At 48.4% G+C, this 141,661-nt stretch overlaps 3 protein-coding genes and 2 long non-coding RNA genes across 6 annotated transcripts; 3 read left to right on the top strand and 2 right to left on the bottom strand.

Moving 5' to 3' along the window:
- Window positions 1-10,985: 10,985 nt before the first annotated feature.
- On the top strand, window positions 10,986-17,127 carry LOC130707759 (uncharacterized). The gene is made up of 2 exons (XR_009007782.1): window positions 10,986-11,162; window positions 14,680-17,127. It is a non-coding gene; the product is annotated as an uncharacterized LOC130707759 (long non-coding RNA).
- A 7,657-nt stretch (window positions 17,128-24,784) lies between these two features.
- On the bottom strand, window positions 24,785-56,059 carry LRRC74A (leucine rich repeat containing 74A). Its single transcript, XM_007184564.2, has 14 exons — window positions 56,023-56,059; window positions 54,361-54,489; window positions 51,449-51,621; window positions 49,072-49,179; window positions 47,934-48,030; window positions 43,330-43,379; window positions 42,898-42,979; window positions 37,598-37,683; window positions 37,035-37,229; window positions 33,364-33,459; window positions 30,708-30,854; window positions 26,453-26,560; window positions 25,459-25,541; window positions 24,785-24,842 (listed from the first exon to the last, which is right to left on the bottom strand). The coding sequence occupies exons 1-14, from the start codon at window positions 56,057-56,059 to the stop codon at window positions 24,785-24,787; spliced, it is 1,449 nt and encodes a 482-aa protein (XP_007184626.2).
- An 11,910-nt stretch (window positions 56,060-67,969) lies between these two features.
- Window positions 67,970-91,186, top strand: ANGEL1 (angel homolog 1). 2 transcript variants are annotated; one of them, XM_057543729.1, is made up of 10 exons: window positions 67,970-68,112; window positions 70,937-71,512; window positions 72,429-72,655; window positions 73,117-73,186; window positions 73,792-74,225; window positions 76,525-76,651; window positions 76,960-77,070; window positions 87,624-87,693; window positions 88,219-88,385; window positions 89,130-91,186. In XM_057543729.1, the coding sequence occupies exons 1-10, from the start codon at window positions 68,049-68,051 to the stop codon at window positions 89,288-89,290; spliced, it is 2,007 nt and encodes a 668-aa protein (XP_057399712.1). In that variant the 5' UTR covers window positions 67,970-68,048; the 3' UTR covers window positions 89,291-91,186. The 2 variants fall into 2 exon arrangements, with proteins under 2 accessions (XP_057399712.1, XP_057399713.1); XM_057543730.1 differs by lacking the exon at window positions 76,960-77,070.
- Window positions 91,187-93,671: 2,485 nt separating this feature from the next.
- Window positions 93,672-115,641, bottom strand: VASH1 (vasohibin 1). The gene is made up of 7 exons (XM_007184515.2): window positions 114,112-115,641; window positions 107,573-107,661; window positions 106,276-106,332; window positions 104,639-104,713; window positions 101,600-101,981; window positions 99,690-99,802; window positions 93,672-98,760 (listed from the first exon to the last, which is right to left on the bottom strand). The coding sequence occupies exons 1-7, from the start codon at window positions 114,412-114,414 to the stop codon at window positions 98,688-98,690; spliced, it is 1,092 nt and encodes a 363-aa protein (XP_007184577.2). The 5' UTR covers window positions 114,415-115,641; the 3' UTR covers window positions 93,672-98,687.
- Window positions 115,642-115,829: 188 nt separating this feature from the next.
- Window positions 115,830-137,392, top strand: LOC130707690 (uncharacterized). Its single transcript, XR_009007706.1, has 3 exons — window positions 115,830-116,180; window positions 117,341-117,628; window positions 137,273-137,392. It is a non-coding gene; the product is annotated as an uncharacterized LOC130707690 (long non-coding RNA).
- Window positions 137,393-141,661: the final 4,269 nt, after the last annotated feature.

Here is a 141,661-nt window from a genome sequence, read left to right as displayed (position 1 = left end):
CCTCCCTATCCCACCCCTCTAGGTGGTCACAAAGCACCGAGCTGACCTCCCTGCGCTATGCGGCTGCTTCCCACTAGCTATCTATTTTACGTTTTGTAGTGTATATATGTCCATGCCACTCTCCCACTTTGTCCCAGCTTACCCTTCCCCCTCCCCATATCCTCAAGTCCATTCCCTAGTAGGTCTGCATCTTTATTCCCATCTTGCCCCTAGGTTCTTCTGACCATTTTCTTTTTTTTTTTTTTCTTTTTTTTTTAGATTCCACATATATGTGTTAGCATATGGTATTTGTTTTTCTCTTTCTGACTTACTTCACTCTGTATGACAGTCTCTAGGTCCATCCACCTCACTACATATAACTCAGTTTCGTTCCTTTTTATGGCTGAGTAATATTCCATTGTATATATGTGCCACATCTTCTTTATCCATTCATCTGCTGATGGACACTTAGGTTGCTTCCATGTCCTGGCTATTGTAAATAGAGCTGCAATAAACATTTTGGTACATGACTCTTTTTGAATTATGGTTTTCTCAGGGTATATGCCCAGTAGTGGGATTGCTGGGTCTTATGGTAGTTCTATTTTTAGTTTTTTAAGGAACCTCCATACTGTTCTCCACAGTGGCTGTATCAATTTACATTCCCACCAACAGTGCAAGAGGGTTCCATTTTCTCCACACCCTTTCCAGCATTTATTGTTTGTAGATTTTTTGATGATGGTCATTCTGACCGGTGTGAGATGATATCTCAGTGTAGTTTTGATTTGCATTTCTCTAATGATTAATGATGTTGAGCATCCTTTCATGTGTTTGTTGGCAATCTGTATATCTTCTTTGGAGAAATGTCTATTTAGTTCTTCTGCCCATTTTTGGATTGGCTTGTTTGTTTTTTTGATATTGAGCTGCATGAGTTGCTTGTATGTTTTGGAGATTAATCCTTTGTCAGTTGCTTCATTTGCAAATATTTTCTCCCATTCTGAGGGTTGTCTTTTTGTCTTGTTTATGGTTTCCTTTGCTGTGCAAAAGCTTTGAAGTTTCATTAGGTCCCATTTGTTTATTTTTGTTTTTATTTCCATTTCTCTAGGAGGTGGATCAAAAAGGATCTTGCTGTGATTTATGTCATAGAGTGTTCTGCCTATGTTTTCCTCTAAGAGTTTGATGGTGTCTGGCCATACATTTAGGTCTTTAATCCATTTTGAGTTTATTTTTGTGTATGGTGTTAGGGAGTGTTCTGATTTCATTCTTTTACATGTAGCTGTCCAGTTTTCCCAGCGCCATTTATTGAAGAGGCTGTCTTTCCTCCACTGTATATTCTTGCCTCCTTTATCAAAGATAAGGTGACCATATGTGTGTGGGTTTATCTCTGGGCTTTCTATCCTGTTCTATTGCTCTATATTTCTGTTTTTGTGCCAGCACCATACTGTCTTGATTACTGTAGCTTTGTAGTGTAGTCTGAAGTCAGGGAGCCTGATTCCTCCAGCTCCGTTTTTCTTTCTCAAGATTGCTTTGGCTATTCGGGGTCTTTTGTGTTTCCATACAAATTGTGAAATTTTTTGTTCTAGTTCTGTGAAAAATGCCAGTGGTAGTCTTTCTTTCTTTCTTTCTTTCTTTCTTTCTTTCTTTCTTCTTTCTCTCTTTCTCTCTTTCTCTTTTTCTCTCTTTCTCTCTTTCTTTCTTCTTTCCTTTCCTTTCTTGCCTCTCTCCTGGAGCCCTGTCCTGCTTCTTCTTCAGACTGAACTTGTGTCTCCAGTGTCATCTTGGAGTCTTCCTTCCCTCCACTGTCCTGGGAATTCTTTCTTTCTTTCTCTCTCTCTTTTAGGTGGCACAAACCTTCCATATCTTCCTGAGAAAATGTGCATTAGAAATAAAGATTTTTGAAGTCTTGCTTGTCTGAAACATTTGCATTCTCTCCGCATACTGATTGATAGTTTGGCTGGATATAGAATTCAGGTTGGACATAATTTTCTTTCAGAACTTTGAAAGCATTGCTTCTTTGTCTTCTAGCTTCCAGAAGACACTGTGTCACTGTTGAGAAGTCTGATGCCATTTAAATTCCTCGTTTTTCTCTGCAGGGCCTAGCAGAATGCCTGGGACATGGTGACATTCAGCAAACTTTGTTGAATGAACACATGCTTGTCACATCCAGGATGGTTCGTAAAGTTGTAGTACTTGACATACTGACTCAGAGTGTGTTGCTCTGCCATTATCATTGTCCACCTATGGTTTCTATCTTCTATGAGGGGTGGGGGTGCTCTCATCCTAATCTTATTCTGGAGGGACAGATTCAAAAGACTCTCACCACTGGGCTCCAGGAAGCTATCAGCCTGGTTAGTGCTGATTCCATCCCTGAAGCTGCTACAGAAAACTACTACCATCCAAACACTCTTAGATGTTGTTAGTTCCCACCACTCTTCCTATTTGCAGGTGGGGGCCATTCAAGATGTCCCTGTGTGCCAGGGTTCTGGTGTTCAAGGGGGTGTGCTCCACAGGCTGCTGCTGCCAGCTGGCTCCTGACCCATCACGGTTTCCCGCACTACCTAAGCTATCCCTGTAAGTTGCCCCCTCCTCTCCATCCCCACTGCTCCTTCCTCAGTTCAGACCTTGACGTTTCTCTCCTGGAATACTCCTGTAGTCTCCTAACTCGTCTCTCTCCCTATAGGCTAACCAACCACGTATGGCAGTTTTAAAACATGTCCACAAATCTTTGACATTCCTCCTTCCAAAAGGTGGAGGCTAATTGCCCCACCCCTTGAGTGTAGGCTGGTCTTACTGACTCACTTCTACCAAATAGAATATGGCGGAAGTGACTTATGTGATTAAGTCCCTTTGGCTTCCTTTTCATCTTCTCTTGGGTGTCTGGCTCTGATGTTGGCTGCCACGTTGTGAGTAGCCCCAAGGAGAGGCTCACGTGGGGAGAAACTGAGGCCTTCCGCCAAAAGCATGTGAGTGAGCCATCTTGAAGCAAATCTTCCAGCCCCAGTCAAGCCTTCAGACAGCTTGACTGTAACCTCAGGAGAGACCCTGATCCAAGAATCACCACTTAGGCTGCTCCCAGATTCCTGACCCTCAGAAACCATGTCAAATAATAAATGTTCTTTGTTTTAAGCTGCTAAGTTTTACAGTAACATATTATGTGGCAGTAAATAACTAATACACCACTTCCCAAATTACCCTCTAAACCACTGTCAAAGTAATCTTTCAAAAATGAAAATCTGATCAAATAATTTTCCTTTTAAAATCCTTCTGTGGCTACCCACAAGTTTCAAGGTGAAGCCCTAACCCCTGTGCTTAGCATTCAAGGCCCTCCACATCACTGTGGTCTCTCTGCCCAGCTCCCGGGCTTCATTGCCAACAATCCTCCTCACCCTCCTGCATATAGCACTCCTCCTCATATAGCACTCCCTTAACCAGGCCACGCTCTCTTTAGCCCTAGTCCATGCTGTTCTCTCTGCCTGGGTTGCCCCCAATTTTTCTCTGTCTTTATCTAGCTAACTAACTAACCAACCAACCAATTAACTAGCAAGAATGGCTGAGGCACTTGTGGATCCTGAGTCCTGCCAGCCCTTGGGGTCTGTGGCAGATGGACTCTAGTTGGCCTTGTTGACCTTCACCTCCCGGTATTTTAGCCAAGAGAATATGGTCAAGTCGGGGGTGGGGGGTAGTGAGGGTACCTAGAAATGAATTCCTGCTCAGAAACCGTTTATGACTTGTTCCCCAGATAACCAAGAGCTTCTGGCTGGTTTTGGCATGCTGACACATCCCTCTGCAATTGCTCTCAAGTCAGCTCATGACTGTGCATCTTATTTCCATAATACAAGCTCCATGGAGACACCTATTTATTTTATCTCTTCCTCCTCCGCATGCCCACTCCACCCCCTCTTCCCTGAGGGTGCCTGGTGCCCACGGTGTGCTCACCCAATGAATGCCAGGGAGGGCTGAGTGAGCGGGAGGGCTGGGTGGTTTGCTGGCTCAGGCAGGAGAGCCCTTGTGTCTATTCCCCCACCTGTTACACACGGCCTTGCTCCCCCACTATTTTAGGTCAGACTGCCTAGAAGCAGAGCCTGAGGCAGGGATTCCTGTGCAAGTGAGGTTTCAAAGGAGGGCTGTCAGATGAAATTGTAAGGGAATGAGAGAAGCAGAAGGGGGCAGGGAGGATGCTTGGCAAACAGACGGGTTCAGCAGAGGTCTCGCTTCAGCTGGTCCCATGAGGAGCTCTGGAATATGAATGGTACTGCAAAGTTTGTCCCTCCCTGAAACACGGAGATTGGCTTATTGTATCCCAGTATCATTCGATTGTTGTTTCTGTCTGGAAACAACCAGCATTTCCAGCCAGGCATCTCCAGTAGGCTGGGGCAATTCTCAGAAGAAGGAGTCAGCTGAGAGCAACTCACACTAACAGCAGCTGGGGGTGGGTACCTGGCACAGGGAAGCTGGGGCACTATGCCCAGCAACTTGGATGTGCAGCTCCTGGCCTGAAGCTGCCCCTCAGGGTCCACTGGCCCCAAGGTTTAAGGCTGCCTGAAACCTCTGAGGCTGGGGGTTGGGAGCCCAAAGCAGACCTCCAGTCTGCCTATGGAGCTGTTTATGAAGGAAGGTTTGTAGTGGGTTGAATAACCACCTGCCCCACTCACGCCCATCTGGAACCTGAGAATGTGACCTTATTTGGAAATAGGGTCTTTGCTGATGCAGTAAGTTGAGGATCTCAAGGTATAATTATCCTAAATTTAGGGTGGGCCCTAAATGCAATGACTAGTGTCCTTATAAGAAGAGGAGAGGACACAGAGACACACAGGGCAGAAGGCCATGTGATGACAGCGGCAGAGATAGGAGGGATGTGTCTACAAGGCAAGGAACACTAGGAGACTCCAGCAGCTGGAAGAGGCAAGAAAAGATCCTCCCCTGGAGACTTCGGAAGGAGTGGGGCCCTGTGGGCGCCTTGATTACAGACTTCCGGCTTCCTGCACTTGGGGAGAATACATTTCTGTTGTCCTAAGCCACCCAGTTTGTGGTAATTAGTTAGGGTAGTCCTTGGAAACTAACTAAAGTCTGGTGCAGTGGGAAATGCACCACCCTGCCAACCCCAGGCTAGGAGTTTCCCTGACACTCACTTCTTGTGTGACCTTGGCAATTGTTTTCCCTCCCTGAGCCTCAGTTTCCTCACTTGTAACTAGAGAGGAGTAAACAACCTGCCAGGGCACAAGGCTCACCTGAGATTACCAAGCTGAATTTATTCAATTTATTTAAAGAAATACAGATTCCCAGGTGCCCTCCCACTGAGCCCTGCCAAGGTGTGGTCACGTGTCAGGTAACTCTGACCCAGCAGGCAGGCACCTGCACCTGAGTCCTGCTTTGGGCATCCCTGGAAGAGCAGGTTTCTGAGGAAACTTCCAGCTCTGGCTCTATGAGAAAGAAGAGTCTGAGAGGAGTCCATGGGGGCGGATGGGTGCCTGCAGATCTGCTGTTGAAACAGAAGAGGCTAAGCGCCAAAGGGGTTTGTGGTGCGTTCTCACAGACGTGAAAACAATGGCAGAGGCAGACACAAAATACCCGCAGATGCACAGACATCTTCGAAGGGAGGGGAGGAGTGGTTGTCTCCAAAGTGGGGGGGTCCTAGGGGTCTGGTGGGCGGCACACACCCTATCTGATGTCTATTGTCTGTAGGTTTCACATTTTTTTTACCTTGTGAACGTATGACTTAAAAAAGAATCAGTATGTTTTAAAACAAAAAGAAAAAATACCCTGGTGCTTGGAAATAAATGTTGAAGAAAGAGAAAGGCGTTCCTTTGCTCCTCCCTTCCCCCACTCACTGCCAGCTCCCCGGCAGCAGTTCTGCCACTGGGTCTATTTGTGTATTTGTCTATTTGTGTATTTGTCTGTTTGTTTGTCTGCCGCCTTCGGTGCCCTGTGCCCAGAGGGGGTGGGGGGGGGTGTCCCAGGAGGGTAGGCTTGCTGCCCGGGATCCTCAAAGCTAGGAGTGGAGGATTCCACACACAGCAGTCAAGTGTCTGCAGCAGAGGCTGAAAAGTAGCCCCAAGAGACAACACAATGGAGGTGCACGTTTGACGTGACAGCACAAAGCCTTGCACTCAATTAGTATTATTATTTTTATTAGCTAAAGTGCCAAATGAGTGGTAGAGACAGAAAGTCCTATGGATTCCAGGAGAGGAGAGAGAGCTGTGAACTGGATGGCAGGGAGGGCTTGATGGAGGAAGGAGGTTCCAAGCTGGACAGCTAAGGTCGGGGAGCTGACCAGGGAAGGGGGCGTTTGGCGCCTCCTGTGCACCGTCTTTCTAAGCGGCACATTTTAATGTAATATGTTGATGTGACGGTTGCTAAGACCAAGATGAAAAGACATCTGGAGCAGAGCTTCTCCAGCTCTTTGTGGTCAAGAGCCAATTGTTTTCTTTGTAATTTCTAATCAACGACGGGCCCCTGTCAGAATGGCCATCATTTAAAAGTCTACATATAATAAATGCTGCAGAGGGTGTGGAGAAAAGGAAACCCTCCTACACTGCTGGTGGGAATGTAAATTGGTGCAGCCACTCTGGAAAACAGTATGGAGGTTCCTCAAAAAACTAAAAATAGAGTTCCCATATGATCCAGCAATTGTACTCCCGTGCATATACCCAGACAAAACTATAATTCAAAAAGATACAGGCACCCCTATGTCCATAGCAGCACTATTTATAATAGCCAAGACATGGAAACAACCTAAATGTCCGTCGACAGATGAATGCATAAAGATGTGGTATATATACACAATGGAATACTACTTAGCCATAAAAAAGAATGAAATAATGCCATTTGCAGAAACATGGATGGACCTGGAGATTATGATGCTAAGTGAAGTAAGAAAGAGAAAGACAAATATCATGTGATATCACTTATATGTGGAATCTAAAATATGACACAAATGAACATATCTACAAAACAAACACAGACTTACCGATATAGAGAACAGACTAGTGGTTGCCAAGGGGGAGGGGGTGGGGGAGGGGAGGACTGGGAGTGTGGGATTAACAGATGCAAACTAGTATATACAGGATGGATAAACAACAAGGTCCTACTGTATAGCTCAGGGAACTATGTTCAGTATCCTGTGATAAACCATAATGGAAAAGAATATGAAAAAGAATATATATGTGTATAACTGTGTCACTTTGCTGTACAGCAGAAATTAACACAACATTGTAAATCAACTATACTTCAATAAAATTTTTTAAAAATGACGGCTGTCTTCTTTTGTAAAATATAACACGAAAGAATTGCTGAAAAAAATGAAATGAACAAGAAATACAATTTTTTTAAATTGGATTCAACTGACATAAATTGACAGTCGAATTGCTAGGAAAGTATCTAAATGCTTGCAGACACTTTCTGTACTTGTCCCTGGATCTGAGCAAGTGGTTTGCGGAAGGGCCCCCGATGGCACTTTGAGCAGCCCTGCTCCAGAGAGGGTCTCACAGGGCAAGAGGGGGAAACCTACAGAGAAGATGGTCACAGGGTGGGACCTTGAAGACGTGGCTTCCCAGCCCCCATCCTGCCCCTCCCACTTCCAGGCTTCTCCCCCAACATTTTATCTGACTACACTTCTGCTGGGAGCAGCCCCTGGGGAGACAGGAGGCCCAGGCAGGGCTGTGTGGCATCCCGGCCTGTTAATAATTCAGAGTGCCTTCACACTGTGTTATTTAAATATTTTTTGACATTAGTCTGAAGGAGAGGCAGAGCCCTGAGTGGGGGGTGCAGGGTAGAGGAGGGGAAGCTGGCGGCAGCCTGTTTCTCCTTTACTCTCCGGGGAAATTTAGCCCTGCCCCGAGTTGCTGACCCCTCGCCACCAACAAACATTCTGCCAGTCACCAGCCCGTCCTCTTTGGAAGGTGCTTTAGTAAACAGCTCTTGTATTGAGCATATTCCTTGGCGAGGGTCTCTATCCAGCCCCCAAGCAGCTTGTCAAAGTGGGTCCTCTTACTGGGAAGTGCTGGAGAGCACAGCTATCCAGTCCAGTTATAGGACCAGTGATGTTATAACACCCAGCATTTGAGCCTTCTCCTGGACAGCTGCCCAGCAGGCCTCCTTTAACTGGCTCTGTTAGGGGACAGTTTATTAACTTGTTTCCCTGCTATAATGGGGACAATGATAGTAAGAATAAAAATAACTACCCTCTCTTGACTCTGAACCAGGCACTGAGCTCAGCACTCGACACGCATCCTCTTATCTAATTCTCATAACCCTTGGAAGAAAGTGTATTATTCCCATTGTACAGGCAAGCAAGCTGAGGCCCAAAGTTTTAAGTGGCGTCCTGAAGTCACACAGGTGGTCCGCGGTAGAGGCAGGTAAAGCCAGTTCTACCCGACTCTAAGCTCCCCTTCTGGACCAGGGCGTGGAGGCCTGGAGTGAGCAGGGAGGAGGAAGAGCCAGAGCAGAGGCTGCAGGTGAGTTTCTCTGAAAGGGGCTGGGCCAGGGACAGTGAAGAAAGCCAGGCTGCTGGGCAGCTGGGCAGCTCTTTCTGGTCTATGGGGAGAAGTTGGGGCTGAGAGCAACCATCATCTTCTCTGTTTCCTTGGAAGAGGAAGGAGGCGGCTCTCAGGCTCTCTCGTCCTCAGCTCTGGGCCCCAGCTTGCAGCAGAGGACACTGAAGGTTATGACCTCAGCACTGGCTCCTGGGGGAGGGTTTTACACTCCACCCTCTCCCTGGGGCCGTGAGACAACAGTCAAGCACTAGCTGACCAATGAGCCCTAGGACACTCCTCAGCATTCGAGCTGCAAGATGATGAATATCAATGCAGGCTTGAAGCTTTTACATTGTTTTAAAGGTTAAAGATGGGACATATGATCAGGCGAGACTAATTACCACCTTCCTTTGCCCCCTTTTCCCATCACCCCCAGGACAGAGAAGGTCACTGGGTCAGGGAGGAAGAAGGCTGAGCACGAGGTGGGGAGCTTGGTGTGGATCTTCTCACCTCCCCACTGGCTGGGCTGAATCATTGGGGGCCAGACACTAGAAGCCCCAGTTATGTTTGAACAACTAAGAGTAGAGGGACTAGCACCTTGCTTTCTGGCTGTAGCTCTGGGAAGGCAGGCCCCACTGGGAGTCCCCAGACCCCTCCATGGGATGCACCCCTAGGTCTTTCTGCAGGAGCAAGGATGATGCAGAGGTGAGGCTAAGGGCTGGCGGGGCCTGACATGGGAGGCAGGCCAAAGGACAGAGTGTGGACCGCACGGAGTAGATCAAAATTGAGCCATGGACCCCAACACACCCATCCTGGGAAAGTGCCTGGACCCCCAGCGTTAGAACCAGCCCTGGAGAGGATGAGGATAAGGAGGGATATCCTGATTTAATGGAGTTTAAGCATGAAACAATTTAGAAACCACTGCAGTGACTGGAAGTTTATCTGGAAGTTATCGAATTAAATTCTATGTTATCTGAGATGATAGAGGGGTGAATGTGACTTATGATAAAAATTAAGCTTAGGAATAGGAAAAAGAAAACTTACATGTTTGTGTGTCAGAGTATAAGGAATGTGGAATAATGTTCCTGGAAAACTGAGTCCAGCCTTCCCCTAGAATTTCTGCGCTAAGGATCCCGGGAGGCTCAGCCTTCCTGTCCATCCCGGGATGACCACCCTGGGATCTTCACGGATCTCCTGAAGCAAAGAGAACTTACGGGGTGACAACCTAAGATTCACCTTCATGGTTCTTCCCTGCTAAGTACAGGGTGTTCTTTCTGGCTCCTTCTGGGGGATGGAGAGAGAGACAAGCCCATGGGGGATGTATGTCCTCACGGCACCCAGAGCAGGGAAACCTAACACATATAGAACATCTGCTATGTTTCCGAACCTTGTTAGACACGCACACATCAGCTCAATTCTGCATGAAGAATAGATAGCACGTGCACATAAAAGTGATGAAGCGTAATTGACAACTGACCATGCTTGAACCCACTGTTGCTCAAGGACTACACACAGCCCTCACTCCTTACCGCAGCCTGTGAGGTGTGATTGTTCCCAGTTTACAGAGGAAGAAACGAATACCAGTGAGGTCAAGGTCACGGACCAGCTGAGTTAAGATTTACCCCCGTTGGTCTGACACCAAACACCCTGCCCTCTCTTTCCTCAGCTCTCATTCAGGGTCAGAGTTCCCCACCCAGTCAGTCCCGCTGTGCTCTCATCCTTAGGGCCGTAGCCTCACCCCACACCGAGGTGCCTGCACTCAGCTAATCACAGAGCCAGGAGGGACCTCGGAGCTCTCGGAGGCTGAGCTGGTCCTCCCCTTCCCCCAGCCTCCGGGAGACCCTGCAGAGCCAGGGAAGCGAGGAGCCAGTGCGGTGTCACTCTGTACCCTCCAGCAGCCAAATGTGAATGCTGTGACCCCCAAGGGGATGACGACACCCATTTTTAAAATATTCTTTATTTATTTTCTTTATTTTTTTGTCTGCATCGGGTCTTAGTTGCGGTACGCGGGGTCTTCATTGAAGCGTGTGGGCTTCTCTCTAGTTGCGGCGTGTGGGTTCCAGAGCATGTGGGCTCTGTAGTTGCGGCACACGGGCTCTCTAGTTGAGGTGCGAACTCAGTAGTTGTGGCACGCGGGCTTAGTTGCCCTGCGGCATGTGGGATCTTAGTTCCCCAACCAGGGATCGAACCCGGGTCCCCCGCATTGGGAGGTGGATTCTTTACCACCGGACGACTAGGGCAGTCCCGGCAACACCCATTTTTATCAGCTGTTTCTAAGGTTAACACACAAGGAGACTAGCACTGGCTGGTGTCAGGGAGACCAGGTGACAGGTGGGAGTGATCAGCGGTCAAAGGTGTAGAGCTCATGGCTGAAGGTCTGGGGCCAAGAGTCAGGCCTCAGGCAGGAACAGAGGTCAAGATAGGAGGGGAGAATAGTTGCGGGGAAGCTGTGCTCAGGGAAAAGTGAGTCAGAGGTTTCTGAGAAGCAGGCAGTGGCGGGGGGGGGGGGGGCAGTGGAGGGCGGAGTGTCGTCTGGTCAGGCCGGAGTGGCTGGCAGAGTCGCCCTCCAGTGAAGGCAGAGAGGACTGTGCTTGGCTTTCAGACTTTAAAGACCCTGTGGATGTAGAGGCCCTTCTGGGGGACCCTCTTATTCTTCAAGGAGATGAGGCGTGAAGATTGGTGTTCTGCAGTTTTGTAGACTTGGTAAACCTGGAGGTGAGTCAGGGTATTCCTGGATTCTTTTGACAACGTTTGGCACCTGGAATCGGGGTCCTTCGGCGAAGGTTCACCTGGCCTCTGGGAATGTGGTGCCGACATGGTACCGAGAAAGGCGAGGGAAGAAGGCTGGCTCCACCGTGCTGGGGGCCCGGGGCGCTCTTCCCAGGACATGCCACATCCAGCTTGCTAACACCCCGAGTCTGAGAACCAGGCCTGGAATCGCTGCTGGGCCGTGGGAACGTGGGGGAATGCAGCTCGGGCCAGGGGTGGGCAGAGTTACCGCCGTGGAAAAGGGCAGAGTCAGCATCGGGAGCGCATCCTCTCAGCCAGGCGTGGCGCCAAGCCCCTCAGAGTCCCTGGTGACGTCTGCGTCCACAGCGACCCTGGGAGGGGGCGATCAGCTCCCCATTTACATGTCACGTTCCGACCAGGGTCCTGCGGCCAGTAAGTGGCAAAGCTGGGCTCTGGCTCCGGAGCTCTGACCCGCTTTGTGCCGTGGGCGCCCTGTCCGGGATGGGCCTCGCAAAGCTGGAGGCCCTGGTAGCAAAGCCCGCCCGGGATATGGTTTTGAAACTGTCCTGTGAGCAGAGTTCATCTACCCTTTTTGCCCCCTTCCTTCCTCCCCTGCAGAAGCAAGTCTTGCTGCCAGCAGTTTGACCGAATTCCCTCCCTCGCCCTTTTCTCTGGGTTTTACTTGAGGTCAGCTGGCCACAGCTTCCCACAGATGTGAAAAATGAAAGGCTGCCATGAGTCCCAGCCTCTCCCGGCCTCTGAGAAAATTTGCATCTTAATGGAGAGGGGATTAGCGGCCTGGGATCCTGGGAGATGCCGGGGAAGGAGTCTCTGGTGGCCCAGTTCTCAACCTCGGGGACAGAAGATGGGGGTGCTGGGGCAGGCCCTGCCCGGGGCTCCTGGCTCTCGCCTGGCCGACTCTGCCAGCGAGGGCAGACTCCGCTGGGCCGGCTTCTGAGAACTGGGCCAGGCTCCAGGCTGGGCCTCAGCAGGTCCCGAAGGCTCAAGCCTCGCCGCTTCCCCCATGACACACACAGGGCTGGGCCTCCTCTCCACCCTCTTCTGTGGAGCCTGGCCCTGGCTGGGGACCCACGGCCAGCTCCGCTCCTGCTAGCTCATTTCCCAGCACCATCTGCCCCTGGACCAGCTGTGAGCGAGGGGGTTGTGTGTGTGTGTGTGTGGGCGCGGGAGCAGCTGGCCAGCCTCTAGGAGGTGGAAACCAGGCGTCGGCGGCCCCTGCAGGCTGGCTCAGGCTGGGACAGCGAGGCAAGCAGGCGGGGCAGCATTCTGGAGGAATTTCTGAATTACCTACTGGCTGGAGCCCAGAGGCCAGAGCGGGCCTGGGCTGGCCCAGCTGGCCGAGGCCCCTGAAGAGTCTTCTTCCTGGCTGTGAGGCCTTGCCGCCTCCCGCCGGCGTCTCTGCCCGCCTGCCTCTGAACCGCGGCGTGAGAACTCCAACCCAAAGGGGGTGGTCACTGCCCCCCCTCTCCTCTCCTAGGGAGACAACCAGGGCCTAAGGGGGAGGGACATGTCCTTCCCTGACCCCTGCCCTCACCTGCAAGCTTCTGAGGTCAGGGCTGTTCTTCATCTCTCCTTTCCTCCAGAATCACAGATTCCATCTGGCCGAAGCCAAGAGGAGGCCTCTAGTCTCACCTCCACTGGAGTTGTTGCGGGGAGGTGATGGGTTGGCCGCTGCAGCTCCCCCAGTTCTGTCCCCCAGACAGGAAGGCCCTTTGCGTGTAAATGTCCTTTCCCTCCGACAGGACGGGCCACATAGTCTGTGGGGGTTTTGTTAAAAAATTGTTAAGAATTTTAAGAGAGTGACAGCAGAGCATGAAACCAAGCCCCAGGCCCTTCTAAGTCCGGCCCTGTGTGACTGCGTAGGCTGCACCCATAACACCAGCCCTGCTCCCAGAAAATCCTTGGCCCTCCTCAGCCCCACCCCATCGCTCTCCTGGACCACGTCTTTGCGAACTTGGCTGGAAGGCAGGTCTGAGCAGACATCCCCCAGTTCTGCTTCTTCACGTCTGACACTGTCCTCAGTGGCAATGTCTGATGCCCCACCTTGACCTTCCTCCCAGGGAAACTGAGGCAGCAGGAAGGCCTGGGGACTCACCATCCTGTGTCGTACCGCCCATCCCAGACGACTGGGGAGGGACGGTGGTGGCAGCTGCGTCCGGGGCTCCCCTCAGCCGCCCGTGGTGTGCCAACCCCAGGGCTCTGGGTGGGGCTCGGGTGGCGGAGAAGTTCCCACGCTGGTCTTCTGTTCCCATCAGTGCCATCCTCCCCGAGGGGCGGGCGGGAGCGGGGACATTCAGGGCTGCTTTGCCGGCTCCAGACCAGGCGTCCACACAGCCAAGCCCGGTTGCTTTGTCCTTTGTCTCCACTGCACAGCATCTGGCTCAGCCATCACCTGGCGGGGTGACTGCCCTGGGGGACAGTGGGGCCTGGGCCCAGGAGTGTCCTGCTTGGGAACTGCACTGGGCTCTGCTAGCAGCAGCCAGGCTGAGGTCAGGGAGAAGAGGCAGGAAACCGCCCCTCCAGTCGCGGGGAAAGGCCAGGTCCAGAGGGAGCACGGCTCTGCCCTGGCAGCCCCTCAGCCCACAGCCTGGGCGAGACACTCCTGCCTGCGGCCTCATCCCCGGGCTCCCACCAGTCTCAGGGACGAGGAAGCCCACCACCCTCCAGATAGGGTGCACTTAGGGCTTGGCGAGGGGCCCAGGCAGTCTGTGTGCAGGGTCCCACGTAGTCTCACAAAAGCCATGGGAGGTAGGTCCTATTATTATAAGTGAGAGTCAGATTAGCTGAGAAGCGGGTTCCAGGCCACAGGGCTGCCACGTTTTCCCCCGCGCTGCCCTTCCTTTGCGGACATCATCGTGGTGGCAATGTTTGTGTGGCTGTCTGTTCAACGTGCGCCCCCCTGATCGGGCTTAAGCTCCACGTCGCTGAGTAGCGCTGCCCTTTGAATTCACACGTGGCCCCTGGCACACACAGGGCCTGGCACATAGTAAGACCCCCATAAAGAACAAGGGAAGGAAGAAAGGAGGGGGTTGAGTCAGGATTGCAACACAGGTTGGCCTGACGTCCAGCCCACACCCCTACCACCTGGCTGCACTGCCTCTGTCTAACCCGCTCTCCCTTGACACACTTCTGCTGGGCCAGAGTAGGGCCGGATGGGGCCCTGCATCCGCCCAGGCTGGGAAGGGGGCAGGACTGAGTTTGGCTCCGTGAAAGGAGTCAGTCACCCTGTCCACCCCCCCCCATCAGGGGTCCTTACCACTGAGGCTCTGGGGAGGCTCTCCTTCATGGGAGACCCCACTGGGCCGGCTGGTTCCTGACAGATTTATTGCCTCCCCAGCCCTGTGAGGCTGGGTGGCAGGGAGTGTGTCACTAGGGAGGCCTCCTCTGGAAGCAACACCTGTGTTGATCTCCCAATGAGCAATCCAGTCCTCAGCTTTCCCGGTGCCCTTGGAACACCATAGGGTTCTTTCTGACTCCATAGTTTGGCTAGAGCCGCAGCCTCGGGGCCAGTACTCCTGCCGTCTGGAGCATCTATGGGTGTTCACCCTAGACGTGTTTGCAGTGGGCACTGCCAGGCTGCCGGGCGGTGTGTCTGCTGGAGCCGTTCTCGGGAAACCCCACAGCTGGGCTGCTGAGAGCAAGGATCTGTCCAGTCTTTCTCCTATCCTTTGACTGTATCCACTCAATATCTCTGAGGTCCTCCCCCTCTGCCCCAGGCACGGTGCTAAGCATGGAGATGCATGCGTGGACAGCTCAGCCCAGACTCCAGGGGCTGACAGTCCGGTTGGGGAGGGCCATGTGTCACCAGCGGACCTGCGGAGTGATGGCGAGCTCAGGGAACCCGGGGAGGGTGGCCGGTAACTCCTAGGAGCCTTTGGGCTGCAAGTACCTCAGAGGGTGGAGCCCTGCTGAGAGGTTGGATATTTAGTGGCCACGCCCCCATCCCTTTGCCCTGAGGGTCACCTTTGCCCTCAGCCCACCTGTGCTCCCCTCGTCCCGCCCACCTCCACACACTATTCCTGGGAAAGGCTTGGGGGTGAGTCGTTTTGGCTTGGGCACTTTCCTCAACTGCCTTCCAGAAACCCCCATTCTGGGGCCCCCTCTTCCTCACCAGTCTGTCCCCCTCAGTCCCCTCTGCTGGTTCTTCTCACAGACCTCGCTAAGGATTCTGGAGCCCCCTCAGGACTCAGGCCTTTGTCCCTTCACTTCCCTCTGCACTCAGACCCTCAGGGACCTCATCTGGTCTTGTGACGTTCAATATTATCTATATAATATCCAGGACTTGCAAACACACCCCCGTCCAGACCCCTCCTCCAAGCCCAGGCTTGGACTCCAACACCTGCTCCACTCCCCTCTGCAATGTCTAATAGACATCCCTAAACTAATTCCCAGTTTTCTCTCTCTCCGCCCCCGACACCCAAATCTGCTCCAGCAGAGTTCCCCTCAGCCAGCTCAGTGATGAGACTTCATTCCTCCAGCTGCTGGGGGCCTGAGCCTGGGGGCCACGTGATGCCTCTCTTTCTCGCACAGCCAGTGCCCCACCTGATGGGGAGCATGGTTGGTGCCACCTTTAGACACATCCAGGGTCCGCCCACACCCATCACCCCACCACTTCCTCCTTCAGCTCTTGCCTCCATCATTGCAATAGCCTCTCAGTGGATTTTCCTGATCCCGCTTTTAAATCCCTAAAGCCTATTCTTAACACAGAAGCCAGAACACCCTTTTCAAAGATGTCGGAGTCTGGCCCTCCTCTGCCCCAAACACTGCAAGGGCCCATCTCACTCACACCCACGTTGCCCACAGGCCTCAAGGCCCCACTTGATCGGGCCCTGCTCCCTCCAACCTCACCTCCCGCCATGCTCTCCTTCCCTCTCTGCTCCAGCCTTGGGCTGCCTTACTGACCCTCAGAGGCCCCAGGCTGGCTCCTGTCCTGGGGCCTGTGCTCAGCCTGAAGAGCTCTTCCCCCAGATCCACATGCCTCTCCCTCTCTGCCTTCAAGCTGTTGCTCAAATACCGCCCTTCACCCGTTTAAAATCATAACTTCCCCCACCCCTAGCAATGAACCACCATACGCCGCTCTATTTTTTCGCCCATAGTACTTATTATCTTCTAACATTGTATATGATTCACTTATTTATTATATTTATTACTTGTGGTCAGTCTCTTCCTGCTGGAATGTAAACGCTATGTAAAGGATGGGTTTTATTGTTTTTATTCATTGATGTATCCCAAACATACCCACAACAGCACCAGACACATAGTAAGCCCTTAATAAATGTTTATTGAATTGAATTGAAGTCACCTACACTTTAGTGTAAATAAATGTACATGTTTTCCCTCCCCCTTACATTGTAAGTTTTTCTCCACTAATTCAAGAAGGGTTTTCCCCCTGCATCACAGTGCTCTTGGGAAAAGTATTTGGCGGGGGTGAGGGGTGGGGCTGTGAGTTTTATAGTCTTGAAATAACACTGAGTGGATGGAAGACCCATGGTGGAACCAGGACTCATGGAAGGAGAAGCCGGGAGAGCTGCCTGCTGCCTCCCCAAAGGCAGGGTGTGGCGGTGGCAGCCTCTTGGGTGTGACAGAGAGAAAAGCGACAGCGCCTCACACGTGTTCATAGTGTGACTACAAGTGATTGCTCCAAGGACAGCGGTGAGGAGGGAGGTGCGGAGGACCAGACAAGGGCAAATCCTCGGGGTTGAGTCCTCCAGCCCGTTTTCATGGCAAGATGGACCCAGGAAGCAAACTGGACTCTGCATCAGCAAGGTGTCTGTTCTCTGCGGGACGACCTGCAGAAGCTACTCAGCGGGGCCCCCTTGCAAGACCACCGGGTGGATTTGATGTTTATGCCATTGTCAGCTTTTTAAAATGTGTCATTTATTGTGATTTTTTTCTTCATTCTAAATATACATCCACTTTCTATACCTAACATTATATTTGTAAATTTTTTTTTTTTTAAAGAGGGTCCCAGATTGTATAAGCTCAGGCTCCAAGAACCTGCATCTTCCCCTGAGGGGGCAGATTGAGGGTTCTGGCCCGGGATCCCCTGGTGTCGCTGAAGCCAGCTGCATTGCTGCCTTTTTCAGGTACCTAATAAGAATTTGATTTCCCTGAGCCAGTTTGGAGTCCTATTTTCTTAGAGCTGAAGCCGCTGTGCGTAGTCAGAGGACTTGTGGGATTGGAGCGCCCTCTGCTGGAAAAATCGAGGTACAGCCGGGAGAGCGGTACACGCCAGGAGTGGCTGCATTGAAACCCCACTGTTAGGATTCTGGCAAGAAAGCAGGCGGGTCTGGGGGTTAGTACGCAGGCAAGCCCCTGCTGTTGGGCATGGACACATTCAAGTACACACACCGTGTCCTGTAATTCAAATGTGAGCATGCTTTTGTGTACACGTGTTCCATTTCCACTGCACCTGGGGTAACACCACCTGGGGTCGGCTGCAGTGCCCATTCTGACACTAACCTCCCAGAGTCAGCATCAGACTCCACAGGTTAAGGGCTCGGTCCCCCACAGACTACTCCCACTTTGCTGCCAGCTACAAGTGGGGTTCCCCCAGGACACCTGCACTTCTGACTAGCCAGCTACAAAGCAGGGGGTTCCCATCAAACTCCTCAGGTTTGGTAATTCACTGCAATGACTCACAGAACTCACTGAAAGTGCTATACTGATGCTGGCAGTTTTATTATAAAGGTTATGACTCAGGAGCAGTCACATGAAGAGACATGCAGGGCAAGATCTGGGAGGGAGGCAGAGCTTCTGTGCCCTCTCCCTGTGGAGTCGAGGCAAGTCACCTCTCAGGAAGCTCCCCTGGGCCCTGGTGTCCAGCGTTATCACTGGGGTTTCATTACTTTTCATTACACAGGCATGACTGATTGAACACTGGCTAGTGAGTGAACTCAGTCTCTAGCTCCCTGTCCTTCTATTGGCTGAAAGTCCCAACATCTGCTCATATGGTTGGTGTTTCCAGGAAGCTATCTAGGTAGGGGCCCACCCTGGGTCACCTCGTTAGCATCACGAAGACACTCCTGTCACTCAGGAAATCCCGAGGGTTTTGAGGCACATGCCAGGAACTGGGAAAAAGACCTGTCATGCTCTTGATTATACGGTAGCACGTGGACGCACGCACAAGGTCTAGTCTCGTTCATCCTGGGCACACAGAAACAAGTCAGCCCCACCCCAGCTCATCCACAGACCCCCTAAGAGGTGGCAAAACAACACAGCAGCCCCTCCAGGGGTCACACCACTGTCCCTTCTTAAAAGGCCCCGCTGAGCCCCAGAGAAGCCCCCTCCATCCCACACCACCCTCGGTTTCCCTTCCCCTCCAGGATGTCTGCTTCCTGGAGGAGAGCTGTTCCTTTCCTCTAGTTCAAGGCCACTGGTTGGCAGCCAGTGTTTAGGACACAGGCTTGCCTTGCCAATCATTGTTTTCTTTTGTTTAGAACCAAACCAAGCGAAACCAATCCCAAGCCCCCTGCTTGGCAAGGCAGCCTGGTCCCCTGAGGACACTGCAGCTGCCACGGCAGCCACATACCAGAGGCTGCAGCGTGCACTGATGACCCGCAGGCCTGGCACCCAGAACCACGCCCACCAGCATCACCGCCGCCACTGCTCAGGGACTCCATCCAGCTGCAAAGCCACAGCTGCTGGAGGAAGTTCTCCGTGGTCCTTGCTTCTTTGGAGGCTGGCTCCTGAACCGAGCCCAGAGACTGCATGTCTGGTGTAGGCAATGAGCCTACGTCCCAGCTGCAAGTCCCAGCTGCCCCTCTCAGGACCTGTAAGCTGGGGCACTCCCAGCCCAGGAAGGGGATTCAGACCTCAGGAGCCAAGAAAAAGGCCAGATGTCCACTGCATCCCCTGCATTGCCTACACAGTGCTGCTGGTCCCTGGCCCTCCCACCTCCCTCTGAGTTTTAAGATTCTGGGCAAATTCTTTCAATTTCATGCAAGTTTTAAGCCAAAGCCCAAGGTTGGAATGCCTCCCACGGTGTTTCAAAGACCCAGTAGTTGGGTATTTCAAAGATGGCTGCTCAGTTTGGCCCCTAACACCCTCTTGGACCTCAATCTCCCCACACTTTTCCCTCACAGGAGAGGAACTCCGCTGTCATGAGGTCATGCTTACATTAAGCACTTACTGTGTGCCAGGCCTGGGGCTCAGTGTTTCACATGCAACTCTGCGGGGGCAGGGGTACCATTATCATCAATATATACAGATAAGGAAACTGAGATTCAGGGAGGTTGAGTGACTAGCTCAACGTCACAGAGCTGATCATTGGTGAAGCCAGAAAGAATTCAAACCGACAACTGTCGCATGACAGGATTTGCATGCTTAACCACTTTATGGTTCTGGCACACAGAGATATTCCACACTCTTCCTTCTCATCTCCCATCTTGCCTCCCCTGGCTCAATTTCTGAGCAACATAGGGGGCAGGGAGGGCGCACCAACCTGACCTTGAGAATTCAGTCACATAGAGCATCACCATCTCTGCCTTCGCTTCCCTCCCCACTGGCCAGTCCAGCCTGGCCTGGAGCTCATGCTTGCTATCAATTGAGTTATTTTTCTGTTTGTTACAGAAAGGATGTAAACAGAGAAAGTGCATTTAAACTTCTCCCTGTAGATACAAAGCTGCGCAGAAGCCACAGAGGGGCAGGGGAGCACAGTGGTTAAGACCTCAGGGAGCCAGGGTCATATTGCCTGGGTCTGCATCTCAGCCTTGCTGCTTACTAGCAGAAGACTTTGGGCGAGATGCTTTACTTCTCCATGCCTACATTTCCCCAGCTGTAAAATGGGGATGATTACAGACCTCACTGCATAGGGTCCCTGTGAGGATGCATAGAATTAGTGCACATATATCAGGAGAAAACCATAATTCGAAAAGATACATGCACCCCAATGTTCATTGCAGCACTATTTACAATAGCCAAGACATGGAAGCAACCTAAATATCCACTGACAGAGGAGTGGATAAAGAAGATGTGGTATATATATACACAATGGAATATTACTCAGCCATAAAAAAGAATAAAATATTGCCATTTGCAGCAACATGGATGGATCTAGAGATTGTCATACTAAGTGAAGTAAGTCAGACAAAGAAAAACAAATAATATATGATATCACTTGTATGTGGAATCTTAAAAAAATGGTACAAATGAACTTATTTACAAAACAGAAGTAGACTCACAGATGTAGAAAACCAGGGGAGAAAGGGAGGGGAGAGGGATAAATTGGGAGATTGGGATTGACATATACACACTACTATGTATAAAACAGGTAACTCATAAGGACGTACTGTATAGCACAGGGAACTCTACTCAGTACTCTGTAATGACCTGTATGGGAAAAAAATCTAAAAAAGAGTGGATATATGTATATGTGGATATGTATATGTATATATGTAACAGATTCACTTTGCTGTACACCTGAAACTAACACAATACTGTAAATCAACTAAACTCCAATAAAAATTAAAACAAAACAAAGAGTTAGTGCACAAAGCCAAACTGAGCTGGGCATGGAAGGAGGGCATGCCCAGGGTACCATTCCCCTGCACTGCAGCTGACCCCCTTTGGTGCTGGGCTTTTGGGCCAGCACCTCTGGGCCATCTTTGACCTGACAGCCTCTCCTACTCCTGCAAGGCCCCTCTCCCTCCGCCTTGGTCTTCAGCTCCTGCTGGGGTCCTCCTGCCTGCAGCCTCCAGACATGGCAAGCTGATAAAGCACGACTCAGCCCATTGTCAGTGGGCGTGTTCCTTGTGCAGTACCCTCACCCGATGGAGCAGGCCTCCTCTTTAGTCTTGCCCAGCCCCAGGGTGGGCTGGCTGAGGGAGGGGACTGAATGTTTATGGAGCTTGTGCTAAGCACCGGATTTTCTTCCTCACAACAAGAGTGCGAGGTAGCTGTGAATAATTTTGATTCCTAATGAGGACACCAAGCCTTGGACAGGTCTTCCCAGGTGTCAGGCTGCTAGACCCTTTGGGGCTCTGATTTCATGTCAGGCTCCGTGGGGGCAGAAGTTTGGGAGATCAGGGAAATTGCATAGGAAGGACTGCAAAGCAGTCTGATGGGAGCACAACCTTCAGGCGGATTTTGGAGCTGACGTGACACCTAGTGGCCATAAGTAGTAACTACTCCACAGTTGGGCAAGTTCCAGGGCAACCCGCAGATAGGCAGGGTTTTGGCTGGGCCTACGTGATGGGGGGTGGCAAGTGTCAAGGGGAGGCCTGGAGGGTCGGGGATGGTGGCTTCCCCATATCTCCATCATTCCCCCAAAGCTACCCAAACAAAAAATAACATTTGATGAGAAAATGTGCTGCTTTTTCTCTTTTCTATTAAAGATGAATAAAAGCAACTTGAGAAAACTTGCTGTTTTTATTGATCCCTAATCTATAGTCCATAACAAATTTTGATACTTCATAGCCTGATAATCTTCAGGGTTCCACCCAGACACCAGTAATTATTGAATGCTCAGTTACGAGCATGGACCTGATGGAGAATTTTATAGATTATAATAAACTTAAAAGACAGGCTCCCTGACTTCAAGGGGATTTGATTTATTTGGGGAGTCAGAGCAAAGACATCTACATACCCTGATGAGTAGGGTGGACGTGAGTTTCAGCTCACAAACTCTTTATTGCATTTCTTTATTTTCTTTTCATCATCCTAATTTTGACTGAGTCCATACAACCGTCCAATGAAAATTCAACTTCAAGCTAAGACTTTGAATAAGGGAAGGGAGGGGAAATATGCTGTGGGGAGGGGGACACAGATTATTTCAAATAATGATTCTGCCAGGAGTGAGAAGTCTTAGCATCACCTCCACCCTCGATGAAGAAACAAAGTGCAACCTGAGGGCTGGTGCCTTGATTCCCAGATGCCATTCCAGCACTTCACTGGTGTTCCAAAGTGTGAGTTCTTGGGCACCCCCCAAACTCTCTCAGCTTTCCACCACTTGCCCAAAACAATTGCCAAGTGAATGAGGTTTTTCATTGCACAGGTATTTTTTATTGAGCACTTACTATGAGCAGGCACTGTGCAGGTGCAAAGGAGGCGTACGAGACAGTTCCTGCCCTTGTCCATCCCAAGGATGACTGGCGAGGTTAATCAAAATCCTTGAAGGTACCCATTCCCCCCACCTGCTCAGTATATGCTGTTCTTGGCTAAACCTTCTCATCTTTTGCTAAGCTCCTCATGCCTCCCCACTTTTCCAAGGAATTTTACAAAGAAATGCAGAATGGCAGATCCCTAGAACAGATGGGGATCCCTTTTTTCAGCTGTCCCACTTTTCAGGTGGAACCATGAGGCTCCAAGTTCAGGTGGCCAGCTCATGCCGGGCCACGGCTAGATGCCAGTTCTCTCCGTCTCTTGCCCTGGGCTCTCTCCACGTGACCCCCTGGCATTTGCTTCTAAAGGCCCCTGTCCTCATTTCCTGAGCATCTGTTCCCTCTGCCACTGCCTCCCAAATCTCAGCAATCTCCCCTTGACACAGTTTACGAGCACCGTGATGACTGCTTTTGTGCACTGACCTTCTCCCCACTGCTCTCTTCCGCCACTCAGCAACCCCACGCTCTCCCAATTTGTTCTTTTGGCTACTAACGAGGCCACCAAGGACATGCCCCCTAAAACAGGAGGATGCTTCCTGGGGGAAGGGCATGTCACCAGCAGCCCGGAGACCCAAGCTAGACTTTATTGCCTCGCTCACAGCCTTGGTGTCTTTCCGCCGAGGTTTCAGCCAGCTCTCTGCCTCGTCCCAGCCAGCAGCCAACGTGCCAGGAGTTCTCTGTCACTGAGACTTCTTTCCAGACCAGATGTGTTGCTATGGCTTCGTCATTTTCAAGAAACTGGTTTGAAAGGTAAGGGGATAATGCTGAGCACCAACGTAGCCTCGTGGCTGATCGACAAGAGTGTTTGGACAGGCTCGAGTCCAAGCGAGACCATCTGTAAACCCATCTCTCATTTCGGCAGAGTGTTGAACGTGGCGAGGTTCGGCGTGGCACAGGGATGGGGATGGGTTTACGCTGTCGGCAGGGCTTTGGTAGCAGATTTAAGTTTAGAATGTGCACACGCTCATTCTGGGTCTGAGCCACCCAGTCCATGTTAGAGAAACACATGTGTGCAAACACGACATACAAAAGAGTGTTGGTGACTGATTATTATTTGTAGTAGCAAAACATTGGCAATAACTTAAATGTCCATAAAATGAGAGTCTCTTTCTGCACTATGAGACTTCTTTCTGCACTATGAAATACCATGTAGCAGTTAAAAAGGCTGAGATAGATCTAAACGTACCAACATGGACAGTTCACCAAGACACATTGTAAGGCAAAGCAAGTTCAGAGGAACGTGACAGTATGATTCTATTTATGATAAATAAGAAGCTGTGTGTGTGTGTGTGTGTGTGTGTGTGCGTGCATGCGTGTGTATGAGGGTAAAATGATATAATAGTAAAACACATGTGTACTCTGAGCCTACCACCTGCCAGGTAGTGTTCTAAGTGCTTTATAGGCATTAACTCATTTAATCCTTAAAAGCTCCCAGCACCATAGGTACTATTATTAGCCCCATATACAGATGGGTAAACTGAGGCACAGGGAGGTTGGGTAAATTGCCCAAGGTTCCACAGGAGTGGAGCTGGGATTGGAACTCAGGTGGCCTGGTCCCAGAGTCCCTGTTTTTAACACTTAGAGAACACGCACTCACACACACACACACACACACACACTTAATTGCAAGTACGTGGGAAAAGCTATGGAAACGTGCACCTGAGATTGTTCACGAGCGCCCTCTGGGAGGCAGCAGGGACTGTGGGGGCAGGTAAAAGAGGCCCTTCACTTTCTCCCTAGTATACTTCTGTGGATTTAGAATTTTTACAAGTAGATATTATTTGTACCAAAAAATGACAATGAAAAAATCATGCAACAGTAAAAATGACGACTCTGCTCTTCAATTGGAACCAACAGAGCTGCAGTGTGTGACCTGAGGGGAACTTGAGGTGCCCACAAGAGCTCCCCACTTGGGTCCTGAGACCCCAGTTCTGCCTCTCCATGACCATGTGACCTCATCTGCAAAGCTGGAGAGTTGCTGGACCTGGACCCGGTCTCCTGACCTCTGCCTTGTGCTCTTTCCCACCAGCATGCCAAGGAACAGGAGGCCGTACTTCAGGGAGGGCAGGCGGGGAGGTCCAGGACACAGGCACAGAGTAGGGGGGCCTGGGGTGGTGTGCAAGCCTGAGCCACCCTGCGGGTGTTGGGGGTGCTTGCTGGATGATGGTGTCGCTCCTGAATGACAGCATCATGTGCCAGCCCCTTATGTGCATTGTCTCCACCTGATTCTTATGAAACTCTCTCAGGTGCTCTGGTTATCACCCCATTCTCAACACTTGGAGACTGAGAGCTCTGCGCACGGCCGCACCCTTACTAGCTAGAGCAGGGTTGCAGCTGGGTCAGTCTGTGCGGTGGCTTCTCCACACATGAGAGACACTGATGGGGGCAAGGACGGAGGTATTGGGAGAAGGCTGTGGGGCAGGACCAGATGGGGGCCTCCTCTGACAGACTGCTTAGGGATTCCATGAGACACCAAGCCGCAGGGCCTTATGGACCAACCTGCAGACCAGCAGGGTCCTGCAGCCTCGGCGAGGAGGAGTGGGTCCTGGGACCATGCAGACCGGGGTGCTAAGGCCACAGCTGCCCCTTTCTGGCCACAAGCACTTGGTTCTGTGCTTTCCTTCTCTAAAGCTCCATTTCATTATTCACAGCATGGGCGTGATACTAGTGCCCGCTGGGCACTGTGAGAATTCAGGCACCTGTCTGGTGACTGGCGGGGTACTTGGCATGTGGTAAGGGCTCATGGATGTTGGCTGCTGTTAGGACCATTATCACGGTCCTTTCCGATCTCTTCAAGGAGTTCAGCCTAAGTCACAACCTGCCTGGTTGCCTAAACTCCGGCAGTGTTGAAAGACCTGCAGTTCCTCAGTGCACCGTGCTGGCCCACACTTCAGGCTTGGTACTTGCCGTCCTCTGTCCTCTTGTCTGTCTGTGTGACGCCCCCTTTCCCCCAGTGATACCTCCTCTTTGGGCCACTGTGATACCTGTACACGCCCCCAACTGCCCCTCTCACCACACCAGGGCCTATCCGTTTACTCCTTGTGTCACCTCCTATCTGCTCCAGGGCGGCCCCAGGAGCCAGGGTGCCTTAGAGGGAACCGGGGGCCTGTCCAGGGCAGAAGGGCAACCCAGATAGGGCCGGACGGCGGGGTCGGGCTGACCTGAAGTCCACCATATCTGTCTTCTCACCCAGCTTCTTTATCAGCTCCCTGACTTGGTACCGGTTTACGGGGACCTTGTTCTGCTAAGGAAGCAGATAGAACATGCAAGGTCAATGGAGCTCTCTGCTCCCCCCAGACCTCTCCCGTCTCACACACACACACACACACACACACACACACACACCCCACAATGCCTCACTGCCCTTGGGACCACAGCTGGCAACAGTTTCCTCGGTTCAGAAGAAACTGAACCCACACCACGCAGGGCAGGAAGAAGCGTCCCCGCCCTTGTCCGTGGGTCACTGCCCAGACTCCAGAGCCTCTCTTTTCTCTGGGGAGCAATAGGGGTGAAGGAGATGGGGATCCAGCTGGAGTAGGCGGCGACTTTGCAGCATGGGAAATTCATCCTTACCTCCCTGCTACCGAGTCTGGCTGGCCCTCTTCACCACGGGCCTGGCACCGAGGGTCTTATCCCCCCACCTGGGCCCCCATGAAGTCCTATTCTTGCAGGGCCTGTCCTTCCTAGGGCTGTCCTGGTGACAGACCTCTTCATGCTTGCATTTCAGGGGGCCCTCAGCACCTCCATCATATCCCACATGTGAAGGTATGGGATTTCAGGTAAGATGATAGGGCCAAAGGCGAAATACTGGGGTTTCGGGATGTGGTCTCTTCTCCCACTCCCTTTTAAAATCTGCCCAGTAGCCACATGCAATGGGAGAAAGGCCTAGAAGATGAAGAATGTGTGTCTTCAGGCAGCATCTTGGGTTACCAGTGGCACCCAGACGTGCAGTACAGAGAATGACTTCAGCAGGCAGTGGAAGGAGGCCTTAGGTGTCCCTCTGGGTCTAGATAAAGCAGTGGATAAGTTGGCTTCTCACAGCCAATCCCAAGGAGCTCTTTGAGGTGCTCATGCCGTGTCCTGTCTGTCTCTCTCTCACACACACACCCCTGCGCGTGCACACATAGTGCCTGCGTCCACTAGGAATCCACACACCTGTATCATAGCTTTCCGGAACTCGCCCACAGGCATCGTCGTCTCTCCACTAGGGTTCAAGCTCCTGAAGAAGTCCAGGACTGAGATTTTATGTTGGTCTGCATAGCTCTGAGAGAAGGAGGAGACACCAGGAGCCTTGCAATATCTATACCAACTCCCCCCAACCCCCGTCCCCCACCCCTGCTTCCCACCCCTGCCCGCCCAGACTGAGGTCTGAGGTCCGGCAGAACCACACGCCACGATGCTTCTGTGTGTCTGCCCCACCGACACTGAGCAGGCTCTCCTGCCATTCCACGTTCCACAGGTGGAAGGATTGGAGCCGACACTGCTGAGCTCCCACAGTTTGGAGGGAATAGGGCGGTGATCATGTTTACATGTATTATTTAGTTTTGAAGCTGTCCTGCTAAGACTAGCAAAGATGGTGCTCTATGTACATGGGTGGCCTGTTGTTAACTCAGAGACCAAAAGACCAAACCTCAGCCAGGTAGTGGGACAGGCAGGACAGGCTCCTGGTGTTCACAGAATTCTCATCGTTTTCTACAAATACTTATATGGAGACGTACTGTGTTAGAGTATTTAAAAATAATATTTCACTGTTTTCAATTCAAAGATATTACCTACTCACATTTTAAGGAAAGTTTAGATTAATAGAAAGAAGAAAATTAAAAATAACGCATAAATCCAATCCCACCATCCAGAGGTAACACTTGGATGTATATTTTTTCATCTACCTGTCTATCTATCTACCTATCTATCTATCTACTAAACATATTGTTTTATAAAATGCACTGTATTAATATATTGTGAACTTTCCAATACCATTAAAATATTCTTTTGGGTCCTTTTTTAGTATCTTTTTGTTTCTTTTCCCCTCCGACTCTCAAAAGGCCATAGGCAAGGCCCAGCTTTCTCGATAGATATTTCTGCAGACACTCTGCTCACAGAGGAATTCCTTGGGGATCAGTCCCTGGTCCCTGCTCTCCTCTCCCCACACTTCCCTCTCTGGTGTGCGCTGCCTACACCAGCTCACCCCAGGGTGAATCCCACCTATGTTTCCAGTTCTGCATCCCCAGCAGCTGCTCACAAGTCCACGCTGAACCCCACCGACACCTCAATCCAACACGTCTAAAGCAAACCTCAGTCAGCTGAATTCTGCAATCTGTTACTGAGTGCTGCGGCAGATACCATGGGTGGGCTCTCAACACCCACTCCGCTTCCTTCACAGCCCGCCTCTCTATAACACAGAGGCTGGAAAACTAAAAACCAGCATTCCCCAAGCCCCCTTGAAGCTACCGGTCAGGATGGGATGGGTTTTGCCAAGCCCTTGGGTGATGCGTTTGTGTGACCCATGTGATCTGGAGAGAGCAGGCTGCCGGCAGCCATGGGGGTGGCTTCCCGATTCAGCGGGCGATTCCTGATTGGGCGGCTTCCTGACCTAGGCAGAAGCAGCAGCCATCCTGGCTAGCCAGTTGGGGTGTCTGGGGAGCCATTTCCGGAATCTAAACGTAGAGTCTTTCTTCAGCCTTCCTAATGTGTCTGGGGTCTATCGCTCGTAATAGATCCCTCTTTGCTTAACCTAGTGGAGTGGATTCTGTGGTCAGCAACCAAGAGCCTTGATGGGCATAACGGCCCGTTACTTTGGTAGGTGCTTTTGATAAGACCCAACGTAGCTACTGCCCTGGAGGAGTTCAGAGTCTTGCGGTGAAAGGGTGAAGCAGAGGGCTGCAGGAGTGTGTGGCAAGGGCATATACTCTTGACCAGGAAACCTGAGAAGGGTTGCCCGAGGACGTGACACTCCGGTGCAGACCTAGAGAGTGAGGAGGAGTGAGTGAGACACAAAGGAAGGGTGTTTAGGCAGAGGGACTCAGAGTTAATGTTAAGAGAGAACTGATGCAAAAAGGAATGGGGAGGGACTTCCCTGGTGGTGCAGTGGTTAAGAATCCGCCTGCCGATGCAGGAGACACGGGTTCGAGCCCTGGTCTGGGAAGATCCCACATGCCATGGAGCAACTAAGCCCGTGCGCCACAACAACTGAGCCTACACTCCAGAGCCCACGAGCCACAACTACTGAGCCCATGTGCCACAACTACTAAAGCCTGCGCGCCTAGAGCCCGTGCTCTGCAAAAAGAGAAGCCACCGAGAAGCCCACGCACCGCAATGGAGAGTCGCCCCCGCTCGCCGCAACTAGAGAAAGCCCGTGCACAGCAACAATACCCAACGCAGCCAAAAACAGAAAATTAAAAAAAAAAAAAAAGGAATGGGGAGAAATCCAGTGGGGCTGAAATATAGAGGAGGCGGGGAGGATGGGAGGGATGAGGCCAGAGCGGGATGGGGCGCCAGGGGGCGGTCCCTTTTCCCCACAGGACTTCCCTACTGCTGGCAATGTTACCATCGTTCTTTTAGTCCACTGGGCTTAAAAATTGGGGGTTATCTTTGGCTCTCTCCTCTCCCCACAGACCTCCCTTCTCCCAACACACACACACACACACACACACTCACACACACACACACACACACACAACCACTCACCAAGTCCTGGAGATGCTCCATAAAGATATCTCCTACATCTGTACCTCCACTCTCACTGTCATTTTCAGCCAAGTTACCGTTCTATATCTGGAATACTACAATAGTGTCCTCATTGGTTTTCCCAGTCTCATATTTACCCCCTCAGTTCATTTCCCTCCCCGTTGCCAGAAAAATTACCCCTCAGTCCTGCTGGATTTACATTACAGCCTCTGCTCAACAACTCGCACCGGCTCCCTGCTCCCTGTGGACTCAAACCTCCCTCTGAGCCTAAAATCTAAGGACTGCTGCATCCAGCTCTAGCCTCTCCTTGCAACCTTGACTCCCAGGCTTCCCTGTGAGGCCAGAGCCACGCGGTCCAGTTCCCACCCCCGAGACACACTGCGAGCGACTCCCACTCTGCTCCTTTGCTGGTTGGCATCCTCTTCCCTCCCTCTCTCTGTTGCTCACCTGCATCTTTTCCGCTTGTCAAGGCCCTTGCCCAGCCCCACCTCTGCCAGGAAGCATCCTTTTCTGTTCGCCTGCGGTGACCTCTAGTTTGGATTGTATTTGCTACCTTTGTCACTTGTTTATTATTTATCATATGACACTTTCTATCAGAAATGACTGTATCTGTCCCATCTTCCCAACCCGATTGTCGGGCCCCCGAGGGGAAGGACTGTGGTTTACATTGTATGCATGGTTGAGGCTCACCTCTGGGATCCCTTTTCTACACTGTTTTAAAACAAGGAGCAAGCCCCCACCTTGTATCGGATAACTCCATTCCCGCTCTTCTTGCAAAACAGGTTTCCCCTCAGTTCCACCTGACATCATCTTACTTGAAAAGATATAAAGATATTTGATACCGCTTTGCCTTCTAGAACTTTTCATACAATGATAATTTTCATGCAAGAGCTCTCCTCTTTGGTTCTGGAAACTAAGGCACAGAGCAGACCATCCAGGGGCAGGAAGCAGCCCCAGTGGCACACACCATGAAGAACCACGTTTACAGGGCACCTTCCCAGCTCCTGCTGCCTCAGGTGGTAATGGCCCTGCACCCAGCAGCAGGTGAGAGCTGGCGGTAGAAACACCAGGCCTGGGAAGTCACTGCTCTGTGAGGCTGTCTGACCAGAGGAGCTATAACATCCCTTCCAGCTCTAACATTCTCTGAGTTTTTATTTCCACTGTTACATCTGCCTCCTGTGACTGCCAGACACAATCTAAGACTTGAGCCAGGGGCAAGGTGACCATTAGGTATAAAACACTTGAGGGTTCCTTGTTAGCTGAAGCCACCAAATAGCCATCATGAGCAGAGGGTCAGGATGTCTTGGCATCCTTACCAGCTATTGGAAAGAGCCTGCATGAATTGTGTGCTTATTACCTGCCAAGCATTGTTCTAAGTCATGTGTAGTATAGAATTTAATCTTCACAGCAGCCCTGCTGGGGTGGGTACTATTATCATGCCCATTTTACAGATGAAGAGACTGAAGTACAGAGCACTTCAGTCACTTGTCTTTGGTTGCAATGGAGGAGCCTGGCTGGTAGAAACCATCCTATTCCAAGGCCCTCCCACTTCAGCCAGTTCTCAGTCCTTCCTCTGGGAGCCAAAAGGAATATTCCACAGCTCAGATGTTCCTTGTCAGCGAGGACTGTGCAGACGCTCTGGGGGAGGAGAAGCTCTAGGAAGCTGAGCCAAAGGTCAGCTCTTTCCAGGGGTCCCTGGGGGCTCTTAGAGGAAAGCAGGGCTCACCTGGATCAGTTTCACAGGGCTCGTCCATGTGAAGAGGTTTTTCTTGTTAGAGAGGCCTTGCACTGCTTTGTACATCACGTCCAGCTGGGGGTGGACAGCACACACGCCATCCAATATTTTCACAAACTGCTCTGACACCAGCACATTCTGAAGCGGGGAGAGAGGGGACCCGTCAGGGGGAGGGCACTGCCATTGTGCCATCTCCCAGACCAGCGGACTCTCCCAAGCAAGGTCAGTGTGTTGTCTTTTCTAGTTGGTTCTGCGGTACTGCTCCGAGACTGGGACGGTTCACCTTTTTTAGAGCTTGTGGTTTGACTTGTAAGTTTCCCACGTGATTTTGATCAGATGTCCTAGTTGGGTGCTGGTGGCCTGTCACATATTGTCAACTCACTCTGCTCTCAGAAGGTGAGCATTAGTGTCTGTGTGTGACAGATGAGACACAGCTGTGGGGTTACGAGACTGGTCCCCAAACAAAGGCACTGAAAAGCCCATTTCTACACCAGTGTTGGTCTTCAGAGCAGGTGCCGTGGCAGAGAGCACCCCTCATTCCAACCATCCCGTCACGGCTCAAAACGCACTGGGAACGCCCCCTGTGGAAGTGGCCTCTGAGCCGGGTTGGAGGCTGCAGGAGAACATGTGGTCTGTGAAATGGTGTTTGATCAAACCTGGCCTCCCTCAGTGTGATTGACCTGCTTCATTCCTCAGATGTGGTTCTCAGTATCTTTTGGCATTTCAAAGAATTAAATCCATGCTTAAGGGCTGAAGACTTACGCCCTCCCTTTTAGAGATATTCTAGAGAAAGCTCTGGAAGCATCTACAATGAAGGGATTCCAACACCACTTAGAGTTATGGCGGCATCGTTGACAAAAGGGAAGGAAAAGGCCAATTCAGACCTATTTGTTCTGGAAGGCTTGTGGAGTGGCAGTGAGATCCCAGCTCATGGGTTTATATGCCGTCTTGGGGCCTAAACAGCACCATTTCTAACATTTCCTCAGACAGGCAGTGCTGGGGTTCATACCTTCCAACCTGCACTGCGGGGGGTGGGGGGAGGAGCCAAATGCTAACAAACTGGGGACGTGTGGTTGAGATTCAGAGGCAGCATCATGGGGTGCAGGTCAGAGCTGTAGGATGAAGGTGGAGAGGGCCTCTGAAGAGGAAGACCCATGAGCACAGGGAGGAGCCTGGGGCAGGGAGGAAGGGGCGAGGGAACAAAGTGAAAAGAAAAGCAGGTATGTTTTTGTAATGTTTTATAATCGGTGGCAAATTTTACTTATTATTCAGTTCCAAAAAGCTTGGGTTTCAAATGCAAAATATCATCACTGATAGAATTGTAAGGTATTAAAATCTTAACAAAACATCACATTAGTGTGGCATTAAACAAATGTAAAAGGACTTTAACACTGCACCTTTACAGAACTCTAGAATAGGAGGCAGAAGCCCTGTGTTTTACTCCTTGTTGTGTTTCTCACTTGCTGTGTGGTCCTGGGCAAGTAATCTAACCTCTCTGTTTCAGTTTCCTTACATGTAAAATGGGAAAATGAGGAAAAGTACTTGTTATGGGTTGAATTGTATCCCTCACAAAAAAAAAATGTTGAAATCCTAACCTCCAGTACCTGTGAATGTGACCTTATTGGGAAATAGGGTCTTGGCAGGTGATCAAGTTAAAATGAGGTCATTAGGGTGGGCCCTAATCTGATATGACTGGTGTCCTTATAAAAAAGGGAACACTGGGATATGGAGACAGACATGCCCACAGGGAGAAGCCACTGAGGCTGAAGACAGAGATTAGGGGGTTATTTTTACAAGCCAAGGGACAGCAAAAATTGCCAGCAAACTACCAGAAGCTAGGAGAGAAGCAGGAACAGATTCTCCCTCACAGCCCTCTGGAGGAACCGACCCTACCAACACCTTGATCTTGGACTCCTAGCCTCCAGAACTGTGAGACAATAAATTTCTGTCACTTAAGCCACTTGGTTTGTGTACTTCGCCATGGCAGCCCTAGGTCATGGATACACTCTACCTACCTCCCAAGGTAGGATTAAATGAACTGGTGTCTATAAAATGACTTTGGGGCTAAAAAAAGAGTATAGAGTAGTAGATAAGTATAGGATATTGTTGGCACCAGCTCCCACCTCTAGGATGATTCTGGTGAGAGAAGCTGGCAGAGTGGAGTCACCTCCTCAGGCTTCCCTCCTCCATCAAGGTTTATTTACACTCAAATACTACTCTGAGTAGGCTGAGTCATGAAATGAAAACACAGGTCTGTACACGTTTTAATACTCAGAGTCTAAAAATCCTGTGATTCTGGAAGCATTCTAAGGCCCAAAGCCATCCATCAACAAAGCTGACGGTAGACAAGTCTGTTCTGGGGGGTCCCCCTGCCTTTGCTTCTGGTGTTCCTCCTCTCTGCCCTTAGGCCCACTGTTGGGGGTGCAGGTCCTGGGTTCCCAGGATCTGGTAAATAATTTCACACCATGATGTTTTTGACCGAATGGCTATTCCTATGGAAAGGACCTCTGGAAGGGGCAGAGTTGTACTCTAAAAGGAGTAGCCTTTTCATGGAGCAGTTCTGTGAGGGCCCTGAGGGCTAGAGCTGGCACAGTGGCCATGGTAACTGGCTTGCTCCCAAGTGCAAGCAAACAATTTGATCACTTACGGAAATGTCAATATCCTCCATCTTGGATTTGGGGTTCCTCTTGATGGACAGGATAAGTAACACAGCCCCATCCATACTTAGAGGGTTCAGGTAAAGCTGTGGGAGGAAGGACGAGGCAGAAGGAGGCAGAGATGAGGATAGGAGAGGCTGGCTCAGAGCATGGTTTCCATTTCCACCCATCAAATCACAATCTCTGTCTTCCTCCCAGACTTCTCTGTAAGCACCCATCTCCCTGTCTATTTGTCATCCATTCACTTGTCCATCTCACTGCTCATCCATCCATCCATCCATCCATCCATCCATCCACCTGTCCACCTCACTGCTCATCCATCCATCCATCCATCCATCCATCCATCCATGCATCCAAATATCCATCCAACAAACATCCACGTGCCAGTCACTGGGTTAAGCGCTGAGGGATGCACAGGCAAACATGACAAGATCTCTGCCCTCAGGTAGCTTACACTCTAGAGGGGGACACAGGCAAACAAGCAAATGAAATCTGAAGTGCTATGATGGCAATGACAGAGGTACCCATTGGTACCGTAGAAAACGAGGAAAGGGGGACTTCCCTGGTGGCGTAGTGGTTAAGAATCTGCCTGCCAATGCAGGGGACACAGGTTCGAGCCCTGGTCCGGGAAGATTTCACATGCCACGGAGCAACTAAGCCCGTGCACCACAACTACTGAGCCTGCGCTCTAGAGCCTGCGAGCCACAGCTACTGAAGCCCACGCGCCACAGTTACTGAAGCCCGCCTGCCTAGAGCCCGTGCTCCGCAAAAAGAGAAGCCACTGCAATGAGAAGCCCGTGCACCGCAACGAAGAGTAGCCCCCGCTTGCCGCGACTAGAGAAAGCCCGTGCGCAGCAACGAAGACCCAACACAGCCAAAAATAAATAAATAAAATAAATAAATTTATAAAAAAAAAAAAAAGAAAAGAAAACGAGGAAAGGGGCATCCAGTATGGTGGAGGGGACACTTGAGCTAAGCCTTGCAGGACTAATGGGGATTAGCTAGGGATGAAGAAGGCAGACAGGACCAGAGGAGGGAATAAGGTGCACCAAAGAAGACAAGGGAAGGCAAGTGCAAAGGTGCAGCGGTGTGTGGGCAAAAGTAAACGTTTCATGAGCAGGAGGAGAGAGCATGAGGCTACAGAGCTGCGATGGGTGAGATTGCACAGGACCTTGGGGGCTTAGCTAAGTACTCAGGGCTTTATCTCCACGGTACTGGGAGCCACTGAGGCGTGGTGTGGAGGTTAACAGCAGGGAGCACGGAGCCCATTGGCTCTGCTGACTAGTTTTCTGGTCTTGTGTTCGTTCTCTCACTATCGTGTACCTATCGCCTAGGGCTGCGCAGAGGAGTCAGTACATAACTTCAGGTAAAGCATTCAAAAGAGTGCATGGTACATAGTAAGCAGCCAATGAATGTTATTTACTATTATTGAAGGCTTTCAGCTGATGGTTTCCTGATGAGGCTGACCAAAACTCTATGTCAGGGGGTTCCCAGGCTCTTTCAGTACTCCAGTGAGAAAAGACAGCCTGGAGCCCTGCCCTCCTAGCGCTTAGCATCTAGAATCTTTGGTTTGACTCACGTGCGGGGGGCATTCCTTATTTTTCCAAGATTAAGAAAAGGAGGGCTGGGGCTGGCTGTGGAGAGCAACAGATAATTCCTGTGGCAAAACTGATGTGGCCTCCATATACGACCAAACTAAAAGGTATATTTAAAGCTTTTTTTTCTTTCACTTTTAAAACAATTTTAAAAATTAAAATAAAATATTTGGTCATCGTAGAAAAATTTTAAAAAGCAGTAGAAAAAAATGTTAAAATCGCCTATATCCCACTAACCAGAGAAAATCCCTGTTGCCATTTTGCTGAGGCAGCATTTTAGTCTTAAAATTCAGATTCTCTGAACTTTCCTCGGCTTCAGTGGCCACCGACCGAGGCTCAGTCCTTTGCAGGCTGGGTCAGTCTCTCTTCTCTGAGTCACACTTGGTGCCCCTCCAGCCAGGCCGGCCTCTGAGCTCCCCCAGTCACCAGATGGCCACCTGGTCTGGTCTGCAGTCACCACGCTCCCTCCACTGGTTGGAATCTGACTCCCTGTCGTCACCTCAGCAGCTCTAAGGTGGCCGTCCTCTCGGATGGCGGCTCACCTTCACTGATTCCTAACTCCTGTTCTTCTTCCACCAGCACCTCCAGGTCTTTGGTCCCCCCAAGTCACCTCCACATCTTGCGGGAGTTGCAGCTGCAGTGGAAAGCCAGGTAGAGCTGACATCCCTCTGCCTCTTGCTAGCTGCACGGCCTGACAAGTCACACAGCCTCAGTCTTCTCATCTGACAAGTGGGGCTACTGGAGCCCGCTTGGTAGGGCTGGGCCATGAAGAAGGAGGCAAATCACTTGATATGGAACCTGGCTTGTGGTAGGAGTCCCAGAAAGGGGACCTGTTAATAGAAGTCCTCATCTTACATCAGTTCCCAACTTCCCATGAGCTTCTATGTTATAAATTAGCATCTATGAGCAAATTGATTTAAAATGAAATATGTATTCATTCATTCACTTAATAAATATTCAGTGGGCATCTACTCTATGCCCAGGACTCTGCTAGGTACGGGGGATATAGTAATGGGCAAAGCCAAACAAGTCTTTGTCCTCAGGAAACTTTCGAACTAGTGGTGACAGACAGTCAAATAGTCACTCAAATGAGAGTATAAGGAAAAACTCTGGTGAGTTCTGCGTGAAGGGGTAAACAGGACCTGAGGGTTCCTGCAGGGTCCCTGGGGAATTGCTGCTCCAGCTGTGCTCTGAGGCAGACCAGCTATTGAGGCCAATGGAGGGAGCACTGCAGGCCCTGTGGGAAGGGAGATGAAAAAAGACCCTGAGGCCATGGCTGGAGTGCGGGGGAGAGTGGGGGGTAAACTGAGGCTGGAGAAGCACACAGGGTGAGAGAACTGGATTTGAGCAAAGGAGGCCATGGTCGGGGGGGCCTAAGTGGGAGGAGAGTAGGTGTGGGTGGGGATGGAAGTCAGGTTTACGCTCAGAATGCACACTCTGGCCGCAGTGTGGAGAAAACCTGGAGGAGGGAATTTCCTGGTGGCCTAGTGGTTAGGACTCAGCGCTTTCACTGCCAGGGCTGGGGTTCAATCCCTGGTCTGGGAACTAAGATCCCGCAGCCCTCTCAGCAAAGAAAAAAAAAAGAAACTGGAGGAGACCCAGATGGGAGCAAGGAAGACCCTACTGTGTGCCAGGTGAGAGCAGAGGGTGACACTGGATTTACAGCAGAGAGACAGCCAGGAACGTACGCACTTATGAAGCACAAGGTAGATTTTCTCTCCAGCAACATCCAGCTCCATCGTCCTGCTGCCCTCACGCCAATACACACAGACACACACGTGCATGCACACACACACATGGATGCACGGACACATACACACATGGATGCATGGACCCATACACAGATGCACACACATGGAAGCATGGACATACACATGAATGCACGGGCACATACATATACTGATGCACACATACATGGGTGCAGAGGCACACAGATGCACTGGTATATGCACATGGATGCACACACGTGGAAGCATGGACACAAACATGAATGCACGGGTACACACACACACACACACACAAATGCATGCACAAGATGCCCCGTTCCCAGCTCGGGTGAAGACTACCTTCAGAACTTTGAGGCTTTCATTCAACTCCAATCCTTTGCTGATTTTGGAGAGCCCTTCATTGCTGATGTTGTTGCTGCTGAGGTCTAGGTAGGCCAGGGAGTTGTTGAGTCTGAGGACCTCCCCTAAGGCTGCAGCCCCCTCGTTCCCAAAGCTGTTCATGGAGAGATCCAGTTTCTTCAGGGACGCATTAGCCTGCAGGGAGAAGGGAGAACAGCACCAGCATGAAGACTGCATGCAACTCATCCAGCCAACGGGCCCCAATTTTTGTCCCCTGCTGTCATCCAGACAGGGTGCTCAGTGGTCCCCAGGAGGGAGATCAGCCAGATCTTTCCAGATCCCTCCCAGCTGGGCTCAGAGTCTCAAGTACTCTTGAGGCTCATTCCCTTTGGGCTGAGGTCATTCCCTACCCCCTGGTTAAACTGCCGCCTTGAAGTACCCCCAAAGATGCCAACTAGGTTTCAGCAGGGTGAATTTACCCATGGGGAAGGGGTTCAAGATGGCTGACTCCAGGGCTTGGCCGTCCTCACCGGGGCTCAACACACCACTCCCGGAGTGCTTACCCGGAGACCGCTGCACAAGGCCCCCGCTCCCTGGATGTAGAGGTGGTTCCAGCTCAGGTCCAGCGACTGGAGCCCCACGTTGAGGGCTGTGGGAGGGAAGCAGTCATCTCAGCGTCCGCCACACCCCAGAGAACCCAGTCTCAGGGTTGGCAGAGGTCCCTCGCATTGGGGATAAGGATCGCTCAATCCTCACGCAAAGCAAAACACGGAGGTAATCATTTGTCAGTTATTCATTTAAACACAGACTTCTAAGATGATTCCCAAGGCTGGCAACAACGTAGTAAAATACTCATACATTGCAGGTGGCAAGCAAATGGTATACTCTATTTGGCAAATACTATCTGGTCACAGACATTTTCCTGTTAAAATCTGTTTACTGTATCTCACAGCAATATCACCCCTGAGACTCTTCCTAAGGAGACAGTACAGGATTTAAGAACAGCGACATGCTTGTAGATGTTTTCCCTGGCATCACGTATAAAAGTAAGGTTTGTGACTCACAGGGGAAGGGTAAAGCATAACATAAATATCCATCTGGTGGCAAATTACACAACCATTAAAACAGATGGAGAGAGCATGGCAAACCTTGTATTTACATAGGGACACTATGATAGTCATGGCGTGTGGTATCGCGTGATGTCTTTTTCATGGAGACCTACGGGAGCAGTGGAGGCCCCAGAATTTCTATCCAGGAGAGCTTTAGGGATACAGCCAGGTGGAAGTGCGGAGGCATCAAGCTTGTCTAGAAGTTGGGTTTGCACAGGAATTGCACATTTTTTTAACTTAAAGATGCTTTTGCTCACGTGCTACATAGGGTTGGGAAAGCGTCCTATTTAAACACTTCATCACTGTTATTTTTATCTGGGGAGGGCGGATGTGCCGAGGACACCGTTGGAAGGAGAGACTAAAGTGCTCTTGAAGGATTGCTGAGTGGGAGGAATCGCCGTCAGGCCCAGGAAAAATGTGTTATTCTGTTTTATTTATTTATTTATTTATTTATTTAACTTTTTCTGTTTTTAAATTTTTGGCTGCGTTGGGTTTTCGTTGCTGAAAGCGGGCTTTTCTCTAGTTGCGGCGAGCGGGGGCTACTCTTCCTTGCGGTGCACGGGCTTCTCATTGCAGTGACTTCTCTTGTTGCAGAGCATGGGCTCTAGGCACGCGGGCTTCAGTAGTTGTGGCTCGCGGGCTCTAGAGCACAGGCTCAGTAGCTGTGGCGCATGGGCTTAGTTACTCCGCGGCATGTGGGATCTTCCCGGACCAGGGCTCGAACCCGTGTCCCCTGCATTGGCAGGCGGATTCTTAACCACTGCACCACCAGGGAAGCCCTTGTTTTATTTTTTATGGACAGAGCACTCTGTACTGATCGTGTCTTTCTCTTGTGTCAACCACCAGGACAGACTTTCAGGAAAGTGCACAATACCTTCTATTATATTGAGAACAAACTTTTGTCCTGCCTTCATTCTCTCTCCCTGCCTGTTTCCCTCATCCTATTCTTATTTTTCTCTCCTCTTCTGTGCCAAGTCCCTCACTGAAGTTAAACCTTTTTTTTTTTTTAAAGATTTTTTTGATGTGGACCATTTTTAAAGACTTTATTGAATTTGTTACAATATTGCTTCTGTTTTATATTTTGCTTTTTTGGCCACGAGGCATGTGGGATCCTAGCTCCCCGACCATGGATCGAACCTGCCCCCCTTGCATTGGAAGGCGAAGTCCCAACCACAGGACCACCAGGGAAGTCCCTTAAGTTAAACCTTGCAAGCCTGCCTCTCTTAAATGGCCACAAAATTAAAATTTTAATTCTGTTCTCAACACTTACTAGCTTTGTGACCTTAAACAGCTTACTTATCCTTCCTGTACTTCTGTTTTCTTATCTGTAAAATAGAGATGGTAACCTGTACAAGGTTTTTTTTGTGAGGATTGATGTAAAAAGCCTAGTATTGATGTCTGTCACATAGTAATCATCTTATATTTGGTAGCTTTAATAATAATAAAGATTTGTTTAAAAGCTGCATATATATTATGATGGTAACCATATTAAAACAGAATGTAGTCTGTCTCATTTTAAATTTGTTTTAAAATTTGATTTTTTTTTAAAATTATTATTTATTTATTTATTTATTTATTTTTGGCTGTGTTGGGTCTTCGTTTCTGTGCGAGGGCTTTCTCCAGTTGCGGCAAGCGGGGGCCACTCTTCATCGCGGTGCGCGGGCCTCTCACTATCGCGGCCTCTTTTGTTGCGGAGCACAGGCTCCAGATGCGCAGGCTCAGCAATTGTGGCTCACGGGCCTAGTCGCTCCGCGGCATGTGGGATCTTCCCAGACCAGGGCTCGAACCCGTGTCCTCTGCATCGGCAGGCAGATTCTCAACCACTGTGCCAGCAGGGAATCCCTAAAATTTGATGTTAAAATGTTTGACAATTAATTTTCAAATGGAGACTCAAACTGCCCAACAGTTCTTTTACACTTTACTCTTCCCCTCCTCCCACCCTCAGCTGAAGATCTTGCCTCGTACTTCACTGCAAAAACGGCAGCAATGGGATGAGAGAGCTTCGTCCTCCGACGTGCAGTCTACCAGCTCCCCTGCCCCCGCACCCACTCCTGCCGCCTCCTTCTTTCATTGAATGATTAGTCCCTACTGCTCTCAGAGGCGACCCCTCGTTTTTATTCTGGATGCCATTGCTTCCAGCCTTTTCAAAGACTTTGCTCCTCTAATCATCTCCTCCTTCTTCTGCATCTTCAGTTTCTTCTTCTCTCCTTCCGATCAGCGTTTTCCATTCTTAAAAACCTTCCTGGACTCTATGCCACCCGTCCTTCTGTTCGAACCTTGTCTCAGTGGAACGTCTGGAGTTGCTTATGTGGTCATTTCCACTTCTTTGCATCCCATTTTCAACTCAACCCACTCCAGCTGGGTTTCCATACTCGCCCACTTCACGAACATGGCACCTGTCAAGGTCACCAATTATCTCCATGTTGCTAAGCCCTGTGGTCACTTTTCTGTCCTTACCTTATTTGACCTCTAAGCATTACTTGACCCAGCTGACCACTCACCCCTTCTTGAAAATACGCCCTCATACGGCTCCTCGGTTCCTCACTTTTCCTATTTGACTCACCACTCCGTCTCCAGCTCCTCCTCCTCCTCTGCAACCCCTAAAAATGTTGGAGTGACCCAGGGGCCAGTGGGATGGCCACCTACTCAACTCTATCTGCACTCCTTGTCTAGATGACCTCATCTTGACACATGGCTTTAAATACCTCCCTATGCCTATGACTCCCAAATATATGTTTCTAGTCCTGACCTCTTCACCAAGCTCTAAACTCACACAGCAAACTCACACAGCCTGATATCTCTGTGTAGGCGTCGAATGGGCATCAAAAGCCCTCCACGGCCAAAACAGAAAACTTGACTCCTAACTCCTGCCCATCCCCCATACTGTTACTCCCTGAGTTTTCCCCTCTAAGTAAATGACACCTGCCTCTAACCAGTAACTGAAACAGAAGAATCGTGAGTCTATCTCTCCTTTCCTTCCTTCTTCACATCAGCAAGTCCTTTCGGCTTTACTTGCAAAGTATATTCTGAATCCATCCACCGCTCAGGCATCGCCTCCTCCCTGAGCTCACGCTGTTGTCCTCTTTTGCCTGGACCACCTCACCAGCCCCCTGACCGGCCTCCCTCTTCCATTCCTGTCCTCCTCAGCTGCAGGCTTCACACAGCACATCTACACCTGCACGCCGTACCGTGTAGTCCCCACGCTCACAGCCTTCACAACTCCTCGTCGTGCACCGAATGGATCCCAGGCTCCTTGCATTCCACAGCTCCCGCGTCATGGCTCCCACAGCCCAAAGTGAGGGGCTGCAGGCCACCCCAACAACCTCTTCTCCTTCCATCCTCCTCCCCGTCCCCTCTGCTCCAGCCACAGTCCCCCCAGTTCCTCAAACAGGACACACTCCATTCTTTCTGCCTGGAGCACTGTGTGTCCAGACCCTAGCACGGCTCTTTCTTCTTTGATATTCAGGTTTCAACAAAGAGCCACCTTCCCTGAGGGGCTTCCCTCACCACTCCATCTAGATTAGCATCCCATCCCCACTGCTCAGAGTCTTTCCTTTTCTACTCATTCCCCCAGGAATGAGCGTTTAGGTTTTTTTTTCTTTTATAACACTTTTGCAGTGAAACCTTCTCAGACATCTCTCTCTCTGTATGTGTGAGAGCGACGTATAGAGGGGAACTGCATCATAGAAAATAGATACATTTTCGACGTTAGTAAACACTGTCAAGTTGTTCTCCAAAGTGCCTTTACCTAGTAGACTTGTGAGTGTTCCTATTTCTTGCTTGTATTCGTCCTTGATATTCTCTGATGGGAAATTTTTACAGCTCTGCTAGATGACAAGGGAGATCTTTTTGTTGTTTTATTTTGCATGTTTCTAACTACTAAAGAGTGTGGGCACTTGGCTTTCTTTTGTCATGTGCTCTGACCAGTGTTTTTTTTTTTTTAGGGAAGGATTATTTATTTATTTATTTATTTATTTATTTATTTATTTTTTTTGGCTGTGTTGGGTCTTCGTTTCATGCGAGGGCTTTCTCTAGTTGTGGCAAGCGGGGGCCACTCTTCATCGCGGTGCGCGGGCCTCTCACTATCGCGGCCTCTCTTTTGCGGAGCACAGGCTCCAGACGCGCAGGCTCAGTAGTTGTGGCTCACGGGCCTAGTTGCTCCGCGGCATGTGGGATCTTCCCAGACCAGGGCTCGAACCCGTGTCCCCTGCATTGGCAGGCAGACTCTCAACCACTGCGCCACCAGGGAAGCCCCTTGACCATTGTTTTATTGGGAGTATTTATCACTGCCTAATGGAGCTATAGGATCTTTTATCAATATTCTGAAAAGTAATCTTTTATATTATACAAATGCTGCACATTTCTACTCCTTAGCTGTCGCTTGTTTTCTATCATTGCCCCACAATGTCTTTTATCACATGCAAGTTTTAAACTTACTGTTGTCAAATATATGAATCGTTTTTGTTACAGTTTCTGCCACTATTTTGTTACAGTTTCTGCCCATTTCTGTTTAATAATCCGTAGTTTCCCTGAAGTCAGCAAGCTACTTCTCTCTACGTTCTTCTAATCATTTTAAAGTTTACTTCCCACATTCAGGTGTCTGCTCCATTCAAAGTGTACTTCGGGTGTGGTTTACATCACTTTTTATAATCAGAACGTTCAGTAACAATAAGAAACCCGAGATGCAGCTCTGACAAGCTGTCATACCCCATGTCCCTCTCCTTTGCTGGCTCCTTTCTCCGCGGAAGACTCACCCAGCATCTGCCCCAGGTACTCTCCTGCCTTATCAGAGAATTGGTTGTGACTGAGATCCAGCGACTTAATTCTGTAATTGGTCTAGAGAAAGAAACAGTGCAGAGAGAGGTAATTTTTGTCTTCTTTGTGACTGCAAGTACCTCTCTTAGAACAGTGTGGGCCCCCATATGCCAAAAATTAAGTAGACTAGTGTTCTTAGACTGAAGACAATTTCTTGTTCATTTCCTGCTGAACTGTTGATGACTGCTGCGAGAATTTAGCACCATCCAAACATTCCTACCACTTGCTGAGGTTTTTGATAGGATTGGCGGAGTCTAAACACTCGCCAGCTCCCTAAATCAGGCAAGTAGCCTCACTTCCCTATGCTCAGAGCCACCCATCTCCCGGGCCATCTCTCACATGGCTGGCTGCACCCACCCCTTGCTTCTTACCGACAGGGCTTGGCAAAACAGCTCTGCGGATTCTTCCTTGAAGTTGTTTCCTGTAGTGAAGGGGGGCATTAGCAACGTTCTCCAGACTAAGGCTCCCTTACTCTCCATATCCTAGCCCTGCCAGTCTCTTGCCTTTGGAGCAATCAGACGTAGAAAAGGTGGCAAGTACTTAAAGCAAATGTTTGGGCATAGGCGAACACAGGGGAAAAAAGGCAACCAGTTACCATCTCTTTAACAGTCCTTCCCTTCTCTCTCTGCCATGACTGTCCAGGGAGTTCCAGGGGTTGGTACACCATACCCTGTGCATCCATTGACAGCATCAACCCCTAGCCTAGCACCTAAAATGTGTAACATTATAAAAATGCTAATCCAAGTCTGAGCAGCAGTGTTGGACCTAGAGGGATGAATGAGGCACTTGAAAATCTCAGTAATCACGATGGGCAATATCTTAATATTTTAAAATCCAAATCAATGCAAAAGCATCTATGATGAACCAAATTTTAAATAAAAGCAGGAACTGACCCTGTACTTGCATGGCCAGACCTTACTCACCTCACCCCAATCTGTCCCTGGTGGATCCTGTTTTTTATTTAAAGTGTTGATTTTTTTTTTCATCATGGATTTGTCTTTGCATTAATTTCCCCTTTTAAAAATGTTGCATTATGATATTACTTACTTGCTTACTGAGTTTTTTTTGTTGCCCCTTAAGTTTTGTGGCTGAGGTGAGTGCCTCCCTTATCTTACCCTAGCCCTAGATTGCTAAGCAATCTAAAACATTGGTGATTTCCGGAGAATAAATGACACAAACCCTTATTCCCAAATTTCTCCTTTGAAACCTTAGTAAGCTCTATGTGTCTAGCACCTAAAAAGTGCTTGGCACATAACAGGTGCTCAGTAAATCCTTACTAAATGAATGAACAAATGAATGAACCCACTGAAACACAAGTACTTCTTTGGCTGTTTCTGGTACCAGTGCAATAAAATGAGATAATAATCTAGTCAATGTATAAAATTAGGCAATCTATTATTCAAATTGTTGTGTTTATACCATTGGTTACCAACAGTGCATGAGCTGTAAGAAATCATTTGGGAAGCTTGATAAAATACAGATTCTTAGACCCCTCTCCCTAAAGATTCTGATTCAGCAGCCTGGGATAGGGCTGGGAAATTTGTATTTTTGCAAAGAGCTTTCTGTATTAATGTTATATTAGAGGTCTTAGCCAATACAACCAGAAACCTCTCTAGGAGCTATAAGTATTGGAAAGAAGAGACAAAAACTTTCATTGTTTGCAGACATGATCACCTACCTAAATAATCCAAGAAAATTAACAAAATGTTAGAACAAGTAAGATAATTCAATCAAGTGATTGGTAATAGGCTCAGTGTACAAAACTTAATAGCTCTCAAACATACCAATAATAATTAGAAAATGTGATAGAAAAACATTCTATTCTCATAAGAATAAAATGATAAAAGACCTAGACATAAAGCTAATATGAATTATGCATGACTTATAATGAAGTAAATCTATAAAATTTATTGAAGAACATAAAAAAGACCTGAAGAAACCATGTTCTTAAATGAAGATATTCAATACTTTAAATATGTCAATTCTTTCCTGAATTTACCTAGAATATTAAATATAACCCCAACCAAAATCCCAGTAAGTTTTCTTTTTAATGGAACTTGACAAAATGGTTCTAAAATTCAACTGGAGGAGAAACCACACAAGAATAGCCAAGATTACTTTGAAAAAGGTCAGACTTTGTCCACTCAAATATAAAATATGCTATAGCATATCATATAATTATAAAACTAATATATTGAATATTACATACTTGATATATCATTTTAATTACAACTAATTATTATATTATATAGCATATTATAATTTTAACATTCTAAGCATACTAAAACAGTACAGTGTTGGCATAGAAATAGATTGATGAAGTGAGATAGAGACTCTAGAAAGGAACTTATATTTATACGGGAATTTAATAGACGATGACATTCAAATTAGTTAAGGGTAGATTATTCAACTAATGATGCTGGGGCACCTGGCTATGAGTTCTGGAAAGAGAATGTTTGACTCCTACCTAATGCCATGAACAAAAATAAGTTCTAGGTATATTGAAGATCTATGTGGAAAAAACCAAAATACAAAAATATTTGAAGAAAGTAAAGAAAAATGTTTTTAAATCTGAAGTAGGAAACCGTTTTTTAAGCAAGATTACAAAAATTAAATCCATAAAAGAAAAGACTGATGAACTTGACAACAGTAAATATACAAACTTTCATGTAAGAAAACACCATGAAGAAAGCCATATGTAACATTCAAGTATGAGTATCTGTAGTATATAAAGAGTGCCTAATACTTAATAATACAAACAACCCCATATAACAATTGGCCATTTCTTAGAAGAAGAAATTAAAATGAAAATAAGCATCTGAAAAGATGTTCTGTTTCAATAGTAATGTGGGAATGTAATAAAGATAATAATAGTGGTGAACATTTATTGAATACTTGCGTCCTATGTACTGTTCTAGGTGATTCAGATTTTAATTAACGTAATCCTCACAATCACTGCCTGAGATAGGTAATATAATTGTCTCTAGTTTATAAATGAGAAAAGTGAGTCACAGAAGGGTTAAATAAATTGCCTAGTGTCAAAGCTGGGATCTGAACCCAAGTACTGTGACTTCAACACACTTAACCATCTGGTTCACAAACAGCTTGGTAATAACCCTTCTGGTGGAGATATAGGGGAAACAGACATTCCACTGGTGGAATTATAACCTCGTATAGTCTTCTTAAGGGAAATTTGGAAATTACTTTTTAACTTCACCAAAACGGGTATACCTTATATTGAATAATTCTGCTCCTGGGTGTCTGTAGAAATACTAGAACATGTGCTCAAAAGATGCATGGATAAGAAAATACTTTAAAAATTATCTGGAAGATTGAAAAACTAGAAATGACCTAAATGCACTCCCCTTCAAAAAGGGGGATATTAGATAAATTATGCTATATCCATACCATGAAAAACTACCCAGGAGTTCAAAACAATGAGATAAATCTATCGGTTCTGCCATAGAAAGAAATCCAAGATATATTTAGAGGGGAAAAAAGGAAAATTGGAGAATAATATCTAATATGTAGTAACATTTATATTAAAAAATACATAACTTCTGTTTCTGTATTTTCTCTCTGGATACTTTTAAGATCTTTTTATCTTAGGTGCTTTTACTATGATATACTCAGGTGTGGATTTCTTTTTACTGTACTGTACTTAGGACTCACTAGGATTCCTGTATCTGAGAATACATCAGTTCAGAAAACATGTCAGCTATTATTTGCTCATATATTGTTGTTCACCCATTCGCTTCTTCTGGACTGCCTATTAACTATATTGAGTCTATTCATTCCTTTATAGTTTTATCTTTTATATTCTCTGTATCTTTATCTTTCTATACTGCAAAGATAGGTAAAATATCCTTTTATCTATTTTCCAGGTCACTAATTTTATTCACTGTATCTAATTTGCTGTTGAATTTATCCATTGAGTCTTTAATTTCAATAATTATATATTTTTCATTTGTAGAAGTTCTATTTTGGGGGGGAGCTATTAAAAAATAGTGATTTGTTCTTGTATGTTTTATGTTCTTAATCATATAAAACTTGATTTAGAGTTGGGTGCAAGATATCTATTTACTAGAAGTTTCAGTTAATTGATAGTGCTCCTGTGCAGTTTGTTGGATAAATTTTATGGTCACTCAATTTATAGTCTACATAGGATAATGTTATTTCCTGAAGTTCTTGAGGGTCCCATGCTATTACTTGTTGAGTCTGACAGCTCTCATGGTGTTTCCTTGTTTTGCAATTTTGGACTGTGAGCCCATCTTTAGCGGAGCTTTATCTGTGGGAACCCCCAACAGCCTGGAGCCTGTCAGAGGTTTATGTTTGTTTCTGTTTGGTGCCCCAAGGTATTATCAACATAGGACCACTTTGCATGTTCATTTCCTGCCACAGGGATTCCAGGGCCCTGCAGATAGTATAAATGCAAACCATAAACCTGAGTGAGGGCAGGTCTGTGGGTAATAGAGTTCTCAAGTGAGTTTTTTTTTTTTCTGTGAGTGAGACTGATAATAAACTAATTAAAAATTAGTTATACTACAGGGGGTCAGGTAGTAATAAGTGCTGTTAAGAAAAACCAGGAAGAGAAACAGGTTAGAGAGTGATGGTGACGGAGAGGTGCTGCTTTGATAGGTCAGAGAAGTCCCCTTAAGGAGATGACTTGTGAGCAGAGGCAGGAATGAAGGGGGAGCGGGAGCTGTGCAGGTATCTGGGGTAGAGACTTTCCAGCAGAGGTGGGAATATTGCAAAGTGAATCAGAAGTCACTTGTCCAGGACAGCCGTGAAGCCAGTGTGGTTGTGGAGAGGGGACGAGAATGGCTGGAAGATTCTAGCAGGGTGTAGACGCAGTGTTCTGGTGTCTGAAATCAGCAGGACCTGGTCTGGCTCAGTTAGACCCTGGATCTCTCTGCTCTGACCCTTCTCTCCATTACATTCCCAATGTCCTCCCCCTCCTCCTTCATAGGCTCACCTGAAAGCTGAAGACTAAAGAGCGAAGAGGTGTTATTCTGGAGGAACTCAGAGAGGATTCTGGCCCCCTCCAAACCAAGATCATTGTCGGAAATATTCTAAAAGGCAAGAGAACACTTAAGTATGTGACAATCCCACCAAAGGGCCCTCATGAACAAATGATGGGGGTGGGGGCTTACTTGAGGCCTACACTGAGGGAGTAGGGGTGGGGTGGGGAGATCAGGGCTGGGGTGAAAGGATGGGAAGGGTTAGGGTGGTGCAAAGGGGAGGAGGAGGAGGAGAGGAACCCTGGCTTTTCTAATGCTTCACCGTGAAGCCCTCAGGCCGATCTCAGTTCTCTGAAGTTGACCTCAGTGACTCCCCACCTCCCCAATTTAGCCCTGGTATTTTAGATAAGCACATTGTATTTTTTTTTTTTTGAAACCTAAGACAACTTTATTTGGAGGGTTTGGCATGAAACAATTGAAAAATGAATTTAGAGTAAGCAATCATTGTAATTCCCTTCACTGGTTCACAAGCATGAATCACTGTGCTCAGAAGTAGTAGGGGTATAAACGGACATAGTCCTTTCTGGTGAGTGGGAGGGACTTTATATAAGCCAGCCATTATCATCCTAATTGTCTTTCCCCTTCTTTTTTTAATTTTTAAAATTGTGGTAAAATAGACATAACACAGCATTTACCATCCTAACCGTTTTTAAGTGTACAATTCAATGGGCTGAAGTACGTTCACATTGTTGTACAACCATCACCAACATCTGTCTCCAGGCACACTGTATTTTATGAAATTATTTCATGGCTTTATTTTCTTTAAGGAAGTTTACATTAAGAAAGTTTAATTAAGTTGCTTTACATAAAGCAACTCTAAAGAAGCAAGTTTGTCCATTTAGGGGCTTATGAGATCCAGACGGAAACGGTTTCTCAGGGTTTCCTACGGCCACAGGGAACACAGTGCCCCTGGCCAGGCTCTCACGTGCGGAACCTCCTCTGAGAAGTCGCCTCCAGGGGAGGGGAGGCCCCAGACTGACTGCAGAAAGCCTGGAGGCTGGCCTGGGCTCAGGCAGGGGACTCTGGCTTGTCTGAAGTGTGTTCTGAGACTCTAAGCATGGTTGTAGGAACTGGTAGAACAGGGCACAGTACCATCTCCTGCAGGTAGTAGTTCTCCTGTAGCATCTCCACCAGGCTCAAGATGCCCTCCTCCGTGATACAATTGTCTGCCAGCTCCAGCGTGACAACAGTCGTGTTGGACTTCAGCCACCACAGGGGAGGGGGAGAGAGACAGAGGTAGTTGGTGCCCTTGCCCAGAGCCCATCACCCCTCTCGAAGATCCCAGCCACGTCAGAGTGTACAGAGATGCAGGCTAGCAATTCTGGAGGAGTGGCTAGGAACAGGAGAATAGCGCAGGGGACAAGCCATCCCAGTGAGTTTTGCTAGGATGACATGCTTATTCTGGGCACCTCCCTCCACAAAAGGGGTACCAAGGGGGATTTAGAAAAGGGACATTAAAATAAAGTCCTGAAAAAGATGAAGCACAAGGGTGAGCTGAACAGATTTTAACTATTTAGCTTTAAGGAGAGAGGCCTGTGACCTACTCCAAGTTTAAGGAGAACGTGCTATTTAAGAAGGGTATTTAAGCATAACACCTTTACTCTGCCTGCTTCCTTCAGAGGCCTTTCTTCTAGTTTAGGCTTAAGGGTTGTCTGGTACTCCCTGATAGTCAGGATGTTGTCTCAAGGCTGTTTAGAAGGAGCTGGAACTTAAATCTTAAATAAATATCTACATCCAAGTTAGTCTGCATTCCCACAGGGAGCAAGACAAGTGGAAATGACTGACGTTGCAGCATGAGGGACTGGGGTTAGCTCTAACCAGAACTTTTCTCCTTCCTTTCCCCACCTCGTTCCCTGTGCAGAAAGGCACCGAGAACAGGCATGTCTTTGAATTTGAGCGGTTTTCAAAGCACACAAAGCAGTGAGAGAAGTAGCTCCCATTTCAGGCAAAGGGAAAGTGTGATAGTGTGAATTACTGCGAGGCAGAATGGTCCCCCAGGGCCTTCATGAAGTGTCTTCTGGCCTCCACTCTCTTGCGGGGGTGGGAAAATTCAGTCGTGCTCAAAGGCAAGCGAGATGGCTCAGGGGACCTCCCAGTCTAGGTGTCATTTAGCAGAAATGGGGGCTGAAGGACCACTTTCAGAGTCATCCTGGGGACCAGCACAGTATGTGGTGTAGCAGGTGGCCTGATCACCAAGTTCATTCACATTCATTTCACACGGGTATCTATTTGTCACCCTCTGTGCTAACTGCCGAGGAAACAGGGATGAACAGAGACCCTTCCTCCTCTCGAGGGGCTCATAGCCCACCAAGTCCAAGGGCATGGAGATAGGTGGAGGAGGGACAGACCCAAAGAAGTATGAAAATGATCCCTCCTATCGGAATACTCTTCCTCTAAGCCAGGGAAACAGAACATGTGGGAAGTTAAACAGTACCAAAGATAAATAAAAGTTCAGTCCATCGGAATGTCACAATGATTGTCAAATGGATGATAAAAAGAATCAGAGAAGAAAAACTCCCCCTAAACAGAAACTGCTGTTACTGAGAGACAAGTGGCCCAAGTCCTGAGTGGATTTTATTATTATCCATTTTTTTCCATGAAGCTCATGAGGTAATGGTGAATTCCTAACACTTCATTAATCAGTCTTTCAATGCTCCATAAATTTCAAGATGCCTTTGTTCTTTCTCTGCCCTTCCCTCCCTTCCCTCCCCCTCCCCAGAGAGCAGCACAATCTCTCTCACGTCATGTGACTTCTTAATGGGCATGTGCTAAGTGCAAATGCAGTTATGGTTCCAAAAATGGGTACTTTTTTTTAAAAATCGAAATTTTTCTTTACTGTCCTAAGTGAGCAAACAGTGTTGTGCTGACATACACCTGTTACATTTTCTGTTTTCCTGGGATGGAGTCAGTTTTGTATATAATCAATTATAATTATAGAAAGCTATGATGAGTTCAAGGACAAGTCCTTATCGTCCAAGCCAAGCCGGGAGAGAACATTCTTCCTGTGGGAAAACATGATCCACTCTACAGTGTGGTCTTGAAGATTTACATATAATATTGCAAAAGGCAGACATCAAATGGAATGGCTCAGTAGTGAACTCATTTATGGCAAAGGTGAGCTTTGGAATTGAGATCTGGCTGACATTTTGCATTGTGTTCTCACATTAGCGTTTGGGCCCAAGCCCAGACCAATTGCTTTTCCAGGGCCCACAGGCTGGTGCCTTTGCTTTCTGAATAGGAAACAGCATAGACTTCCAAGGCCCAGGTCTCTAGCAGCCTCCTTCCCAGGAGCTAATGGACATCCATGCCTGTTGGGGAAAGCAACTGGTAGTCATGCAGAATTTAGGGCAAGGTGGGCATAGAGGTTGCAATGCAGGGTCCCAAGGTGGGGCTCTCTGACTCTTGAGCCTACCACCCTGTCAAGTCCCCACTTCCGCCAGGCTTCATGTGCCCGCACTGGTATGCTCACCACCAGGGCTATAGCAATAGCCTTGGTACCCCTGGGGCCCAGCCCACGGTGGTTGAGGTTCACATAGGACTCCTCCATGTTCCGGATGAAGTAGGAGACGGGCACTACGCCCACAAGTTTGCAGGCCTCCAGGTACAGCTCCCTTTGTCCGGTGGTGAAAAATTTCTCGGTATCTGCAGAAAAAGATGCAAGTGGATGAAGTAGAGTCTCTCTTCTACCTTTGCCTTATCTCCCTGTTAACCCAGACCACATTCGATTCTGACTGGTGTCCCCTCTTATCTGAGGCTCTGTCCCTATGGGTGTATGTTCCAGCTCCAACTGGAAAGTCAGCCAGTGGTGGGAGACCCTAAATCCAGAAAGCCCCACGTGGACATCTCCCTTTGGGTAAGAGAGAAGGCCCCTGGTTTTAGGCTTCACGCTACCTAGGAGAAACAATGTGCTCCGCCCCGACCTTCCCAGGTTGACTGCACCTAGTGACTGAGCACAAGGACTTGTGAGCGCATCCTTGCCCACCTCAGGACAGCTTTGAAAGGCCAACCAGACAAAAAGCTGGTGATTTGTGATGGTTGAGGGAGTCTCCATTGCACTTTTAGTTTCACTATCACTGTAAAAATGTGAGCCACAAACAAAGTTTTCCTAAAGATTTAGAGAAGTACCAACTAGAAAAAGCCCAAGTAGGACACAGTGGGCTTCTGAAGGTGGCAGATCAGTGCAAAATGGAGAGACCCCCAAATCCGTCGGAAACAAACTTGCATTTGAGTGGGTTTGCTTCTTTCAAAGACTTGCACGTCATTTTTCCTCACAAAAAGGACTGTCATCCCTACTTTACCAATGACAGATCTAGCCCCAAATCACACACAGCTGATTATTGCTTAAACCAGCGAACAGAATGGGGGCTGCTCCTCTCCATTCTAACCTCTTGGGGGCTTTTGTTCCTTGGGCTTTAGACCATCCTGACTCGTGGTCGGTGGGCAGAGGGCCTCCCTGGGTTCTGGATGCCCCCACAGCACTGTCCTCATTAAGCAAGCTCTGTTGACACAGGGCTTTCTGTGGCCAGCGGGGGTCTAAGCCAGCATCTGTTTTTTTCCTTCAGATCTCAGAGTCTTTGGCCAACCCACCCCAGACATTTCTAAGACGGACAATGAAAGCTTTGTTGGTGAAAGGACAAGGTCTTTGCAAGGAAGTTGATTTTGCAGGCACAGCTGCAAATTGGCCTTCTTTTCCCAGTGGCTGCAGACCAGGATTTTTCAGCCTCGGCACTAAAGACATTTTGAGTTGGATAATTCTCTGCTGTGAGGGGCTGTTCCATGCAGTGTAAGATATCTGGCAGGATTCTTGGCCTCTGCCCATGAGATTCTAGCTAGTGGCATCCCCCCACCCGTCACCCCACCCTCAGTTTGCCAAGTGTCCCCTGGGGTGCAAAATCGCCTGTTGTATAGGAAGAGCAGCACGTGGTGGGCGAGCAACTTCCCCTCTTCCGTAGCCTCACCACCAGCTTGCTATTCCCTCCTGGCTCATGTCTCAGTTCATCCCAGGAAGCCCTTCCTGCCCCGTTCCTAGCATCTCAGCACCAGCTGTAGGGGCACCAGAAGCTGGAGGAGCTGAGCCCTGAGTGTCCTTCCGGCACAGAATAGTCGGTGCCAGATTCAGTCGTTAGGGGCTCCTACTGTTTGCCAAAGCAGAGTAGGTGACCCCCAGCTTTGTCCTTGGCACTCGCCGTTGATTCTGCGGACGCCTTCTAGCTGTATTCCCTAGGTTACATTTTAGAGGCAGCTTGCAACAATGTTATCACTTGCGGGGAGTGGTGGTGGGGAGGGGCAATGAGCTAGAAGCTGGAGTCTGGGACAAAACATCCAGTGTTTCCATCTGCCACCCCGCCAACCAAGTAAAATTCAGTGTCGCAGGCAATATCAGCAGCAGCCTTGAAGCAGAAAAGAAGTTAGGAAGGCAAGGGAGGAGGTCTGTGTTGAGGGTGAAGTATGTGGACCCTGGGGGGGCGGTAACCATGGAGACAGCGACACAGCGGAATTTGGCAGAGCAGCCTCCCCTGCACTCTGCGGCCACTGATCACAACCTACCACCTAGCGCCGGGACACGGGAGGGACAGGGCCACTGGGCTGGCCAGCCTCAGCCTGGGAAGTTTGGGGCCAGCCCATCAGGTGGAGCCAGCACTGTTCTGGCCCTGCTTCCCAAGTGTCCTTTTTGGCACTTCCTTCCTTGGGGAAACTGGAAAGGAGAAGAGGGTGGACGTGTTGTTTGCAATAACAGAGTCTTTGCTCCAACTCAGCCTGCACCCCTCCCCATACCCAGACACGCTTGGATTTGTTGAGGGAAAACACGGGGCTCTCAAGCTGGGGAAACAAGAACTCTAATGTGAGTAGACGAACGTCGCCAGGATGCAAGATGGGCCATAAATCCTCCAGGGGCCCCTGGAATATGGAATAGGGAAGGTAGATCGACAAGGGGGGGAACATGGGATCGGCAGACACTGGCAAACTCTCGGTGGCCTTGGGCAACGCACGCAATCCTTCTAAACCTCAGTTTCCCCCTCTGTAAAGGGCAAGTAATAATGCCTACCTCCCGGGACTATTGCAAAGGTGACATAAGATGCCACATGTGGAAACGTTCAGAAAACCAGAAGCCCCTGTTCACTTATTGCTCCAGCTTTCCACAAGCTGATGGGACCCCTCTGCTCATGAGTCCAACCACAAGCATGGGGCAGCAGAGACTGCTGCCCCCGGGCCAGCCTCAGGGAGGTCGTGGCATAAAACTGAGCACAGGTGTTTCTGCCCCGTTCCCTCTGCAGCACGTCCCACCGGGCAGAGCCTTGGCCAACTGGGAAACTGATTTCTCCAGCTTCTGAGGAAGGAGGCAAGCCACCCCTCACCCGCCAAAGGCCCACGCTCGCTCACCTTCAATCTCAAGGTCTGTTTCTGAGCTCTCCCGGGCTGGTTTCTCTTTTTCGACAGCCATGGGGGCTTCAGCCTCACAGTAGAGTGTTTCGTCACTGCTCTGCCGTGCCGACACGGTGTCACTCTCATCTGGAAGAAAAACTCATCTCCTTGATTCTGGAAATGAAACCTGCTGGCCTTTCAGGTGGAGCCCACCACTGGCCGCCCTGCGCCTCTGTTTCTCTCATCTGCAACCCGAGTCCTGGCTGCAACCTTTGTCCCTCAGCCTCGCGTGGCTCAAGGTGCCAAGGGACTACAGCCTGCCTTCAGCCCTGCCAGGGGGGCTCCCCTCTACGAGCCCTCTTTCCCTGACACAGAGCTGCCTCCTGGCTGAATCGTCTGTGCTAAACGTCCTTCGTGTTCTCTGGAGGCCTCGCTCCTGTCCCATCCCCTGTGTTGGGCCAGCCTTGGACGTTGGCTGCTTGCTCCTTCTTTTCCTTCTTATTAGCTCGGGTGGGGTTCAGGGTCTGCTTTACTCTTTCAGGGGAAGGACGTGTGCTGATGCCTAGACTTCCTCATTGGCAGGCACAGATGATGCTGGGAGGGCAAGGGGCAGGGCAGGTGACTTGGGTCAAATGTAAAATAAAGCGGAACAGAAGCAGTTCCAGAGAGTGAGAGGGATAACTTGATTCCTAAGGATCTGACCTAGCTTCTCTTCCTTCCGGTCCAAATTTATGACCACACAGAAGGAAGGGCTTGCAGATCTCCCTGGGATTGAAACTAATTGCTATGATTAAATACGTGTCCTGGGCTTCCCTCACACTAGTCCCCTGCACTTGCTAGATGTGATTTTTCTGCCGTTGGGCCACTGATCTGGAACCAGCCCTGGGCTTCTGAAAGCCACACAAAGTCCAGGGCTCGTCCTCCCACGTCAGCAGGATGCAATGGTTTCAGGAAGCCAGGCTGCACCACTGGATGGCCTGTCGGAACTCAACCAACCTTCTCTCTTCGGGTGGGCTGAGCATTCATGGCACGGGTCGCAAGTTTTGACCACCCGGTTTCTAAGATAGTGGAGTTCCTAATGATTCCATGCAGGTTTGTGTCCTTCTCAGCCCTTGTCCATGGACCCAAGCTCCAACATTTATTTCCCAGCCTATAAGACAAGGTCTGTGTGACAAGGGGTGGAAGTAGCAGTGATCAGACATTTAGAAGACATACAGCAGCTTAGCCATCAGACGTAGCCCTCAAAAAGTGATGATTTCTTAATTTTCTCACTAGAGAAACAATTTTAGAATTCCATCCAACCAGTGGAATGTTGGTAACTGTTTAACTGGCTCTCCAGAAAAAAAAAAAAAATCCTGCTTTGTAACGTTAGCCAATTCAGGTGGTGTAAATATTCCTAACATGGTTGATTTCCAACTACCAACATGACATCGGCCAGCTCACAGAATGAAAATTAAAGTCAGCCAGAGCTGGTATGAGCCAGTTCCAGTACAGCGTTGCATCCAACTTTCTCACTCCCTGTTTGGCAAGCCCCGAAGTCAGGTCAATGTCACACATCACCCCAATTCTGGAGGGTCCCAGGAGAGGAGGGAAGGGGGCTTCCGGGTCTACGTGGTCACTAGGCATTACACTGAGGCAGCCAGAAGGGCCTGAGTGGTGAGAAATGGGATGCATTTTCACCTTTTGTCTCAGGCTCAAGAGGGTCGTCATTGTCCATGGTGCCGGGGCCCTCTCAGGGGCTGCTGCCAGCTTCTTGCCACCTTTCTGCTGCTTCCCTAAGAAGCTACCTGTCGGTTCACCTCTGTCTCAAACTTTGCATACCCTTCCCTCACCTAGACAGATCCTGGGGGCTGGGGGCTGTAGTTACCCTTCCATCCCAGCAAGCCCTGGGGAGAGTGGGTTTTGGTGAGACATGTCTGGATTTGACCCCAACTCTGTCTGGGAAAGGTAGCTACTTCCCGGGATCATCAAGGAGAGAGGTACAGCTCTATTCCTGGGAGCCCTGTTGAAAGGATGCCCCCCCACCTGCAACTTTATGACTTAGGACCCACTTTCATTTCATCTTCAACATTCCATGACCTCATGCGGTCATTGTGATCCATGTGGGTGGACCTGGCAACAGCAAGCCTCCCACCCTCCTGGTGGCTCTGGTAGTCATCTTTTCTCTTATATCCGCTGGGACCAAGCCCAGGCTTGGCTGTGAGTGTGCAGGTGCTGTGCAGGGGCCTCTAGGTGGAGTTGTATTTTCCTCTGAGTCAGGACCAAACCCAAGCCCCTTAATCAGGTGACTGCTTTAAGCCGCCACCATGTTCTTCTCTCAAGGTGCTTCAGGTATGAAATATTTCAGTGATGGGTGAGGTCAGTTTTCTTCTTTGCAGTTCTTCTTGTTTTTTTCTTTCCCCCTGGGGAGAGTATCCTCAACCTTGGAGCAGAAGATCAAAAGCAAAGCACGACAAACATATGTTCTATCACTACAATTTGTTGCAGCCAAAACATTGTTCAAACTACCGGGCTGCCTAACTTGAAACCACTCAACCATCATTCCCACCCTTGGCTGTTTTCACATGTCTTGGAGTTGAAGTTCACTTGCAGTTTACTGTCAAGAGAACCTGGAGGCGTGTTTGTTCCTTCTTGATAAACTATCAGCACATCAACGGGCAGGTCAGTGACTGGAGGGCTTGGGGACATGAAAATCCCTCTTTGCCACTCAGAAGAATGATGAAGATCTGGGAATTTGTGTAGGAAAAACATAGTTAGAAACTTGGATCAAAAGAAATATGTAAATCTGAGATATTACTCATTCCTCCAGGCATTCATTCTGAAAAATATTTATGGAGCATCTATTACATACAAGGCACTAAGATAGGCATCATCGTGGGGGGGGGGAATGCAGATATGATTAAGACTTGGACCTTTCAACACATGTATAAAACAAGATAGAAATTGACAGGGCCACTCCTAGGTTGTGAGGGTCCTGGGCAAATAAATACTTTTGACAGAGCTCCTGTTCAAATAAACAATTTGAGTCATCCTAAATCAGCATGACAACATCATTCTAGTGGTCCAATCTCATGTGATTCTGTGAAAGAAATACTGAACAAGCCAGAGGGAGTGATCCACTCCTACGATGGACCATCTAATCAAAATGTACTTTAAACCACTAGTTTGTGAGATGATAGGCCCCCCGTGGTGCTGGGAGGTGGGCCTAAGGCATTTAGAGGTGGGAGGTGGACTGACTACAGGTTATCCACAGAGCAGGGCAAAAGAGACAGTCTCAGGGGAGGAGGGAGCTGTGATTTTGACTGGAAATGAGTCCAAGAGAATGTCACCCAGAGCAAGGTATGGCCAAATACTAAGAGAATGACCATGTTCTTCTTTATTGCCAATATTCTTGTTACAATCTATCTTTTAGTGGGGATCATGGCAGAGGGACCCTTTACTATCCTATAACCATTTATATAGCACTTATAAGTGCAGGCATTGTTCGATGGTCATTACATGTATTAACACATTTAAATTGTCTAACAACTATTATAAGATGCTATTTTTATTCCCATTTTATAGAGGAGAAAATTGAGCACAGAGAGGTTAAGTTACTGGCCCAAGGTCAAACAGTGAGAAAGTGGTAGATCTGCAATATAAGTGAAGTCGGTCTGGCTGCTGCTTCTCTACATTGACCCCCTTGCTATTCCTTGAACATGACAAGGTTGTTCCCCACTCAGGGCAACTGTTGTTCATGGTTCAAAAGGACCAAGTCGGGTCCGTTGCTTGTTTCTGTAATAAAGTTTTGTTGAAACACAGCCAGGATCACTCACTTAGGTATTTCTGTGGCTGCTTTCATGCTACAATGGCAAAGTCAAGCAGTTGCTCCAGAGACCCATGGCCTGCAAAGCCAAAAACATTTTCTATCTGGTCCTTTGGGAGAAAGATTGCTGTTGTATTTGATGGCCATTAGCATGGGATAATTACGGAAGGCCCTAGTACTCCAAGGGAAGGAATGGAGAGAAAAGAATCAAAGAAAGAAGGCTGGCAGGAGCCATGTGAGGAGGCAGGGTGAGGGAGCACAGCCACAGAAGGAAACAGATGTCTCATGATTAGGTGTAAGAATATCCAATTTTATGCAAGGGCTGTTTTTCTTTAAATGATAACTGTAAATCAAGTCAGATTTCAAATATGCGGGGGACTTTGAAAGAAAAGCACTTTCAGAATTATTTTGTAAAGCAAAAAAATCTTTGGAAAATACAGAGAAGTTCCCATTGTGTGTCTGTCCACCTTTGCAAGTCTGGATTTTACTATGCTTGGTTTCCTTACGAAACCAAAGCTCTTCAGAAAGAAGGATTTTTCATTAATTAATTACTAATGAATGAATGAATGAATGTGTTGAATGCCCTGGCACTGGGCTGGGTGATGGGGTTGGAATGGTGAACCTCATGAAGTATACAACTTACTGAGATACTGATGAGTAAACAGACAGTGACAGTGTTGAGCCCAAAGTAAGCGAGGATGTTTCAGAAGCAAATAGGAGGAGGCTTCTGGCCCAGACCGGGGCTGTGGGCAGTGGTGTGTCTGTGGGTGGGTGGGTGTAGGAGATCTGGGAAAGCTTCCTCGAGGAAGGAATGTCTAGGCTGAGACTTGAAAGTCTGTTAGGCAGTAATTGGGTGAAGGCAGAGGGATGGGGTAGACCTGGTGGGGAAGGAGAGGTATTTGAGGCTGAGAAAAAAAGCATATAAAAGTCCCAACAGCATGTTAGAGTCTCAGGCAGTTTAGCAGTGTGATTCTTGCCTCCAGGGAGAGTTGTGATAGGAAGGAAGAGCTAAGAGATGAGATGGGAGGTGAGCAGAGGGCAATAATGAAGGGCCTTCAATGCTATGCTATGGAGTTTGACTGAATTTTGAAGAGAGTGAGGGTTTGCAAAGAGGTTTTTAACCAGCAGTATGACCCGATGTGATTTGCATGGTAGAAAGATTGTTCCGGCCGCAGTGTGGAAAGTGGATGGAGGGTAGGAGGAGGATCAACACCAGTTAGGAGTGGCTGCAGGGAGGAAGTGGACTGACTAAATAAATATAGAGAAGGCCAAACCACCTGGGCTTGGGGACAGATCAGATATGAAAGTAAAAGATGGGGAAAAAGCAGGAAGCCAGGATAACTTGATAGATGATTGTGCCACTCACAAAGAAGAGGACTGAGAAGCTGGGGTAGTGGATTTTTAGTGGATGGTAGGGGAAGGAAATGAGTGCAACTTTGTGTGTTGGGTCTTTAAGGTGCTTCTGAGACATCTGCTGGAGAAATCTATAGGCAGAAGGATTTATGAGTCTATGGCCCAAGAAAAGGGTTAAAAATGTAGATGTGTGAGTTATCTGTATATGGATGCTATTTGAAGCCATTGGAGTGGTGAAAGTTTCACAAAGAGGCACTTTAAAGAAGAGGAGAGAGGCCAAGGATGAAATCCTAGAAATACCATCATTGAAAGGATGGAACAGAAATAAAAGGTACTAGGACAAAATGTCCACAGAGTTGGAAGGAAAATGAGAATGTCACAGAACTTGAGGGAAGAGAATCTTCTAAGAAGGGGGAGTTATGCAAATTTACAGAATATTCAAGAAATAATAAAGCTTGGAGAGTGTCTATTGAATTTATCCACAAGGAAGGCATTGGGAACTTTGGTGGGGAGTCAGTGGAGTGATGAGGGTGGAAGCTGGACCTCAGTGGAATGAAGATGAATGAGGGGTGAGGAAGGAGACAGAGGAGCAGACAAGTCTTTCAAGAAGCTTGGCTTTGAAGGAGATGTGGGGAGATGGAGGAATGGCTGGAGGGGGCCATCGCCTGACTCTCATAATATAGGAGTGATTTGAGCATGATTAAGTGTTGATGGGAAAGAGTCAGGGAAGAAAAGGAGAGGGATAAGCAGAAGGAGCACAGTCTCTGAGGAGGCAAGAGTGGGGGATCCCAAGCGTGGTGGAGCGGTCAGCCACTGTGTTGGGAGGGAAAGAGGAAAAGGTGGTTGCTGATGCTGGCCAGCGTGTTGGTGTGGCAACGGGGAGCAGAGAGTTTTCACTGGGTGGTTCTATTTTTTCTCTAAAGTTGATCTTCAGAGCAGGAAGGGAGGCAACAGAACAGCAAGTTTGAAAAGAATGGTCATTGTGGAAATAGGAGAGAGAGCTAATGAAGAAAACAGAATGGCTGGGGAAAGTTGAGGGCTAAAGTGAGGTTGCAGACCAGCACACTAATAGCTCCAGTCTTTGCGGCTGGTAATTGTTTCACTGGTGCTCAGCAGCCCAGATGTAAGAGCCAAGAAGGAGAATGGCTTTTACTAACCTAGGCAGGTGTCATCAAAGAACAGTGGGCAAGAGAGTCAATATTAGGAAGAGAGTGATTTAAAAAATGGCTCATGGGTTCAATGGAGTTAAAGAACAGATGATGCAGGAGTGAAAGTGAGAGAGGCAGAAAGCCATGAGGTGATCCATTAGAGTGGGGGTGTGAGTTTATGATTCTAGAGGTGGAGCGGTACCCTGTAATGACACATCAAGGGTGTCTGAAGTACAGTGGGAATTAGGTCATGAGGAGGTGGTGACAATGAGCTTCTAGGATTTGGGATGGCTTATCCACAATAATGATGCAAGGACTTGAGGTAGGGAAGACTGGGAGTCCAGGGCTAGAGTCTTCAATGAAAGGGGAGGAGTTGACCTGAGGTCAAGATAAGACCAAGGTGAAGCTGGGGTAAATACTGATGAGTGCTTGATAAATCTCTAAAGAATATATGAATGCATGAATCGGAAAGAGTGAAAGAATGAATGCATCAACTCAGACCAATCCGTCACATTCTTCCCAGAAGAATGTTACTAGGAGTGTATGGTTACTAGGAGTTCCTAGTAACCAATTACTAAGAGTGTATGGGTCTCAGATTATCATAAAAGTTGAGCATAGGCAATTCTTTTCAGCCTATCCTATCTGACAGGCTGTTTGAGGCCTTTACACCTGCATGGATTCAGTACAGTAGCCACTACCATCTTATAGCTACTGAGCCCTTGAAATGTGGCTAGTATGAATTGAGATGGGCTGTCCACATGAAACACACACTGGATTTCAAAGACTTAGTAGAAAAAAAAGGAAAAAACCCACAAAATATCTCATTTTAAAATATTGATGACATGAAAATGCTAAATTTTTAAGTGTGATTAAATAAAACATTATTAAAATTAATTTCACCTGCTTTTTTTCCAACCTTTTATATGAGGCTATTAGAAAATGTTAAAGCACATATGTGGTTGACATGATAATTGTCTTGGGCAGCACTGCTCTAGGCTTTGGTCAGTAGCCTCTGCAATCCTGAAGGAAGCGTTATGCCATCCTGTATATTGCACAGTTCAACCAATAAATTAATAAAAGCAGCCACCATGTTGAACTTCCATACATGCCTGTTAGCATAAGTAAAATATGAACCGTCGAGGGCTTATCCTATATAAAGGAAATTTCCCTCTAAAAGAACATTTTAAATCCCTGAAAGTATTGAAAAACCTCCCACCTGCCCCATTAGGTAGGTTCTGGCTCCTTGAAAACACTCAGTGGTGGAGGCAGATGTTTATCATTGCCTGCGCTGTGGTCACAGTTGGGATGAATTGAGGGGCTCATGTGGTCCCTCTTCTTGGAATATTTCTGACATGATGAGGCTGCAGATGGTGCAGATTATACTTGTAATTTTCCTTTGACCGGGGATTCATGAGGCTGCACTTCTCCTGAACAAATCTCCTTGGATCTGCTGTTATGGCTTTCTTAGCAGTGCCACATTACAGTTTGGAAGGCCCTTATTTCTGCCCAGAATTGTGGAAGATGACCCTACATTAGCAGTAGCCAGAGTTGTTTTGGGCCTAAATTTAAAAAAATGTCATAGTAAACACTGAGAGCTTACCCTGTGTTGGGCAAGGTGAAGAAACTGAAGCTCCAAGAGGTTAGGTAATTCCTCAGCTAGGAAGTGGCAGAGTCAGGATCTGAACCCAGGTGGTCTAACTCCAAAGCTTGTGATCCTTTCCAGCATAGCTGATAATGGATCAGGAAACAAAAAGAAGCCAGCCTCGCTTAATTGGCCTCAGGAAAAGGCTCTGAAAGAACATGGCATCAGTTGGCCTGACATATTTTGCCCACATGTTCATTGAACAGCCCAGCTGAGGGTAGGTCCTTTAGCAGAGGACTGTACATCAGGATAACTTGGTGAGTGTTTAAGGGCCCCATCCCTGACCTGTTAAATCAGAACCCTGGGACTAGGGCCTAGGAAGTTGTATTTTAAAAACATTTGCAGCAGAGGGCAGACAGCAGAAGCAAGAAGAACTACAATCCTGCAGCCTGTGGAACAAAAACCACATTCACAGAAAGATAGACAAGGTGAAAAGGCAGAGGGCTATGTACCAGATGAAGGAACAAGATAAAACCCCAGAAAAACAGGCTTCCCTGGTGGCACAGTGGATAAGAATCCACCTGCCAATGCAGGGGACACGGGTTCGAGCCCTGGTCCGGGAAGATCCCACATGCCGCGGAGCAACTAAGCCTGTGTGCCCCAACTACTGAGCCTGCACTCTAGAGCACACAAGCCACAACTCCTGAGCCTGTGTGCTACAACTACTGAAGCCCATGCACCTAGAACCCATGCTCCACAACAAGAGAAGCCCCCTCAAAGAGAAGCCCATGCACTGTAATGAAGAGTAGCCCCTGCTCGCTGCAACTAGAGAAAGCCCACGCGCAGCAACGAAGACCCAAGGCAGCCAAAAAAAAAAAACCAAACAAACAAAAACAAAACAGAAAAACAACTAAATGAAGTGGAGATAGGCAACCTTCCAGAAAAAGAATTCAGAATAATGATAGTGAAGATGATCCAGGACCTCAGAAAAAGAATGGAGGCAAAGATTGAGAAGATGCAAGAAATGTTTAACAAAGACCTAGAAGAATTAAAGAACAAACAAACAGAGATGAACAATACAATAACTGAAATGAAAAATACACTAGAAGGAATCAATAGCAGAATAACTGAGGCAGAAGAAAGAATAAATGACCTGGAAAACAGAACGGTGGATTTCACTGCTGTGGAACAGAATAAAGAAAAAAGAATGAAAAGAAATGATGACAGCCTAAGAGACCTCTGGGACAACATTAAATGCAACAACATTCGCATTATAGGGGTCCCAGAAGGAGAAGAGAGAGAGAAAGGACCCGAGAAAATATTTGAAGAGATTATAGTCGAAAATTTCCCTAACATGGGAAAGGAAATAGCCACCCAAGTCCAGGAAGCACAGAGAGTCCCATACAGGATAAACCCAAGGAGAAACACGCCGAGACACATAGTAATCAAATTGGCAAAAATTAAAGACAAAGAAAAATTATTGAAAGCAGCAAGGGAAAAACGACAAATAACATACAAGGAAACTCCCATAAGGTTAACAGCTGATTTCTCAGCGAAACTCTACAAGCTGGAAGGGAGTGGCATGATATACTTAAAGTGATGAAAGGGAAGAAAGTACAACCAAGATTACTCTACCCGGCAAGGATCTCATTCAGATTCGATGGAGAAATCAAAAGCTTTACGGACAAGCAAAAGCTAAGAGAATTCAGCACCACCGAACCAGCTCTACAACAAATGCTAAAGGAACTTCTGTAAGTGGGAAACACAAGAGAAGAAAAGGACCTACAAAAACAAACCCAGAACAATTAACAAAATGGTAATAGGAACATACATATCGATAATTACCTTAAATGTAAATGGATTAAATGCTCCAGCCAAAAGACATAGATTGGCTGAATGGATACAAAAACAAGACCCATATATATGCTGTCTACAACAGACCCACTTCAGAGCTAGGGACACATACAGACTGAAAGTGAGGGGATGGAAAAAGATATTCCATGCAAATGGAAATCAAAAGAAAGCTGGAATAGCAATTCTCATATCAGACAAAATAGACTTTAAAACAAAGACTAGGGGCTTCCCTGGTGGCGCAGTGGTTGAGAATCTGCCTGCCAATGCAGGGGACACGGGTTCGAGCCCCGGTCTGGGAAGATCCCACGTGCCACGGAGCAACTGGGCCCGTGAGCCACAATTACTGAACCTGCGCGTCTGGAGCCTGTGCTCCACAACAAGAGAGGCCGCGACAGTGAGAGGCCCGCGCACCGCGATGAAGAGTGGTCCCCACTCGCCGCAACTGGAGAAAGCCCTCGCACAGAAACGAAGACTCAACACAGTCATAAATAAATAAATAAAAGAACGTGAATTTCTTTTAAAGAAAAAAAAGCAAACTGGGCTATTCATTTCAGTAACAGTCAAGGGGTCTTAGTTTGCATTCAATTTCCAATCAGTTTCTCAATCTATTTCATCTGAAGTCTCCACATTACCCACTATAAAAAAAAAAACAAAAAAAAAACAAAGACTATTACAAGAGACAAAGAAGGACACTACATAATGATCAAGGGATCAATCCAAGAAGAAGATATAACAATTATAAATATATATGCACCCAACATAGGAGCACCTCAATACATAAGGCAACTGCTAACAGCTATAAAAGAGGAACTCGACAGTAACACAATAATAGTGGGGGACTTTAACACCTCACTTACACCAATGGACATATCATCCAAACAGAAAATTAATAAGGAAACACAAGCTTTAAATGACACAATAGACCAGATAGATTTAATTGATATTTATAGGACATTCCATCCAAAAACAGCACATTACACTTTCTTCTCAAGTGCGCACGGAACATTCTCCAGGATAGATCACATCTTGGGTCACAAATCAAGCGGAGCTGGAGGAATCAGACTCCCTGACTTCAGACTATACTACAAAGCTACAGTAATCAAGACAATATGGTACTGGCACAAAAACAGAAACATAGATCAATGGAACAGGATAGAAAGCCCAGAGATAAACCCACGCACCTATGGTCAACTAACCTATGACAAAGGAGGCAAGGATATACAATGGAGAAAAGACAGTCTCTTCAATAGGTGGTGCTGGGAAAACTGGACAGCTACATGTAAAAGAATGAAATTAGAACACTCCTTAACACCATACACAAAAATAAACTCAAAATGGATTAGAGACCTAAATGTAAGACCGGACACTATAAAACTGTTAGAGGAAAACATAGGAAGAACACTCTTTGACATAAATCACAGCAAGATCTTTTTTGATCCATCTCCTAGAGTAATGGAAATAAAAACAAAAATAAACAAATGGGACCTAATGAAACTTAAAAGCTTTTGCACAGCAAAGGAAACCATAAACAAGACGAAAAGACAACCCTCAGAATGGGAGAAAATATTTGCAAACGAATCAACGGACAAAGGATTCATCTCCAAAATATATAAACAGCTCATGCAGCTCAATACTAAAAAAACAAACAACCCAATCCAAAAATGGGCAGAAGACCTAAATAGACATTTCTCCAAAGAAGACATACAGATGGCCATGAAGCACATGAAAAGCTGCTCAACATCACTAATTATTAGAGAAATGCAAATCAAAACTACAATGAGGTGTCACCTCACACCAGGTAGAATGGGCATCATCAGAAAATCTACAAACAACAAATGCTGGAGAGGGTGTGGAGAAAAGGGAACCCTCTTGCACTGTTGGTGGGAATGTAAATTGATACAGCCACTATGGAGAACAGTATGGAGGTTCCTTAAAAAGCTAAAAATAGAATTACCATATGACCCAGCAATCCCACTACTGAACATATACCCAGAGAAAACCATAATTCAAAAAGACACATGCACCCCAATGTTCATTGCAGCACTATTTATAATAGCCAGGTCATGGAAGCAACCTAAGTGCCCATCGACAGACGAATGGATAAAGAAGATGTGGTACATATATACAATGGAATATTACTCAGCCATAAAAAGGAACAAAACTGGGTCATTTGTAGAGACGTGGATGGATCTAGAGACTGTCATACAGAGTGAAGTAAGTCAGAAAGAGAAAAATATCGTATATTAACACATATATGTGGAACCTAGAAAAATGGTACAGATGAACTGGTTTGCAGGGCAGAAAGTGAGACACAGATGTAGAGAACAAACGTATGGACACCAAGAGGGGAAAGCGGCAGGGGGTGGGGGTGGTGGTGTGATGAATTGGGAGATTGGGATTGACATGTATACACTGTTGTGTATAAAATGGATGACTAATAAGAACCTACTCTATAAAAAAAATAAATAAAATTAAATTAAAAAAAAAACATTTGCAAGTGTTAAGGGAACCATCATTTTACAAAACCTAGTCTCTAGATAAGTGCCTTGATTTAGGATCTGATTTGGAACCTGGACTTCTGGGTACTTATTGGGACAACATGGAAGGACATACAAGGAAGGTTTATTTAAGCCATATCAAGGAAGTGATCTGACTTTGGAGCCTCCTTAGGTAAAGTTAACATTTGTGTGCTAGTTTCTAAGAGGCTTCCCAACCTTCAGATTGCCCCTGGAGCCTCTGCCTCACCTCTGGCCAGGGCAAGAGCGCTGTTGCCTGAAGGCATACACTGCCTCTACAGCTAAGGGGACAGAGTGGGAAGGCCACAATACTGACTCTCTCCTTCCTCCTTTCAGCCTTTCAGTGTTATGATGTATCCAGCTGGTCCCGGATCTGGTGACTCCGCAGAGGGCTTCCCCGAACAACCGAGGCTCCAGCCACAAACTGGAAATCACACACTGGGTACTGAAACTGGAGTATTAAGTGGTCCCTCCTTCTTTACAGCGGCAGAAGATTGAGAGTGGGAAATGGGAGGAGAGAATTAAAGAGGTCTGGGTAGTACAGAGTTGATGGAAGAACTGGCCTTCTTTTAGTGACATATATTTTGTTCAGTCAACAAAGGTTTATTTGGTCCCTACTATGTGCCTGACAGTGTCATAGACACTGGAGAGAAGAGATACCTCAAGGAAAACCAACCAACCAACCAGACTTGGTCCCGTTGCCCTTGTGGAGGGTTCACCTCCTCCCCTTTTTGGCTCCCTTATCAATGGGACACCCCTTTTTTCCAGATTAGGGGAAAAAGGGCCCATTTGGAACAGGATGAGGAAGGAGATAAAATCCACTTATTGAGTGTGGACTCAATGTTTGACCTAAATCTGAGCTGGGGAAGAGAGTTAGGAAAAGGAGAAAAATGGGAAAGAGCTTGCTCTCTCCAGTCTGGGCTAAGCCAGTCAAGATCATAGAAGTCAGAGCTGGGTGAGGCCTTAGACAAGGTCCAGCACCTCATTTTACAGATGAGGGAACTGAGGGGCGGAAGGGTTACGTGGTGGACCCAAGGTGGAGCCGTAGTGAGGCGGCAGAAGCGGGAATAAAACTGTGGACTTTAAATAATACTATGGCGCCTCCAGGAGGGGTTTAATTTCAAATCCCGGCGCTTCTGCCGCAGCTGAGAGCCAGGCCCGGCCCGCTCCGTTGCCTTGGGAACTGGCTGCCCTGCCCAGCGGGCGCCCGCTTGGCCCTACACTCCCAATAAAGTTGTTGTTGAAGCGCAGTGGTACCATGTGAGCCGTCCCGGGGGCGGAGCCGGGGGCGGGGGCGAGCCGAGGGCGGGGGCGAGCCGGGGGCGGGGGCGAGCCGGGGGCGGGGGCGAGCCGGGGGCGGGGCCGAACGGAGGGAGACCCGGCGGGCGGCCGCGAGGAGGGGAGGCGGGCACTGGAGCTGGCGCGGGAGCTGGTGCAGGCGGCCGGCCATGATCGCGTCGTGCCTGTGTTACGTGCTGCTGCCGGCCGTGCGCCTTTTCCGCGCCCTCTCAGGTACCGGCCTCGCGTCCTGACGGGCGGGTGCCAGACCCGGGCCTGCTTCGGCGGGGCCCCGCGGGGCCTGGGGCGGCGTGCGTCGCGGCCGGCTTCACGACCACCTTCCCCCGGCAGTGCCAAGGTGTGGGGAGGCGGCCCTCGGCCCCGCCGTGCCCGTCCTGGACTAAACGAGGCCCGGGCCTGGCCGGCGAGCCTCGTGGGCGGCCCCCTCCTCACGCCTGTGACCTGGAGGCGTCGGGCCACAGTTAACGTGGAGGGGGCTGGGGGAGGGGCCAGAGCTGCCCTTCTCTGGCCCCGGGGTTGCGGAGAGGTTCCGGGTCCCGCTGAGTCACTTCCCTGGGGGTCGGGGAGGGTTGGCCGCTCGGGGCCGAGGCGAATGTCCGAATTCTCTGTGGACAGGGGCCAGTCGGCCCTGAGGGCGGATCTGTGGACTAAAGACCTAGACGTACCTGTTTTCCCCTGGGTCTCCACACTCACCTTTCCCAGCCGCCTCTCAGCGGAGTCTGGTTAAAAAAAAGGATGCTCAGAATCCAGAGACACATTGAAACCTCAGCTTTGAAGCAAGTCCCGTGCGTTTAGAGATGTAGTGGGGTGGAGGCAATGCCCAGCGGGTACTTAGAGAAGAGTTATTGTATAACTTTGCCATGATCTGCCTGCGCTCCCCATTCCTGGTCTTTGACGTTCCCGAGGCTCTTATGAGACCATCGGTTCCTCTGGGAGATCCCACAGAACCCCCAGACTTTTCTCTGGCATTTTAGGGGGCAGGACAGACCAAGAAGGACTTTTAGAAATAAGAGGTCCAACTGTGTGCATTCTGTGCTTTTCCTTTCTGGAACTTTACACAATATGTGTGTGTGTGTGTTTGTGTGTGTAATTTCTGTTCCTATATATTTCATATAAATCATTTAATGTATGTATGTGTATGTTTGTATCTGCCACTAGAATGCGGGCTCCAGGAGGGCAGGGCCATGTCTGTTTTGCTCACTGTATCTAGTGCTAGCATACTGCCCAGCATGCAGTAGGCACTCAATTCGGGAATGTCTTTTGTGTACATACTTCTCAGAAATGAGGAACTCCACAGAAGTCATTGTTTTCAGAGAACTAATGCATATTCTTCTAGCCATGTTGCTGTCATTTCTGGAGCTCTGCCAGTGTCCATAATGGCAGCCATAGTGACATATACTAAGTCCAGAGGTTTCTAGACCAGTAGTCAGAGTTTTAGGTATCTCAGAGGAAGGGCCACCTCCCCCCACCCGCTTGCACACACCTATTAAAGTAGTCCCATTTGTATTTGTACATTTGGTTTCTGCAGATTTTCTTTTAATAAAAGAATTCTGCTGCTGAAAAACAAACCACCACCACCAACCAAAACCTTCTGAGTTTGAAAACTGATAACCTCACACATATAAATCAAAGAACTTCTGCCATCCGCTATACACAGAGGATGTTTCAAAGGGCAGGGAATTAAGTTCCTGAGACTAAGGCCAGCAACCCAGCCCATGGGTTTAGAGCAGGGTTTCCCAGTCTCAGTACTGTTGACGTCGGGGCCTGGGTAGTTCGTGTGGAGGTGTCTCTTGCACTGTAGGATATTCAGCCGTATCTTCATCCTATAACCACTAGATGCCAGTAGCATCCCCACAGTTGTGACAACCACTGTGTCTCCAGACAATGCAGAAATGTTCCCTGAGGGCAAAATCACCCCTGGGTGAAAAACCACTGGTTTGAGGGACGTAAATCCACATAGACCATAAATAAGATAGTGTCTTTCAGCGTTTGATCCATTTTGAAGTTTTTCTTGCCTTTTAAAAAAAAATGGAGCTGATAAAATAAATCTCTGGTGATTGAGGGTCATCATCATACATGTCACTTGTCCTATGCTATAAATAAGTGACTTAGTGTGCGTTGGTGGGGGGAGGTTTTGTTTGCACCAAAATACTGTGCTTGGATTTTGGGGGCTCTAATTTTATAGTTTTTCCCACCTGCTTTTTGCCTGTTGGCTGTCGCTGTGGCTGCCGTAGCAGAGAGGTGGCAGCTGTCTATTGCTGTCAGTTGTTGCCACCTTCTGATTTACAGCCGCTAGAGTGCTATGGAATGGGAAAGCTGATAATGAAGTCTGTGAAGACTTATAAGTAGAATAAATAGATTTGAGAAGAGGACCCAGGGCCTTTGCTAAGAGAGAGATTGTACAGATTTTGAGACACCCTTTTTGTCTACTTAAGGCCTTTTTCTTTTAGAATGCATTCATAGATTAGTGGATTTATAGAACTAGAAAAGCCCTTGGGGATTATCTAGTTCAAACTTCCCTTGTCCTCATTTTACAGTCAAGAGTGAGTCCATCTCACTAGGGGCATTGTCCAAGGTCACATAGCTTTGTTAATTTCAGTGCTAGGCCATAACCCAGAGTTCTGACTCATGGTCAAGTGCTGGTTCCAGTGTAATGTAGCTCTTAGAACCAGAGAGTTGATGTTAATAGGAGTCTTAACCTCCAGATAAAAGGAGTGTGGTTGTATGTGACCATCTCTGTCCTAGATTATGCGGGATAGCCATTCTTTCATTCACACGCTGAATATTTATCAGATCCCTACCGTATGAATTAGTTAATACTTGTAAAGCATTTAGAACAGTGCCTGGCACATAGTAAGTACTTCGCTCTGATGATGATGATGTTGCAGGCACTAAAATGGACAGGCTCAGTGATGGTACAGTGATGAGCAAGGTGGATATGATTCTTGCTTGTATGGGACTTATTAGAAGTTGGGAGAAGAGCGTGGGTTGGGTGATGCTGTCATCTTATAATATGGTATTTTGGCTTTCTTCTTAGATGCTTTCTTCACATGTCGAAAAAATGCCCTCCTGGCGAAGAGCTCGTCCCCCCAGGTAGACGGCGACTTTGCCATGGCCCCTCGGGGCCCCGACCAGGAAGAGTGTGAGGGCCTGCTGCAGCAGTGGCAAGAAGAAGGGTCAAGCCAGGCACTCTCGACAGTGAGCGAGGGTCTGCTTGTAGATAAGGGAGTAGCCCAGAGCAGCCTGGCGCTCCTAATGGATCATCCTGGAGAACACGATGCTGCTGCAGAAGACAAGTGGTCCAGCAGGCAGCTGAGTGACCTGCGGGCAGCAGAGAACCTGGAGGAGCCTTTCCCCGAGGTGCTAGGAGAGGAGCCACTGCCAGAGGTCGAGGGCCCAATGTGGGCAGCAGTCCCGGTGCAGACCGGCCCCCAGTATGCAGACTGTGCTGTCCTCTCAGTGGGTGCCCTGGCTGCAGAGCAGTGGGAAGAGGACCCCGCAGTGGTGGCCTGGAGCATAGCACCGGAGCCTGTGCCCCAGGAAGAGACTCCCATCTGGCCCTTTGAGGGCCTGGGGCAGTTGCAGTCTCCCCCAGTGGAAATCCCATATCATGGTGAGTCTGACAACCGGCTGAGTGAGCCGGGGCAGCAGGTTGTCTCGGATGTGCGCACAGTCACTGCTAAAGCTCTCTTGTATGGAGCTCTGCTGCTGCATTCTGCTTTTCTGAGACTCCTGCAGTGGCAGATCCAGAGGGGCGTTAGAGAGCATTTCATCCAGCCCTGTGGCCTTTCAGATGAAGTGATCACGGCACAGAGAGGTAGCAGGACATGCCTAAAGTCACATAGCTAGGTAGTGGCAGAACTGAAAGCAGACCATTGTTCTGATTCTCTACATTATTGGTTCTCTGGAGGTGACCTGGGGTAGGGGTGGAGAGCTCTCAGGGCTCCACTCTCTGCCTCAACCAGGATAACTCCATTTTTATCTGTGTTATATATGGGGCTTCCATTAAACTTTGGAGAATGAGTGCTGTGGCTCACATAGGTTTGAAATCCACTCTGCAGCTCCCTGCTCGAGGGCACATGGGAGACACATTATGGTTTCTGGCTCCATAGGCATTTTCAGGTTTAGAGGTCAGAAAACACCCAAGGCTGAGATTACTCTAGAAATGTCTTTAATCTCAGATGACTAGTAAGCACATTCATCTGAGTGATTCCCCAGAGACCCATGGATTTATCAGAAGTGAGAAATTGTCGGCCATATTTAGTGAACTTGTACTAGGTGCCAGGTACTATGCTAGGTACTAGGGATACAGTGATGAACAGGCCAAGATTATCTCTGGCTGTGTGGAGCTTATTGTCTCGTCTGAGAATGTCCTTAGAATGTTGTTCAGATCACCACAGAAAGGGATGAATGACAGGGAAAATGAAAAAAGGAACTCGTCACAGTATCATGGAGTCAGGAGTGGAGATGGTGGGCCCTGTGAATAACATGGACTTACCACGGACCTCTTCTTCCCAACACCTTTGCAGAAATCTTGTGGCGAGAATGGGAGGATTTCTCCACTCAGCCAGATGCTCAGGGCCTGGAGGCAGGGGATGGCCCTCAGTTCCAGTTCACTCTGATGTCCTATAACATCCTGGCTCAGGACCTGATGCAGCAGAGCTCAGAGCTCTATCTGCATTGCCATCCAGACATCCTCAGTTGGAACTACCGCTTTGCGAATCTCATGCAGGAATTCCAGCACTGGGATCCTGATGTGAGTGAAGATGGGGAGATGTGCTATCCTGCATTTGCTCTGGACCCTGGCTGTTTCCCAGTGCTCTTAGAAAATGAATTGAACCCCATAGTTGTTCATACGACTGGCGTCCTGCCTAGGACTGGTGCTTGCCTGCCTGGTGTAATGAGTTTGGGGCAGATGCTAAGAAGACTCTCCGTGGGTACACGCTTTCCAGCACCTTTGTGCAGGGAGGGAGACTTGAGGGATTGAAGGAGCAGGAAAATCCAGCACATGTATCTGATCTCAGCTTAACTCTGGGCCTGTTCGTGCTGGTAGTGGCTAGCAGGGAAGAGTCAGCACCCAGGGGAAGTTTCAGTGTGACCCAGCCTGAGACCCACAGCAGCTTCCCGTGTGGCTTCAGTGCCTGCTCCTGGGCTGGGAGTCGTACTCCAGCGCCCTCCATTACTCTGGAGTGATTGGATTCCTTGTCATTTTCCCAGATCTTGTGTCTCCAGGAAGTCCAGGAAGATCATTACTGGGAGCAGCTGGAGCCCTCTCTGAGAATGATGGGTAATGCCACTCCCTGGCATGTTTGTCAGTCTTTCTTCCTACCGCCCTGTCTGCTCTCTCCTGAATGCACTGTATCTTTCTTTCATCTCAGTAAACCCTCAGTCTCATCTGTGAGCTAGCTCCTTTGTGTGGGTGAGAAGGAGAGTCCTGAAGTTTTAAAGCAATTCTGACATATATTGCCACTTAATGCTTGAAGTAACCAACCCTGTGAGGCTGAATATTATTATCCCCATTTTACAATGTGGAAACTGAGGTTCAGAAAATTTGTGTGACTAGCTCAAGGTCACAAAGCTATAAATATAAAATTCATAGGTTGTGGAGCCTGGACTCCAGCTTGTCTGACCCTAGAGTCCATGCTTTTCCTGTCAGGTTATTGCTTCATACCCTTCTGTCCCTCCTTCCCCTTCTAGCCACTCAGTCGTCTGGTTACAACTGTAAGGGAGCCTCTGCAGAACCAAGGAATTGGCAAGGGCAAGGACTCCCCTTATTGAACAGCAGGAGCAATGCATTAGGCACACATGCCTGGGCTACTGCCACTGGGTAGCGGGCCCCTAACCCATCTTCCAGGACTCTGACCCATCTCCTTGGTGGGGTGTTCCTTGCAGGCTTTACCTGTTTCTACAAGAGGAGGACCGGGTGTAAGACAGATGGCTGTGCCGTCTGCTACAAGCCCATGCGATTCCGTCTGCTCTGCGCCAGCCCCGTGGAGTACTTTCGGCCTGGCTTGGAGCTCCTCAATCGAGACAATGTGGGCTTAGTGTTGCTGCTGCAGCCACTAGTCCCAGAAGGCCTGGGGCCAGTCTCAGTGGCCCCCTTATGTGTGGCAAATACTCACGTCCTGTACAACCCACGTCGGGGCGATATCAAGCTAGCCCAGATGGCCATTTTCTTGGCTGAAGTGGACAAGGTGGCCAGGTTGTCAGATGGCAGCCACTGCCCCATCATCTTGTGTGGGGACCTGAATTCTGTCCCTGATTCACCTCTTTACAACTTCATCAGGGATGGAGAACTCCAGTACCATGGGATGCCGGCCTGGAAGGTGAAATGGGAGAGGCCACTGTGGGGTTGGCTTAGGGAGAGATTTTGGTGTTGGCATCTGGTGTTGCTTCTGTGGCAGGGACCTCAGTTACACCTGTTCTGGCTTCCTCTGGCTTTTTCTTGTTCTGCTGATATCTGGTACCCAAGCCTGGAAGTTAGGAGCTCGTGAGTGCCTTTGGTATATTGGAATCCTTTCAGTTTTTATCATTAATTTATGTTTAGTTTACAAGTACATAAGTATATACGTAAGTGCATGTCAGTACACAAGTACATCCCTTTAAGGATTCAGACATTTTAAAATAAGACCAAAGCCCCCTTTATTACCTACATTTCCCACATCTCCACTTGGAGTCAAGTAATAACTGTTCAAAGTTTGGTTGTGTTCTTCCAGGTCATTTTCTATGCATTTGCTGTACTATCTAAGCTGTTGTGATGATGTAATCATAATCTACATTTATTAAGCACTTACTGTGTGCCAGGTGCTATTTTAAGCACTTTACATGTATTAACTCATTAATTTTCACAGTTTCTATCATTGCTTCCATTTTATAAATGAAAAAGCTAAGGTGTAGAGAAGTTAGGTAATTTGCTTAATCTAGTTTTTGCAGGTAGTGAGTGGTGGAGCCAGGATTTGTAACCAGGTAGTCTGGCCCCAGAGCTCTTGCCCTCCAATACTATGCTGTGATTGCTTCTAACAGCTGGTATATAATGTACTGTGTGTGTTTATAAATGTGATATATTGTGTATATTTCATTTTGTAGCTTGTTTTTTTTCACTCAACAATGTACATATGTATCTATCTCATTCTTTTTAACTGCTGAATGTTTATAACCTAGGTATCTTATAGTTTTATTGTAGTTTATTTAGCCCTACTGAGGAGAATTCAGCTTGTGCTGATTTCTTTACATGTCACTTAATCTCCTTGTTCCTCTCTTTTGCCCCTGCTGATCCAATTTGTTGCTTAACTTTCGGCACGGCACAGGGGAGAAAAGACATAAAATGACTGAATTATTGTTGAGCACTTTGGGCTTTTATTTTAATGAGGTTACTCAAGTGCCAGCGATGTCCTGGTTGCCACATGCGCAGAGAAAGGCATTATCCTGCCAGGAAGCTGCTATAATCAAGGGGCTCAGGGAATGGGAATAAGAATTTACTAAGTGCCTACCACGTGACAGCTGCCGTTAAGCATAGTGATTAAGAGCACTCATTTTGAAGCCAGATAGTCCTGCATTCAGATCCCTGCTCTGCCACCTTGGGCAAGTTACTTCACTTCCGTAAGCCCCATTTGCCTCGTCATACACTGGGGATATAATGGGACCTACTTTAGAGGGGTTTTTTGGGTGGATTACATAAAATAATGCACACAGTGTTTTCCAGTTCCTGCTTCAAAGGAAGCAGTCAGTAATTGGTAGTAGTTATTGTTACCAAGATTCTTAATTGTATGTGGTATTATTTTCCCATTCAATAGTAGAGCATATTGAACCCAAGAGAGTTAACTAACTTGCCCAAAGTCACACAGTTAGTAAATGGCCATTAAATTGAAGGTGTGTTTTACTTCTGATGGCATACTGAAAATGTATGTCCTTTAGGGGCAGAGAGATTGTGTCTATCACTGCTCTCTCCACAGCGCTTAGCTAGTGTTTTACACATAGTTGGCATTCAAATATTTGTTGTTGTTAAATGAAATAAAGGGGATTTTGCTACACACGTTGGAGATATGCAGATGACTGATGTTGCCGAATGTTTCCCCTACTACGTTCTGTCCGTTCCCAGGCTGCTCATTGGCTTTGACCGAGGATGGTGACGTAGATACGGTAAAGTGCTTTGGTGAATTTCCCATTTGGTTTGACCCCATGGTTTCCCAGTAATAGGCTTAAGATGCTAGACTTTGATCCAGAAGATCCAAAGATCAGGATAAACCTTTTCCCACTGCAAATTAAAACCCCTGAAAGTTGACATTCCCTGGGCAGAGTAGTGTAGATTTTTCTGAGCCGAAATTTAGGGGACCATATGTTCATATAGTTCTGTTCTCTTTGACTCACATACCTCACTCTCTTAACCCCTTATTCCTGTCTCATGGACATTTCAGTGTTTCTAGTAAAAAAAATAAAATAATAGTTTTAAATAGCTCCTTATTTTTAACTTTCCCCTGAGACTTATGTGTTTTGCTTGTGTTACGTACATAGTATGTGACTGTGTGTCTGTGTGTGTGTGTGTATGTTTGTCTGCATGTCCCAAAACATGGGCTATTTCCTTTTTCCATCTCAGATTCCTTATTCCCATCTGCTCTTTCCTTGCAGGTATCTGGACAGGAAGACTTCTCCCATCAGCTTTATCAGAGGAAGCTGCAGGCCCCACTATGGCCCAGCTCCCTGGGCATCACTGATTGCTGTCAGTATGTCACCTTCTGTCACCCCAAGAGATCAGGTGAGCACATGCCACATTCTTGGTTGGTTGTCCCTCCATGCCCATTTTAGGAGAAAGCTGGCACCTCAGTGACAAGAGAAAGTGTAATTCCCTCAATTCTCTTAGCACGTTCCTTTGTTTTTTTCATTGTCCTCCTCATGGTCACCCAATGAAATGGACAACTTTAAATCATAGCCATTGGAAAATCTCCTTGTCTTCAGAGCCAGACTTCCTCTGTGTCCCTACTTGTAAGCTTCTTGGTATTAAGGAAGTCTCAGCATGTGGCTCCTCTTCCTGTCTTTCACTGTGTGGCTTTTCCTGGTTTACAGAGAGACGTAAGTATAGCCGAGACTTCCTGCTACGTTTCCGCTTCTGCAACGTCGCCTGTCAGCGACCTGTAGGACTGGTTCTTATGGAAGGAGTGACAGATATTAAGCCAGGTAATGGGAACTAAGCTTGTTCCCTAACTTGTTCCAACTAAGCTTGGTTTTCTTTCCTCTTCACCTCTGATATTTGTCAGTTATGTGGTTTCTTAGTCTTTTCTAGGTATAATTCTTAGAGATCAGCTTCTGGTAATAAGTATGCTTAGGAGGAAGGTCAGTGGAGTTCACTGGCCATGTGCAATGTGTTGAGAACGTGGACCAGGAATCAAGAGACCTGGGTTCTAACTAGCTCTGAGACCTTGAGTAAGCCACAAGCTTTTTAGTATTAAGTTGCTAATAACTAGCATGTATACAGCATGTTTAAGAGAGAAAATACACTTGATGGGGCTTTGAAAATCATAAGGTGACAGCACTCCTGGTTGTAATAACAAGTTACTCCTACTGAGAACTTCCAGATTGTAAGTAGCAGAGTATGCTTGATGTTCTCCCCTTCTTGTCTCTGAAAACACTCCAAAGCAACAAGGAGAATGAAAAAGAGAAATGCAAACTCCATCTTTGAGAAAGCTAGGAGACCTGAAGATATTTGAAATCATGAACCGCAGCACAGGTGGAATGGTTGCAGGAAGCACTGGAGGCCATGCAGGGGTGCTGGAGCAGGTATGGAGAGACGGGTCTGTGGGGCCACGTGGATCTCCGAAAGAACCAGCTGGGTGCCTCTCTCCAGGGTGAGGAGCGTACCCTGAGGCACGAAATCAGAATCCCTTGTTTCATCAACAAGAATAGGATGCACAGGTTGTGAAAGGATATTGTCTGAACCTCTTTTGGTCCAAAGAGGCAGTAGAGGAAAGACTGATCAAGGAATCAAGCCAAATTTGCATGAAGCAGTCTGTTTAAGTGGTGGGGGGAGGTGTAATACTTAAACTGCATATTTCTTTTGGCTAGGGGGAGGTAAAGATGAACAGGACTCACACACAACCCTGCGTCATAAGGAAAATGCCTGTTACTTGGAATGCACACCCAGGTCTTCGCTTATATAAGCTTTGTACCAATAGCTTGTACATAAAAACCTCAACTAATTCCAAGCTGGGGTGCCCAAAAGGAGCCAGCGTGAGATCTGTACTAAAATACTATAAGAAAAAAAGGTGGAAGAACAGGAAAAATAAAAGGCAGATAAAGAATACTTCGAAGATAAAAATTGTTGCCATGGAGCATATGAAAATTATGATTATTTTCCCATGAATAAAAAGAATTAAGCAATTGTCTTTATAACATGAGAGTGCAAAAATAAAATAATTGCTTTTATAAAATAAGTTCAAGCACATGGCAAGACACCAGTAGATGAAATGTAAACTGCAGAGCTCAGGAAAGAAGTGGAATAAAAAATTCAAGAATCACATAATGAATACAAAATTAGAAGCAGTCCAAGAGAGAATAGGCACTGCTGAAAACAAGGCAAGAGGCAGAGGCCAGGAAGGATAAAAAGCACTAGAAAGAAAATGACAGTAGTGGAAGTTAAAGAGATTCAACATACACATAGTTCGAGTTCACAAAGAAGAAACCCAGTATAATAGCACAAAGGGAATATTTAAAGGTATGATTCAAGGAAGATTTTCCCAAAATCAAGAGATCTGACTCTCCACATTGAGAAGGATATACCATGTCTCAGTAAAAAATGACATAGGAGAGTCAACAGTAAGACATCCTAGTGAAGTTAACAGAAGTCAAACATAAAAGAATCCTTTAGGCAGAACCAAAAAAATTGGGCTATTTTTAAAGGTAAAAATAATCAGGTAGGCTTCAGATTTCTTAACATTAACATTCGACTCTGGAACACAGGAGAGCAAGGTTTCAAAGAAAGATGGTATGGTCAAAAATTTTATACTCAACCCAAAGCCTTTCATGAAGAAACTGCTAGAAGAATAACTTAAGACAACCAAGCAATGACTGAAAAAACTATAGTAAAAGGACTGGTGGTAAGCAGTGAATTCATTTTTTTCTTGAAGGAATTTAACTTGAATTGGCATTTTGCACAGAGCAGTGAACATTTCAATGGCTTGGTTTTGTTTTTTTTCTACTTGCAAAGCTAATGTATTATTATAACTGTGGTGATAGCAATAATAATAGTGGTGGCCACCATGCATAGAGCGACTGGCGTGTGCTAGGAACTGGGGTAAGTGCTTGGATCAGTTGGGCTCAGGCAGGGAAGCAGTGGCTCAATGTTTTAAGAATACAAAATCCTAAAGTTAAACAGTAGTAGGATCCCACATAGGTAATTCCATGTTAAGAATAGGTTATTTTTAGAAAATCAGTACTGTACTTGAAACATAAAATAAGCATTTCAATTTAATAACAAAATAAGAACCTTTAAAATACACTGACAATCACTTTGTAAGTAGAATCATTATATGGGGGAAAATATCCAGTTCACTCACAGTGCCCAATAATAGCAGTATTTTCAAAATTGAGATTAAATTTGGGTAAACACACCCATCCTCCACATACTGTGAACGTACCCTTCCGTTTGTTTAGTATCCCCACCCAGGGCCAAATAGGGTCCTGATGAATCTCTTTTAAGGACTCCAAATCTAAAAACCTACCACCAGTTTTAGACCATGAGTAGAAAGACTTAAGTGCAGTACAAGGAGATCATAGTGTGTGATCTTTTTTTCTAGAGGATTTGTTTAGATGTACTAACAAATAATATTTCCAGTCCAATACCAGAGTCATCCAACTCAACTGTAGACATTCAAACTTGCCAAGTTGACTGTGACACTGACTTTAATGGGAAGCATCTGAGTTGCCAAAGGAGCTACAGTGCTAGGGAGTGATGGTCTAACTTTCCAACAAGTTGACGTTGCATTGTGCTGGAGTGTTCTACATCACACAAGTTGTATAATAAAAAAAAATTGTGATTCTCACTCTCCCCAACTCCCTTTGTGAAGGAATAATTCATAAGATGGGAATCTAAATTTTAAGTCCCCCTCTTGTAAATATGTTTAATTATTAGTGGTTTATTCTTTCCAGTGTGGTTCTTAAAGACACTGAAAGGGGTTACTCTGTTTTCTTTTTCATGAGCACTTGCACATTTCCATTTATCTCCGGAGCTTCAGGTCTTTTAACATGTAAAAATAAACCATGTGCCCAATTAAGTGCATTCTAGGAAAAAACAGTTGCTAATAAATGACTTCCGTAAACTATTTAACAAACTGACCAGATGGCCACAGAGGAAAGGCTATCTGATCAGTTTTTGAACCAGGAAAGTTCTGAATCCAGCTCCTCCACTGGCCCATCCCTGCACAACTTATTATCCTCTTCCCAAGTACTTGCAGAAGAACTTACTTGCTTGGCTGCTGCCAGCACTGAATGGTCCAGGAAGATGTTGCAGCTCAGGTAGAGGTAGTTGTGGCCCATGTGCTCATGTGGCCTGGTGGGACAGGCAGAGGCCTTGAGTCCCATGTAACTGCTGGAGCAGTGCCGTTTGTACATAGTGCTGCATGGGTAGAACCTGGTGTTGAGAGAAGCAGTTTTCTTTCTTTTTTTGTTTTTCTTTTCATGTACTAAAAGAAGACTTGATTTTTTTTATCCTCACACTAATATGAAAATTTGCAAAGTGTAAATGTCTAGTTTGGAAATCAGTCCATTGTCTTGCAGGTTCCAGCATTGCTAATGAGAAGTCTGCTGCCATTTTGATTCTTGATCCTTTCTTTGTATATCACCTATTTTGCCTCTCTGACTTTCTGGTTCTTATCTCTAATCCCTTGATTTCTGAAATCTCATGATGGTTTACCCTACTCAGGGTGTTGGTTTCATTCATTGTTTTGGATACTCCAGGGCCCTTTCAAATGGAAACTAATTTATTTCGAGTCACATAATTTTGCTGGTAATATTTCTTCAATAATTTCCTACCTTCTGCTTTCTCTTTTTGGAATTACTGTTAATTGGATATTAGAATCTACCATCTGTGAGATGCTCTCAGCTTGTTCATTCCTTCTAGTGATTTTAAATTTCTGCCATTATATTTTTAATTTCCAAATCTCTTTTTAAAAGTTCCTTCTTTTTTATACCATTGTTTTTGGGTTTTTTTTTAATGAATGCAATATTGCCTTTCTACTACTGAGGATGATAATTTTTAAAATTCCATCTGTTCCTTCCAAGGTTCTTTTAATTAAGAGTTAGTTTCTTCCTACCCCACTGTTTGTTTGTTCCCAAAGATTCCATCAGGTGTCCATTCACATTTAGGAATGAGACATGAAAACCTAATGGCTCTGTGTAAGGGATGGCTCTAGTTGACTGGCGAGTTCATTGTGCCAGTTTTGATTTTCACCTCCCACCTCTTTTCTGGAGTAATGGTACCTCTGATTCCTGACCTCTTATATGATTCAGAAGCCTAAATTAGCTTGCCTCTTGCTGGAGAGAAAACCATTTTCAATATCCTGCTGGTCACTGTGATTTTTCTGATTCAAAATGAAGATATTAGTGTTAGGAACATTTATGTTCCAAATAACATCACATCAATCATCACAAAGTGAAACTGCAGTATTTAACAAGGAATAATAGTCAGAAAATAACTAATGGTTGAAGGTTTTAATTCATCTTTCTCAGTTCACAATAGTTCAAGTAGATAAAAAATAACTAAGAATACAGAAGACTTAAATAACATGTTGTATGGTAAATCTGATGGATACATATCAAACTCTGAACACTGAAAGCAGAGCAAAGACATCTTTTAAAATATCCACAGGAAATTCCTGAGAATTGGCCATATATTAGACTACCACAAAAAAAAATCAGTAAATTTCAAACAGTAGAAATAGTATAGGCAACTTTCCATGATCACACGTGCATTAAAAATAGAAGTTAAAAGAATGCTATCATCTGGACATCTAAAAAATTTCAAACAACTTTTGGGTCAAAGATGAAATTTAAACTGAAACTGCAGAGTGTGTAGAAAATAACAATAATGAAAATACCATATATTTGTGGTATATAGCTAAAATAGCATTCAGTGAAAAATTCATAGAATTATATAGAATATCTTGAATCAGATAATTATATTGATAAGAAAAGATTAAATTAAGTAAATTAAGTATCCCCCAAGTTAGAAAAGAGAACAAGCTGAAAGAAAGAAGATGAAAATGAAAATAATTTAGAGAACAGAAAAACAGTAGGATTTATAAGCTCTAAAAATCAGTTGGTTATTTGGGTGAAAAACAGCTGTCAGATTAGCTAACCTATTATCTAACCTATTTAAGGGGGCAGGGCAGGAGCAAGTAAAAGTATTCAGATGCAGAAGAATTAAGAGGATTGTAAGGGGGTTCTTTTCTCAACTGAGTGCAAAAGAAATTGAAAACTTAGATGGCCTATGTTAATTTTAGAAAATGTAATTTACTAAAACTGATTGTGAAAGAGAGACATAACATAAATAGATTACCACAGGGTGAAAAAATAGCGAAAGTTCTCAGAGATACAGTCCCACAAAAACACCATGTTCATGTTGATAGGAGAACATCATCAAACCTTTAAAGAACTTGTAATTCCATTACTGTTTAAATTGTTAAAGAGCACAGCAGAAGGGGGCCAAGTTATTTTTACAAAAGAAGTATTTGACACCAACACCTGACAACAGTTACACAGGAAAAGAAAACTACAGAACTTAATATTGTCCACTTATGAATATTGATGCAAAAAATGTACATAGAAGATCAGGAAACAGAATCTAACATCACATTGAAAGAGCAATATACTATGGCCAAATGGAGTTTATCAAAAATATGAAGGTAGTTCAGTATTGGGAAATCTATTAATGTATTTATCATGCTAATAAATATATGAAATATATTAAAATATAGAAATGCATGTCATCCTGTAGATGTCAGAGACATTTGTTAAAATTTAACATCTATTCCAGATTCTTTTAAAAAGAACCTTCTTAAGAAAAAAATAGATAGTTCCTTATACCCTTAAAATACATTTATCTTGGTCAGTCAGCACTTTGGTGCACCATGGAGGAAGGGGTGTGGAGCCGCCAGGTGCCTGAAAAAGAAAAAAAAAACAAAAGCACTTATCTCAATTCAAAAATGAGCATCTTGCTTAAAGAAGACAATCTAGTAGCATTCCTGTCGAAGTTGGGAACAAGATAAGGATGACCACTGTCATTCAACTGTGAGAGACACCAGCCACAGAATTAGAAATAGAACATAGAAATATAGGCAAGTAAACAATGGAAAGGAGGGGGTAAACTATTACTTGCTGTTAAAATGGTTATATAACTGGTTATCCAAGAGAATCAACTAACAACTATTATTAGCATTAATTCTGGAAAGTATCTGGGTAGAATATTAATATACAGAAATCAATAGTATTCATATAATAAAATAATGATATATTTGTTAAAAGATGTAATTTTAAGAAGACCCTATTTATAATAGCAACAAAAAGAGAAAACAATTTAACAGGGAAAATGTAGGAATATTTCATTTCATATAAATTAACAAATTTATTGGCATGAAGTCCATAACATTCTCTTACCTTTTTTTAAAAATAACTTTATTGAGGTGGAATTCACATACCATAAAATTCACCCATTTAAAGTGTACAGATCAGTGGCTTTTAGTATATTCAGAGTTGTGGAACCATCATCACAATCTAATTTTACAACATTTTCATCACCCCCAAAAGGAATCCCATATTCATTAGCAGTTATTTTCCCTTTACCCCTCCCCTTGTAAAAAATCAACAGTGGACGTATGGGTTTCTGGACTCTCGGTTCTATTCCATTCATCTATATGCCTATCCTTAGGCCGGTACCACTCTGCCTTGATTATTTTAGCTTTGTATAAGTTTGAAATAGAGAAGTGTAAATCTTGTAACTTCATTGTTGTTTTTCAAGATTATTTTGGCTATTCTGGGTCTCTTATATATTTCTGTGTGGATTTTAGGATCACCATGTCAATTTGTGCAAAAAAGTTAGTTGGGATTTTGATAGGAATTTGCAGATCTGTAGATCAGTTTGGGAAGTGTTGCCGTTTTAACAGTATTATCTTACGATCAGTGAACATGGAAGTTTTCCCATTTATTTAGATCTTTAATTTCTTTCCATGTTTTATAGCTTTCAGTGTGTCTTATACTCGTTTTGTTAAATTTATTTGTAACTATTTAAAATTCCTTTTGTTACTTTTATAAATGGAAATATCTTCTGAATTTCATTTTTGGATTGTTCATTGCTAGTGTATAGAGATGCAATTTTTGTACATCAGTCTTGTATCTTGCAATCTTTCAAACTCAATTTTTTTTAAATAAATTTATTTATTTATTTATTTATTTTTGGTTGCGTTGGGTCTCCATTGCTGCGCTTGGGCTTTCTCTAGTTGCGATGAGCGGGGATTACTCTTCGTTGCGGTGCACGGGCTTCTCATTGCGGTGGCTTCTCTTGTTGTGGAGCAGGGGATCTAGGCGCACGGGCTTCAGTAGTTGTGGCTCGTGGGCTCTAGAGTGCAGGCTCAGTAGTTGTGGCACGTGGGCTCAGTAGTTGCGGCACGTGGGCTCAGTAGTTGCAACTCTTGGGCTGTAGAGCGCAGGCTCAGTAGTTGTGGCGCATGGGCTTAGTTGCTCCGCAGCATGTGGGATCTTCTGCAACCAGGGCTCGAACCCGTGTCCCCTGCATTGGCAGGCAGATTCTTAACCACTGCACCACCAGGGAAGTCCCTCAAACTCATTTATTAGTTCTAATAGTTTTTTAGTGCATTTCTTAGGATTTTCTATATATAAGATCATGTCATCTTGCAAATAGAAATAGTATTACTTTTTTCCATTCCAATTTGGATGCGTTTTATTTCTTCCATAATTGTCCTGGCTAGAACTCTCATTACAGTGTTGAGTGGTGACAGCGAATATTCTTGTCTTATTCCTGATCTTAGGGGTAAAGTTTTCAGTCTTTTAGCATTGAGTATGATGTTAGCCATGAGGTTTTTTTGTTTGTTTTTTGTTTGTGTTTTGTGGATTCCCTTCACCAGATTGAGGAAGTTCTCTTTTATTCCTAGTTTTTTAAGTGTTGTGGGTTTTTTTTTTGGTCATAAAGGAGTGCTGGATTTTGTCAGATATTTTTTCTGTGACTATTCAGATAATCATGTGGTTTTTGTTCTTAAGTATTCTATTAATATGATGTATTATATTAATTGATTTTCAGATGTTAAACCAACCGTACATTTTTAGGATAAATCGTATTTGGTCATAGTATATAGTCATTTTTCTATTTTGCTGGATTTAGTTTGCCAGTATATTGTTCTGAGACTCGTTTTCCAACATGGGGGAGGAGGAGTTTCCCCCAACGCCAACAAACAATTCAACTCAATTCTGACACTGTCTCCCCAGCGATAGCATCAGATTCCACAGGTTAAGGGCTCAGTTCTACAAGACCCACCCCTCCAACACTTCAGGTGCCTCTCAAAAGACCAGGTTGTTCCCTGTGCTTCTTCTGACCAACTGGCTATAAATCAGAGGTTCCCACTATCCCCTCCTTCCTTGGGTTAGATTAATTTGCTAGAGTGGTTCACAGAACTCAGAGAAACATTTCACTTGCTAGATCATTGGTTTATTATAAAAGGATATAACTCAGGAACAGCTGTACAGAAGAGGTGCATAGGGCAAGGTATGTAGGAAGGGATGTGGAGCTTCCATGCCCTCTCTGGGTGCACCATTCTCCCTTGAATCTCCATAAGTTCACCAACCTGGAAGCTTTCCAAACCCTGTCCTTTTTGGGTTTTATGAAGGCTTCATACATGGGCATGATTTATTAAATCCGTAGTCATTGGTGATTGATTCCACCTCCAACCTCTCTCTGCTCCCTAGAGGTCATAGGGTGGGACTGAAATTTCCTCTAATCACATGGTTGGTTCCATTGGCAACCAGCCCCTAACCTTAGGTATTTTCCAAAATTGCCTCATGAACATAACAAAAGGCACCTTGCTCAATCTCAACACTCAGGAAATTCTAAGGGTTTGGGGAGCTTTGAACCAGCAACTGTGGACTAAGACTGTATATGAAGACTGACTATATATGAGAAATATATATTTGGTCATCTGAATGACCAAATACACATTTCTTATAAATCACAGAACTGTAATTGTTGAGGCATTTTGCATCTACATTCATAGGCGATATTAGTCTGTAGTTTTCATTCTTTGTGATGTTTTTGTCTAGTTTTGATATCAGAGTAATACCTCGTAGTATGAGTTGGGAAGTGTCCCCTCTTTTATATTTTGGAAGTATTTGTGAAGGATTCATATTACTTTTTTTCTTTTTTTAATGTTTAGCAGAATTCACTAGTAAAGCTATATGAGCCTGGGCTTTTCTTTGTGAGAATTTTTAAATTGCTAATTCAGTCTCTTTCATTGTTACAGAACTATTCAGATTTTCTTCTTTTTCTTGAGTCAGTGTGTGTAGTTTTTGTCTTTTTAGGAATTTGTCCATTTTACCTAAGTCATCTAATTTGTTGGTATACAATTATTTATTGTATCCCTATAACTTTTTTATTTCTTAAGGTTGGTGGTGATGGCCCCCTCTTTCATTCCTGGTTTTAGTAATTTGAGTTTTCTCTTTTTTTCTTGGTCAGTCTAGCTAAGGGTTTGTCAATTTTGTTGTTCCTTGTTATCCTTTTTCTTAGTTTGGGTTGTTATAACAAAGCACCAGAGCCTGAGTAGTTTATAAACAACAGAAATTTATTTCTCACAGTTCTGGAGGCTGGAAGTTCAAGGTCAGGGCGCCAGCATGGTCCAGTTTCGGTGAGGACCCTCCTCTGGGTTGCTGATTGCCAACTTACTGTTGCATCCATACATGGCAGAAGGGACAGCTCTCTGGGATCCCTTTTATAAGGGCATTAATCCTGTTCATGAGGGCTTCACCCTCAAGGCCAAATTACCTCCTAAAGGCCCCACCTCCTAATGCCATCACACTGGGGGTTATGGTTTCAGCATATTTTGGGGAGAGACAAACATTCAGTTCATAATACCTATTAATGTCAGTAAGATCTGTAATAATAGTCCCTCTTTCTCTCCTGATATTGGTAATGTGTGTCTTTTTTCTTTGTGTATGTGTGTGTACATGTATAGGTGTGTATAAGTATGGATACGTGTGTGTGTGCATACATATGTATACGCATACATACACAGCTACATATATGCACACAATGGATGGTGGGTGATGGAAAATCTCTGGAGGAATACACCAGGAATTTGTTAACATTGGTTGCCTCTGGAGAGAGGAATTGAGTGGCAAGGTCCCAGAGTGGGAGGGAGCCTTTTCACTGATATTTTTCTCTACATTTTGATTTTTGTACCATGTGACTGTATTACCTATTCTAAAGAATGAATTTAAATTTTTTAAAAAGTTGCTGAGCCAGGGAAGAGATGTCTGTGTTAGAGACCTCTGTCTGTCTGCTTCCTGAGGTTCTTGACTTTGGTCCATTGTTTTCTTCCTCTCCTCACCTTTTCTCTTTCCCTTTTCCCTTCTGGAACAATCCAGTCAAGGATCTGAGTGGGATTTCAGGGTGCAAGGTTCTAACCCTGCTTCACTGTCTGTGAGTGATAAAACCCTTTCTCTCCGGTCTTCTACAGAGCGACCTGCTGGCTGGGTCGAGTCTGTCGTTGAGGAAGACATATCTGAGCCTGAGCCTGACTTCCCCAGGTAATCTTCTTCCAGTTCCCTTCTGCTTGCATTCCAGCCCCATCGAGGTGTATTAGAGAGATTCCTGTTGGCTTTCCTGGGGCGGATTTGGGGGAACACGTTTTGCTGAGCTCTCTCTTCCTCTCGTCTGTGCTCAGTTTATGGAGGCACGTACTGGTGTGCAGAGGCCAGAGGTGACCCACCTAGGTTCTTGCAGATGAAAAGCCCCTGCCCTTTTCCTTTGGGAGTAAGGCCTCACAGAAGAGCTTGCTGACCCATGGACAAGGGTACATTAGGTATACTTCACCAGGTAGCAAGAGGAGAGTGGGGGGTGAGGAATGTCAGCAGGACTGTGTATAAATGTGTCTGTTTCTAGGCTAATTTTAGCTAAGACTGTCAGCCTCTTAATTAGCATGGGAAGGCATTTGCTGAGGTTGAGTTATTTGGGATCATCCCTTAAAAAACTTGATAAAACCCACAGAGAAGTGACCTTGGGGAAAGTTCAGTAATGTTTGTTGACTGACATCTTCCCCTCCATCCCCGAAGGACTGTAGGCACCATCCAGCACTGCCTCCACCTGACCTCGGTGTATACTCATTTCCTGCCCCAGCATGGCCGCCCAGAGGTCACCACAATGCCCTTGGGTCTTGGAATGACAGTAGATTACATCTTCTTCTCAGCTTCTGAGTCCTGCGAGAATGGGAACAGAACTGGTAAGCTTGGTGGATCCTGGATTCCTAGAAGCCACCCCCAAGAGTCCCTGGGAACTGATGGTAGGTCAGGCATTTGATCACATGGCTTGGGCTGCTGGGACCTGACCAGCAAAGGAGCAGATCTCATACCTACCTGACACTGGTTATCCTCATCATACTTGCCTTAGGCCATTTGCCCGCCTTCTCTTTTTATCCTTGTAGCATTAGAAAGATGTAGGCAGAACAAGCCGTCCCTCCATTTTAAAGATGAAAATAGAGCACCAGGAGGTGCTCTATTGGATTTGTTCAGTGGCAGCTGGTTAGTAAGGGACTTGGTTTGGTTAGAAACCCTATTTCCTGTCTTCTCACCCCTCACAATAGTCACAGTATAGCAGTCTATCAGCCCCATGCCTGTTTTGTTTAAAGCATGTCTTTTAAAATGTTTGGATTTTCTGTTGAGAAATCAAATTTTATATAGCAAATCTGGGCTTCGGCTTCTCTTGGAAAATCAGAAGATCTTGTAATGCTGGGCTTGGACGTGCACTCTAGTTTGCCGCAGTCCCACCGAAGCCACCGGACTTCGTTCATTGACATATCATGGCATATCTGAGAAAATGAGGCCTCCGCCAGAGGCGGCAGGAGGTGAGGGAGGATAGGGCCGCCGAGGAGACGCAGCCTCCCAAGGTGTAGCTCCCATGGGGCCCCCCCACCCCGTGCAGTTTGGCTGTGGCTGCCTTACCCACCGGCCTCCGCTTTGTGCTCCAGATCGCAGGCTTTGTCGGGATGGAACTCTGAAGCTCCTGGGCCGGCTCTCCCTCCTCTCCGAAGAGATTCTCTGGGCTGCCAATGGCTTACCCAACCCCTTCTGCTCTTCAGACCACCTCTGCCTACTGGCCAGCTTCGGGATGGAAGTCACCGCCCCATGATGGTCTCCCAGGGGAAGAGAGCTTCTCTTCCAGAAGAGCCACCTGGATCAGAGACTGTGGAAATATCCCATGCTTCTGGAAACTTAGATCCAAGAAACTTACGTCCCCTCCCCTCCCCTCCTTGTTCCCTTTTTCCCATGGCTAGATTTCCTCCAGGCCTGTCCACATTCTCTGCCTGTGGTCCCTGCCCCGCCCCAGCCTCTTCCTAAACCTGTGCCACATACTGGGTGGCCCTGGGAGAGGCAGAAGGGGGGTTCCCCCTTCCTTCCATGTATCCAGCGGTTCCGCTTGATTTTTAATTACCAGGGTTGCGGGAGCTATTGATCTCATTGGTTATTTGTCTTCAGGCCGTTTCTTGGTGGGGTGCCTTCTGACCTGACCTTCTCCCTGCCTGAGACCCCTGGGCCCAGCCCTCTTGCCAGACACACCCACGTGAGGTGTGTGTCGTGTGTGCATCCTCTCGGGGTGGGACTGCTCTGCGCAGCCATGCCTGTCTCTGACTAGCCCGCTTTCCACACTGGGGCTGTCAGCCTAGAGGCAGGTGGAGGGCGTGACCGGGTAGCTGTGTGCTGCAGGCACATGGGCACCTGGCTGCCAGCGGCAGGAGCGTGGGCCCGTCTCTCCTTTTATCGTCTGTGTTTCTTTAGGTGTCCATCCTGCCAACCAGGGCATCCTCATCGTCCGGGCTCTGGTAACAAGTGGGCCCCACGAGCTGGAGCAGCAGATCCAGGGATGCCCTCGACCCAGAGCTCCCCACAGGCCTGGCATGCTTCCTCTAGGGCTCATCCCTTTCCCCAGGCTGCCCTGTGGGAGGCCAAAGTTTGAAGCCCTGTGCGGGGTCAGTGGGCAGGGGTAGTGGATTGAGGTGCCAAACTCTTTAGGCATGAGGAGGAAGAACTGTCAGGGAACTCTTATCTCACTGGAGGACTGCGGCGAAGGTGGGAGTCCCAAGGGGGAGAGAGCCGGCAGGTTCTGCAGCTGCCTCAGCCGGGACGCAAGACCTCAGGGACTTGTTCCCTTCCCTCTGCACAGCTAAGCTGCAGTTCTCTGTTCCTCTCCTCCCACTGCTTTCTACTCTTTGCTGCCTCCCCCATCCCCTTCCTTTTTTCCCCTAGAAAAGCCTGGTATTTAGCTCAGGCCAGACCTTCTCAGCAGAAAGGTGGCCCTGGGCAAAACTGGCCCAAGAACTGGAGGTGGCGGTGCTCCACTTCCGGCAAGGCCTTGGCCGCTCATGGCCTCTGCTTTCCCTCTCCTGTTGCAGGAGCACCCTGGCCCCTTCAGGGGGCGCTCCCTTGCCCACATGAGTCACCTGCATGCCCGAATCCTGCATTGCTGGGTGTAGCTGCTGGCCCTGCAGACTTAACTTGCTGTTGGCCCACTTGGCCTCCAGAATGGGACTGAAGGATATAGCTGAGAGGCTGGAGTTAGAGAGGTTAATGCTTTCTCCTTTTTTTTTTTTTTTTTTTTTGAGAGCCAAAGACCCAGCTTGAATAATTCTGCTGCTGCGTTCATGGTTATAAGCTTTCCATGCCTAGGTTCTGGGGAATTTATCTATTCATGTATATTTTTAAACATTGTTTCCTGGGTACTGGGCATGTGCCTGTCTGAGCCCCAGGCCTATCTGTCCACACTCCACCATCCACTCCATTTGTCTCTCCCTGGGCATCTCCTGAGATGGTCTCAAGACAGTGCCCTATTGGTTTGTAGGACTAGGGCCCATCACTTTTTTTCTGCCAGGAAATGTAGTTTAAAAATGGCTAAAGATGGCAGAGGGCAGAAGCTTGATAGATGATCTTTTCCTTGTTTTCTTATTTGTTTCTGTTTTGGAAATGAAAAGCGGTTTTAAATGGTCATTTGAACTCTCTTTTCCAAATAAAGGTTTACCTTTCCTCCCTACTGTTGGTTATTTTATTAGGATCCTGAAAGGCATGGGGGAGGGAAGGCCTGGGGAATGAGGTGGGCAGAGAGGAAGAGACTGATCCTGGGGTGAGGCCTCAAACCTGAGATCTAGACCAGAGAAAAGGGTTATCATCTCCCTCTGGTAACTGAGCAGTTGCCCACTACTCTGAGGCCTGGGAGGAATGACTTGAGTGCAGCCTCCTGCCCCGACTTTCGTGGGGTGCAGCTCTCTTCTCCATCCTCGCCAAGCTAGAGGAGAATACTGCTTTCAGCTGCTCTCATTCTTATTCCATCTGCTGCCCCTGTACCTCCCGTACCAACGCCTAGTCCAAGCAGAGGAGGGTCTGTGGCGAAAGCAGGATGAGAAGTTTTCCTGGTCAAAGCTATGGCAGCTGCATATGGCAGATGCCTCTTGCCGCGCTTCTATTTTTGATCATCTCTTCTGTATTCGGGAGCCAGGGCTGAGCTGTGAGCCACCTGTTGCTGGCAAGGTTTCTCATCTTTCCTGGGCCTCACTGTGCTGGGACTTCGTCTTCCTCCGGCCTCCCTGTGCAGCAGGTCCACCAGCCCCTGTGCCCGTGGGAAGAAGCCCTGAGACAGGTGTGGTTTTCTGCCTTACCTGAACAGAATCCCAGACCCCACACCTCTGAATCAGTACCTGAGAATCTGGGTTATTTAAAGCTACCTGGGTACCAGTTGAACCACCTGGGTTGGGATTTAGCCATGGATTAGGAACACCACTTGTCATCTTGGCCTGGTCACTTGGTGATTGTGGGTAAGTTAACCCCTCCCTATGTTGCACGTATCTTGGTGAAATAGAAATTAAAGTAATATTCTTTTCCATGTGTGAGGAATTTTCAGATCTGAAATTACGTTATTTGAAGGGATGCTAAGAATCCCAGAGTATTATTGGTAATTACAATAATTGGTAATTACTGGTAACAGTTGGAACTGAGGGTGGGTAGTTCTCCCTAGTCAGCCTGGACAGTTGGCCCTGGGGGCTTGGAATTACTTTATAGCTCCTAAGCTTTGAGGTACATCCCCAGAGACCCTTTTCCTGGCCTGGAGGGCTTCCTTCCCCCTGGTAAGGTGAGTCATGTAGCATCTGCACGGCACTTTGATTCACAGTTTCCAGAGTGCTTCCACTTCCATGATCAGTAGACAGTTGCACTACAAGGTGGCAGTTCAGGTGTGCATATCTTACCTTCATATCCAAGGAAATAGAGATCCCAAAGAGGTAAACTGAGAATCTCCTTTATTTCTTGCCACCCAACTCCTCAGAACACAGCCTTTCCTGGGAGTAGAAGAGACAGGTTGTCTTGTAAGGCAGATACATGGGGCTGGGCCTGGGAGAAGGGAAATGACCAAGCAGCCCTCTGCTGGCTTGTTTTTAAACCCTGTTTTTTCTCCCCAGTTCTTGCCCTGGTGTAGCTACTGGACTAGAGGATTGTTTTCTGATTGCTTACATAAGGCAAAGCATGGCTTCCTGTCTTCTGGGAGCAGGAGGGGCCCACCTCCTCTAGTTTCCACCCGGGGAGAGAGGGCAAAACAAAACTGTCCCAGGCAAGGGCCAGCCAGATGAGAACCTGGTAGGGTGATCTCTCCCAGGTTAGGAGAATGTGACCTTAATTGGGAACTCTGCCTTCTGCCCCATCCCTAGTCAGTTCCTGTGCCCATAAGGCCAGAGGCCTCACACAGCTGCGGAGAGAAGAGTGGAGTCTCCACACTTAACATTCTTGGAGGTTTTGTCTTTCCCATGACCAAGTCCTTTCTGGCTGGGGGTTGGAAGGAGTGCACATTCCCATGTGGGCTGCTCAGAGCGCTGTCCCTCAGCCCACCTGAGGTGGCCCATCTCCAACCACCCGCCAGGCCTCAGCGGGCCCCTCACCCCCTTGGCGAACACTATAAGGGTTACCAGGCAGCCTGCATGTGGCCCAGTCGGCTTGGTCTTTGTTATGACCAGCACTTCCTGTCACCACTGCCCTCCACAGTCGTGGTCAAGATGTCAGATCCTGGCAGATGTGGGTGCAGAGCTTCAATCTCTTCATGTCCAGGCCTCTGAGAAGTGCCACCTGCATTTAAAGGTCCGACCCACTTTAGTCATGTGCCTAAACTAGACAGGCACATGCTGTGAGCTTGAAAGAAAGGGAGCAGAAGGAAACGCGGTAATCCCCGCAGCAAGTTGGGTTCTGGTTCTCTTGGGCGTCCACAATTGGCACTTACCTCTGCGTCAATTCTAAGAAAGTAGCCAGGCAGTGTCCACGGTGAGCCTGGTTGACTCATACAGACTCACCGCAGTACTTAGCCCAGCCCTCCTTTCACGAGAGCACTCCAGGGCCCTACTGTGTATGAGCCCATCTCATTGAAGTCCACCCACAAGGCCCTTTACTTGGTACTTTAGCTGAACTTGAATGTGTAAATTTCAACACTGCCTTTGTGTAAAGGTGTACAATCCAAGTTATTCACAAACTCTGGTTTATTGAAAGGCTCTTTTTTGTTATCGTTTAAGCTGGATTTAAATGAACCTGTAATTAACATAACTGCCTCTTTTTAATGGCGTACAGTCTAAGATGTTCATGGATTCCAACAGACCACCCCTCCTCTTCCCAGTGGCCACACCTCACCACCACGCTACTGAAAGTGAGGGACTCCTGCTGTGCTAAACGACACTTCTAGTTAGGACCTTATGGGGATTGGCTGGGATAAGAAGTAGGAAATATACTCCCTCCTCTTATAAGTCTAGGTTTTACTCTCAAACTGAATGAAAGGAGACCAGAGAAACAGGAAGGGTTAAAGGTGAAAAATGCTGTGGGGTCTAAAAGATATTTCTGTGCAGGTCTGGTTGTAATTGTTTGGACTTGCCTTAAAGCATTGGGAAGAGGTCCAGAGCTGGAGGGACAATGTAGAGGAAGAAGGGTGGAACCAGCGGTGTTTTCCAAAGCTGTGGCTTTAACTACCATAGATTCTGCACTGGCAACTGTGATGAGAAGGGACTGCAGATCCCTGTTGCTATGGTTTCCTGAAATAGCCTCAGCTCCCAGGAGAACACCCAGCCTTCCTCTTCTGTTCCCGATGGACTGCTGGGGACTAGGGTAGGAAGAGCAGGGCTCTGGAATGCATCCTGCGCCTCTGGGGGCTGAACTGGCTGTGTGAGGGAGAAGGGGTTCATTTACAGCCAGCAGGAAAGACCTCCCAGATTAGGATTAACACGAGCTGAGTGGCTTCAGCAGGCTGAGGGTGACCGTCTGGGACCCCAGAAGTTTTATCATGACTGCAGGGGCTGCGAGGTGTCCTGTTGCCTTGTCTGGGGCTCTCCTCACCTCCGGGCAGGTTCTCTCCGGAGCTGCCGAGGCTGACACTGGTGGGTGGGGCAGCTCCAGCCTCAGCTCCCAGAGGGAAGAAGACAAGGTTTACAAACTGGGGCTTCCTCCCAGCCCACACAGCTGAGCTGGGGAGACTTTATTCATTTCAAGGAAAAAGTGAGAACAGGAATGAGACGAAGTGTAAAAGTCAGAGGGGGAGGGGCAACACTGATATGAGAAGAAGAGGGGGAACAAAGTCCAGTACAACATGGCAGCCAACACAGAGCTCAAGGGAGGGGCCTTCCACCATCACTAGGCCCCAGGCCAAGCGCACCCGATTTCTTCTCTCATCAGACTTGAAGAAAAAGGGAAACTTGGAACTCTGGAGCGCCAAGATGGGGCGAGCGGGGTCAATACTGATGGACTTGGAGCTAGCACCGCGGCAGCCCTGCCTGGCCGGGGGCAGACCTCCCCTCCCACCCCACGCTCCCCCAGAGGACCTCCCTGCCCTTCACACTGGTTTCTCAGTGGAACAAGGGAAGTGGGGATTTCAACACGGCCCGCTTCTGGCACACAGAACGCGGTCGATATGCCGGGCCCAGCTCACACCTGCCTGTACTCGGAGGCTGGGGGGCGGTGCCTGGGGAAGCCGCTGTAGCTAAGCCGAAAACCACCCAGGCAGGAGACCCAGGCGCGCACGGGCACACAGGCCTCTGGGCGCCACCAGCCAGAATTAGACCCCATCCCTGGGCCGGTAAGTCCAGTCGAAGCTGGAAGCGGTGGGGGGCAAAAGATGACAGAGTGGGCCAGAAACCAGATACGGCCAACCTCCAGGCTCTTTCTGCTGCTCAGAACCCTGGCCCTAGGCTTCATCATCGCACCTGGGGGCCGGGGGCGCCGCTCTCCCCACTTGGCCACGCCCAGGAAGGATGGGGTGGCTGGCGAGATGGGCGAGGGGACCATGACTACTGAGGCCACGGGAGGGAGAGGACTGGCAGGTCGGTGGGTGGGGAGGCTTGAAACCCAATTTCCCAGTGTTCTGACCCGGCACCCAGCACAGAGCACAGGCAGCCAGGCCTTGGGGAGCAATCACTGCCCCCCCTTGCCGACACCCCCTTCATCAAGCAGCTTTCTCTGCTCTCCCCTTGACCCCTCCCCAGCCAGCAGCCCCTACCCCTGAGGAACCCACGCTGAGAGCTGGAAGGCAGTCCTGAGTCGGGAGGAGCGAGGCCCGGTCCCTCACAGGAATTGAGATGAGGTGATACTGAGGATGGTGACTAAGGCCCTAAAGTCCCTGCCTCTGCCTCCCCAGAAACTCTGCAGCCAGGCCAGCCCTGGGGAGCAGAGCCTGTGTAAACACGCCCAGGAGGGGAGGAGGGGTTGCTACATATGTGAAACAGTTAAATTAAAAAGCACCGCTGTATCCTGTGGGTGTCCACAGGCCCGAGGTCTGAGCGAGGAAGGGGGAGTGCTAGGGGGTTATCAGCTGTGGGTGGTCGGCTCCCTCCCTGGAAGACAGCAGTAGGGGTTGGGGCTTCGTCCTGCTTCCTTCTCCCCAAAGGGCTCGGGAAGGAGCCAGAGGGTCAGAGCACCCTGCTGGGCTCCCATACCAGGAGCGGCTCCCTCACGTCTCACCCTCAAGCCCTGTGGTCCACGGGGGCATCTGGGGTGTCTGCCAATGAGCGGCCTGCACGAGGCACCCACATCCAGACCCACAAAAGTCCTCACTTTCAGCCTCACGCCTCCCAAACGGATCCATCTCTGCCTCAGGTGAATGTGTGAACGTGAGGACCCACCACCCCTCTCCCTGAAAACTGGGATGGGATGGGATGGTGAGTTAGAGCTCATAGTGGCCCTCGGATTGGTCTGGCTGGGGTGTAGCCCGGGGGACAGGTTAGGCACCTCCCCAGGGCCCAGTGACCCATGAGAAACCCAGGAGACTGAGCAGCCGGCTTCCCTGTTGGGCCTGGCTCTGGGCCAAGAGCTGCTGGTGTGAAGAGCTGCCAGCCTGGTGCCTTCCCTGGCGGGCACTTGCATCAGCAAACGCATCCTGTCTCCCTCTCTCCCTTTCTTTGCTTCTCAGGCACAATCCATCTCCCTGGCAGGCTGAGAATTGCACTATTTCTATTCCACTCCACCCCCTCTGGTGTCTCAGCAACCGCAGGGAGTTACTGGTGTGTCTCTGGTCTGCAGCGAGAGCGAACATGAACGTGGGGTAGCTGCCCACTCTGAGCAGCCTCTGCAGCGAGGACGCTGCCCTGGCCCGGCCTGCTCTGGGAGGCCTACAACTTTTCATGCTTTCCACCTCAAAGTACCTCGGTGGACCTCTCCCCAGCCCAAGCCCTCTCTACTTCAGAGATTACAAACCAGCATTCTTTTTCACGTTGGGCTTTACAATTTTCTGAACTGACTGCCAACATTTAAAAATCAGCATATTTCACATAAAAATTCAGAGTTCTGGCCTCTCAACAAAAAAAATCAGGCAATCTGATACTGCAGGGCCTGCGCTCAGAATGGCTGAGCAACAGCGGCTGCTTTAATGGGGTATGTTTTCTTTAATTTGCCACAATCCCCACCCAGCCCTGCAGCCCTCCTTTTAGTCATCTGCCTGGCCCCCGCAGGCATTTGAGTTTACAACTCTGGCTCTGGTCCTCCCTCCTCCAGGCCCCCAGCCCTGCTGCAGCCTTACTGCCAGCTGCCCCTGGCTGAATCATAGCCTCTCAGTATTAAGAAACCTTAATGGTCATCTCATCCAGTTATCCTTCCGTAACCTAAATCCTTTCTATAGCTTTCAAGATGACAAGCAGCCATCTAGTCTTTGCTTGAATACCTCCAGCAATAGGGAACTCACTACTCCCCAAGGCCGTCTGATTCTAAACTCTCCCCCACATTCTTTTCTCACTTACATTCCCCAGTTCTCGGGCCCTGCCTCTCCTTAGTGGCCGCACTGCCCCCTTGACCTACACCTCTTTGTTACTTGGGCCTCCAGAACCTTCCCGCAGGCCCTCCAACCTCTCTCCACAACCTCTCACTTGCCCGCCAGGTATCTCTCACACCTGCCAGGCAGGCTGTGCAGACTCCAGCAGCTCAGGTTCTTCCCTGATGAGCAGCCTCACGCAACAGGCCTGATCATCACTGGGCCCTCCACACCTACCCAGGCTGCTGAATGAGGGGAGGTAGGGCTGGGACACAGGCAGCCTGATCTGGTCTTCATTTCCCCAGCAAGGGCTAAGGTAATAGGAAGGGGGAGCAGTCCCTGGGGACTACCTACCAGGGGGACAGACCTGGGCCTGAGTGTCCCACCCCATCGCCAGCCATGGTTCCTGGACCCACCAGGTCTATTCAGTCCCCACAGTCATGCTGAGCCCAGTGCATCTCTGAGGCCCTTGGCAGAGCCCAGCCCCTCTGCAGGGAGGCCCCGGCTTCAGCAACAGGCAGAGCTGGGCTGAGCAAGCAGGCCAGGTAGGGGTCCGGGAACCCTTCCCCCAGTGGTTCTCTCCTGGGCTCTCGTCCAGCCCATCCCAGCACGGCCCCTGCCACGAGGCAATGTCAGCCCACACAGCACTGTCCATGGGGCTGCAAGGGCCTGAGAACCCTCCTGAGCCACAGGCTCTGGCTCTTGGGGCAGATGTGTCCTGTGCTAAGCTCCTGATGTGGGCCACACAGCCCTTTCTCAGGGTGGTTCCTACCCTGCTTTCCTTTCCCTGGGTGAAGATTCTGCCAGGGCAGACAGGACTGGAGAAACATCCCTCCCCCCGTCCTGCCAGAGGCCTAGCAGAGCTGGGAGGTTTCCCATAGATGGAATGGACCCAAATCCCAGAGAGACCTTGGGGCAGGGGTACCAGCAGAGCCAGCAACCCCTCCTCACCCAGCCCTGTGGCACTTAGATCCTCTAAGCACTGGCCTTCCAGCCACTGGCAGATCCATTAGTTTTAAGTTTTTTCCCAAATACCTTAAATTTCAGTTGTCGAGTTAAAAACTCAAAATTAAACTCTTCACTGCCTCGTGGTCCAAAGTCAGGGGGCTTGGCCCAGCGGGAGGGGCAGCATCTTGGGTGGCTGAGCTGGGACACGCTCTTCCTGCTGCCCCTCACCCTGCCCCCATCATCAGCCCCAACTTCCCCAGGAGCGAGGCTGGTTTTGGCAGGCAGATCCTGGCCCCCAGAAGTGGGTGCGGCTGGGGCACTGCCGCCTGCCTCACACCCGGATCTGGTACCCATTGAGGTCTGGCATGGCTTTGGGCTCCGAAGGCTTCTTCTCACCAGAAGGCCTGCAGGGAGGAGAGAGCAGAGGAGGGGGAAGGGGTGAGTGGCCCATCAGGGAGGTGCGGGAGCAGGGAGCAAGGGGTGGCTGCACCTGCTGGCTCCCCACCTCCCCAGTCCCCAAGGTGTCCCAAAGGAATCGGTAGAGCCCCTGCGGAAGTGTGTTTCTGGAGCGCCCACACGCCTTGCTGTCCTGAGTGTGGTCCCTGCACTCTCTTGCGGGGTACTGCTTTTCACGGAGGTCAGCAGTTAAGTAAGAAAGTAATAGTGTAATGCGTCAGTCTCTGTGAGGGGGATCTGTTCTCTCTGAAAGCCTCCTAGGTCAAAGTGAAGGATGCTGGATATTGGAGGCCAGCTTGGCGCCCCTTACACCAGAGAGATGCTTCCAGAATGACAACGACATTTAAAGCAAGAGCCAGGCTGACGTGTAGGAGACAAATCTGATGAGGCAGCCAGGTGTCTTAACGGGATGTTCCTGCCGTCTAGTTACAGGCAGAAACCACAGACTCACAGGGGCAAAAGTTACGTTCAAAGCCAGCCACCAGCCGCCATCTGACGTCAAACCTTTTCCAGTGATATTCCTGGAAGGACTCACTGTAGGCAGGGCCCCGCCCCTTCTACCCTCCCTCCCACAGAGCCCATTCTGCCGCTGGCCTCCAGCCTTCCCTGTGGGTCTCCGGCTTGGCATCTGGGCCCCGCATAGGATGACCAGTGGGCCAGCGATGTCATCTTCTCTCGAGAAATGGGACTGCATTGTCGCCATATCAACACACAAACAAACACACCATCCCGAGTTCCCTCCAGCAGAGGCAAAAAAGAGAAAGGTGAGAAAGAGAAGAGGTGGGGGAAGAACAGAGGGGTCTGGAAGATGAGAGGGAAGGAAAACGCCTTTTGCTGCCTCCCCAGCCCCCCACCCAAGGTGAAACCCTTTTCTCACCGCCTTTCACTGCGGCTGTTCCTGCGATGGGGGCTAGACTGGCCCCGCTGTGGGGAGGACACATCCTTCTTGCGGTCCTTGGTGGGGGAGGGAGGGCCAGTCCCTTTGCCAATCTTGATGGGGAGGAAGAAACAAAGACTCATTCCAGGACTGCCCCAGAGCCCGTCCTGCCCTGCAGGAGCCACAAGCCCCAAAGCTGCCCCGGGCAGGACCCAGGAAGCCTCGTGCCAAGCTCTGCCCTGTCTCAGGGTCTTCCTGAACCTGTTTCCCAGGCACTAAAACTGCCAGGGCAGTGGTTCCACAGCAGGGCTGCCTAATCTCCGTTGGCCCCTGAAATAGCGAGGATATGGGTGGAAGTTACTGAGGGTTCATGGTGGCCCTTGAGAAAAGGGCCATTTACCCACGCCAGGTAGATGTGCCGGCTGGGGAAACAGCCCATGTCTGAGCTTTGGGCTGGGATCCTACCAGACCCAAGGGTGACACTGGTTATCTCGAGTCAATCAGAAGTTCAGACTAGCAGCTATATCTGATTAAGAAAAAAATAAGAAAAGCAAGCGAATTTACGCAGCACTGTCCGTTTGACCTGAATCTTCAAAACTTGGGGTATACTGGAGGGGTACTGGAAGGGGGCAAATAACATGGGAAGTGCATAGCACCAAACAGATTGGGAAACAGCACTAAAAACTAAGTAATAGTGCCTCCAACTCTAAATCCAACCTGCTCCCCTGAAGATGCAGTAACCCTCCAGCACCTGGGTACCCAGAGCTCTGCAGGGGAAGAACAGGGGAGGACCAGCTCAGGAGGGGAAGCGGGCAGCCCCTAAAAGCGGCAGGGTCAACTATAGCCCGCTTCCGCCCTGGGGAAGGCACTGTTGCCCCACGGTCTTGGCCTAGGGGCTGGCTGGCGGGGCAGGGCAGCCTTAGCTCTGCCGCATCCCCGCCGGGACACCTGAAAGCACCTGTGATATGCCTGGGTTCCCCATCTGGAGACTGAGCCCCAGTTCCATCTGCCTCCCACGGCCCACGAGCAAGTCTCTGGGCTGCCCGCACCTCAGTTCCTTACCCTGAAAAGGGAGTACCCACCGCCGCCCGCTGCCCTGCCGGCGTCTTGGGGAGCAGCAGTGGATGTGAAAGTGCCACAGTCACGGCTGCGGCCCCAGGCTACCCGGAGGGGCAGAGCACAGGACTGCATGACTGGGCAATGGGGAGGGGCTGGCAGGCCCCAGAGGAGGCACCCCCATACAGGGGAAACCAGGGAGAGGCCAAGATTTTGCTCACCTGTAAGGCTCTGGGGGCCAACCCCTCAGCAGCTCAGCCCAACTACTTCTGGGTCCAGCAGCCCCTCCCCCTCCTCCAAGACCCCTGCTCAGTGGGTGTGGGAAGCAGGAGAAGGAACCACCCCCTCCTCGTCTCCCCACAGTCTGCACCTCCTCCTTTTTCTGACTTCCTCCTAGTCCTTCACTGGGGCTAGGGGTCAAGAGTCAGGATGCACAGGGGTGATGGCAGCTGCTGCCCAGCCCACACTACCATTCCCTCCAGACAGGCCCTGATTTCCCTCGTCCTTACTCACAGCCCCCTCCACCTGGCCTGTGGCACCCCTGCCCTCCTCCACGTGCCCAAACCCGGCTCGTCTGCTGCCCCCCTCCAGAGCCTCCCCTGGCCTGCTCACCTGAGGGGACTGCCTCATCGATAACGACCTTTGCGCAAAGCCCGGAAACTTCTCCCCCTCATCTCCCTTAATCCTGGCACCACCTCTGCTGGGACGGGGGCGGGGGGACAGGGGAGGAGGGAGGGGGCTTCCCTGGAAGAGCGACCCCCTAGGAAGCGGCAGCCCTTCCGTCTCCACCGCTGCCGGCCCCTGGACGCTCACGCCCCTGGACGCTGGCGGGCGGGGCGGCCGCACACACGGACCTTGAGCCGCATGTCGCGGGCGTGCCGCTCCAGCTCCTTGCGGAAGTCCTCGCGGCCCAGCTTCTCCACGTCCAGGACCGAGTGCTTCCACTCGATCTGCTCCACGCTGTGCGGGTCGTGGGACACGCACTGGCCCAGCTTCACCTTCTTCAACACGTGCCAGCAGCGACTGTAGGCGGCCTCGTAGTCCAGCACGAGCTCGCTGAGCGTGCGGAAGGCCGGCGGCTTGTACATCAGGTCCTCGCGCCGGCTCATGCCCAGCGCCCCGTAGCGGCCGCCGAAGTTCACCCCCAGCACGATGTGGCGGAAGTAGTTCCCTGAGAAGTAGGTCTTGAAGCTGATGGGGAAGCGTTCCAAGGTAGGCATGCTGTTGGTGAGGTAACTGGCCGCGCCACCCCAGCTAAGGAAACAGCCAGGGAGAGGCCCGAGGGCCAGCACGCAGGGGCGGGACGGGGACGGCCTCCACCCCAACCTGGGAGAGGCTAAGTGAGCGGCCCTGCACCCCAGCTCCTGAGTGCAGGCAACAGGTCTTGCTCATCTCCACTTCCTGTCGTCAGGGTTGGGCCTGGCATAAGTAGGTGCTCAATAAACTCAATCTCTATGGGTCAGGGCACTCAGTGATTACCGGCTGCTGCTATGACGTCAAGCAGGGCTCACCAAATAACACCTTAAGAGTGAGGCCGGCACTCCAAACTGCAGGGCCCTCCAGAGTCCTGGGCTGAAGGAAGGGTAAGAGGGCCCTCTGCCCACCACCCCGTCTCCCTCTCTCCTCCTGTCAGTCACACAGCCCTCCTCACCTCTACCTTGCCTCTCACATGGTCTTTCTCACACACACTTCCTCACAGATGCACTGACAATCCTGTTCTCTCTTTCTCCACCTCCCATGCAGAGACATACTGCCTGTTGCTCTTCAAATAAAACCAAGCTTGCCCCTGTGGCCTGGGAGGCCGAGAGCCTGGTCCAGCGGCCCACTGCAACCTCCACAGGGGACCTTCTGCACCAGCTCTTTCCTCTAGCTGTTCCCCTCCACCCCCCGCTGCAGCTGCCAGCTCCTCCGACCTCCCTTTCTAAAGCAAGTCTGCTCTACGTATTTTCCCCACGGCCCATCACCACAGTCTGTAACTATTTTTCTTATTTCTTGGTTTACTTGCTTATTTTTTGTCTCCCTGGCTAGAATGTAATCTTCTGAGAATGGGGACCTTGTCTGTCATGTTCTTTGCTGTATCTCTGGGGCCCAGCACAGAGGTGGGCACATAACAGTCACTCAAAACTCTTCTTGAACAAAGGGTAGAATGAGATAAACAGGATAAAAGCTTGGAGGAGAGACCATGGAGACACTGCATCCAGTGTCCTACGTGCACCCGCTCATTCAACTGTCCTAACAAACTTGCGGGATGGGATTGCCATCATCCCCTTCTGCAGAGGACGACTCCGAGGCTCAGAGATGTTAAGGAACTTGTTCAGCGTCACACAGTGAGGATGTGGCAGAGCTAGGATTCAGGTCCAGGTTGGCCTGACCCCGAAGTCTGTTCTCTCAGTCACCACGATGCTTACGGAGCCTGACTCCTTGCAAGCAAGTGACTGGGGACACAGATGAGCAAGGTGCAGGCTCAGTGTGCATCGAGGATGAGGCCCAGAGACAAACCCAATACAGCGCTCACCACGTGTGTAGGAGGCACCCGTGGTGGTCCTGTGGGGACAACGGGGAGGGGTCCCCCCAGATGGGGGCTGCTCCTGTTTTCTTCCCGCCTACGTACGAGCCAGCAGGTAACCCCTGAAAAGCCTGCAGGACCACGTGATCCCGTCTGGACCAGCTTCTCTGTGTGCTCAGGGGGAGGGGAGCCGAGTCTCCCTCTTACGACGGGGTGGGAACCTCCACTTTGGTGTGTAGCTCTGAAGGGTTTGCTGGCAGCAGCCTGGAGTTCTTGGGCTGGCCTCACACTCGTCCCAGCAAAGAACCCTTTGGACAGGGCCATGCTCGTGGGGCTCTTTGGTCCACAGAGGACTGCCACAGTAGGGTTAGCTCTGAGGACCCCTCAGGGAGGGGACCGGGGGGCACCCCTTCAGTCTCTTCATATAGTTTAAGGCAGGTATGCCTACGGGGGTGGGGAGTGTCCCCCTCAGATCACAGTAGTCCTCCTCAAAGAAGCTGTGCTCCTGGCCTTTGACCGTTGTCTTCGCGTCCGTGACCTGCCCTAGCGAGTGGACTCCTCCGAACCATTAGGCACCTGCCACCTTGCCCTGCTCGGCACAGAGCCAGGTGCCTGCACCAGGGGTGGCAAACAGAATATTTAAAAGCCTTGGTAGGTACAGGAAAGAGGGTGATGTGAGGGGTGGGCAGAGATGGATTGAGATTGGCCTTCAATTGGTAAAACTGAGTGATGGGCACATGGGTTCCATTATATTAATCTATGTTTATACAAGGTTAAGATTTTCTGTGACAAAACAAAACAGGGTAGGGCTCAGGCAGGGTCCACTTATGACAGAGAACTGGCCATAAACACCTGTCTCCTTACTTTGCTCTAACTGGGGATATTGGGGGGCTTATACATCCCACTTAGCTACTCTGGTAACCCAGCTATAGGTCCCAGTTCTACCCTTTGGGTGGGGGAGACTGAGAAACGCTGTTTGCTTTTTTGTTTTAATAGGCAGTTTTATATCAAAGATCCCATCCATCAATTAACATGTCCTGGAAATGCCAACATTTGGGCATCCAACCTGCTTCTTCCAGACTCTGGTTCTGGGAAATAGCACAACAGCCTTATGAAACAATGTGCCCTGATTTGTGGTTCGGAGAACAGGGTCACTGCGTCCACGACTCAAAAAAGCTGCCCAGTAAGCCTCGGAAGTTAGCAACTGAGGTGCAAGGGACTGAGTCCCCCTCAAGCTCGTTCACTCTGGGCCAAGTTCATGACTGCTGGGAGAGGGAGCTGGGAGGGCCCTGGAGCTCACTCAGCCCTCCCTTTCCAGAGGACGAAGCTGTCCCAGAGGTGCTGAGCACGTGCCCACCCCCACCTAGGGCTCTCAGAGGAAGGATACATTCCCAGGATCACGGCTTCCAGGCATTTGATTGGCAGAGCCTCTTTGGTCATTTCCTTGGCCAGGTCCATCAGCCTGGGGGGAAGGGAGGCAGAGTCATAAAGACAGAGGCTCCTTCTGGTGAAGGAGTAACACGAGGTAGACTAGAGATGCTAGATGGACAAAGACTCCCCTCCCTTCCAAGCTGCCTCAGCTCAGGCCCAGCACCTCCCTCTCCTTCCCCTCACATCCTTCCTGAGCCTAAGGGGGTGGGAGAAGAGGCAACCACTGAAGATCAGGAAAGAGGCCTCTTCCCCCTCCCCTCAGGCTCTGCTCCAAGACCTCTGGAGGGGAGGATGAATGGGGGGCATGCAGTGGTAGGCAGATCTTTGACAGCCACTGGGCTAGGGGCCCTCTGTGAAGATGGTGTTTGGGGAGCCCATGGGAAAGCATGCCAAGGATGCTGGAGACCTTGGCCTTGATCTTGATTTTGTCTCTTCCACAGCACAGTGGACACCCCTGACCCAACTATGACTTCTCTGAAGAGTTTGTAATTGATTGTAACTGCTACCCCGCAGCTGGCCAGCTGCCTGGGGCCTGGACATGGGATCTCAAGAAGTTAGCTGCCCAGTGACTCCCCTGCCTGCTCTTGAACTTGGAATTCACGCCACTTTAACATAGACTATCCCTGAAGACGGGTTCCTCCCTCCTCACCGAATGCTGCCCCCTGGGCCTGGGAATGCAGCCTGGCCACTGGCTTTGCTGGGGAGGGTGCTGGACTCCTCCATCCCATGAGGCTGGAGCTGGGCCCACACACACAGCGGCCACAGGACAACAAGAGCAAAGCTTTGGGGTTAGGAAGCCTGCATTCCCCCCAGGGGTTTGGAAAGGGGGTAATTAATGAGCTAATAAACCATTTAAAGCATTTTTTACAAGGCAGTGAACATGGGCAGATTATATGTGGAGCAAGACGTAAAATTCACATTAATTTTAAAAGCACAGGGTTTTAGACGCCTGGACAGCTTTGGGCTGGGCCCCCAGACTCAGCTGTGGCATTCAGTCTCCACTCTGCTCTGCCCTAAGGGTTTCTTCGGGGTGGATCCAGTCAGGGGTCAACACTTGGGGTGTAGAATGGGAAGTGAGAGATGCAGCGTTCTCCCCAGTGGGGTCCCTGTTGCTCAGACACTGGGCCTTGTATTAAATGACCAGAAGAGAGTCCAGTAAGGCCACTGGGGTGACACGCAGGTCCCTGCCCGGGGGGGAGTGCACAGGCAGCTCCAGGGAATGGAGAGGAGGCGGAGGGCTCTCCCCTGTGAGGCCCACCTCTCTTAAAAAGAAGACGAGGCTCACACCCAGACATCTACCTGGGACTGCCCTCTGTCATCACCAAGCTGGGGGGCTGCCATCACCCTCCTGGCTCAGCATGGATGTCAGGGTTCCTCATCCTCAAGGGAGCCCCGGCTGCCCGTCTTGGCCAGAGTCCCCTCTTTAGGATGTCCTAAGGAGGGCCCCACGGTGGTACTTGCCCTGCTGGCGGGCTCCCCTGGGAAGAGTCCCTGCCTGCCTCAGAAGCTTCCACCCACAGGTGCCCGAGGGGCTCCAACTGGACCAGGCGCTGTTACTTTGGTGCAGAGGGAGGAGGCACTCCCCACACTTACCCTGTCAGAGGTCTGCTCTTCTTAATTTCAAAGAACTGCGTCCCTGTGTGATTGTACCTGTGGGTGCTGGTTAAGGGCTTCCTGGCTTGAGCTGGAAGAGGCGTGTCCCTCTGCCCTCATCCAGACCCTGGGGATCCAGCACTCCCAGGGGTGCAGGCTGGGTAAGGACCCCACAAAATGCTTCTGTAAGGCACCTGGGAGGATGCCCAAGACCTGACTGTCTGAAGGGAGAAGGGGACGCAGCACGCTGCTTCTCCCTGCCCCACAGGGCCCCTCTGCGTCCTTCTCTCTCATCCTCTGCTCCCACACTTGCTCTCCTAGGGAGGGAGCCGTGGGGCAGGCAGCCAGGCAGGCCAGCGCTGGGAAAGAGGCTGAGCCCTGGGCAGCTCTCTGCAGTACCTCATATTCCAACCAGCGAGAAGCAGCACGAACTGAGAGGAGAAGGCTGGGGTGGGATTCCTGCACGACTAAGTTGCTGAGTACTGCTCCCAAGCCAACCGCCTCCCTCTCCGGGCCCCGACTCCCCCCCCCCGGCCCCCCCCCCCTCCCACGGCAAAGGAAGGGCTGGACCCAGTTTTCAGTCACCAGCCTGGCTTTTCTTCTGCTCAGGACCTGCAATTGGTGCCTGGTCCTGCCATCTCTGACCGGCTCTGCAGCTAGGAGGGCGGGGGAGAGCCTAGGTCACGTAGCTCCAGGCAGGGCACAGGGGTGGAGGGGCCCAACTCAGGGACACTGGGGAATCCTGGGCTCAGGGGAGGCTCTTCCCATGCTGGGCAGCTGGCCTCCTGCCAGGGAAGAAAAAGGTGAAGAAATGGGAGACACTTCCAAGATGTGGAGGTGACCTCCCGAAGCATGAAATCCTTTTTCTCCTCCATCTACTGGCCGCCCTCCCACCACACACCCATTTTAGACCAGTTTTTAAACAGCCCCAAGGGAAATTCCCCTCTCTCCCTCTGCTGGCGCTGGATGGCCAGCAGAGGAGGTCTGGCCTGGTGGACCTGGACTAGGCTTCCACCAGCAGGTCACTCAGGAGACATTCAGCCCGTCACACAGAGGAGGAAGCAGGCGGCAGAGAGGCTGGAGTGGGCCTGGCATTCATCAAACTACCTCCAACACCCGGGCGGACACAGGCTGTGCTTACACGACTCCGGGGCACAGAGGTGCCACGGGAACGGTGCCCCTGGAGTCGTGGAGTGAGGCTGCTCTGCCGAGCCCTCTCTGGCCCCATCTGAAAACAAGCCCCACTTGGCCTTTGGACCAGCCAGACGGTGGCCATGGCCCTGACCAGGGAGGATACTGCAGCTCCCTGATGTAGCGCTGCACAGCTTCCAGGCGCTCAGGGACAGGAGTAGACGGCTGGAACGTAGGCACACTCGGTATGGGAATCTGGGGACGGAGAAAGAGCTCTGGTCACAGAGGGACGCTCACCGTGGAGCTTCCAGCCCACCCAACACTCAGATTAGCCCCCAGAGAAGCCACATCCCATGGAAGGCCACCCCGGCTCTCTCCTCGGCCGAGCCTCTCTCCTCGGCAGCCCCTTCCAGAGGCTCCCGTCAGGCCCCCACCACAGCCCTTGCTCTCCCTCCTGGCACTGGACAGCATTTCTAATTTGGAGCTCACGTCGATGTGCCAATTTTATGCTTCTTTAATGATTTCAGAAAAACACAGGTTGACTCACCTGACTCACAGGTTTTCGAATTTTAAATTTCATTAACTTCAAGGCTTCACAGGAATGTCAGTATTGGGGTGGCGTTCACTCTGATCAAAATCGGTTTATCAGGTGTCCCTGCCCTGGGCTGGGGGAGCGCTCCGTGAGAGGTGAACACACCCTCGGCAGGTGGTGTCACCCACCCCACCCCCATATCACAGCACATCGACCAGGCCTTCCGGCTCCAAGCTGAGCTGTCCAGGAGTAAGTGCAGGGGGACGTGGTTTGGGACAGGTCTTGCCATGGACTAGCCACTTTGAAGGGGTTTCACGGCGGCACAGGGACTCCAGTTCCCCTTCAACAGCCCCCTGTCCTACCAGCTCCACACCTGTAATCAGCACAGGTAACCAGGTAACTGGACAGTCCTCCTCACCAGAAGAGACTTTCCAGAGCCAGACCCAGGAAGGGGAGAGGTGGGGTGTCAGGCAGGGGCCTCCTGAGGGCTGGGAACCACCAGCCTGGGCTGCCCGGATGCTGGGAGTCAGGTTAGGAGCTGTGGACCCCCAGGGCTGTCCCTCAGCAACCAAGCCAGGAAAAAGGACACCACCAGGTGTGCACCCCCAGGCCACCCTCTCTGGCCAGGGGAGCCCAAAGGCTGGAGGTTTGGCTGCAACAAGTCAGTGAGGCCTCAGAAGCCAAGGGAAGCATCAACTGCGTCCTCGGGGTTACAGAACGGCCTTCACTGGGTAGAAGAACCAGATTTCCAGGGCCAAGGCCCACCCGTCTGGGGTCCCCCTTGGCTACCAGCACTGCCAGCTGTGAGGTGGCTTCGGGCTCCTCACACGAAAAGGTCCCACGCTCTTCCCCCCAGGCCTCTGCCCAGCCCCCCAGCAGGCAGGGGCTGCTGAGAGTGTCGATCTGCGCAGGTAGGGAAGGGAAGGGGTAAAGCAGGAGCCCACAGGTAGGGCTGGGCTGGGGGAGGTGCTCCCTGTGGTGTGGTGAAGGCACAGCCTTTCAAATAACGTGGCTACAGCGGCTGGGGCTCTGACATGAAGGGAAGTGACACACCAGTGATCACAGATGGCAGGGGAACACAGCACAGCCTCTAACAGACACTGACTTGCCCCTAAGGGCCGAGGCACAGAGGAAAGGCCCGGTCCAGGAGACAGCTCTGCGTGAACTTCCTCCCCCTCCCTGCCCATCCCCTCCTTCCGGTCTGGGCAGTCGCAAGCCGCTGACACCTCATCTGGAGGAAGCTACTTTCCCTTTCACACCACCCCCTGCTGCCCAAACTGTCGCCACCACTTACCATCAGCAGAGGGATAAAAGCCCCGGACGGACGGTGGGCTCTCCCCTTGCCTGCCTGACCACACCGTGCCAGACGGGCTCCAGAACTCTCTGAGGGCCCGGCTGGCCTCCCCGTGTCAAGGATATGGGGTGGGAGAGGAATGAGAGGAATTACTGCACAATTTACTATAAACAGCATGGCACGTGGCTTCTTCAGGTGGAAGATCGATCCCAGGCACGTCATTCCCACTTCCCGTGAGGGCATCCCGTGACTTCTAGGAGCTTGGGGAGGGACTGTAAGTACACCCTCCCGTGAGACACTCCAAACAAGGAGGGCACTGCGGTCCAAGAGTCCTTTGACTAAGCTCACAGGAGCCAGCCCTGGGCCAGGGCCGGGCGGTACCCACGAGGGCATCCCCTGCCATCCAGACAGAGGACCCAAGAACTGGCGGCTCTGCAAAAACTAAACGGCTCCAAAAAAGTTAAAAAAGACCTGGGATCCATGAGCAGGGGCTTAAAGGCCACCATCACTGAGGTTTAGCTGGAGGGAGCTGTCCAGCGGCTCAGTGACACATTAACTCATGTTAACCATTGCCAACAGGCCGGCACCTTTCTTCTGAATGTTCACACGCGCATACACTCATTCACTCAAAACAAACAGACAAGATTCTGTACATCCAAATGATCAGGCCTAGTGGAGGGCTGGCAGCCTGGGTTTGCCCACAGCCCCCAACCCCAAACCAGAAGCCAGGAAATGCGCCTTCACTGTTGAGCAGTGGGGTTAAGTGGGGTCACAGTGGAGGTAAGTGATATTGGCCCAGATCAATTCAGGGATGACTCCTCCTCCACTACCAAGGCCAAGGGTTACCTTTGCTCCAGGAACCCCCTAAAGTCCTGAGTTCTATTAAGACATTCTCCCCGGCGGAGTCCATCTCAGTCTAGAACAGAAAGGAGGCTTGGGGGAGGTGGGGCAGCCCGCAGCTGAGTGTGTGGACAGGAAGTAAGATAGCCTAGAGGCTGACAGAGCTGGATCTAGAACCGGTCCATCTCTGTCTAAACCCCAGCCCTGCCGTTCACTGCCTGGCAGCAAGGTCCTAGTGGGTGCCGTAACAGAACCAACCTCGGAGCCTAGATGAGACACTGCATGTCCAGGCCTTAGGACAGGGCCTAAGGCCTTGCACACAGTCCTCTGTACACAGCAGAGGCTCGGTTCCTGCCCACTGTCACTGTTATTCTTGTGCGTGCCAAAGACACTGGTCAGCCCATGAGGACCCCGGCAATGCTGGCTTTTTGGGGGAGATGTCCAAATTCGCATTTTGCAGGAGCTCAGTGTCCAGAGTCCCACCAGTGGCTGCTGAGCTTTCACAAAGGTGGTGGCAGGGGCTTCCCTGGTGGCACAGTGGTTAAGAATCCACCTGCCAATGCAGGGGACACGGGTTCGAGCCCTGGTCCGGGAAGATCCCACATGCCGTGGAGCAACTAAGCCCATGCGCCACAACTACTGAGCCTGCGCTCTAGAGCCCGCGAGCCACGACTCCTGAAGCCCGTGTGCCTAGAGCCCGTGATCCGCAACAAGAGAAGCCACGGCAATGAGAAGCCCGCGCACCGCAATGAAGAGTAGCCCCTGCTCACCGCAACCACAGAAAGCCCACACGCAGCAATGAAGACCCAACACAGCCAAAGATAAAGAAATGAAATAAATAAATTTATTAAAAAAAAAAAAAAAGGCGGTGGCAGCTTGAAACATCAAGGAGACATTCATACAAAGGGGCACAAACTGCTCCTGGATCTGTGATCCTTTTAGAAACTGCTGCCCTTTAACATACTGGCATCATCCTTTTAAAGGACGTTTCCCCAAAGCGCCTGTGGGGTGGTCTGCTGCACCCTCACCTCCTTGCTCCATTTGCTGGGTACGTATTACATGCTCACCCATTTCACATACTTTACTTCATCAGTTCCTCCCAATAACCCCTCGAAAGTGGGTATTGTTATTATGCCCATTTTATATCTCACAGCTGAGGAAACTGAGGCACAAGGAGTTTGCATACCTTCCACCTACAAGTAGTTACGGGAGAACCAGGATTTGAACATGGTGGATGGGATGTTTTATCACACTACACTGCAGGGGCCCCAGACTCAACCACCTGCAGGGGCCATACAGGTAACCACAGGGAAAGCAGGCTGAGAGTGAGTGGTGGGGACTGTGGCCGCCTGGGGGAGTGGAACCAGCCCTCACCCCCAGTTGCCTGCTGCCATGTAGGATCACAGATTCTCTGTTCCCAGATCTTCTCATTTTCTGAAAAGATGCCAAAAATCTGGACCTTGATGTGAAATCTCCCTATTTTACATTTTGGCTCAAGTGGTCTTTTAAAACATTATGCCAGGGCTTCCCTGGTGGCACAGTGGTTGAGAATCCGCCTGCCAACGCAGGGGACACGGGTTTGATCCCTGGTCCGGGAAGATCCCACATGCCGCAGAGCAACTAAGCCCATGTGCCACAACTACTAAGCCTGCACTCTAGAGCCTGCGAGCCACAACTACTGAGCCTGCGTGCTGCAACTACTGAAGCCCACGCAGAGCCCATGCTCTGCAACAAGAGAAGCCACTGCGATGAGAAGCCCGCGCACCACAACGAAGAGTAGCCCCTGCTCACCGCCAACTAGAGAAAGCTGGCGCGCAGCGATGAAGACCCAACGCAGCCAAAAAATACAAAACAAAACACACAAAAAAAACCCATTATGCCGTCCCCAAACTCTTAGTCTCACCACAGTGTAACCTCTTCTGTGAATGCCTCTGTGTCAACTCTAAGGGCATGACCGCTCAGGGAGGGGCCAGCCCAGCACTGGGTGCATACTGCTGGCACTCTGGGATCTGACCCTGATGCCTCCTGGCCTCCTCCACCCTGCCCAGACTCTGGGGCTCCTTCCTACTCTGGGCCGAGGTGGAGGAGGAACCCCACACACACTTTTCCTGTGGTTTGAGGAGGGGAAGTTTCAATTTTCCCAATCCTCTTACAAAATTCCTTCAGGACCTGCACACTCCTGTCAGTCATGACACCCCCCCACAGACAATAGCTTCATTCCTTCATCAGTATCTTTCCTATGCATGAAGCTTGAAGATGACAAGATGACATTACCAAACCAGTTGCTAATGAGGTTGTCAATTTTTTTTTTTCAGCCCCCAGGAGTTGTGACAGTTCTGCAGGGGACCATTCACACTCTCTCGTAGCCTGATTTAGACATCAGCAGGATGGCTGGATAGCCATCTGCTAATCCCCAACTTGCTCACGTGGGAGAAGCATGTGGCTCTAGCTTCACTGGAACAAATGCTGAGTGAGATCTAGCCTTCTCTCCTGATGAAGGATGTGAACAGAGGTAATGAACATCCAGTAACCAGTACTGGTTTGAGGCTTTACAGTTTCTTCAATGCTTTAAAACATATTCTCTCATTTAAGCTTCACTACAATCAACCCCATTCTACAGATGAGAAAACTGTGGCTCAAACGGTTGAAGGGGCCTGCTTGAGTTCATAGCTAGGTGGGTGATCAGAACAGATGTCCATATCCTTTGACGCCACACTTCCTTTTCCAGGCATTTATCCCAAGGAAATAATCAGAGATGGACCCCCAAATTCATGTTTTAGAATGTACAACACAGTGTTCACTTTAAGAATAAATTATCGGAAACAATGTCCAGACACAGGGAATTAGCTAAATTCTAAATTAGTACAGAAGGCGATTAGGTAGCCATTCAAAATCAAACCACATTTGATTTCCCCTGGAAATATAAGGCAGTTGCTCAACTTTCAACCTCTGAATTCAGCCTGTCCCAGAAGATAGTCTCTGATGGGTCTACCAATAACTTGGTAAAAAGAAAACAAAATAGGCCACCTGTCTCCATGTCTAATCCACATTAACTGCTGCTCTCCCTGGCCCCCTCCTTCTCACCTGAGCAGGCAGGACCTGAGCCTGGGGCTCTGACCTCTGTCCAATTGGCTTTTCTTGGGGGATTTCAGGACTCTGCATTTGGGAGAGTGCTTCCTTAGTCTTAACCATAACGTTGGGAAAAAAAAAAAAAAATCAGGCACGTTTTTCCACCTAGCACTATAGGGCACAGAAAGTCTCAAGAACCCTTTCATTCAGCAAACACTTACAAGTGCCTGTTCTGTACCAAGCACACAGGAGGCCTTGGAAAGACAAAGATGAATGAGACAGCCTCAGCCTCCATGGTGACACAACTGAAGGAGCGCCGTCATGGAGAAGTTCCAGCCGTACATAGATAAATGACTGAGCTTTGCCCCTCTCCACAGGCCCTCTTCTAACTGCCCTTGAACCTCATGTCCCCCCAAGCAGAGGCCCTGGAACCAGAAGACCTGGGGGTGAGACCCAAGCTCTGCCACTTACTGGCTGTGGGACCCCTAGTTCCTACTTGAGTTTTCAGCATTCTTGTCTGTAAAATGGGTCCCCAAACTGCACTTAATGCACAAGGCTGTTGGAGAATTCAGCGAAACAACACATGAAAATATTTTCTCAACATCTTAAGCCCTGGAGCCTCCTTAGTCATTCATTCTCTCTCTGCCCACAGTTCTCTGGCTTAGCAAATAAGATGTCAGGCCACTTTAGTGTACTTGTTAGTTAATCTGCTGCTCTGCCCACAAAACATGGGCTTTTTAGAAGAGATAGAGGAGGGCCTCCTGGAAACAGGGCATGTGGACCTCACAGAACAACCTCAACGGCAATTGAGAGAAAGTTCTTCTGGACAGGTTCAACCTACCTATATTTTTAACATATTACCATGCCAGTAGTTCCCTACCCCAACACAGAAAGTGTCCCTTTGTTCTGGAAGCCCCAAGGTCACTAAGATCTTAGCTCTCCGCTCCCCTCCCACACACAAACCCCTCACCTTGGGCAGGTCCATGGCCCCACGGATCCGCTGAGCCACCTTCTCTCCATCGGGGTGGATCTTAGCCACGTGCTTCCACATCCTCTCCCAGGTGGCCTCGTCCACAGGCAGCCCACCCCGGTTGATAAAGAAGGGGATGCCTCCATCTCGCAGGTCCTCTTCCCCTTCTTCTTCTGGCTCATCATCTCTCTGGGCTGAGGCTCCTTCGCTCGTCTCCAAACGCCTGGCCCCAGAGGGGACAGCAGCGGCAGTGGGGGCAGCACCGCTGCCGCCGCCCCCAACCACCTTCTTCCCCCCTGGCATCCCCAAATCCTTGACGGGGGTGGGAGGATGTCTCAGCGGGCAGGGGTAAGAAAGGTGGCTCACAGGAGGCCTCCCACACACCAGCTGCAGAGATAACACATGGCCAAACAGAGTGCAACGCGCCTTTAAGAAACCAGGGCGTGGCTCCCGTACAATAAAATACTACTTGATGGGGTGGGGGGGCGGAAATCAGTGCCTCAACGTGAAGTGCGGGGCAGAGGGGGTTGGTTGTCCCGGATGAGCCTTAGAGGCCTTGTTCTTTTTGAAAAACGGGATCTAGAGAATACATCCCAACTTGGCAGCTTTCACAAAGCAACCCCATTTGACGGCGAGAACAATAACGGACAGCAGTCTGGGCTGGCAGAGGAAAGTCGGACGGAAACTGAGGCCAGGCAGCTCAGATCTGCGGCCACGAAAGGGTCAAGGCACGAGTGCCCACGCCGACTGGGCGCCCCAGCTCCCAGTTTTGAAGGCAAGCAAATTCCTCTACAAAATATCGCACTCTCACACCTGCGCGCGCTCCGGGGTGGGGGACCGACCCGACTCCAGGCCGCGTCAGCTCCGAGCCGGGACCCCCGGACCGGAGGGCGGTGAGGGCGCGCGATTTCTCCGACGCGACGAGTCTGGGAGCCAAGACTCGCAGCTGGCGGGGCGCGGGGAGGGGGCGCGCGCCGACGCGCACATTCCACGCCCGCAGCCAACTCCCCGCACAAAGTGGGCTTTGTCTCGGCCCCCTGTGCCCTCGCTCCCGGGAAGGAGCGGCGGAGCCCCCAGAAGGGGGAAGGGCGCAGCGGGGAGGAGAAGCGGGGAGCGCCAAGGCCCCTCCGGTACCCAGCTGGGCGCGTCTCAGCGGGCGGATGGCGGGCACCCGGCGCCAACCTGCGCCAGCCGAGCCATCGTGGGGCGCGGGTTCCGCTCCCGGGCCCGGGGCTCAGCGGGGAAGGCTCGGGCGGGGCGCAGGGTCACCGAGCGGCGGGCTGCGGCCACAGGGTCGCCGCCCTGGACTGGCTGCAGCATGGGCGGTGGCGCGGCCGGGACGGGCGAAGGATGCTCCGCGGCTGTTTGCTCGGGCTCCACCTGCGTACCCCACGCCCCCAGCTAAGGGCTGGAGGCAGGACAGCTGGGCGGGGAGAGCAAGCCCGGAGGCTCGCGCAGCCACGGCCGCGGATGAAGCTGGAGGCGAGTGACAAAGCCTCGGCGAACGCGGGCTGCGCTAGTCCCCGGAGAGCAGCCGCGGGGTCCACGCGCAGGTCGCTGCTCCGAGGCTCGGCGAAGATCAGGCCACCACCACCCCGCCGCCTCGGGACCCAGCAGCTGCCGGCGGGGTCCACTGCCGGCCCGCCGCCCACCCGGCTCGACTCTGGCCCGCGCCGCGCATGCGCTCCGTCCCCCCCTTAAAGGGCCAGTGTGTTCCCTCCGGGGCCTCCGTCTCCCGCAGCCATTCCTCTGACCCCAGTTACCCCTTGGATGCCGGTGGGCTTGCGCTGCCCTCTCACCCCTCTCTCAGGACGCCGCGAAGCCGGTGCAGAGCTGCGGGCGAAGTTCGCAACGTGCCAAACCGAGAGCAAACTCCACGGAGATTCCTGGCTCGGAAGGCCCGCGGTCGGGAATTTCCTGAGGGACAGCCTGCCTGAATTTCCCTCAGGGTGTAGAAACCAGACTATGGTTTGAAAATACAGGGTTCTAGATCGTGTGGGACATGCAACAGATCACTGCCTTCTATGGGCCTCGGTTTCCCCATCTGTCAGCCGAGGTCTTCACACTGGGTGAGCACAGAGATCTCCCTGCGCGCGTGTTTCTTAAAGGAGGCTATCAAGGGGTCAGGGTTACTACCACTTGAAAATGAAAGGGTTAAAAGTCACCCTCTTCCACCCCATGACCTGCACCAGTGATAGCGGGGTGTGCTGGCTTCGCCCCTGTGGGCCTCCCTGGACCCGGCTCTGGGCGCCGGGCGCACACGGCAGAGGGATGCTCCGCCCGAGTCTTAGGACCATGACCCACGCGAGGCGATGGCTGGGGAGGGTCAGCCGGCCCAGAAAAAGGCGAAAGTACGGCTCACTATTGTTTGCGGGGCCCAGGACTGCGGAGACCCAAGACACCCTCCCCCTCCCCCTTTCACAGAGTGGTGGTGTGGAAAATCCTCGAACTGGGAGCAAAAGCAAGGAACTTGACTAAAATGAGGCAGCCGGGGTACGTGCTTTAAGACTCCTCCCCTCCCCCCAGCAGCAGTTAGTGTGAAAAAGTAAATGCAGATCCCTGGGCCCCGGCAGGCAGATTCAGATTCCTCAGGTCTGTGACTGCTGCGTTTCTCACCTCTCCTGGGCTGGGACTGAGAAGACCTTGGAGAATCCGGAGGTCCTCAGTGGTTCAACATCTGTTCCTTAAAGTTGCCCCTGGTGTCTGAATCCTAGGTCCCCTAGCTCCAGTAGCAAACTCTTGCTGCCTCCACTGTCAGAAACCAAGGGTGATCAATGATGGGAAGGGTCAGTGGATGTCAAGAAAGTTAAGAGGGAATCCTTTTAAGATGACTGAGGCAAGAAGGCTCCAAGCATGTAAATACCACTAGGGACCAATAACTGCAACCTACTGATTGTTTAGATGGGGAAACCCAGTCTCAGAGAGTCATTTCCTCACGTTAACACAGCTAATAATTTGACCTGAATTCCTACTTCTTCAGACACTTAGCTTTCGCCATGCATTTTGCCTGCTTGTGTTAGCTAAATGGCTGTAATGGTTTTAAAATATGTTTGCAAGTTCTTTACTACTTCTCTCAAAAGATGGAGTCTAATCCCCTTCCTTTTTAATGTGGGCTGGACTTAGTGGCTGGCTTCTAATGAATAGAAGGTGGTGGAAGCAATGGGATGTACCTCTCAAGCCTAGGTCATAAAAAGGAGACATTCCTCCTGTCTCTTTCTTACTCTCTCAGGACACCCACCCTTGGAACGCAGCCACCATGTTGTGAGGAAGCCCAAGCCACATGGGAGAGGTGACATGAAGTGGTCTGGCCGATATCTCCAGCTAGGCTCTCAGGCAACAGCTGGCCTCAATCACCAGCTAGGTGGTGAACTGAGACAATTCCGGCCCCCAGCCTTTGAGTCTTTCAGCCAACGTTCCAGATATGGAGCAGAGACAAGCCAACCCCACTGTGCCCTGTCTGAATCTCTCTCCCACAGAAATTGGGAGATAAGAAGTGATCGTTGTTGTTTTTAAGCCGGTAGGTTCTGAGATACTTTGTTACACAGCATTAGATAATGAATACTGTGGGTTTCCTGAAATGATAAATAATAAAATAGATTTGGGGTATTCATTCAAACAGTAAGTACTTATTGAGCACCTTTTATGTGCCTGACCCTGTACTAGGCACTGGGGATACAGTGGTGAATAAGAAGGACATGGTCTTTGCTCTAGTAGGGCTATGGTCTACTAGTAGAGGAGATGTTTAAACATGTTTCGAGTAAAGTGCTTTGCCAGACGCTTAGTACAGGAAGGTACGGGAGTGCTTACCCCGGGCAACTTTCTGGTCAGGTGGGTTGTCGGGGAAAGAAGAAATGAGTTGGCCACAAGGCCAGCATGGTCTTGGCTAGAGAGTTTTCTGGGGGGTGTTCTTAGAAGTGGGAAGGGATAGGTGTCAGTCCAGGTGGGAGAGGCATGCAAATAAGCTAGAAAATGGAGAAACTGGAAAGGGAGGTGTCTAATTCAATCTCATTTTAACTGAAAGCCCAGAAAGGACAAGTGTCTTGCCTGGTGTCACACAGCTTGTGAACTGGGCCTAGATACTGTGTCCTGCATCAAATCCTGTCATGATTCCCCCACACCAATACCCAGAGAGCAAAACCTTGGGTAACTCCTTATTTGGCTCAAAGCTCTGATGGACATGATCTGTCTTCACAAAAACGCTGGAAGAGGTTAGGAGGAGTTAATTCCCATTTTACAGATGAAGAGATGATGCACAGGGAAGCTAGGCAACTTAAGTACTTAGTTCAGAAGCTGGCACCTCAGAGCTTCTAGGTACCAGGGACTTTGATGATGACAAGGATGATGATGATAATGATGCCTAGCCCGTTTCATATATCACTGTTGTGATCATCACACTCTGGACTAATGTTCTGGAAACTAATACACGGATGCCTAGCTCACATCATATATCATTGTTGTGATCGTCAAACTCTGGACTGATGTTCTGGAAACCGATACACAGTGTCTTAATGCCACTACTAACATAGGTATTTATCTACTCCAACTCATTTTCTATTCTTGTGACACTGAAGCTAGAGTAAAATTTCTGGAGAGGTTGATGTAGCTTGTGTCCTGGGCTCACCCCTTGGCTGGAGAAGGGCAGGGCAACTTCATTAGCTGTCCCCAAAAGACTGCAGGTGGTGGTGGCAGGGGGCTGCCCTAAATGAAAATGGGGTGCTGTTGGTAAAAGAGGGACGTGGAAGTACACAGCTATAGATGTGTTCATTAAAGGTACATACTCTTTGTTTGCACTGTCCAATATGGTAGCCAGAAGTCATGTGGCTATTTAAATTTAATCAGCATTAAATAAAATTTAAAATTCAGTTCCTCAGTCACACTAGCCACATACCGTTTATGGCTACTGTACTGAGCAGCACAGATTATAGAACATTTCCATCATTGCTGAAATTTCTTTTTTTTTTTTAATTTTTATTTATTTATTTATTTATTTATTAGTTTTGGCTGTGTTGGGTCTTCGTTTTCTGTGCGAGGGCTTTCTCTAGCTGCGGCGAGTGGGGGCCGCTCTTCATCGCAGTGTGCGGGCCTCTCACTGTCGCGGCCTCTCTTGTTGCGGAGCACAGGCTCCAGATGCGCAGGCTCAGTAGTTGTGGCTCACGGATCTAGTTGCTCCACGGCATGTGGGATCTTCCCAGACCAGGGCTCGAACCCGTGTCCCTTGCATTGGCAGGCAGATTCTCAACCACTGCGCCACCAGGGAAGCCCTGAAATTTCTATTAGACAGTACTGCTCTAGGATTCTTACTTGGAATTCAACTCTTTTTCTTTTCTTCTTTTTTTTGTGAATATGGAAATAGCAAAAAAGGTGAGTCAGAATCTTCATCCATTTATTCAGTAAACATATACTAAATGTCTACTCTGAATCATACATTACTGTACGCACCAGGATGCCTGGGAGGGATCACGGAGATCTCTCGGTCCAGTGCATCTCACATGAGAATCATCCAGGGAGCTCTTTAAAGTACTGATACCTCACCCTACCTGGCAGAGATTCTGGTGAAATTGCTTTGGGATGGGGCTTGCACACCCATAGGTTGGAACAGCTCCCTGGCTGATACTAACGTGTAGCTGGGCTTGAGAACCATTGCAATCTGGTCAGACCAGGGAAGTGAGCTGCTTGAGATAACCTGAAAACCTGAATCAGCATGGGTCTGACCTCCATTCCGGGCTTCTTACAACAGAATCAAAGTTCATGCATTTGGCATCTGTCTGAATTGAATGAACAGTTCTTAGAGAAGAACAAGTCTGCTCTTCCTTAGTCCGAAGGGAATCCGATTCACTTCCAATAAAGTGCCAATAGAACTCTGGTTTTAAAATGCTTCTTTTACAAATTGTTTGAGTGTTTTGTGCCTGGAACTGTATTACTCAGCCAAGTTGGTGAAACCCCTATAAAAATAGCACCCTTTCCCGAGCACCTAGTGTAGGTCAGTTCATTTAATCCCCAGGACACTCTTGTAAGGTAGGTTTTGCTAATATCAGTTTATAGATCTGCAAACTAAGATGCAAAAAGACTGAAGATTATAAATTGTCCTACTTGGCACAGCTGGGATTCCAACTCCGGAGTTGGTGTTCTTTCCCCTTCCCCACCCTGAGCCTACCCCATAGCCAAGAGTGCAGGGCAGCTGGCAGACAGTTGTGTACTGCTCTGGATCCGCATAGGAAAGAAAGCTTTGTGCAGGTGAGATGCAGTCCTTTGTGTGTCAGGGGAAGCCCCTGAGCTAATGTGACCCAGACACTGTACTCAGAGAGGGTACTGGGGCCTGGAGGGAAGAAGATTCAGGAATAGGACAGGAGAGGGGATTTGGAGTGGAGTTCTCATTTTTGTTGATGGTTGTGCCTAGATTCCTTTTATCAAGGGATTTGGAGAAAGCAGCTAAGAGCAATGTTGTGCCTGGAGCAGTTAGCTCGTAGACACCTAGCAATTATGGTGCATGCTTGGTGTAAGTGTTATCTATTCTTGGCCTGGATTCTTGGAGGCTGGCAGAGTGTCTGTGTCACTGTGTATCTTTGCAATCTGAGTCCCTGCCTGATACTTCCTGGGCAGCCTGGCCTGGCCTCGGGGCTGGGGGTGGGGTGCTGAGGAGGGGCAGGACTATTGTGTCCATTCCAAAGAACTCTAACAGAGGGGGAGATAGGGTTCCCCTGCCATTCGCTGGGGGCCACCTGGTAAAGCAATAGGAGATCCAGGGCTTGGAGAGCAGCAAGGGCTGGACTCGGAATGGATCAGCGTTTGTCTGTGTGGCATTCAGCAGGTCTATGTGGGAGCGAAGCCACGACTGGCCATAGAAAGGGCATAGGATATCATAGCCGGAAGGGCCCTTCTTGTCCAGGTTTCATTTCATAGCTGGGAAACTGAGGCTCAGAGAGGTGACAGGACTTGCTTAAAATGACACAGCATGTTATTGGCAGGGATCACACTTGCATTCACGTCTCCCTCCTGGTACAACAGGCCTTCCCTGATGTCTTCTCTAGCAGGGGAGAAGCTGGTAGTAGATGAACCCTTGAAAGCTTTTCAGTGGAAAGGGATAGAGATGGTCTTCTCACATTTGCTTCACGCTGTGGCCGAGCTGTGTGTGTCAGTGGTTGGGTGTGGGCAGGGTGTGTATTTAGGAAGGCTCTGTTCAATCTGGAGGACTGGGTGATGGCCCCTCTCATTTTCCAAGCAAATCATACTCATCCAGACTTGCATCCCTCCTTTGTTAGGAAATTGGCATTTCCTTTGACTTTTTTCTCCAGGTACTGAGGCAGGTATTTGGCTACTGGCAGGTTATCGAGTTGGTCAGCTGGGAATGGCTGGACTGTGGTAGTTGCTCCCAAGCAGTGGCCAAGGCTCTGGCTGTCGCTGAAAGAATCAAAGGCCAAGCTCAGCCTCCCTGCTCACTGGAAGGACCTAGGACTTGGTGACAGGGAGGAACAGATCCTGTTCTGAGATAAGGGTGCATCCTGAGGACTGAATTAAAACCATTTACAAGTGGCAGGACTATAGGTCCATGAGGTGGGCTAGGTTTATTTCTTGAGCCTTGGCTTCCGGGCAAGACTTCACTTTAGTTCAACAATTTCTGAGCACCTATTATGTGCATGGCATAGCCTAAGATGCTGTAGGCAATGTAAAGATATGCAAGACATCACTGTGGCCCTCTGGGTTGTATTTAGGAAGATGTGACCCTATAACTTACTGAGTACTTACCATGTGCCAGGTGCTCTACACAGAGTATTTTATATAATCTCTTGACCATAACCTTGCAAATTAGGATTCTAAGTTCCATTTTCAGATGAAGAAATGGCCTCAGTGGGCTTCCCTGGTGGTACAGTGGTTAAGAATCTGCCTGCCAATGCAGGGGACATGGGTTCGAGCCCTGGTCTGGGAAGATCCCACATGCCGCGGAGCAACTAAGCCCGTGAGGCACAACTACTGAGCCTGCGCGTCTAGAGCCTGTGCTCCGCAACAAGAGAGGCCATGATAGTAAGAGGCCCGCGCACCGCGATGAAGAGTAGCCCCCGCTTGCCACAACTAGAGAAAGCCCGCGCACAGAAATGAAAACCCAACACAGCCAAAAATAAATAAATAAATAAATCTATTAAAAAAAAAAAAAAAAAAAGAAATGGCCTCAGATAAGCTAAATGACTGTTTCTGGGTCCTAGCCAGTGGGTGGCTGAGCCAGGTTTCAGAGCCTCTGCCCTTTCTGCTGTTCCAGGAGGCCACCAGCTAACCACCACACCTGGCAGAGTCAGGCCAGTGCCCCAGCACAGGCTCAAACGAGGTGTCTGAAGAGCATAGAGGAGGGAGAGATTCGCTCTAGTATGGGCAACCATGTTTGGTTTTAGGCACTGCTGGCGCTTGGGGCCACACCATTCTTTATTGTGAAGAGTGTCCTGTGCACTGTAGGATGTTTAGCAACATCCAAGGCCTCTACCCGCTAGAAGCTAGTAGCAAGTTCCCACTGGTGACAATCACTCCCAGTTGGGAACCACTGGTTTTAGGTAAGCAGTGGCCTTCCACCTGGACCTAGGAGGATCTTGTTAAGACAAGTATTTTGGCAATGAAGAAAGGAGGAAAAAAATCATTTAATTAATGTTTTCCTGCTTGACAAAGAGCATCCACTCAGATTTTCCTCTTCCCACTGGCCCTGTGGCTCACTCTTGTCGCATACAAAGCAAAGGACAGTCACAAGATGTTGCCACGGGACCTCAGTGCAGGCTGGGGGCTTCTCATTGATGGAGCGGGTCCTCTATAACCAGCTCCTTCCTGGCCTCAGTTAGTTCAGCCTGCACTTAATGCTTGTTTTTCTTCCTATGGCCCCTACTCCCCTTCCAAGGGGCTTTTAGGGAATCTATTTCATCATCAACCACCCCACCACCAAGTACAAACACCCACACTTATCTGAGGAGTGGCTCTGTGTTAAGGGCTTTATAATCATCAGTTCATTTAGTCCTCACAGCACCCCTAGAGGAAGGTGTTTTTATTATTCGCATTCTACCAGGGGAACAGAGGCTAGAAGAGGGGAAAAAACGTGTCCAAGTTCACACCTCTGCTAAGTGGCAGAATTGGGGCTGTGGTAGTGAGGAGTGGCTAGAATGCCCTTCCCACCCCATCAGTTGTGCAGAGGAAGGGGATCCTCCCCCCAGTGAAGGGCAATTATTGGGCTTGTATGGCATTCGGCTGTCAGGGAGGGCTGCCTGTGGACAGGGCAGAGCGCCCGGTCAGGCTGCAAGACAAATGGGTGGCATATGTGCTCCAGATCAGCACACAACGGGCTTGTTAGTTTGCATCTGTCAGCAATGAAATAACACTCTACTATTATTGCAGGAGGCAGAGAATAAATAAACACAACATTTGGGGCTGGGTTCTGAGGTAGTTTTTTCCTTCATGCTCATCCCTTCTCTTTGGGGTAGTGGTCCCAGCTTTGGGACCATTAGTTCTGAACCTTGAGGGTTTTAGTCCCACAGAGTCAGACCAGCAGGTGCCAATGGGCCCTAAACGAATCGTCTCAAGGAATCTTGAATTTTATGTTCTGTCCAGCTCACAAAGGACCGTTGTTCCATCTCTTGGTGCTGCAAGGAGACAGGGAGTGAGTGACGGGACAGCTGAGGCATCCCTGGAGATGAAAGAGAAGGATGGCCTGGCCTGTTCTCATCTGTCACAGGCAGAGCTATGTTAGAGACCACGTAGACTGTCAAGTTCCAAGGTTTCAGCTGAGTCAGGACTAAGGTAGCATCTTGGTAGCGTTTGATGGAAGTGCTAAAGCAGTGCTTCTCACACTTGAGTGTGCATTAGAACCTGAGGGCTCCTAACAGCACAAATGGCTGGCCCCCACCCCCAGAGTTTCTGATTCAGCAGGTCTGGGTGAGGTCTGAGAATCTGCATCTAGTTCCCAGGTGATGTTGCGGTGGTCCAGGACTTCACTTTGAGAATCACTATGCTAAAGCATACTTTTCAAAAAGGTACAAATAGCTCTCATACATATGTAAAATGAATTTGTGTTAAAGATTTATTTATTTAATTAATGAGAGAACTAGGAAGCTGTTAAAACCAGTTAAGGGGAAAATTTGAACAGACCTATATAATCAGTAATACTGAAACGAATTTGCCAATGGACGTAAATCTAGTTAATATTCCATAGGGCAGTGAACTGGAATGAGGTTATTTTTTTCTAAAAACTACTGGAAAAATTAATTTGCATTTCTATGGCCAAGAAACATTTGCATTACTCTCAGTTTTTCTAGGACTAAACGTCTGTCCTTACAGGGTTGTAAAATAGCCAAGGCCATAGAAAGACAACCGTAAGTGTGCACTCCTGTGGAATTAGACAATCTCCAGAGAGCCCCTCGATCATTTGGAGGGCTTGTAGAAACATAGCTTGCTGGGGGCCACCCCCAGAGTTTCTGCCAGGGTTGAGGAGGGGTTTGAAGCTCTGACTTCTTAAAAAGACTTTCAGCCAGTCTTCCTGTTCTTTGCCCCACCTTCATCCTCACTGCTAGAGGTGTCTGGTGCCTAATGTTTGGGGCAAGCTACGTTCCTTCTTTCCCTATGCAGCACTATTTTAGTATTTAACTTTCTCTGCTAGCTAAGCCATTTGCTAATTGGCCGTTTACTTTCCAGCTTCCAAAGTTTTGTTGCTATCATTTCCTCTCCTGTTGCTGTGTCATCATGTGTTTATGATCCCCCCCTTTAAAAATCCACATCCCTTTTTGTCCTTTTTGTAGAGTTTCAGAAGGAAGTGGCACACGCTACATCCATTATCTTGCCTCATGAGCCCCATCACAGCACTCTGAGACATGTCGTGGCCTGATTATCATTGTGCCTGTTTTATAACTGAGGAAACACACACAGAATTGACTTGACCAAGAATCTACTTTTTCAGACCACGTTCCATATTCCAGGCTTTTTCCACAAGAAAGATAGTTCTAGCATGTTCTGGCGTTCCAAAGCACTTTCACCGCGTTTCTTTTATTGGCGTCTCATCACAGTCCAATGAGGCAGGCAAGGAAGTTGTTAGAGTCTCCTTTTTATGGCTGTGAAGATTGAGATTGGAAAGGGTTAGGGACTTGCCCAAGGTCATATAGCTTAATGTGCTTTGAGCCCACTATTTACAAGTTCAAGTTCAGGGCCCTTTCTCCTGCTGACTCTGGAACAGCTGTAGAGGCATCTTCAGGTGATAAAACATCCAATTACTCCACATCCATTTATTGAGTGCCTGCTGTGCACCTGAAACCACACTAGGTGCTGGGCATATAATGCAACAAGATGACTGGGAGTAGCGGATGCCAACGGTGCCACCCACATCCCCAGAGCCCATCTCAGAGGTGACCTGCAGACAGCTCCTGTACATGCTCGTGGCCTCCTGCCTCTCTCTGCCCGAGATGCCAGGGAGTTAAGATCCTAGGGGTGACCCTCGACTAATCAAGGGTGGGAGTTGGTGGATAAACCCCTGAGCTTCCTTGTCCTGCAGAGGGATACTTTTGAGGCACATTTTATATCATCTCTATGAGGGACACCCAGGACTGAGCCTCAGTTGCCCACAGCTTTACCCCCCTCATTAACAAACTACGGCTTTCCTCCTTTCCTGTCACTTCCCCATTTGCTCACCTATACTTCCTGGGATCACTCCCTCAATAAGCAACCTGCTCTCAAATCCTTATCTTAGTGTCTGCTTTGGGGGGAACCCAAACTAAGACCCCGGGCTTCTAAAATCCTTTCGATTTGCAACTGATGGTCCTGTTCCCTGCCCCTCTCCTCCTTGTCTGGGGACATGGTCACCTCTCCCCGCAGTGGTATAAGCTGCACGAAGGAAAGAACTTTTGTTGTGCTGTTCACTGCTGTATCTCGGGTGCTTAAAATACTGCCTGGCATATGGCGCATGCTCAAAAAGTATTTGTTGATTCAATGAATAATGATTATTGCTACACTGATGAAGGGAGAGAGGAGTCCGAGAAACTGGAATGGAATGATTTGGGGGTAAATAACAGCAAAGTCTGTCTCCTTTTTGTATTTTATAAGTACTCTTAATATCCTGAAGATTTCATTCTTGGCCACTGTCTCCTCCGACTGGTGGAAGGAGGAAGGAGGTGAGAACCCGAGCTGTGTCTGTGGCAGGCAGCGCTTGGCAGGAGGGGGAGGGTGCCTGTGAGGCTGGGCTCAGAGAAGCGGCTGTGAGTCACTAGTTCAGACTCAGAGGCAGCTGAAAGTGAGAGCATCAGCATTGCCAGGGACTGTTCCCAGGAAGAAGCTAGATCTGCCCTTCGTTGGTTCTGCACAGGAGAATTCCTGTGAAGATGGGCGGGGGGGCAGAGAAGCTGAAGCAGGACCTCAGCTCCCACTGAGGGCTGGTCTATGCTAATTTTCAGCAACAGTGTCAGGAACTCATAGATTGAATAAGATCTTGTATCAAGTCCCTGAGTTTTGAATGAAGGATGTGCTTTTTGAGCTCTTTTCCCCCCTGAGGCCATCTGATGGCTGTTGGGTAAAATTCAGACTCAGACTGAGCAGTTGGTTTTTTTTCTAAGAGTTTATTCCAGGCCAGTAATTCTCTTCTTTGGCCTCTGATGTCACTTTTTGGCAGTTCCTGGTTCTAGAGCCTTAGCATCTTGGTTAATCCATAGCTACTGGGAAAGATGCCTTACGGGTGTGTCGACTGGCTTTCCAAAATGATGTGCTTAGCAGTGTTGGTGAGAAAGAATATCTTGGATTTGTATAAAGTTTTACATCTTGCAAAGTACTTTCCCCAGACATTACTTCCTTTAATTAGCATCTCTAATATTTGCCCATTACAATCACCTAAAACACCGCCTATCTAGGAATAGATCTAACAAAACATATGCAAGACCTCATCACTGGAAACAGCATATCATTATTGAAAGAAATTACAGAAAACCTAAATAAATGGAGGGCTAGACCATGTTCATAGATTGGAAGACTTAATACTGCAAAGAGGTCAGTTCTTTCCAAATTCATCTTTAGAGTCAATGCAATCCCAATCGATATGCTAGCAGGTTTTACATTGTGGAAATGGACACGCTGATTCTAAAATTCATATGGAAATTCAAATGGCCAAGAAGAGTAAAGATAATCTTGAAGAAGAAAAAGCAAGCTGGAAGATGTATGCCAGCAGGATCAAGAGGTATTATAAATCTATAGTACTTAGGACAGTGTGGTATTCCTGCCTCTACTCCATTTTGTTTTAAGATGTCCTTGTTTGTACGGTTCTGAAAGCTGTGATGGGGAGTGTGGGAAGCATAGAAGTCCCAGTGGGCATCTCTGCTTTCTTTCATTTGTCTAAACCAGGCTGCAGTAAGCCTTTCTGTAGGGTTTATGCTACACAACAACCATCACTCATGACTCAGGGCCACTACTGGAGATTCAGGCAATCCATTCTCCACCCAGGAGCAAAGCACCCCTTTGCTTAAAACTCTGTGATGGTTTCCCATTGGAGTAAGGACAGTCTCAGTTTCTTAACTGGACTTAAAATAACCCTTCACATTCTGGCCCCTGACTGCCTTTCCAGCTTGACTTTCGTCCATACTCACCAACCCTTTCGGACGCCTTCAGTTCCTTAGCTACTCACAGACTGCAGTCCTAGGTTCTGGCCATTAGCACTCCTTCTGCCTGATGCATTCTTCTTCCTCCTGATCCTCCCCCCGCCCTGTTTGGCCCACTCCTACTTACCTTCCGTGTTTGGGTTTAAACACTGATTCTTAGGGGAGCGTGGATCCTTGCCTCCTTAGACTGGGTACAGTCTCCTTGTCACACACACAATGCAGCCATTGCTTCTCCCTCTTCAAAGCCCTCTGCACCCTTGTTCAGTGTCTCTCCTTCCAGCAACATAAGAACAGGGACAGTGTCTGTCTTGTTCACCACCATGTCTCCTGCTCCTAGAACAGTGCCTGGCACTGAGGAGATGCTTAATCAATATATATCAAACACAGAAATAAATACATGAATGTATAAATTAAAAAATCCATACTTGAAAGGCTGACTTTGTAAAATCGAACCTCTTAAGTCTTGACAAACTTCACAGTTGGGCAAACATCACCGGTTTATGACACGTTAGTGCCACGAGTGAAACTCTAAAAGTGCTGGTTAGTTCCTTTCCAGAGTTACCAAAGCCTGCCCTCTTTGTCTATATGCTTGTCAGAGCGGGTCAGAGAGTGTGGCTAGAACATGGCTAACCATCTCCACCCCTGGAGAAATAAAGCCAGTGTGCATTGGTGGTGTCATCTTTGTGGGTGAAGGACAGGGCGTGGACCCGTTCTCTTTGGTAAGCAGGAGAGTGACGTTTTCTGAAAACCAGAGGTTTTGTCTTGTTGGTTGGTTATAGCAGGAAGCCGTCCTGCTGGGCTAGACCAGCAGTGCCGTGGATGCCAGGCTGTGTCCAATGGGGATGCTTTAAAGTCCCTGGAAGGTATTGTCTCCAGAGGCTGCATTTACTGTTTTGTGTGTTGGCATTGCGTAAAACAGGCCATTTATTTATGTTTACCAATTTCTTTGTTTGCATAGCTTTTCATTATGATGAAAGAATAAGTCTTCAGTATGGAAAATTTAGAAAATGCAGTCAGACAAAAAGAAGGAAATAAAAATCAAGTAATTCCATGTCTCATAGCCCTAGGAAGCATAAAGCCTAGGGCCCACGAATGTTTTAATTTTAATTTCTCTTAAAATAAGAAGAAAAAAAAGAACATAGTAATAATGAACATATAACAATGAATCTAGCCTGGCTTGTATTCATCTTTATGCCAATGCCATCATAAAATATAATTTTCAACTTTTTTGTGTGTGTGTAGAAGAAGAGGTCCATGAAGGCAAAAGTTCCTAAGGCCCACGAAAGTCATAATGTGATGCTGGTAGAAATAGTCACTTTTAATATTTTGTTGTATAACCTCCTGGTACACCTGTATCCTATTCACACAACACACGTGTTTACACAGATGTATATTTATATCGGTTTTACAAAAATTTTTAAAAATGCATTTGCTCAGATTTTTATATATATATATTTAATAACAATATATTGTTGTTAAACATGCCTTTCCATGTTATCAAATGTTCTTCTAAAGTATTTTTCTTCAATTCTTTATTTTTAATTATAAAAATAACATTTACAACATCCTTCATATGCCTGCATAGTATTCCAGTGAGTGGAAACTATTTTTGCTGTTTCCAGGGTTTTGCTATTATAAATGACAGTAAGATAATCATTCTTTCAGCAAAATCATTGTATTCATCCATGATTATTTCCTTGGAGTAAATTCCTACATGTATCATTTTTTAATATAAATTTATTTATTTATTTATATTTGGCTGCTTTGGGTCTTTGTTGCTGCCTACAGGCTTTCTTTAGTTGCGGCGAGCGGGGGCTACTCTTCATTGCAGTGCGCGGGCTTCTCATTGTGGTGGCTTCTCCTGTTACGGAGCACGGGCTCTAGGCACGCAGGCTTCAGTAGTTGTGGCACGTGGGCTCAGTAGTTGTGGCTCGCGGGCTCTAGAGTGCAGGCTCAGGTGTTGTGGCGCATGGGCTTAGTTGCTCTGCGGCATGTGGGATCTTCCTGGACCAGGGCTTGAACCCATGTCCCTTGCCTTGGCAGGTGGATTCTTAACCACTGCGCCACCAGGGAAGCCCCTCTACATGTATCATTTTGAAACTTCATACATTATATGTAATTTAACGATGGGTAAGTATGAGTGCAACATGGACCATTTATGATAACACCTGTAAGACACCCCAGGACTTTATCTTACCGTTAGTGACCCTGTAGCAGCCTCTTCTTGCTTTAGGATGGACATGTCTGACTGTGTGATCACGGGGAGCCTGGAGAACCACCATGTCCTCAGGTCCCATCTCAGTGTATGATGTATTTTTCAGATGAACAAATGTATAGTTGAATGTATGTATAGATGTATAAATGAATGTATAGTTGGTGTGAATGTCAGCTCACAAACTCAGATGTTCGAGAATATTAAACTTCTTTGTATTAAGTCATCTTGGGTTTATCCCACGTGTTGAACTGGTGGGAAATTAAGTTTCAGTGATTACTGGGTCTTCCCCACAGTGCCCCACCTTCTCCAGGTTACACGAAGACCTTGAAACCTTAAGCTCTAAAGCCTCATCTGAAATACTCTGCTTGTCCTGAGTCCCAGTGGCTACTCTGGGACCCCTATGTCTCTGTTGCATGTTCCTTTAGGCCCCTGCTGTGTCTATGCCACATTTGGGGCAAGGGACTCTTGAGAAGACTTGAAGGCTTGGTGTCTGGGGCTCAGCACCCCTAGGTGCACCAGATAGCCATCTATCCCTTCAGATCTTGCTGGAAAGCAATGCATGGCTCCCCAGTGCAGGCTGGAAGATTCTCTCCTGCTACTCTTACTCCACTCTGAGGACACACCTCTTCACTACATTTCCTTAGCTCTTGTCTCTCCCCTCCCAACCCCCACCTCCCAAAAATGTAAAGGACTCATTGATTTGAAGCTTCCTTGCTTTCTGCTCTGCAAAATCCAGAAGGTAAGCCATTCCAAAGGGCCTGGCTACTGGCTCGAAATCAGAGGAAGGATGAATATAGCGGAGAGCAAACCCAAGCTATAATCTGTTGTAGACGGAATCATGAGATGTTACTGTTAACAGCGATACCTTAAAAAAGAGATTCCTCTTTATAGTAACGGAACTGCCTTTGGGACGTGCTCAGTAGTGCTGCCTCTCAGCGCTGGAGAAGGGAGAAGTGGAACTCTGGGGTCATTGAAGTCACTTCTGCATTTTGGTAACAAGTACAAATTCCACAGATGCATAGTTAAGCAAGAAAGGTATTTTTCCGTGTTCAGTTTTTTTTTTTTTTGATTTCCCCTCGCTCCCGTTTTGGGATTGATATTCTCCTATGCAAAGCAGATCAACATACCTCTATTCTTGCAGATTTCCTTTGGCTTTGAGTTATGCCAGGGTGAGACAGTTGGAAACGGTATGATTTTGAGAGGAAGCTGGCTTTTCCGAAGGCTTCGGTTTTGGGTGAGCCTTAACTGCACCTGCATTTCTTGCAGTTTCTTACAAAGAAACTTCCTTTTGAGAGTCAAAATGTTTCAACTAAAGTTATTTTCAGCCAGAGGGAACTGTTTGAGAGCTCAGCCTTTGTTAGCCCAAAGAACATTGTTTCATACATAGTGATTGAAATAGTAATTTCCTTTGGGAAGCCTTTGCCATTGAAACAAACTTTGATTTTGGAAGCAAATATTTTGCCTTTAAAGATGGCATCCAAGAGTTACAACTTCTTCTAATAGCTCCCCAGCCATTTATTGTAGTGCCGTGATAGTAAGATTCTTTGAGTTTGAACAAGGAAACTTGCTTGGCTGATGTTAAGAGGAGGTGTAGTTCAGTGGTGGGGAGCAGACCCTTCACAGCCAGGCTGCCTGAGTCTGCAGTCCTCACTGTGCCACTTGCAAGCTGGAATCTTGCGCAAGTTATGTAATTGTTCTGAAACTCAGTTTCTGCATCTATAAAATGGGGGGTGATGGCAGTATTGGGTTGGCCAAAAGGTTAGTTTGGGATTTTCCATAACATCTTAGGGAAAAATCCAAATGAACCTTTTGGCCAACCCAATATTTACTTCCCAAGATTGTTATAATTACTAAAGAATTAATGTAATAAAAAGCCCTTAGAGAAATCCAATAAGGGCCATAGCTTAGTATTGTATCCATGTTAATTTCTTGGTTTTGATCATTGTACTGTGATTACATAGGGTACTGTCATTGAAGCAAGCTGAGCAAAGGGTACACAGGAATCCTATAGTATTTCTATGTGAATCTAAAATTATTTCAGAATAAGAAGTTAAGAAAAAAGCACTTAAGGAACTATATTTGATTGTGTGATTCTTTGAATAAGGTTTGTCTTTGACATGAGGCAGTCAGCTCTCTGAAGTTAAGCTATATGACTGCTCCTCCCCCAGCACCTAGCACAGTGCCTGGCACATAGCAGGCCTTCAATAAATATTTATTGACTGACTGAATAAAGAAGTTGAGATGCTGAAGGCCCTGGCCAGTAAGCAACAAAAGAGAGACAAACCACTTCCTGTATCTGGGGGGTGGGAGGAAAGAGGAGGCAAGAGGGCCATGTACTGATTTTTAGTAGAGCCTTCAACACACACACACACACCCCAAATTGGGAAAGTAGTTTGAATATGTGGGAGGGGGAAATTTCCCCCTTACCCCTCTTGCGTTCTTTGGGCTGGTCATATAATTAAATTGACACAAGACAGATTAACAGGAGAAAAAAACAATTTAATTTGTATGCATGGAGGTCTCATAGAAATAGGACACTTGAAGCCACCGAAGCAGGCTTTTTCTATATCACTTTTCGACAAGGAAATAATTTTTTGTGTGAAGATTTAACAAAGGGCCTTGTGCTTGGGATAGCAGACTAATGAAGAAGTAACAAAGTTTGTTTATACAGTTTTCTCAGCCTTGAATTCCCTAACTCTGGTGATGAGGATACTTTCTACCCTCCTGGTGTAGGGAGGTTACTTTTACATGGGAGATTTATTTCCTACTTTCAAGGGGAAAGAGGGGGTGTCATTGTGGTTTTTTATATCATTTTTCCCACTGGCTGTTTCTTAAGTAACTTTAACTCAAAATAAGCAATGTGGCATATCTTGGAGCAGCCTGTTATGAGTCCCAGCAAGTCCAGTGCCTGGGTCAGTGGTATGCAGGGCAATGGCAATATGAACGGGACAGCCAGATTATTCCGAAAGTCAAGTAATACAGCTGAAGCATCCCAGAGGCGAGTGACCACAATAACGTGGGATGGATGAATATTATCTAAATCTTGCGTGGCTTGGTTTGGTAAATAAACGTAGATCATTGTAGGGGAGGCATAACTTTATCTCTACCCTTTTAGGGTCTCTGCTAGTCCTGAGAATTAAATTGACATAAGACAGAATAAGAGGAGACAAGCATATAGATTTTTGCATGTACATGGGAGCCACCAGAGGAAAAGGAAGAGCCAAAAAAGCTGATAGGCCCAAGTGCTCATATACTAGGTTGAACAAAGAGTAGCAATTGTGGAAAAGTTTACTAAAATATATGGGGATACTAAAAGGAGATAAGAGTAATCCTAACAAGGTCTGTTTGTATGGATTTCTCTCTGCTTCGACTCCCCATCTCTGGTGATGATAATATTTATTTCCTCCTGGTATAGGGAGTGTTACCAAGTCCAAACTCATACTGCTTGCTGCAAGACAGGCCAATAAATTGAGAGATGAGTTGGTGGGGCGAGGAATAGTGACTTTATTCAGAAAGCCAGCAGACTGAGAAGATGGTGGACTAGTGTCCCAACAGCTTATCTTACCCAAATTAGAATTCAGACTTCTTTTACACTAAAAGGGGCAGGAGTGTGGCTGATTGTTGCAAACTTCTTGGTGCTGAATCCTTCGTTCTTGCAGCTGTCTATGTAGGTCTGGTCACAATGTTCCTATAAACCTCCAATAAGACAAATATTATTCTCTGTTCTGCAACTTTTTATCTCTCTGTGAATGGAAAAGTGTTATACCTTTAAAGGTCAGAGCCTTGAGAATGGGCTATCCTGTGTATTTCCGGCTATAGGCAACATTCTTTTACAAAAGTTGGAGAGCCAGCATGACTAAGCATAGGCAACAAGAGCACAAAGGTTAGAGCTAAAAGAATAGATCCAATATGGAGGCAGGTTTATTCTTCTCTGTTACAGGAGGGCATCTTTCACACGGGAGTATTAACTCCTGCCTTCAGGGAAAAAAGGGAGGTCAGAATGACATTCTTGCATCTGCTGTTCTTTAGCTCAAAATAGCCCTTATGCCAAGGTGGCATATTTTGAGGTGACACATTCTGCCACCTTTCACCATCTTTTTCTGCACTCAAATGTTAAATGCAATCACAATTATTTTAACACTGTCTAAGGAGTGATGGAATGCTACCTATTTTGCTAGAATATACTGGGAAACAGGGAAAGAAGGTCAACCTCCAGAATTAAGTTGTGCCGCTGGCAGCATCAGAGTCACACCAAGTGAGCAATAAGCCTATCAGAATATCACAGAGTTTCAACTAATAACACTATTTATGATTTGAAAGTATTTTAGAAATCGAGAGAGCCTTTGATGTATTTGTGCCTCTAAGAAATACAAAGGGTTTTGGTGTGAATTAGGTTTCTATTTTATAGACGGAATGTTAAATCAGACTTTTCAAACAATTCCTAGGCAAAAGCCTGGAAAAGAGCCTGAAAGCATTTCCTAGAAGTTATTCACAGTGCCTGAATTACATACTCTGTCTATACCATGTACAATACAAAAAGTTTTGTTTAGAGTTATTTTCCATAATGCCAAATAGTTACAACTCAGTGTTTTGCTTCAGTATACATCCTATCATTGGGGAGGGTGAGATATGTGATGAATATTCTACAGCTCTTAGAACTGGACAGAACCATTTCAGAAACTGTCTATGAAACCATATACAATCCCATGTCCCTGTCTTTTGAAGTAAAAGGCTTTAGTCTCCCAGGCCTCTCATGAGTCTCAAAAGGGTGACTCAAGAGTTAATAATTAGGAAATGTGAAGATGTAGAAACAAAGAATAGCTCCTGGGCTGGGAAACTGGTATTTAGACTATAAATCTGCCACACAGCAGAATCACTGAACTCCCAGTTCCCTGAAGGATATAGATACAGGCCTGACACACACTCCTAAGTTGTTTGTACAGGAAGCCGACCCCTACCATATGAAAATTGCTGACTGCAAGCACATAGACCCTAGACCAGCTGAAGCCAGAAGGTTGATGATACTTGGAACCACATTGATGCCAACCAGTCAGAGAATTGTTCATGAGCTGATCCCGCACCCTGCAACCCCTCCCTCACACTGCCTTTAAAATCCCTTCCCTGAAAGCCATTGGGGAGTTCTGGTCTTTTGAGCATGAGCTGCCCGTTCTCCTTATTTGGAGCCCTGCAATAAATACTCTACTTTTCTTTACCATCACCTGGTGTCAGTAGATTGGCTTTACTGCATATGGGTGAGCGAACCCAAGGTTGGGTCCTTAGTGCCCCCAAGTAGGGACCTGGTTCTTTAAAGCCATGAACTGTGTCTGGGACTGTGGATCATCTTTGTTATTCTAAACCTCCCTCCTCATATACCATATTGTTCTGCAAATTGTTAGTAGATTTTGTAAAGCTCTCCATGGTGGTCTATTAGTATATAGAGACTTACTAATCAGTTGCATTTCTAAACATTCTGAGTGGACTTATTATAAAATAAATATGTGTTTATTGCAATGAATGCAAAAGGTACAGAAAGGCATAAAGAAAATAAAACTCAATCATAATTGCACTATATAACAATAAGCACTGTTGACAGCTTCACATTTAACCTAGACTCAGAGATACTTTTCTGCACAAGAGTGGATTTATTTAATGCACAGTTAATAACCTGTTTTTTTTTTTTTACCCAGTTTTTGTCTAGAGAATGCCTATAATTAAGTATAGATCAACATCATCATCTTTAATGATATTATGTATGGGCTGTAATTTCAACCCCTATTGTTGAACATTTAGGGTATGTCCACATTTTCTCTATTATATGTTAAAGTTCAGTGGATATCTTTGAATATACTTTTGGGGGAAAAATTCCTGGGAGTGGAATTGCTGTGACTTCAGTTTAAAACTTGATTATATTCTAAATTGTTTAATTTTTAAGGACATTGTACACGTGTACATATGTCTAGTTTCCCCACCTTGACCGTAAACTTCTAGAATAGAAGGAAGAGACTGATGCTTGGATGTCTCTGTGTCCTTTACAAATCCTAGCACAGTGCTGGGGGTTGGCAATGCTTTTGGCTGCAAGTTATAGAACACCAGCATAAGAGTAGCTTAAATCAAAAAGCTGCTTAGTTATCTCACATAATTAGAAGTCTGGGCATAGACAGTTAGGGGTTGGTGCAGCAGCTCAGCAATGTCACCAAGGACCCAGGCTCCTTTTTCCCTCCATCTTCAGCACGCTCCAAGGACACTACATCCTTGGGCTTGCATCTCACCGTGGGGGATGCTTGCCTCAGCACCGGGCGTGTTATCTTCCCACCCCCTCATTCAGAGAGGAAAATATTTCCTAAAAGCCACTCAGGAGAATTTCCTTTCTCCCTTTTTGCCCAGAACTGGGTTGCAAGGCTCCTTCTAGCTACCGAGGAGGCTGGGAAAGTGAGTCTTTGGTGTTTTCAACTCCTCCTATGAGAGGAGGGAGTCAGGGAAAGGCTGTTGTGTGGGTCACCAACACATGGGGGCACTTTGCCAGGGCTCAAATCTTCCCTGAGTTGGTATCCCAGAGTATGTCTTTTCTCCCCTCCTCTTAGTCTCTCATGAAGAACTAATTCATGTGGTGTCACAATAGCTGTGGGACCCTCTGGGATAAAGAGGCTGTGACTGACAAAGACTCTCTCCTTGACCAAACTTGAGTCAGGCTCCTCTGAGCCCACTTCACAACTATGCCTCGACCTCAGCCTGTCCTTGCTGGGCCTGCAGATCCCAGCTGCAGTAGCAAGAATCCTGCTAAGTCAGTTTAGAGAGAATACCGCCACCCTTGAGAGCTGATCACCCTGGCTACCTTGAGCAAGAATCCTGTTCAATTGGTTTAGCAAGAATTCCTGATGTCTCCTGATCAGCACCCGATGTCTCCTCTTAGTAATTCTCCATCCACTGATACCCCCACCCCCTCCCGGCTCCTCAGCTATAAATCCCCACTTGTTCTTGTTGTGTTGGGAGTTGAGCCCAATCTCTCTTCCCTATTGCAATAGTCTTGACATCTACTATGATAGTCCTAAATAAAATATTCCTTCCCATTTAACAGGTGTCAGAATAATTTTTTCTTCAACAGTTATGGTGCCCTGACTGCTTCCTTCCTGAGCGTTTGGAGGGGCTTTCCTTGTTCTTGTGGGCGTCCTCCAGGGGAAACTCAGGCCCCATAGAGGCTTCAGGCTGTGAGAGGTGGCACCACAGCCTCTCAGGGATTGAGGGAGACTTGGATCACTTCCGGTTTTAAAGGCTCCCTGTAAATTAAAAAACAAAGAGCAGAACCCTAACAGCATTATAAAATTTGTGATTTATTTTAAATGTTTGCCTTCAACAGATTAGTCCATTAAATACAAAGAAAAGATTGCAGTGAAACTGGACAGGATGATCGTTGTGTTGGTAAGCAATACTGACTCATGGCGCCCTGCGTCTGGGGTGACCAGGATGAAGACAAGCTTCAGGCTGAAGGTTGAGCAGCATCTTCTTAAGACGCAGGTCTGTGCTTCTCAGTATTTCATTTGGAGGCCTTTGCAAATCTAAATTTGAGCTACTGCATGAATGAGAGACCCCGGAAACAGCCCTCCCGAGCCCCCTGTGATAGGACCCTGGGCAAGAGTTGACCAAAAGGGCCCAAGGCCTCAGGTGCCACAGTTTCACAATTAGTTACTCATTTTGTTTCCTCCTGTCTGATTTTCCCTTCCCCACCAATGCCTGCCTTCCTCCTGTCCTAAGCCCTCCATTCTCTTATGATCCCTTCTTCCCCTCCCCTTCTTTCCTTCCTTCCTTCCCCCTTTTGAAAGTTGGGTCCTCTTGGGCATTGGAAAGGACTGGAATCTGGGATCTGGCTGGAGGCCAGCAGGGGAGAGGGGAGCACCTGTGGGGTCACACCAGGGTCCCATCCGCTGCTGCGTGGGAAGAGAGGAAGTGAGGCTGTGTGCGCTTCCTTGCGCCTGCAGGCAGACCTGCCCCCCCCATCCCCTCTGGTCCCAATTCCTGGCTGTGGTTAACAGTCAGCAAACGCTGACATGATAAAAGCATCAACAGTGTCCACCATCCCAGCATCGTTTTGCCTAGGATTTCTCTTTGTTGAGGAGTTCCTTACAGCCTCAACTCAGGAAGAATTTTTTCTTTCTCCTATGACCAGAGTGTGTTGGAGGGTGGGTGGCCCCCATTTCGGGAGTGGCCACCCCCAGTGCTGGTTGGGAGTTTGATTAGTCTGGGCGGAGAGTGAGGAATCACTGTCCTCTTGACCCAGATCTGGGGAGAAATCCTCGAGCCTCCTTGGCTCTGAGTGCCCGTCCCTCTGTCCGCGGCACCAACTCCCCCTCCCCCCATTTTTTTTTTTTTTATTTCAGAGTCTTAATGGAGCCAAGACCCTAATGGTGCCAGGTCATCCAGTCCTGGTATTGGTTCCCCAGGTCACTCCTGAGCTGTCCCTCAGTCTTGTTTGCATGGCCTTGGGGAGGGTGGGGCTCTTCACCGCTTTGTGTTGCAGAGACTCGGAGCCCTCCTTGGGGCCCTGTCCACACAGGCACTCCCTCCTGCGGCTCTGCTGTGGGCATCCCCGGGGCTTTGCCCCAGACCGGGGCACAGCCACCCATTTCTTCTCCCCTCTGACACCAGCTCAGGGAAAGCCTTTCCTGGACTTTTCAGTCGTTACCTATAGGCTTCTCTGTTCTTCCCAAGTGTTTAGACTTCGGGGATTGGAAGCTGAATGTTCTCATAGGCAGTTCTCAGCTTCCTCCCCTCTCACTACTTTCTTGAGAAAAAGAACATGGAGTCCAACATTTGCCTAAAAGGGACAGAGGGCAATGGTGGCAGATATCTCAAAAATGTGACCCCACTTCTGAGCATTCATCAGATGGCACAGTGCCCAGCCTTCAGGAAATAGTGGTTGAAAAACGAACGAGTGAGAGAATAAATGAATGCAGGGCACCTGGCCTGGAGCTGCAGGGTCAAATTCATATCCCAGCCCCGAGCTGACCTATTTCTGTGGGTCCCAGTGACCTCATCCATAAAGGAAGGAAGGAAGGGATTAGATTATCCCCTGGATTCCTTCCAGCCCCCTAAACTCTAGATTTTGTATCCACATAGGGAAAAAAAATGCCATCATCCCACTGAACTTGACCGGGGCAGAAACCCTCCTGAGTGATTTAGGCTCACGTACACAATTGCCTCCACATATTTTTTCCCTTCTCTCAAATGCCATCTCCCCAAAATCACCGAAACAAACTGTTGATAGGGAAAGGCTGAGTTTATTGCTCACGGTGATGGGGAGAACCACAGCCATAGAGGGAGGGCCAGGTTGTAGGATTTACTGAGACTTTGAAGGCTGGCTTTAGGTGGCTCTTTCAATGTGGAGGTTACACATTTGATCAGGATTGGTAAGAATTGTGATATAACATTAGAAAATTTTCAAAATATGGTAATTTTCAAATAAAGCTAAAAATCATGACACTCATACAAATATAAATGAACACATGTTAAAGTCTTTATTTAGCTTGTTATTAATGAGAGCTGGTGAGATGTTACAACCAGTTCAAATGAGAAGTTAAAGAAGCATAACTGTATATGGAGTAAAGGAATTTTGAAATACATTTACAAATAGATGAAAACTGGCTTTTCCCTTGGGGGATTGGGAGGGAAGTCAATTGCATTTCCATAGGACAGAATTTATTTGTATGTCTATAAACAAGAATCATTTGCATTGCTATCACTTATCTACAATTTACAGAGTTGTAAAATAGCTCAAAGACAGTGAAAGAGTCCCTGTAGCAACACATTCAGGTAACCTGGAAGTGCATGCTCTAAATGATGCATAGTTTTCCACTGAAGCACATTTTTTTCCCTACACAATATTTGTAAAGCACTTAATATTTGCAAGGAGTGATTGAATACATTGGAACTGATAGTCTATCTGGGGATTTAAGGCACAAAGACTTGAGCTGTTTCCCTTCATCATTCTGATTTGTGACGTATTGACTATAGTTCCTCCAAGTGACATAGGATACTTACAAATTGAGTTCCATCATAAAGGTTTCCTCAGGGGAAAAACAAAAGGTTCCACTGCTTTAAAAAAGTTTGAAAACACGGATCCTTGTCCAACGGCTGCATTTTTGTAGAAGACAAAATTAAGGCTCGAAGGGGGAAGTGACCTGCTCTAGGGCACATAGCTTGTTAATTCACCTCTGGCTGGAAGATGGGGTTTGAGGGCCAAGAAGCGTTCCTTTCGGCATTATTAGGTGACACAAAGAACTCTCCTGGAAGGAAGGACTTAGGAAGCAGGCTGCAACAGATGGTTTTCATCTCCTGTGCTCTGGGAAATCTGCTCCCATCCCTCTAATTGGATGTTGGGAGCTTCAAACTTGCCATCTATGTTATATCATTGCTTAGAATCCCTAATTATACCTTGGAATTTGGCTTAAGTGCAGCTTAGAGGATGTTCATTAATAGTGCTGACAGGGACACTCAGCATTTATAAAATTCTCTACAGTAATCTAAGTCCCAACATTGTTCAGGTGCGTTAAGGAAGCATGTTCGCTCCCAGCTGAAAGATGACTTAAATTCAGAGGATGGAGACTGGCTGACCGTGACTTCTTCTTCTAATGTCCCAGTTTGAATTCAAAGCTTTACAGTCCTTGCTTTCATCAGCCCAAGGAAGCTCCTTGCTGAATTACATCCAGGGCTTAATTCACCAAAGTTGGAGGGATCTGTCCTTGGCATTTCATAACCAGTCTCAGTTTCCTATCTCTTGGCCATCGTGTTGTCAAAAACCTCATATTCCTGTTTGCATGACCAGTTTATAGAGAAGCTTTGTTTCCACAGACAGACTGTGTTCCATCTGGCCCTGCCACCAAGAGCCTTGTGATTCCAGATGGAAAAGTCCCCATCCCTCCCCCTGTTTCCAAAGCGGCCCCTACCCTGATTGTTTTATCTACAGCCAGCAACACAAACCCTCCACAAACAGTGTCTGTAGGGGTGGAAAGAGCCACTAAGGAGGGAAACAGCTCATTCCTTCCTCCATCCTTAAACCCTGTGCTGAGTGAATGGAAAAAGTCACACGTCTGCCTGGATTGGTTGAAAAGAAGGGCTTTAGGGCAAAGAAGTGGGGTAGGGCTTGCTTTTATCAAAGAAGATGTTAGGAAAAGGGCTGTTTGTAAGAATAGCAGTAACGCCAAGGAAAATGATAACTTTCCATCGTGGCTGTAGCTATTCAACCATGTAAACTTTTTTTTTTTTTTCTTCAGAAGACATCCTTAAGGAACCCTAAGTATTTAGCTGGAATCTGGTGCTGGTGGCCAATTCTCTCCATGTGTGTGCTTGGGAGAATAAAAGGAAACGAACTGGTTTTCTTTCAACACTGTCCTCACTCACCTGCCACCTGAGAAAGAAAGAGGGAGAGAGGAACAAGAGGGGAGAAGGAGAAGCTTTCTGAATTTGAGGAGCAAAATTTCAGCCACCCAGAGACTGTCTAGAGGGGTGTCCGCTTCTCCTGCCCTTTCCTTCTCTCCCCTCACCACCTCCCCGGAGGCATCTGGGACCTCACTCTGACCACTTACTTCCTCCCCTCTCTGCTACAAGGGAGTCCAGATGTTTAGTAATCTGTTGACCATGTTGAAGTTTATCTGAGCCCCGTGCTCCCAGAGAGCTGGGGAGCTGGGACAGTGGAGAAACTGCAAAGGACAACCCTGCCTTCACATATTCAGCTTATTCCCATCCCACTCTT

Source organism: Balaenoptera acutorostrata, chromosome 3 (genome assembly GCF_949987535.1).
Source record: "Balaenoptera acutorostrata chromosome 3, mBalAcu1.1, whole genome shotgun sequence".
Taxonomy (NCBI): domain Eukaryota; kingdom Metazoa; phylum Chordata; class Mammalia; order Artiodactyla; family Balaenopteridae; genus Balaenoptera; species Balaenoptera acutorostrata.
This window is presented reverse-complemented; position numbering and strand designations above follow the sequence as displayed.

What these genes read in the sequence shown, in the direction of transcription:
- VASH1 (XM_007184515.2), bottom strand. Translation starts at nt 114,414, where the DNA reads ATGCCAGGGGGGAAGAAGGTGGTTGGGGGCGGCGGCAGCGGTGCTGCC. An exon ending in GGGCCATGGACCTGCCCAAG is followed by an intron (nt 107,662 to 114,111) that starts GTGAGGGGTTTG and finishes CTCCGTCCCCAG; the next exon opens with ATTCCCATACCGAGTGTGCC. An exon ending in AACAGCCGCAGTGAAAGGCG is followed by an intron (nt 98,761 to 99,689) that starts GTGAGAAAAGGG and finishes TCCTCCCTGCAG; the next exon opens with GCCTTCTGGTGAGAAGAAGC.
- ANGEL1 (XM_057543729.1), top strand. Translation starts at nt 68,049, where the DNA reads ATGATCGCGTCGTGCCTGTGTTACGTGCTGCTGCCGGCCGTGCGCCTT. An exon ending in CCTTTTCCGCGCCCTCTCAG is followed by an intron (nt 68,113 to 70,936) that starts GTACCGGCCTCG and finishes CTTTCTTCTTAG; the next exon opens with ATGCTTTCTTCACATGTCGA. An exon ending in CTGTCACCCCAAGAGATCAG is followed by an intron (nt 76,652 to 76,959) that starts GTGAGCACATGC and finishes CCTGGTTTACAG; the next exon opens with AGAGACGTAAGTATAGCCGA.
- LRRC74A (XM_007184564.2), bottom strand. Translation starts at nt 56,059, where the DNA reads ATGGACAATGACGACCCTCTTGAGCCTGAGACAAAAG. An exon ending in CTATTGCTATAGCCCTGGTG is followed by an intron (nt 49,180 to 51,448) that starts GTGAGCATACCA and finishes TGGTGGCTGAAG; the next exon opens with TCCAACACGACTGTTGTCAC. An exon ending in CTTTAGTCTTCAGCTTTCAG is followed by an intron (nt 43,380 to 47,933) that starts GTGAGCCTATGA and finishes CCTTCACTACAG; the next exon opens with GAAACAACTTCAAGGAAGAA.